Genomic DNA, 144,179 nt, shown 5'->3' on the forward strand with positions numbered 1-144,179 from the left:
ATGATTTGTTATCCTATTTTGAAACTGTAAAAGAAGACCCCAAATAACCGGTCAAGGGTTCATACACTTATCGAAATAAAAACACCAAAAAACTTTAGGCCAATCGAATTAGCAGAATAATTTATCGGTATGTTCGGACTATATGTTTATTTATTATGTAAAATCTAGATATTTCCGAAATAAATCCGCCATTATCTGAGTATCATCTGAAGCGAGTTAGGCTCCCCTCTCTATGATTTCCCCTGTCTTAATTGAGTTTGGGAATAAACTGTGATTTGATGTGATAAAAATTCAGAAACAAGTCTTCCATTAAAAAGGGCGCAATCGGTGCCCATTGGAATACCTGCAACCTGCTAATCAACTATATTGTTGAAAGGTACAAATATGATGTGAACGAGACAATTAACAGCTTTAATCATTTAGTTACAGAGTCAAGTTAATTTATTTACTAGTAGCATATAAGTACACTTTTCATTACATTAGAAGCCTTTAGACTAGTTTAGTTCAAACGTAAGTGTATTTGTATTTGCACAATCATACCACTTCTTGTTTTTTATATTATGTAATCTTCTCAACAGTACAACAATTTATATAACAATAAGAGAATAAAGCGAACATGTATTATATAATATAAACAACATTAATATAACAAAAATGAACTACATATAGGAAAAGTGATAAAGAAAGAACGAACGAGATGGTGATGACGATGTCGAATTTACCTATGTTAATATAACTGAGTATACCACTTTTTTAAGAATTACAGCTGCCTTGGATTTTTAGATCGCCTCCCGTTTGACTGGGTGCCTGTGAGATGAGATGGTTTCTCGGACGTGACCACGTACTTGTGAATCACTTGTGGAATCACGTTTTACTCCCGTGTTTGTTTATTTTTACCAGCTATACTCATTTCTACTCTGATGTTTAATTGACCGGTACTCATTTTTACCACGTTAGTCTGTTTATGTCAGATTGACTCATGTTTTCTCCCATGTTTGTTTGTTTGTTTTTACTATAGCTATACTCAATTATACGCACATGTTTGATTGTATCGCCTATGCTCATTTTTACCCTTGTTTGATTTATGTGTTTGTATCAGATGAACTCATCTTTTAATCCCATGTTTGTTTGCTTGTACCAGATGAAGGTAAATCAAAAAAAGCGCTTCGGACGCATGAAACTTATAAAGTGTTGTTTTCATATTTTTTGTTTTTTAACTCATTTTTTTTATGTCGACTGACGTAGGTGTAATAGCTTCGTACCGAATATAAGGACTAACAATCAATTATAGATTTGGAAAACATTTACCGATATTAAGATGAATTCTATTTCTCTTGTCTATTAGTGAAAGATCCAATTGAAGTCAATTAAAGAATTTTCTCTGTCATTATATATCAATACAAACTTTTAATCTTTCACTAGATGTAGTAACAAAGAGACTTGCTGTTACCATGATTCGACTTATAATTGAATTTAAGACCTACATTTCTAATTGTCAAGAACACAAACAAACTTTATCTCTTGATTTTATTTTCATTCCCATAGAAAAAGTAAATGGTTCTTTCTTCCCATGGTGTGACGATTTTTAAACTAACTAGCCACTCAAAAATATGTCAATCCAATTTATGACGTTAAAACTGTTAGAAGCAATTTTTGGTCCGTTTTAGTTTTCTCGGGCGACAGTATACACCTTATCGCTATGTGGTCCATTCCGAAAAAAAACCAATCATCTAGGCAACTTTCTGTTTGGGTCAAATAATGCAAAAACAAAGGTCATCAGCAATGAGCTGACGGAGTAAAAAGTTTGGAAAGTGAACATTTTAAAATTTTGATAGTTTATGAAGCAATTTTTAAAAGACAAATTAAAGTCATTCAAAATACTTTGTTTGGTGTGTTTACTATGGTTTAAACATGTCTCTATGAAAAGTTTTATGCTCAATATATTGTTTGAACAAGGCCCTAGATAGCTTCAACTGGTTTGAAAAAGTTGTGTAATTTTAGAACTTATCCGGATTGGCATAAACAGCGATACGGTGATTTCAACCAAAAGCTGTTGCAACCTACACTAACTTACTGTACTAACGAACACATTTTGAAGGAGATTATCATTTAACGTGTTGTCTTTATTTCCTTGTTCTTGTTAGTTGTCATTCGGTTGATTGGTGGACAGGTCATGTTATTACATTGTGTTTAACTTTTACGATACATGGTCTAGACAGGCAAAGCGGGACTGTGTTGTCCGTTGTTTTTTCTTTGTTTTAAGTCTTTTTCGGAGGAGTGGGGTGTTTATGGTTGGTATGGTATCATGGTTGAGCTTTCAAATATTTTTGATAATACCTATTATCTTTTATATGTATTATCTTCAAAAATTATTGTTATACGATTGCGTTAAATCCTTACATCGTGTATATTAAGAAAAATGTGATTTCCCGATCAAAATGCACTTCTTGCTTAATAAAAATATTGAAACTTAATTACTTATGCGAAATAATTACTTTTGATACCAAACATGACATAAAAAGAAGAAAATGCTAAAATTCACAATTTTACGCATTTTTACAACATGACAACACTTTTTTTCATCTCTCCTTTATAATTCATATTTTGGTTCGTGGACCCAAATTTAATAATGCAACTTTATCAGATCATCTAGTTTCTTCAAAGATCGCAAATCACGTAGGAAGTATGCTGAGTATATGGAAAACTTGAATTTAAAGGGACATATTAAGTACGTTAAAAATAATGAGATTTGTCAATAGATAAGCTTTCAGTAAGGTTTACAGTCTCTGGTATTATATGTATTTTCAGAAAATTTATAAAAACGTGTAATATTCCCTTTATATGGTATTTTACTAAAATAACATATAAAAACTCATGAATGGTTTAAATAATTGATAAAATACACTCTTGAGACAAATTTACTTTTTCAGCTTGAAAGAAGCAGAAGATTTTCAAAATTTGAATATGCACACGTTTCTCAAAAGAGGTCAACTTAGTCTGTTTTCTTTCAATATCTTTAAAAAGTGGTTTTTCAGAACGAAAGGATTCATGAGTAAACCGACTTTGTCCAATTTTACTGCCAATAACTATATTTGACGATACCGCCTTCTATGGCGTGGACGGCATACCACGCAGATGATGACAGTTGTGAGGCATGCGATCGCCAAAATAGCACCAATGACTATGGCAATGATAACACCAACTGCTAATGCTAATACGCATGTCAATTCATCGATGCCATTTCCGCAGTTATTGTATCCATTGCATGCCAAATTTCCAGGAATACAAAAGTCATTTTCACAGTTCAATTCGTTTCCATGACATGCTCCTACAAAAGAAATTCAGTCATTATTACGATTCAAAGAGATACAGATTTACTATATATTAAGTAAATTAATCTTCAGTTGGATCAGATAACTATAAAGTTTGTTTGTTTGTTTGTTGGTATTTGACGCCTCATTTAAGAACCTTAGCTATAATGGCGGCCAGTTTTTTTCTGTTGCTGGATGAAGCTTGAGTTCCCAGACAGAACCATCGACCTTTTGCATGAAAACTTTGGCAATACGCTCACGTCAATAAGGATCATAGTCGAACACACTTCACTTCGCAAGAGAGTCGTTCACCAAGTATAGGTTCCAAAGTATTAAGTAATGTTACAGTCAGTTTGTATTATTTGGTACATCAGCGAAAATTGTCACAAAAAATAATCATACGATAAAAATTGATCTTTAGTTATAATAAAATGTTCAGGAATTACAAGTATTTTTACTCGTAGGATAATTTTTGTGTGAAAAGATCCACTGGTTTGTTCACTGGTAATTATAATTTACTGAAGTATTCTCTTTTTCAAACTGATGATTATTGCAAATATTCATTCAAAGATTTGTATATAATGTTCATCTTGCAGAAGATATAGATATCGTTAGTTACCGCGATATTTGATGTCTATAGTCTATTTGTTTCAAATTCATACAAACGAAGTACGAGATGTAAATAAAATTAGGAATAGAAATTAAAATAGAAACTAAAAACGCACGGGCGAAATACTGAATCGTGGCCTCAAACTCAAGCATGTTTTTCAATTTTAGTTCATTTATATGTTTTGCAGTTGAGTGTGACGTCCATTTTCACTGAACTAGTACACAATTTTATTTAGGGACCAGTGAGGACCACCTCCGTGTGCGGGATTTTCTCGCTGCGTTGAAGACCCATTTGTGGCCTTCGGCTGTTGTCTGCTCTTTGCAATTGGTCGGGTTGTTATCTTTTTGACATATTCCCCATTTCCATTCTCAATTTTATTTGCATTTCGAAAGTATTATTACTATTTCAAATAATTAAAAAAAGTTATTCATTTGAATCTGAATTTGAATTTCTTTTATTTGATCAAATATTACTTTAGATCATGTGAAATATTGCACGTGTATATTAGTAATTGATTGTATGTTGCTTGTTAACGTCAAGTGGCAATTACTTTAAGGGAACAAATAAACAATAAATACAATAAGCACGGGTTTGCGAGGTTTGATGACCGGCATACAGGGCGGGATATTTTGACTGAGGCTATATTGGATAGGGGCAGACATTTTGCCTTGCATGAGGCCATCTACAGAGAATTGTTGCAAGAGTTCTTGCCGTGCAGAGAGCGTAGCATTTACCCTACACGAGGCATCGGATTTAAAGTCTCAATTCCGATCGAACGTAGCTGCGAAATTATATACCACTCACTACCAAATGGACGCCCAACTTCGGCAAGGGCTTTACTACCGGAAAGGACGAAGTTCAGGTGACCATATTTCTATACCCAAGTCAACACTTGGAGCTTTGAATATGTACGGTTTTCTCGATTTATTTACATTGCATTTTTATTTCAAAAGCAGTTGTACTGAGAAAAGCGAAGATACCAATGAGGCAAATCTTTTTTAATAGAGCCACATAACCCGTTCGGACCTATAAGTGATAATTTTCATGGTTATGCCAATGGGAAGACTATTTTTGTAACTATCAAATTTGTAATTGGTTTTGTATATGAATGAAAAGATGTGTATGGTAAATTACACAGCAACAAAACGACACAAATACTAATTATAAAAACTATGGATTTTTACCTTAGATCTTCAGTCCAAATTCAAAGATTCCTGTTCGCCGCAGTTAGCTTACACGTGCTTAATAAAATCGAAATAAAACAGGAATGAAGAATAAGATAAAACTGCTGAAAGTAAGGGAAATATTTATGTGCGGTATAAGTATTAATTTATCGGAATTCAATGATTTCCATTGGGTTTACCACGAAATCAATGAACACACTTGATGCCTGTCTGACTTCGGCCATTAAGGATGTTCGCTACTCTGTTTCAAAATAACAAGCTTTTAAAAAGACTGTTATAAATTGATAGTATATAAATAAAGGAAATATAAAAGCAGAAAAAAATGAAGGGTCCGTGAGCTTGTTTTCGAGATATAAGCCATTGAAAATTTGGCGGGAAATGATTCTCTCTAGACTTTTCATACATTTAACATTGGCACCTTTTTTTCTGCCAAAAAGAATGAAAAAATAACAAGGATTTAATAAGATTTTCAAAGATTGCATTTTAAACTATATGTAATCAAATTATGAAAAGAAAAGTAGGGGTTAGTAGGCAAAATTTTTTAATGGCATTACATGGATAAAACCAGAGGATTCCGAATATCTGGCAAAATTTCAAAAACAACAGGAGCGAACATCCTTAAATTGCTGTGTCAGACGTTAAACATCCAAGTCTTACTATCTAAGGTTTGATGGGTATTATATAAAACACTTTACAGGTGCCCGTGAAACTTCAACGTGGTTCGGACAACGTCAAAATTTAGACGCCATTTTTCAGGTACAATGCAGTTTACTGCTATGCAAATGGTTTTATGTTATTCTTTCATTTTGCATAAAAAACTTATTCGCTAATCCCGTGTCTGTAATGACGTTATAGCTATCAATAAACGTAATTTATTCATCGCTGGTAAATGATAAAGTCATTGATTTCGTTAACTCAAAATAGATACATAGATTTGTTATGGAAATTTCTTTTACCTGTAGAAAACTTATTACAAACAAGATATCACATCCTCATTTTTACTTGGGATTTTGTTCATAGAGCCCGTAAATTTAGATTCGATACATGTAAACTTATCGATCTTTGAAAAAATTTATTCTAAAATGATATCAATTTAACAGTGTTATGAGATCTTTAAATATTGTTTCTATCGGTACCAAGATTCAGTTTGTTATCAATAGATTCAATCATAAAAATTTAATTTAAAAAGTCATTGGTACCTGTTAGTGTCTTGTTTTTTCCATGGTCATCAAAAGTATCCAAACCAGATTGTCTGCACCCTTTAGAAGTATCAATTTTGAATATGTTCAAATATACTAAAACACGTGACGATGAGTTTGGATTTAAGACAAACACTGTGCATGCTCTTTTCGACAAACGATGCGACTTGTCTATCACGAATAGAATATCTCCCTCGTCTGGTATTTGAACAGTTTTGTTGCAAGTTGATTTAAAGTATTCTGAAATAGATACGGAAAAATAATAAAGGTTACTGCAAAATTATGTTTGTTGAAATGGCGAGTGTCTATATACTTTTTGTTTCGATTGGCTAGGTATCAAGATTTCAACTGATCGCTTCTTGTCGCCAGTTACTTTTTGTGTAAATTTTTGAATGCCGATATTTCAATAGTTAATTCATCGAAATGATATAGGTTTCAAAAAATGTTAAATGGCGCATTCTAGGGGCAGATATTTCGTATGTCACAATGCTTATCTTATTACGTCACAGTAAGAACTGATTGTTCAAGGACGTCATTTACCTCGCTTGACCTGGGGTCAACCGGTGTATCTCATTCATAAAAAAACAACACGCGATTGGTTTCATAAGTTGTACGTTTCGTGCCCCCTAACCTCAATAATTTGTGTCAATAAGTTTCAGCAGATGTGGAAATTTAAATGACAAAGAGTTTGGGAAATTCAGTGAAGATCGTTGCACAACAAACTGAAAAATTATGACCCATTCATATATCACAATTGGTCAATTACTACCTATTGATATACTTCCTCGGTAAAATTGCACCCCATTGATATATTTGACGTATCAAAAAAGGGACCCATTCCAGCGGCACATATGTATATAGGTAGCACGGTAGTATTTGCATTCCAGAATTTAGGTTGCTCTTTTGTGTACCCTACTTAGGTCAATGTATCTGAACAGTGTGATTGGACTAAAAATACAGTATCAACTGAACATACTTTCCCAAACCGGGGGATGAATCAGGTGTAGAAAAATATGAAGTAATTTTACATACAGGTGAAAATGAATTTTTGAGAATTTTTTAAAATTTTGTATTCACTGCATGATAAAAGACCTAAAAGCACTAGTGGCCTTAGGTTTTTAAAAATAGCAAAAAAAGTAAACGGTCATGATACATATTCAAATTTATTTCTGATTAGTATAATGAAAGTACTTCAGTTAACTGTGTATGTAGAATTTTTCGCAGTGCTAGAAAGTGGTGAAAATCCTAAAAAGGCTATCATTATCCCTTATGGGCCAGGAAATACTACCGTGCCACCTTAACTGTGATATATATGTTTACACAAAATTAATAAAGGTATTTTTTTTACCTATGCAATTTGTAAGTTTATCAATAAAAAGTTGATTAAGGGCAACTAGAATAAAAACAGCCCTTAAATTTCACCCCTGGGAGTGAAAATTGCTGATTCAGCAAATTTTGCCTGATCTGTGGATAATAATGTTAAAATTTACCTAGAAAGTAAAATTTCTTTATTTTTAAGTAACTTGCAATACATTTTTAATTATAAAGTTTCGTTTTAACTTTTCGCAGTGTCTGACACTTGTGCAACAACTGGAATTTGAGACGCGACATATTTTAGTTGCCTGTACATCCTATAATTTTCACCGTAATAAATAAAGTGCATAATTTTTTATTTTTTTCCACACAAGTACAGCTATACTAGTTTTCTTCAGGTTTAATTTGTAGTTCTGTGGTAACATGACACCAGTAAAGAGCTTTTTTGGAACTAGTAAGTGGTTAATGGGTCCTTACTTATTCATTTAGCCCTCATATTTAGCTGAAATAGAGATAGCCTTAGGGGTTTCTTTACATTGACAAGACAATTTTTTGGACAAAGAATGTGATTATGATTGTAGATCAGCAAGATTAAATAGTTTATTCATTTTCCATGCAAATGTCATTAATTTATTTGATTTTCTGACCCTGAAAAGCACAATAAAGCTAAATTGATTATGTAAGGGGACATAATTTAACTGAATGCATACATGAGAAATAGACAATGAGTCAACTTAAAGATATATTCTAGTACATGTATTGTCAAAAAGATCTTTGAATAATAGTAAACTGCCATCTAAAGAGTCTTGTTATATTGCCTTCATAATCTGGAAATGCTTAAAGTAATGTAAGGCATGCTGTAAAATGTGGAATGGACTTTACTATCATTTTTCATGATTTGGTGCTTAAACTGTTTCTTTCAGTCAGATTAACTATAAATAGAGTTGGCAATCCAATAATTCCTCCTGAATCACCATGGTTTACTTCTGTGTTGATTTGAAACAACATATATTTGGGTTTTGTTCACTCCTTAAGTAAAAAATGTTCAGATGAAAAAAAAGTGAAAATCTGCCAGTTGGGGTAGGGGTATACTTTTTAATTTTTTTTTGGTAAGAAATAAGTGAAGACTAGTATTCTTTATTGTAATATGTTTCCTAGTAAGAAGTCTATGCATCATAGGTGTCATGACTGATTTCAAGTTTGTAATGTCTTGGTTAAGGTAGCACGGTAGTATTTGCATTCCAGAATTTAGGTTGCTCTTTTGTGTACCCTACTTAGGTCAATGTATCTGAACAGTGTGATTGGACTAAAAATACAGTATCAACTGAACATACTTTCCCAAACCGGGGGATGAATCAGGTGTAGAAAAATATGAAGTAATTTTACATACAGGTGAAAATGAATTTTTGAGAATTTTTTAAAATTTTGTATTCACTGCATGATAAAAGACCTAAAAGCACTAGTGGCCTTAGGTTTTTAAAAATAGCAAAAAAAGTAAACGGTCATGATACATATTCAAATTTATTTCTGATTAGTATAATGAAAGTACTTCAGTTAACTGTGTATGTAGAATTTTTCGCAGTGCTAGAAAGTGGTGAAAATCCTAAAAAGGCTATCATTATCCCTTATGGGCCAGGAAATACTACCGTGCCACCTTAACTGTGATATATATGTTTACACAAAATTAATAAAGGTATTTTTTTTACCTATGCAATTTGTAAGTTTATCAATAAAAAGTTGATTAAGGGCAACTAGAATAAAAACAGCCCTTAAATTTCACCCCTGGGAGTGAAAATTGCTGATTCAGCAAATTTTGCCTGATCTGTGGATAATAATGTTAAAATTTACCTAGAAAGTAAAATTTCTTTATTTTTAAGTAACTTGCAATACATTTTTAATTATAAAGTTTCGTTTTAACTTTTCGCAGTGTCTGACACTTGTGCAACAACTGGAATTTGAGACGCGACATATTTTAGTTGCCTGTACATCCTATAATTTTCACCGTAATAAATAAAGTGCATAATTTTTTATTTTTTTCCACACAAGTACAGCTATACTAGTTTTCTTCAGGTTTAATTTGTAGTTCTGTGGTAACATGACACCAGTAAAGAGCTTTTTTGGAACTAGTAAGTGGTTAATGGGTCCTTACTTATTCATTTAGCCCTCATATTTAGCTGAAATAGAGATAGCCTTAGGGGTTTCTTTACATTGACAAGACAATTTTTTGGACAAAGAATGTGATTATGATTGTAGATCAGCAAGATTAAATAGTTTATTCATTTTCCATGCAAATGTCATTAATTTATTTGATTTTCTGACCCTGAAAAGCACAATAAAGCTAAATTGATTATGTAAGGGGACATAATTTAACTGAATGCATACATGAGAAATAGACAATGAGTCAACTTAAAGATATATTCTAGTACATGTATTGTCAAAAAGATCTTTGAATAATAGTAAACTGCCATCTAAAGAGTCTTGTTATATTGCCTTCATAATCTGGAAATGCTTAAAGTAATGTAAGGCATGCTGTAAAATGTGGAATGGACTTTACTATCATTTTTCATGATTTGGTGCTTAAACTGTTTCTTTCAGTCAGATTAACTATAAATAGAGTTGGCAATCCAATAATTCCTCCTGAATCACCATGGTTTACTTCTGTGTTGATTTGAAACAACATATATTTGGGTTTTGTTCACTCCTTAAGTAAAAAATGTTCAGATGAAAAAAAAGTGAAAATCTGCCAGTTGGGGTAGGGGTATACTTTTTAATTTTTTTTTGGTAAGAAATAAGTGAAGACTAGTATTCTTTATTGTAATATGTTTCCTAGTAAGAAGTCTATGCATCATAGGTGTCATGACTGATTTCAAGTTTGTAATGTCTTGGTTAAGGTAGCACGGTAGTATTTGCATTCCAGAATTTAGGTTGCTCTTTTGTGTACCCTACTTAGGTCAATGTATCTGAACAGTGTGATTGGACTAAAAATACAGTATCAACTGAACATACTTTCCCAAACCGGGGGATGAATCAGGTGTAGAAAAATATGAAGTAATTTTACATACAGGTGAAAATGAATTTTTGAGAATTTTTTAAAATTTTGTATTCACTGCATGATAAAAGACCTAAAAGCACTAGTGGCCTTAGGTTTTTAAAAATAGCAAAAAAAGTAAACGGTCATGATACATATTCAAATTTATTTCTGATTAGTATAATGAAAGTACTTCAGTTAACTGTGTATGTAGAATTTTTCGCAGTGCTAGAAAGTGGTGAAAATCCTAAAAAGGCTATCATTATCCCTTATGGGCCAGGAAATACTACCGTGCCACCTTAACTGTGATATATATGTTTACACAAAATTAATAAAGGTATTTTTTTTACCTATGCAATTTGTAAGTTTATCAATAAAAAGTTGATTAAGGGCAACTAGAATAAAAACAGCCCTTAAATTTCACCCCTGGGAGTGAAAATTGCTGATTCAGCAAATTTTGCCTGATCTGTGGATAATAATGTTAAAATTTACCTAGAAAGTAAAATTTCTTTATTTTTAAGTAACTTGCAATACATTTTTAATTATAAAGTTTCGTTTTAACTTTTCGCAGTGTCTGACACTTGTGCAACAACTGGAATTTGAGACGCGACATATTTTAGTTGCCTGTACATCCTATAATTTTCACCGTAATAAATAAAGTGCATAATTTTTTATTTTTTTCCACACAAGTACAGCTATACTAGTTTTCTTCAGGTTTAATTTGTAGTTCTGTGGTAACATGACACCAGTAAAGAGCTTTTTTGGAACTAGTAAGTGGTTAATGGGTCCTTACTTATTCATTTAGCCCTCATATTTAGCTGAAATAGAGATAGCCTTAGGGGTTTCTTTACATTGACAAGACAATTTTTTGGACAAAGAATGTGATTATGATTGTAGATCAGCAAGATTAAATAGTTTATTCATTTTCCATGCAAATGTCATTAATTTATTTGATTTTCTGACCCTGAAAAGCACAATAAAGCTAAATTGATTATGTAAGGGGACATAATTTAACTGAATGCATACATGAGAAATAGACAATGAGTCAACTTAAAGATATATTCTAGTACATGTATTGTCAAAAAGATCTTTGAATAATAGTAAACTGCCATCTAAAGAGTCTTGTTATATTGCCTTCATAATCTGGAAATGCTTAAAGTAATGTAAGGCATGCTGTAAAATGTGGAATGGACTTTACTATCATTTTTCATGATTTGGTGCTTAAACTGTTTCTTTCAGTCAGATTAACTATAAATAGAGTTGGCAATCCAATAATTCCTCCTGAATCACCATGGTTTACTTCTGTGTTGATTTGAAACAACATATATTTGGGTTTTGTTCACTCCTTAAGTAAAAAATGTTCAGATGAAAAAAAAGTGAAAATCTGCCAGTTGGGGTAGGGGTATACTTTTTAATTTTTTTTTGGTAAGAAATAAGTGAAGACTAGTATTCTTTATTGTAATATGTTTCCTAGTAAGAAGTCTATGCATCATAGGTGTCATGACTGATTTCAAGTTTGTAATGTCTTGGTTAACTGTGATATATATGTTTACACAAAATTAATAAAGGTATTTTTTTTACCTATGCAATTTGTAAGTTTATCAATAAAAAGTTGATTAAGGGCAACTAGAATAAAAACAGCCCTTAAATTTCACCCCTGGGAGTGAAAATTGCTGATTCAGCAAATTTTGCCTGATCTGTGGATAATAATGTTAAAATTTACCTAGAAAGTAAAATTTCTTTATTTTTAAGTAACTTGCAATACATTTTTAATTATAAAGTTTCGTTTTAACTTTTCGCAGTGTCTGACACTTGTGCAACAACTGGAATTTGAGACGCGACATATTTTAGTTGCCTGTACATCCTATAATTTTCACCGTAATAAATAAAGTGCATAATTTTTTATTTTTTTCCACACAAGTACAGCTATACTAGTTTTCTTCAGGTTTAATTTGTAGTTCTGTGGTAACATGACACCAGTAAAGAGCTTTTTTGGAACTAGTAAGTGGTTAATGGGTCCTTACTTATTCATTTAGCCCTCATATTTAGCTGAAATAGAGATAGCCTTAGGGGTTTCTTTACATTGACAAGACAATTTTTTGGACAAAGAATGTGATTATGATTGTAGATCAGCAAGATTAAATAGTTTATTCATTTTCCATGCAAATGTCATTAATTTATTTGATTTTCTGACCCTGAAAAGCACAATAAAGCTAAATTGATTATGTAAGGGGACATAATTTAACTGAATGCATACATGAGAAATAGACAATGAGTCAACTTAAAGATATATTCTAGTACATGTATTGTCAAAAAGATCTTTGAATAATAGTAAACTGCCATCTAAAGAGTCTTGTTATATTGCCTTCATAATCTGGAAATGCTTAAAGTAATGTAAGGCATGCTGTAAAATGTGGAATGGACTTTACTATCATTTTTCATGATTTGGTGCTTAAACTGTTTCTTTCAGTCAGATTAACTATAAATAGAGTTGGCAATCCAATAATTCCTCCTGAATCACCATGGTTTACTTCTGTGTTGATTTGAAACAACATATATTTGGGTTTTGTTCACTCCTTAAGTAAAAAATGTTCAGATGAAAAAAAAGTGAAAATCTGCCAGTTGGGGTAGGGGTATACTTTTTAATTTTTTTTTGGTAAGAAATAAGTGAAGACTAGTATTCTTTATTGTAATATGTTTCCTAGTAAGAAGTCTATGCATCATAGGTGTCATGACTGATTTCAAGTTTGTAATGTCTTGGTTAACTGTGATATATATGTTTACACAAAATTAATAAAGGTATTTTTTTTACCTATGCAATTTGTAAGTTTATCAATAAAAAGTTGATTAAGGGCAACTAGAATAAAAACAGCCCTTAAATTTCACCCCTGGGAGTGAAAATTGCTGATTCAGCAAATTTTGCCTGATCTGTGGATAATAATGTTAAAATTTACCTAGAAAGTAAAATTTCTTTATTTTTAAGTAACTTGCAATACATTTTTAATTATAAAGTTTCGTTTTAACTTTTCGCAGTGTCTGACACTTGTGCAACAACTGGAATTTGAGACGCGACATATTTTAGTTGCCTGTACATCCTATAATTTTCACCGTAATAAATAAAGTGCATAATTTTTTATTTTTTTCCACACAAGTACAGCTATACTAGTTTTCTTCAGGTTTAATTTGTAGTTCTGTGGTAACATGACACCAGTAAAGAGCTTTTTTGGAACTAGTAAGTGGTTAATGGGTCCTTACTTATTCATTTAGCCCTCATATTTAGCTGAAATAGAGATAGCCTTAGGGGTTTCTTTACATTGACAAGACAATTTTTTGGACAAAGAATGTGATTATGATTGTAGATCAGCAAGATTAAATAGTTTATTCATTTTCCATGCAAATGTCATTAATTTATTTGATTTTCTGACCCTGAAAAGCACAATAAAGCTAAATTGATTATGTAAGGGGACATAATTTAACTGAATGCATACATGAGAAATAGACAATGAGTCAACTTAAAGATATATTCTAGTACATGTATTGTCAAAAAGATCTTTGAATAATAGTAAACTGCCATCTAAAGAGTCTTGTTATATTGCCTTCATAATCTGGAAATGCTTAAAGTAATGTAAGGCATGCTGTAAAATGTGGAATGGACTTTACTATCATTTTTCATGATTTGGTGCTTAAACTGTTTCTTTCAGTCAGATTAACTATAAATAGAGTTGGCAATCCAATAATTCCTCCTGAATCACCATGGTTTACTTCTGTGTTGATTTGAAACAACATATATTTGGGTTTTGTTCACTCCTTAAGTAAAAAATGTTCAGATGAAAAAAAAGTGAAAATCTGCCAGTTGGGGTAGGGGTATACTTTTTAATTTTTTTTTGGTAAGAAATAAGTGAAGACTAGTATTCTTTATTGTAATATGTTTCCTAGTAAGAAGTCTATGCATCATAGGTGTCATGACTGATTTCAAGTTTGTAATGTCTTGGTTAAGGTAGCACGGTAGTATTTGCATTCCAGAATTTAGGTTGCTCTTTTGTGTACCCTACTTAGGTCAATGTATCTGAACAGTGTGATTGGACTAAAAATACAGTATCAACTGAACATACTTTCCCAAACCGGGGGATGAATCAGGTGTAGAAAAATATGAAGTAATTTTACATACAGGTGAAAATGAATTTTTGAGAATTTTTTAAAATTTTGTATTCACTGCATGATAAAAGACCTAAAAGCACTAGTGGCCTTAGGTTTTTAAAAATAGCAAAAAAAGTAAACGGTCATGATACATATTCAAATTTATTTCTGATTAGTATAATGAAAGTACTTCAGTTAACTGTGTATGTAGAATTTTTCGCAGTGCTAGAAAGTGGTGAAAATCCTAAAAAGGCTATCATTATCCCTTATGGGCCAGGAAATACTACCGTGCCACCTTAACTGTGATATATATGTTTACACAAAATTAATAAAGGTATTTTTTTTACCTATGCAATTTGTAAGTTTATCAATAAAAAGTTGATTAAGGGCAACTAGAATAAAAACAGCCCTTAAATTTCACCCCTGGGAGTGAAAATTGCTGATTCAGCAAATTTTGCCTGATCTGTGGATAATAATGTTAAAATTTACCTAGAAAGTAAAATTTCTTTATTTTTAAGTAACTTGCAATACATTTTTAATTATAAAGTTTCGTTTTAACTTTTCGCAGTGTCTGACACTTGTGCAACAACTGGAATTTGAGACGCGACATATTTTAGTTGCCTGTACATCCTATAATTTTCACCGTAATAAATAAAGTGCATAATTTTTTATTTTTTTCCACACAAGTACAGCTATACTAGTTTTCTTCAGGTTTAATTTGTAGTTCTGTGGTAACATGACACCAGTAAAGAGCTTTTTTGGAACTAGTAAGTGGTTAATGGGTCCTTACTTATTCATTTAGCCCTCATATTTAGCTGAAATAGAGATAGCCTTAGGGGTTTCTTTACATTGACAAGACAATTTTTTGGACAAAGAATGTGATTATGATTGTAGATCAGCAAGATTAAATAGTTTATTCATTTTCCATGCAAATGTCATTAATTTATTTGATTTTCTGACCCTGAAAAGCACAATAAAGCTAAATTGATTATGTAAGGGGACATAATTTAACTGAATGCATACATGAGAAATAGACAATGAGTCAACTTAAAGATATATTCTAGTACATGTATTGTCAAAAAGATCTTTGAATAATAGTAAACTGCCATCTAAAGAGTCTTGTTATATTGCCTTCATAATCTGGAAATGCTTAAAGTAATGTAAGGCATGCTGTAAAATGTGGAATGGACTTTACTATCATTTTTCATGATTTGGTGCTTAAACTGTTTCTTTCAGTCAGATTAACTATAAATAGAGTTGGCAATCCAATAATTCCTCCTGAATCACCATGGTTTACTTCTGTGTTGATTTGAAACAACATATATTTGGGTTTTGTTCACTCCTTAAGTAAAAAATGTTCAGATGAAAAAAAAGTGAAAATCTGCCAGTTGGGGTAGGGGTATACTTTTTAATTTTTTTTTGGTAAGAAATAAGTGAAGACTAGTATTCTTTTTTGTAATATGTTTCCTAGTAAGAAGTCTATGCATCATAGGTGTCATGACTGATTTCAAGTTTGTAATGTCTTGGTTAAGGTAGCACGGTAGTATTTGCATTCCAGAATTTAGGTTGCTCTTTTGTGTACCCTACTTAGGTCAATGTATCTGAACAGTGTGATTGGACTAAAAATACAGTATCAACTGAACATACTTTCCCAAACCGGGGGATGAATCAGGTGTAGAAAAATATGAAGTAATTTTACATACAGGTGAAAATGAATTTTTGAGAATTTTTTAAAATTTTGTATTCACTGCATGATAAAAGACCTAAAAGCACTAGTGGCCTTAGGTTTTTAAAAATAGCAAAAAAAGTAAACGGTCATGATACATATTCAAATTTATTTCTGATTAGTATAATGAAAGTACTTCAGTTAACTGTGTATGTAGAATTTTTCGCAGTGCTAGAAAGTGGTGAAAATCCTAAAAAGGCTATCATTATCCCTTATGGGCCAGGAAATACTACCGTGCCACCTTAACTGTGATATATATGTTTACACAAAATTAATAAAGGTATTTTTTTTACCTATGCAATTTGTAAGTTTATCAATAAAAAGTTGATTAAGGGCAACTAGAATAAAAACAGCCCTTAAATTTCACCCCTGGGAGTGAAAATTGCTGATTCAGCAAATTTTGCCTGATCTGTGGATAATAATGTTAAAATTTACCTAGAAAGTAAAATTTCTTTATTTTTAAGTAACTTGCAATACATTTTTAATTATAAAGTTTCGTTTTAACTTTTCGCAGTGTCTGACACTTGTGCAACAACTGGAATTTGAGACGCGACATATTTTAGTTGCCTGTACATCCTATAATTTTCACCGTAATAAATAAAGTGCATAATTTTTTATTTTTTTCCACACAAGTACAGCTATACTAGTTTTCTTCAGGTTTAATTTGTAGTTCTGTGGTAACATGACACCAGTAAAGAGCTTTTTTGGAACTAGTAAGTGGTTAATGGGTCCTTACTTATTCATTTAGCCCTCATATTTAGCTGAAATAGAGATAGCCTTAGGGGTTTCTTTACATTGACAAGACAATTTTTTGGACAAAGAATGTGATTATGATTGTAGATCAGCAAGATTAAATAGTTTATTCATTTTCCATGCAAATGTCATTAATTTATTTGATTTTCTGACCCTGAAAAGCACAATAAAGCTAAATTGATTATGTAAGGGGACATAATTTAACTGAATGCATACATGAGAAATAGACAATGAGTCAACTTAAAGATATATTCTAGTACATGTATTGTCAAAAAGATCTTTGAATAATAGTAAACTGCCATCTAAAGAGTCTTGTTATATTGCCTTCATAATCTGGAAATGCTTAAAGTAATGTAAGGCATGCTGTAAAATGTGGAATGGACTTTACTATCATTTTTCATGATTTGGTGCTTAAACTGTTTCTTTCAGTCAGATTAACTATAAATAGAGTTGGCAATCCAATAATTCCTCCTGAATCACCATGGTTTACTTCTGTGTTGATTTGAAACAACATATATTTGGGTTTTGTTCACTCCTTAAGTAAAAAATGTTCAGATGAAAAAAAAGTGAAAATCTGCCAGTTGGGGTAGGGGTATACTTTTTAATTTTTTTTTGGTAAGAAATAAGTGAAGACTAGTATTCTTTATTGTAATATGTTTCCTAGTAAGAAGTCTATGCATCATAGGTGTCATGACTGATTTCAAGTTTGTAATGTCTTGGTTAAGGTAGCACGGTAGTATTTGCATTCCAGAATTTAGGTTGCTCTTTTGTGTACCCTACTTAGGTCAATGTATCTGAACAGTGTGATTGGACTAAAAATACAGTATCAACTGAACATACTTTCCCAAACCGGGGGATGAATCAGGTGTAGAAAAATATGAAGTAATTTTACATACAGGTGAAAATGAATTTTTGAGAATTTTTTAAAATTTTGTATTCACTGCATGATAAAAGACCTAAAAGCACTAGTGGCCTTAGGTTTTTAAAAATAGCAAAAAAAGTAAACGGTCATGATACATATTCAAATTTATTTCTGATTAGTATAATGAAAGTACTTCAGTTAACTGTGTATGTAGAATTTTTCGCAGTGCTAGAAAGTGGTGAAAATCCTAAAAAGGCTATCATTATCCCTTATGGGCCAGGAAATACTACCGTGCCACCTTAACTGTGATATATATGTTTACACAAAATTAATAAAGGTATTTTTTTTACCTATGCAATTTGTAAGTTTATCAATAAAAAGTTGATTAAGGGCAACTAGAATAAAAACAGCCCTTAAATTTCACCCCTGGGAGTGAAAATTGCTGATTCAGCAAATTTTGCCTGATCTGTGGATAATAATGTTAAAATTTACCTAGAAAGTAAAATTTCTTTATTTTTAAGTAACTTGCAATACATTTTTAATTATAAAGTTTCGTTTTAACTTTTCGCAGTGTCTGACACTTGTGCAACAACTGGAATTTGAGACGCGACATATTTTAGTTGCCTGTACATCCTATAATTTTCACCGTAATAAATAAAGTGCATAATTTTTTATTTTTTTCCACACAAGTACAGCTATACTAGTTTTCTTCAGGTTTAATTTGTAGTTCTGTGGTAACATGACACCAGTAAAGAGCTTTTTTGGAACTAGTAAGTGGTTAATGGGTCCTTACTTATTCATTTAGCCCTCATATTTAGCTGAAATAGAGATAGCCTTAGGGGTTTCTTTACATTGACAAGACAATTTTTTGGACAAAGAATGTGATTATGATTGTAGATCAGCAAGATTAAATAGTTTATTCATTTTCCATGCAAATGTCATTAATTTATTTGATTTTCTGACCCTGAAAAGCACAATAAAGCTAAATTGATTATGTAAGGGGACATAATTTAACTGAATGCATACATGAGAAATAGACAATGAGTCAACTTAAAGATATATTCTAGTACATGTATTGTCAAAAAGATCTTTGAATAATAGTAAACTGCCATCTAAAGAGTCTTGTTATATTGCCTTCATAATCTGGAAATGCTTAAAGTAATGTAAGGCATGCTGTAAAATGTGGAATGGACTTTACTATCATTTTTCATGATTTGGTGCTTAAACTGTTTCTTTCAGTCAGATTAACTATAAATAGAGTTGGCAATCCAATAATTCCTCCTGAATCACCATGGTTTACTTCTGTGTTGATTTGAAACAACATATATTTGGGTTTTGTTCACTCCTTAAGTAAAAAATGTTCAGATGAAAAAAAAGTGAAAATCTGCCAGTTGGGGTAGGGGTATACTTTTTAATTTTTTTTTGGTAAGAAATAAGTGAAGACTAGTATTCTTTATTGTAATATGTTTCCTAGTAAGAAGTCTATGCATCATAGGTGTCATGACTGATTTCAAGTTTGTAATGTCTTGGTTAAGGTAGCACGGTAGTATTTGCATTCCAGAATTTAGGTTGCTCTTTTGTGTACCCTACTTAGGTCAATGTATCTGAACAGTGTGATTGGACTAAAAATACAGTATCAACTGAACATACTTTCCCAAACCGGGGGATGAATCAGGTGTAGAAAAATATGAAGTAATTTTACATACAGGTGAAAATGAATTTTTGAGAATTTTTTAAAATTTTGTATTCACTGCATGATAAAAGACCTAAAAGCACTAGTGGCCTTAGGTTTTTAAAAATAGCAAAAAAAGTAAACGGTCATGATACATATTCAAATTTATTTCTGATTAGTATAATGAAAGTACTTCAGTTAACTGTGTATGTAGAATTTTTCGCAGTGCTAGAAAGTGGTGAAAATCCTAAAAAGGCTATCATTATCCCTTATGGGCCAGGAAATACTACCGTGCCACCTTAACTGTGATATATATGTTTACACAAAATTAATAAAGGTATTTTTTTTACCTATGCAATTTGTAAGTTTATCAATAAAAAGTTGATTAAGGGCAACTAGAATAAAAACAGCCCTTAAATTTCACCCCTGGGAGTGAAAATTGCTGATTCAGCAAATTTTGCCTGATCTGTGGATAATAATGTTAAAATTTACCTAGAAAGTAAAATTTCTTTATTTTTAAGTAACTTGCAATACATTTTTAATTATAAAGTTTCGTTTTAACTTTTCGCAGTGTCTGACACTTGTGCAACAACTGGAATTTGAGACGCGACATATTTTAGTTGCCTGTACATCCTATAATTTTCACCGTAATAAATAAAGTGCATAATTTTTTATTTTTTTCCACACAAGTACAGCTATACTAGTTTTCTTCAGGTTTAATTTGTAGTTCTGTGGTAACATGACACCAGTAAAGAGCTTTTTTGGAACTAGTAAGTGGTTAATGGGTCCTTACTTATTCATTTAGCCCTCATATTTAGCTGAAATAGAGATAGCCTTAGGGGTTTCTTTACATTGACAAGACAATTTTTTGGACAAAGAATGTGATTATGATTGTAGATCAGCAAGATTAAATAGTTTATTCATTTTCCATGCAAATGTCATTAATTTATTTGATTTTCTGACCCTGAAAAGCACAATAAAGCTAAATTGATTATGTAAGGGGACATAATTTAACTGAATGCATACATGAGAAATAGACAATGAGTCAACTTAAAGATATATTCTAGTACATGTATTGTCAAAAAGATCTTTGAATAATAGTAAACTGCCATCTAAAGAGTCTTGTTATATTGCCTTCATAATCTGGAAATGCTTAAAGTAATGTAAGGCATGCTGTAAAATGTGGAATGGACTTTACTATCATTTTTCATGATTTGGTGCTTAAACTGTTTCTTTCAGTCAGATTAACTATAAATAGAGTTGGCAATCCAATAATTCCTCCTGAATCACCATGGTTTACTTCTGTGTTGATTTGAAACAACATATATTTGGGTTTTGTTCACTCCTTAAGTAAAAAATGTTCAGATGAAAAAAAAGTGAAAATCTGCCAGTTGGGGTAGGGGTATACTTTTTAATTTTTTTTTGGTAAGAAATAAGTGAAGACTAGTATTCTTTATTGTAATATGTTTCCTAGTAAGAAGTCTATGCATCATAGGTGTCATGACTGATTTCAAGTTTGTAATGTCTTGGTTAAGGTAGCACGGTAGTATTTGCATTCCAGAATTTAGGTTGCTCTTTTGTGTACCCTACTTAGGTCAATGTATCTGAACAGTGTGATTGGACTAAAAATACAGTATCAACTGAACATACTTTCCCAAACCGGGGGATGAATCAGGTGTAGAAAAATATGAAGTAATTTTACATACAGGTGAAAATGAATTTTTGAGAATTTTTTAAAATTTTGTATTCACTGCATGATAAAAGACCTAAAAGCACTAGTGGCCTTAGGTTTTTAAAAATAGCAAAAAAAGTAAACGGTCATGATACATATTCAAATTTATTTCTGATTAGTATAATGAAAGTACTTCAGTTAACTGTGTATGTAGAATTTTTCGCAGTGCTAGAAAGTGGTGAAAATCCTAAAAAGGCTATCATTATCCCTTATGGGCCAGGAAATACTACCGTGCCACCTTAACTGTGATATATATGTTTACACAAAATTAATAAAGGTATTTTTTTTACCTATGCAATTTGTAAGTTTATCAATAAAAAGTTGATTAAGGGCAACTAGAATAAAAACAGCCCTTAAATTTCACCCCTGGGAGTGAAAATTGCTGATTCAGCAAATTTTGCCTGATCTGTGGATAATAATGTTAAAATTTACCTAGAAAGTAAAATTTCTTTATTTTTAAGTAACTTGCAATACATTTTTAATTATAAAGTTTCGTTTTAACTTTTCGCAGTGTCTGACACTTGTGCAACAACTGGAATTTGAGACGCGACATATTTTAGTTGCCTGTACATCCTATAATTTTCACCGTAATAAATAAAGTGCATAATTTTTTATTTTTTTCCACACAAGTACAGCTATACTAGTTTTCTTCAGGTTTAATTTGTAGTTCTGTGGTAACATGACACCAGTAAAGAGCTTTTTTGGAACTAGTAAGTGGTTAATGGGTCCTTACTTATTCATTTAGCCCTCATATTTAGCTGAAATAGAGATAGCCTTAGGGGTTTCTTTACATTGACAAGACAATTTTTTGGACAAAGAATGTGATTATGATTGTAGATCAGCAAGATTAAATAGTTTATTCATTTTCCATGCAAATGTCATTAATTTATTTGATTTTCTGACCCTGAAAAGCACAATAAAGCTAAATTGATTATGTAAGGGGACATAATTTAACTGAATGCATACATGAGAAATAGACAATGAGTCAACTTAAAGATATATTCTAGTACATGTATTGTCAAAAAGATCTTTGAATAATAGTAAACTGCCATCTAAAGAGTCTTGTTATATTGCCTTCATAATCTGGAAATGCTTAAAGTAATGTAAGGCATGCTGTAAAATGTGGAATGGACTTTACTATCATTTTTCATGATTTGGTGCTTAAACTGTTTCTTTCAGTCAGATTAACTATAAATAGAGTTGGCAATCCAATAATTCCTCCTGAATCACCATGGTTTACTTCTGTGTTGATTTGAAACAACATATATTTGGGTTTTGTTCACTCCTTAAGTAAAAAATGTTCAGATGAAAAAAAAGTGAAAATCTGCCAGTTGGGGTAGGGGTATACTTTTTAATTTTTTTTTGGTAAGAAATAAGTGAAGACTAGTATTCTTTATTGTAATATGTTTCCTAGTAAGAAGTCTATGCATCATAGGTGTCATGACTGATTTCAAGTTTGTAATGTCTTGGTTAACTGTGATATATATGTTTACACAAAATTAATAAAGGTATTTTTTTTACCTATGCAATTTGTAAGTTTATCAATAAAAAGTTGATTAAGGGCAACTAGAATAAAAACAGCCCTTAAATTTCACCCCTGGGAGTGAAAATTGCTGATTCAGCAAATTTTGCCTGATCTGTGGATAATAATGTTAAAATTTACCTAGAAAGTAAAATTTCTTTATTTTTAAGTAACTTGCAATACATTTTTAATTATAAAGTTTCGTTTTAACTTTTCGCAGTGTCTGACACTTGTGCAACAACTGGAATTTGAGACGCGACATATTTTAGTTGCCTGTACATCCTATAATTTTCACCGTAATAAATAAAGTGCATAATTTTTTATTTTTTTCCACACAAGTACAGCTATACTAGTTTTCTTCAGGTTTAATTTGTAGTTCTGTGGTAACATGACACCAGTAAAGAGCTTTTTTGGAACTAGTAAGTGGTTAATGGGTCCTTACTTATTCATTTAGCCCTCATATTTAGCTGAAATAGAGATAGCCTTAGGGGTTTCTTTACATTGACAAGACAATTTTTTGGACAAAGAATGTGATTATGATTGTAGATCAGCAAGATTAAATAGTTTATTCATTTTCCATGCAAATGTCATTAATTTATTTGATTTTCTGACCCTGAAAAGCACAATAAAGCTAAATTGATTATGTAAGGGGACATAATTTAACTGAATGCATACATGAGAAATAGACAATGAGTCAACTTAAAGATATATTCTAGTACATGTATTGTCAAAAAGATCTTTGAATAATAGTAAACTGCCATCTAAAGAGTCTTGTTATATTGCCTTCATAATCTGGAAATGCTTAAAGTAATGTAAGGCATGCTGTAAAATGTGGAATGGACTTTACTATCATTTTTCATGATTTGGTGCTTAAACTGTTTCTTTCAGTCAGATTAACTATAAATAGAGTTGGCAATCCAATAATTCCTCCTGAATCACCATGGTTTACTTCTGTGTTGATTTGAAACAACATATATTTGGGTTTTGTTCACTCCTTAAGTAAAAAATGTTCAGATGAAAAAAAAGTGAAAATCTGCCAGTTGGGGTAGGGGTATACTTTTTAATTTTTTTTTGGTAAGAAATAAGTGAAGACTAGTATTCTTTATTGTAATATGTTTCCTAGTAAGAAGTCTATGCATCATAGGTGTCATGACTGATTTCAAGTTTGTAATGTCTTGGTTAAGGTAGCACGGTAGTATTTGCATTCCAGAATTTAGGTTGCTCTTTTGTGTACCCTACTTAGGTCAATGTATCTGAACAGTGTGATTGGACTAAAAATACAGTATCAACTGAACATACTTTCCCAAACCGGGGGATGAATCAGGTGTAGAAAAATATGAAGTAATTTTACATACAGGTGAAAATGAATTTTTGAGAATTTTTTTAAATTTTGTATTCACTGCATGATAAAAGACCTAAAAGCACTAGTGGCCTTAGGTTTTTAAAAATAGCAAAAAAAGTAAACGGTCATGATACATATTCAAATTTATTTCTGATTAGTATAATGAAAGTACTTCAGTTAACTGTGTATGTAGAATTTTTCGCAGTGCTAGAAAGTGGTGAAAATCCTAAAAAGGCTATCATTATCCCTTATGGGCCAGGAAATACTACCGTGCCACCTTAACTGTGATATATATGTTTACACAAAATTAATAAAGGTATTTTTTTTACCTATGCAATTTGTAAGTTTATCAATAAAAAGTTGATTAAGGGCAACTAGAATAAAAACAGCCCTTAAATTTCACCCCTGGGAGTGAAAATTGCTGATTCAGCAAATTTTGCCTGATCTGTGGATAATAATGTTAAAATTTACCTAGAAAGTAAAATTTCTTTATTTTTAAGTAACTTGCAATACATTTTTAATTATAAAGTTTCGTTTTAACTTTTCGCAGTGTCTGACACTTGTGCAACAACTGGAATTTGAGACGCGACATATTTTAGTTGCCTGTACATCCTATAATTTTCACCGTAATAAATAAAGTGCATAATTTTTTATTTTTTTCCACACAAGTACAGCTATACTAGTTTTCTTCAGGTTTAATTTGTAGTTCTGTGGTAACATGACACCAGTAAAGAGCTTTTTTGGAACTAGTAAGTGGTTAATGGGTCCTTACTTATTCATTTAGCCCTCATATTTAGCTGAAATAGAGATAGCCTTAGGGGTTTCTTTACATTGACAAGACAATTTTTTGGACAAAGAATGTGATTATGATTGTAGATCAGCAAGATTAAATAGTTTATTCATTTTCCATGCAAATGTCATTAATTTATTTGATTTTCTGACCCTGAAAAGCACAATAAAGCTAAATTGATTATGTAAGGGGACATAATTTAACTGAATGCATACATGAGAAATAGACAATGAGTCAACTTAAAGATATATTCTAGTACATGTATTGTCAAAAAGATCTTTGAATAATAGTAAACTGCCATCTAAAGAGTCTTGTTATATTGCCTTCATAATCTGGAAATGCTTAAAGTAATGTAAGGCATGCTGTAAAATGTGGAATGGACTTTACTATCATTTTTCATGATTTGGTGCTTAAACTGTTTCTTTCAGTCAGATTAACTATAAATAGAGTTGGCAATCCAATAATTCCTCCTGAATCACCATGGTTTACTTCTGTGTTGATTTGAAACAACATATATTTGGGTTTTGTTCACTCCTTAAGTAAAAAATGTTCAGATGAAAAAAAAGTGAAAATCTGCCAGTTGGGGTAGGGGTATACTTTTTAATTTTTTTTTGGTAAGAAATAAGTGAAGACTAGTATTCTTTATTGTAATATGTTTCCTAGTAAGAAGTCTATGCATCATAGGTGTCATGACTGATTTCAAGTTTGTAATGTCTTGGTTAACTGTGATATATATGTTTACACAAAATTAATAAAGGTATTTTTTTTACCTATGCAATTTGTAAGTTTATCAATAAAAAGTTGATTAAGGGCAACTAGAATAAAAACAGCCCTTAAATTTCACCCCTGGGAGTGAAAATTGCTGATTCAGCAAATTTTGCCTGATCTGTGGATAATAATGTTAAAATTTACCTAGAAAGTAAAATTTCTTTATTTTTAAGTAACTTGCAATACATTTTTAATTATAAAGTTTCGTTTTAACTTTTCGCAGTGTCTGACACTTGTGCAACAACTGGAATTTGAGACGCGACATATTTTAGTTGCCTGTACATCCTATAATTTTCACCGTAATAAATAAAGTGCATAATTTTTTATTTTTTTCCACACAAGTACAGCTATACTAGTTTTCTTCAGGTTTAATTTGTAGTTCTGTGGTAACATGACACCAGTAAAGAGCTTTTTTGGAACTAGTAAGTGGTTAATGGGTCCTTACTTATTCATTTAGCCCTCATATTTAGCTGAAATAGAGATAGCCTTAGGGGTTTCTTTACATTGACAAGACAATTTTTTGGACAAAGAATGTGATTATGATTGTAGATCAGCAAGATTAAATAGTTTATTCATTTTCCATGCAAATGTCATTAATTTATTTGATTTTCTGACCCTGAAAAGCACAATAAAGCTAAATTGATTATGTAAGGGGACATAATTTAACTGAATGCATACATGAGAAATAGACAATGAGTCAACTTAAAGATATATTCTAGTACATGTATTGTCAAAAAGATCTTTGAATAATAGTAAACTGCCATCTAAAGAGTCTTGTTATATTGCCTTCATAATCTGGAAATGCTTAAAGTAATGTAAGGCATGCTGTAAAATGTGGAATGGACTTTACTATCATTTTTCATGATTTGGTGCTTAAACTGTTTCTTTCAGTCAGATTAACTATAAATAGAGTTGGCAATCCAATAATTCCTCCTGAATCACCATGGTTTACTTCTGTGTTGATTTGAAACAACATATATTTGGGTTTTGTTCACTCCTTAAGTAAAAAATGTTCAGATGAAAAAAAAGTGAAAATCTGCCAGTTGGGGTAGGGGTATACTTTTTAATTTTTTTTTGGTAAGAAATAAGTGAAGACTAGTATTCTTTATTGTAATATGTTTCCTAGTAAGAAGTCTATGCATCATAGGTGTCATGACTGATTTCAAGTTTGTAATGTCTTGGTTAACTGTGATATATATGTTTACACAAAATTAATAAAGGTATTTTTTTTACCTATGCAATTTGTAAGTTTATCAATAAAAAGTTGATTAAGGGCAACTAGAATAAAAACAGCCCTTAAATTTCACCCCTGGGAGTGAAAATTGCTGATTCAGCAAATTTTGCCTGATCTGTGGATAATAATGTTAAAATTTACCTAGAAAGTAAAATTTCTTTATTTTTAAGTAACTTGCAATACATTTTTAATTATAAAGTTTCGTTTTAACTTTTCGCAGTGTCTGACACTTGTGCAACAACTGGAATTTGAGACGCGACATATTTTAGTTGCCTGTACATCCTATAATTTTCACCGTAATAAATAAAGTGCATAATTTTTTATTTTTTTCCACACAAGTACAGCTATACTAGTTTTCTTCAGGTTTAATTTGTAGTTCTGTGGTAACATGACACCAGTAAAGAGCTTTTTTGGAACTAGTAAGTGGTTAATGGGTCCTTACTTATTCATTTAGCCCTCATATTTAGCTGAAATAGAGATAGCCTTAGGGGTTTCTTTACATTGACAAGACAATTTTTTGGACAAAGAATGTGATTATGATTGTAGATCAGCAAGATTAAATAGTTTATTCATTTTCCATGCAAATGTCATTAATTTATTTGATTTTCTGACCCTGAAAAGCACAATAAAGCTAAATTGATTATGTAAGGGGACATAATTTAACTGAATGCATACATGAGAAATAGACAATGAGTCAACTTAAAGATATATTCTAGTACATGTATTGTCAAAAAGATCTTTGAATAATAGTAAACTGCCATCTAAAGAGTCTTGTTATATTGCCTTCATAATCTGGAAATGCTTAAAGTAATGTAAGGCATGCTGTAAAATGTGGAATGGACTTTACTATCATTTTTCATGATTTGGTGCTTAAACTGTTTCTTTCAGTCAGATTAACTATAAATAGAGTTGGCAATCCAATAATTCCTCCTGAATCACCATGGTTTACTTCTGTGTTGATTTGAAACAACATATATTTGGGTTTTGTTCACTCCTTAAGTAAAAAATGATCAGATGAAAAAAAAGTGAAAATCTGCCAGTTGGGGTAGGGGTATACTTTTTAATTTTTTTTTGGTAAGAAATAAGTGAAGACTAGTATTCTTTATTGTAATATGTTTCCTAGTAAGAAGTCTATGCATCATAGGTGTCATGACTGATTTCAAGTTTGTAATGTCTTGGTTAACTGTGATATATATGTTTACACAAAATTAATAAAGGTATTTTTTTTACCTATGCAATTTGTAAGTTTATCAATAAAAAGTTGATTAAGGGCAACTAGAATAAAAACAGCCCTTAAATTTCACCCCTGGGAGTGAAAATTGCTGATTCAGCAAATTTTGCCTGATCTGTGGATAATAATGTTAAAATTTACCTAGAAAGTAAAATTTCTTTATTTTTAAGTAACTTGCAATACATTTTTAATTATAAAGTTTCGTTTTAACTTTTCGCAGTGTCTGACACTTGTGCAACAACTGGAATTTGAGACGCGACATATTTTAGTTGCCTGTACATCCTATAATTTTCACCGTAATAAATAAAGTGCATAATTTTTTATTTTTTTCCACACAAGTACAGCTATACTAGTTTTCTTCAGGTTTAATTTGTAGTTCTGTGGTAACATGACACCAGTAAAGAGCTTTTTTGGAACTAGTAAGTGGTTAATGGGTCCTTACTTATTCATTTAGCCCTCATATTTAGCTGAAATAGAGATAGCCTTAGGGGTTTCTTTACATTGACAAGACAATTTTTTGGACAAAGAATGTGATTATGATTGTAGATCAGCAAGATTAAATAGTTTATTCATTTTCCATGCAAATGTCATTAATTTATTTGATTTTCTGACCCTGAAAAGCACAATAAAGCTAAATTGATTATGTAAGGGGACATAATTTAACTGAATGCATACATGAGAAATAGACAATGAGTCAACTTAAAGATATATTCTAGTACATGTATTGTCAAAAAGATCTTTGAATAATAGTAAACTGCCATCTAAAGAGTCTTGTTATATTGCCTTCATAATCTGGAAATGCTTAAAGTAATGTAAGGCATGCTGTAAAATGTGGAATGGACTTTACTATCATTTTTCATGATTTGGTGCTTAAACTGTTTCTTTCAGTCAGATTAACTATAAATAGAGTTGGCAATCCAATAATTCCTCCTGAATCACCATGGTTTACTTCTGTGTTGATTTGAAACAACATATATTTGGGTTTTGTTCACTCCTTAAGTAAAAAATGTTCAGATGAAAAAAAAGTGAAAATCTGCCAGTTGGGGTAGGGGTATACTTTTTAATTTTTTTTTGGTAAGAAATAAGTGAAGACTAGTATTCTTTATTGTAATATGTTTCCTAGTAAGAAGTCTATGCATCATAGGTGTCATGACTGATTTCAAGTTTGTAATGTCTTGGTTAACTGTGATATATATGTTTACACAAAATTAATAAAGGTATTTTTTTTACCTATGCAATTTGTAAGTTTATCAATAAAAAGTTGATTAAGGGCAACTAGAATAAAAACAGCCCTTAAATTTCACCCCTGGGAGTGAAAATTGCTGATTCAGCAAATTTTGCCTGATCTGTGGATAATAATGTTAAAATTTACCTAGAAAGTAAAATTTCTTTATTTTTAAGTAACTTGCAATACATTTTTAATTATAAAGTTTCGTTTTAACTTTTCGCAGTGTCTGACACTTGTGCAACAACTGGAATTTGAGACGCGACATATTTTAGTTGCCTGTACATCCTATAATTTTCACCGTAATAAATAAAGTGCATAATTTTTTATTTTTTTCCACACAAGTACAGCTATACTAGTTTTCTTCAGGTTTAATTTGTAGTTCTGTGGTAACATGACACCAGTAAAGAGCTTTTTTGGAACTAGTAAGTGGTTAATGGGTCCTTACTTATTCATTTAGCCCTCATATTTAGCTGAAATAGAGATAGCCTTAGGGGTTTCTTTACATTGACAAGACAATTTTTTGGACAAAGAATGTGATTATGATTGTAGATCAGCAAGATTAAATAGTTTATTCATTTTCCATGCAAATGTCATTAATTTATTTGATTTTCTGACCCTGAAAAGCACAATAAAGCTAAATTGATTATGTAAGGGGACATAATTTAACTGAATGCATACATGAGAAATAGACAATGAGTCAACTTAAAGATATATTCTAGTACATGTATTGTCAAAAAGATCTTTGAATAATAGTAAACTGCCATCTAAAGAGTCTTGTTATATTGCCTTCATAATCTGGAAATGCTTAAAGTAATGTAAGGCATGCTGTAAAATGTGGAATGGACTTTACTATCATTTTTCATGATTTGGTGCTTAAACTGTTTCTTTCAGTCAGATTAACTATAAATAGAGTTGGCAATCCAATAATTCCTCCTGAATCACCATGGTTTACTTCTGTGTTGATTTGAAACAACATATATTTGGGTTTTGTTCACTCCTTAAGTAAAAAATGTTCAGATGAAAAAAAAGTGAAAATCTGCCAGTTGGGGTAGGGGTATACTTTTTAATTTTTTTTTGGTAAGAAATAAGTGAAGACTAGTATTCTTTATTGTAATATGTTTCCTAGTAAGAAGTCTATGCATCATAGGTGTCATGACTGATTTCAAGTTTGTAATGTCTTGGTTAACTGTGATATATATGTTTACACAAAATTAATAAAGGTATTTTTTTTACCTATGCAATTTGTAAGTTTATCAATAAAAAGTTGATTAAGGGCAACTAGAATAAAAACAGCCCTTAAATTTCACCCCTGGGAGTGAAAATTGCTGATTCAGCAAATTTTGCCTGATCTGTGGATAATAATGTTAAAATTTACCTAGAAAGTAAAATTTCTTTATTTTTAAGTAACTTGCAATACATTTTTAATTATAAAGTTTCGTTTTAACTTTTCGCAGTGTCTGACACTTGTGCAACAACTGGAATTTGAGACGCGACATATTTTAGTTGCCTGTACATCCTATAATTTTCACCGTAATAAATAAAGTGCATAATTTTTTATTTTTTTCCACACAAGTACAGCTATACTAGTTTTCTTCAGGTTTAATTTGTAGTTCTGTGGTAACATGACACCAGTAAAGAGCTTTTTTGGAACTAGTAAGTGGTTAATGGGTCCTTACTTATTCATTTAGCCCTCATATTTAGCTGAAATAGAGATAGCCTTAGGGGTTTCTTTACATTGACAAGACAATTTTTTGGACAAAGAATGTGATTATGATTGTAGATCAGCAAGATTAAATAGTTTATTCATTTTCCATGCAAATGTCATTAATTTATTTGATTTTCTGACCCTGAAAAGCACAATAAAGCTAAATTGATTATGTAAGGGGACATAATTTAACTGAATGCATACATGAGAAATAGACAATGAGTCAACTTAAAGATATATTCTAGTACATGTATTGTCAAAAAGATCTTTGAATAATAGTAAACTGCCATCTAAAGAGTCTTGTTATATTGCCTTCATAATCTGGAAATGCTTAAAGTAATGTAAGGCATGCTGTAAAATGTGGAATGGACTTTACTATCATTTTTCATGATTTGGTGCTTAAACTGTTTCTTTCAGTCAGATTAACTATAAATAGAGTTGGCAATCCAATAATTCCTCCTGAATCACCATGGTTTACTTCTGTGTTGATTTGAAACAACATATATTTGGGTTTTGTTCACTCCTTAAGTAAAAAATGTTCAGATGAAAAAAAAGTGAAAATCTGCCAGTTGGGGTAGGGGTATACTTTTTAATTTTTTTTTGGTAAGAAATAAGTGAAGACTAGTATTCTTTATTGTAATATGTTTCCTAGTAAGAAGTCTATGCATCATAGGTGTCATGACTGATTTCAAGTTTGTAATGTCTTGGTTAACTGTGATATATATGTTTACACAAAATTAATAAAGGTATTTTTTTTACCTATGCAATTTGTAAGTTTATCAATAAAAAGTTGATTAAGGGCAACTAGAATAAAAACAGCCCTTAAATTTCACCCCTGGGAGTGAAAATTGCTGATTCAGCAAATTTTGCCTGATCTGTGGATAATAATGTTAAAATTTACCTAGAAAGTAAAATTTCTTTATTTTTAAGTAACTTGCAATACATTTTTAATTATAAAGTTTCGTTTTAACTTTTCGCAGTGTCTGACACTTGTGCAACAACTGGAATTTGAGACGCGACATATTTTAGTTGCCTGTACATCCTATAATTTTCACCGTAATAAATAAAGTGCATAATTTTTTATTTTTTTCCACACAAGTACAGCTATACTAGTTTTCTTCAGGTTTAATTTGTAGTTCTGTGGTAACATGACACCAGTAAAGAGCTTTTTTGGAACTAGTAAGTGGTTAATGGGTCCTTACTTATTCATTTAGCCCTCATATTTAGCTGAAATAGAGATAGCCTTAGGGGTTTCTTTACATTGACAAGACAATTTTTTGGACAAAGAATGTGATTATGATTGTAGATCAGCAAGATTAAATAGTTTATTCATTTTCCATGCAAATGTCATTAATTTACTTGATTTTCTGACCCTGAAAAGCACAATAAAGCTAAATTGATTATGTAAGGGGACATAATTTAACTGAATGCATACATGAGAAATAGACAATGAGTCAACTTAAAGATATATTCTAGTACATGTATTGTCAAAAAGATCTTTGAATAATAGTAAACTGCCATCTAAAGAGTCTTGTTATATTGCCTTCATAATCTGGAAATGCTTAAAGTAATGTAAGGCATGCTGTAAAATGTGGAATGGACTTTACTATCATTTTTCATGATTTGGTGCTTAAACTGTTTCTTTCAGTCAGATTAACTATAAATAGAGTTGGCAATCCAATAATTCCTCCTGAATCACCATGGTTTACTTCTGTGTTGATTTGAAACAACATATATTTGGGTTTTGTTCACTCCTTAAGTAAAAAATGTTCAGATGAAAAAAAAGTGAAAATCTGCCAGTTGGGGTAGGGGTATACTTTTTAATTTTTTTTTGGTAAGAAATAAGTGAAGACTAGTATTCTTTATTGTAATATGTTTCCTAGAAAGAAGTCTATGCATCATAGGTGTCATGACTGATTTCAAGTTTGTAATGTCTTGGTTAAGGTAGCACGGTAGTATTTGCATTCCAGAATTTAGGTTGCTCTTTTGTGTACCCTACTTAGGTCAATGTATCTGAACAGTGTGATTGGACTAAAAATACAGTATCAACTGAACATACTTTCCCAAACCGGGGGATGAATCAGGTGTAGAAAAATATGAAGTAATTTTACATACAGGTGAAAATGAATTTTTGAGAATTTTTTAAAATTTTGTATTCACTGCATGATAAAAGACCTAAAAGCACTAGTGGCCTTAGGTTTTTAAAAATAGCAAAAAAAGTAAACGGTCATGATACATATTCAAATTTATTTCTGATTAGTATAATGAAAGTACTTCAGTTAACTGTGTATGTAGAATTTTTCGCAGTGCTAGAAAGTGGTGAAAATCCTAAAAAGGCTATCATTATCCCTTATGGGCCAGGAAATACTACCGTGCCACCTTAACTGTGATATATATGTTTACACAAAATTAATAAAGGTATTTTTTTTACCTATGCAATTTGTAAGTTTATCAATAAAAAGTTGATTAAGGGCAACTAGAATAAAAACAGCCCTTAAATTTCACCCCTGGGAGTGAAAATTGCTGATTCAGCAAATTTTGCCTGATCTGTGGATAATAATGTTAAAATTTACCTAGAAAGTAAAATTTCTTTATTTTTAAGTAACTTGCAATACATTTTTAATTATAAAGTTTCGTTTTAACTTTTCGCAGTGTCTGACACTTGTGCAACAACTGGAATTTGAGACGCGACATATTTTAGTTGCCTGTACATCCTATAATTTTCACCGTAATAAATGAAGTGCATAATTTTTTATTTTTTTCCACACAAGTACAGCTATACTAGTTTTCTTCAGGTTTAATTTGTAGTTCTGTGGTAACATGACACCAGTAAAGAGCTTTTTTGGAACTAGTAAGTGGTTAATGGGTCCTTACTTATTCATTTAGCCCTCATATTTAGCTGAAATAGAGATAGCCTTAGGGGTTTCTTTACATTGACAAGACAATTTTTTGGACAAAGAATGTGATTATGATTGTAGATCAGCAAGATTAAATAGTTTATTCATTTTCCATGCAAATGTCATTAATTTATTTGATTTTCTGACCCTGAAAAGCACAATAAAGCTAAATTGATTATGTAAGGGGACATAATTTAACTGAATGCATACATGAGAAATAGACAATGAGTCAACTTAAAGATATATTCTAGTACATGTATTGTCAAAAAGATCTTTGAATAATAGTAAACTGCCATCTAAAGAGTCTTGTTATATTGCCTTCATAATCTGGAAATGCTTAAAGTAATGTAAGGCATGCTGTAAAATGTGGAATGGACTTTACTATCATTTTTCATGATTTGGTGCTTAAACTGTTTCTTTCAGTCAGATTAACTATAAATAGAGTTGGCAATCCAATAATTCCTCCTGAATCACCATGGTTTACTTCTGTGTTGATTTGAAACAACATATATTTGGGTTTTGTTCACTCCTTAAGTAAAAAATGTTCAGATGAAAAAAAAGTGAAAATCTGCCAGTTGGGGTAGGGGTATACTTTTTAATTTTTTTTTGGTAAGAAATAAGTGAAGACTAGTATTCTTTATTGTAATATGTTTCCTAGTAAGAAGTCTATGCATCATAGGTGTCATGACTGATTTCAAGTTTGTAATGTCTTGGTTAACTGTGATATATATGTTTACACAAAATTAATAAAGGTATTTTTTTTACCTATGCAATTTGTAAGTTTATCAATAAAAAGTTGATTAAGGGCAACTAGAATAAAAACAGCCCTTAAATTTCACCCCTGGGAGTGAAAATTGCTGATTCAGCAAATTTTGCCTGATCTGTGGATAATAATGTTAAAATTTACCTAGAAAGTAAAATTTCTTTATTTTTAAGTAACTTGCAATACATTTTTAATTATAAAGTTTCGTTTTAACTTTTCGCAGTGTCTGACACTTGTGCAACAACTGGAATTTGAGACGCGACATATTTTAGTTGCCTGTACATCCTATAATTTTCACCGTAATAAATAAAGTGCATAATTTTTTATTTTTTTCCACACAAGTACAGCTATACTAGTTTTCTTCAGGTTTAATTTGTAGTTCTGTGGTAACATGACACCAGTAAAGAGCTTTTTTGGAACTAGTAAGTGGTTAATGGGTCCTTACTTATTCATTTAGCCCTCATATTTAGCTGAAATAGAGATAGCCTTAGGGGTTTCTTTACATTGACAAGACAATTTTTTGGACAAAGAATGTGATTATGATTGTAGATCAGCAAGATTAAATAGTTTATTCATTTTCCATGCAAATGTCATTAATTTATTTGATTTTCTGACCCTGAAAAGCACAATAAAGCTAAATTGATTATGTAAGGGGACATAATTTAACTGAATGCATACATGAGAAATAGACAATGAGTCAACTTAAAGATATATTCTAGTACATGTATTGTCAAAAAGATCTTTGAATAATAGTAAACTGCCATCTAAAGAGTCTTGTTATATTGCCTTCATAATCTGGAAATGCTTAAAGTAATGTAAGGCATGCTGTAAAATGTGGAATGGACTTTACTATCATTTTTCATGATTTGGTGCTTAAACTGTTTCTTTCAGTCAGATTAACTATAAATAGAGTTGGCAATCCAATAATTCCTCCTGAATCACCATGGTTTACTTCTGTGTTGATTTGAAACAACATATATTTGGGTTTTGTTCACTCCTTAAGTAAAAAATGTTCAGATGAAAAAAAAGTGAAAATCTGCCAGTTGGGGTAGGGGTATACTTTTTAATTTTTTTTTGGTAAGAAATAAGTGAAGACTAGTATTCTTTATTGTAATATGTTTCCTAGTAAGAAGTCTATGCATCATAGGTGTCATGACTGATTTCAAGTTTGTAATGTCTTGGTTAACTGTGATATATATGTTTACACAAAATTAATAAAGGTATTTTTTTTACCTATGCAATTTGTAAGTTTATCAATAAAAAGTTGATTAAGGGCAACTAGAATAAAAACAGCCCTTAAATTTCACCCCTGGGAGTGAAAATTGCTGATTCAGCAAATTTTGCCTGATCTGTGGATAATAATGTTAAAATTTACCTAGAAAGTAAAATTTCTTTATTTTTAAGTAACTTGCAATACATTTTTAATTATAAAGTTTCGTTTTAACTTTTCGCAGTGTCTGACACTTGTGCAACAACTGGAATTTGAGACGCGACATATTTTAGTTGCCTGTACATCCTATAATTTTCACCGTAATAAATAAAGTGCATAATTTTTTATTTTTTTCCACACAAGTACAGCTATACTAGTTTTCTTCAGGTTTAATTTGTAGTTCTGTGGTAACATGACACCAGTAAAGAGCTTTTTTGGAACTAGTAAGTGGTTAATGGGTCCTTACTTATTCATTTAGCCCTCATATTTAGCTGAAATAGAGATAGCCTTAGGGGTTTCTTTACATTGACAAGACAATTTTTTGGACAAAGAATGTGATTATGATTGTAGATCAGCAAGATTAAATAGTTTATTCATTTTCCATGCAAATGTCATTAATTTATTTGATTTTCTGACCCTGAAAAGCACAATAAAGCTAAATTGATTATGTAAGGGGACATAATTTAACTGAATGCATACATGAGAAATAGACAATGAGTCAACTTAAAGATATATTCTAGTACATGTATTGTCAAAAAGATCTTTGAATAATAGTAAACTGCCATCTAAAGAGTCTTGTTATATTGCCTTCATAATCTGGAAATGCTTAAAGTAATGTAAGGCATGCTGTAAAATGTGGAATGGACTTTACTATCATTTTTCATGATTTGGTGCTTAAACTGTTTCTTTCAGTCAGATTAACTATAAATAGAGTTGGCAATCCAATAATTCCTCCTGAATCACCATGGTTTACTTCTGTGTTGATTTGAAACAACATATATTTGGGTTTTGTTCACTCCTTAAGTAAAAAATGTTCAGATGAAAAAAAAGTGAAAATCTGCCAGTTGGGGTAGGGGTATACTTTTTAATTTTTTTTTGGTAAGAAATAAGTGAAGACTAGTATTCTTTATTGTAATATGTTTCCTAGTAAGAAGTCTATGCATCATAGGTGTCATGACTGATTTCAAGTTTGTAATGTCTTGGTTAACTGTGATATATATGTTTACACAAAATTAATAAAGGTATTTTTTTTACCTATGCAATTTGTAAGTTTATCAATAAAAAGTTGATTAAGGGCAACTAGAATAAAAACAGCCCTTAAATTTCACCCCTGGGAGTGAAAATTGCTGATTCAGCAAATTTTGCCTGATCTGTGGATAATAATGTTAAAATTTACCTAGAAAGTAAAATTTCTTTATTTTTAAGTAACTTGCAATACATTTTTAATTATAAAGTTTCGTTTTAACTTTTCGCAGTGTCTGACACTTGTGCAACAACTGGAATTTGAGACGCGACATATTTTAGTTGCCTGTACATCCTATAATTTTCACCGTAATAAATAAAGTGCATAATTTTTTATTTTTTTCCACACAAGTACAGCTATACTAGTTTTCTTCAGGTTTAATTTGTAGTTCTGTGGTAACATGACACCAGTAAAGAGCTTTTTTGGAACTAGTAAGTGGTTAATGGGTCCTTACTTATTCATTTAGCCCTCATATTTAGCTGAAATAGAGATAGCCTTAGGGGTTTCTTTACATTGACAAGACAATTTTTTGGACAAAGAATGTGATTATGATTGTAGATCAGCAAGATTAAATAGTTTATTCATTTTCCATGCAAATGTCATTAATTTATTTGATTTTCTGACCCTGAAAAGCACAATAAAGCTAAATTGATTATGTAAGGGGACATAATTTAACTGAATGCATACATGAGAAATAGACAATGAGTCAACTTAAAGATATATTCTAGTACATGTATTGTCAAAAAGATCTTTGAATAATAGTAAACTGCCATCTAAAGAGTCTTGTTATATTGCCTTCATAATCTGGAAATGCTTAAAGTAATGTAAGGCATGCTGTAAAATGTGGAATGGACTTTACTATCATTTTTCATGATTTGGTGCTTAAACTGTTTCTTTCAGTCAGATTAACTATAAATAGAGTTGGCAATCCAATAATTCCTCCTGAATCACCATGGTTTACTTCTGTGTTGATTTGAAACAACATATATTTGGGTTTTGTTCACTCCTTAAGTAAAAAATGTTCAGATGAAAAAAAAGTGAAAATCTGCCAGTTGGGGTAGGGGTATACTTTTTAATTTTTTTTTGGTAAGAAATAAGTGAAGACTAGTATTCTTTATTGTAATATGTTTCCTAGTAAGAAGTCTATGCATCATAGGTGTCATGACTGATTTCAAGTTTGTAATGTCTTGGTTAACTGTGATATATATGTTTACACAAAATTAATAAAGGTATTTTTTTTACCTATGCAATTTGTAAGTTTATCAATAAAAAGTTGATTAAGGGCAACTAGAATAAAAACAGCCCTTAAATTTCACCCCTGGGAGTGAAAATTGCTGATTCAGCAAATTTTGCCTGATCTGTGGATAATAATGTTAAAATTTACCTAGAAAGTAAAATTTCTTTATTTTTAAGTAACTTGCAATACATTTTTAATTATAAAGTTTCGTTTTAACTTTTCGCAGTGTCTGACACTTGTGCAACAACTGGAATTTGAGACGCGACATATTTTAGTTGCCTGTACATCCTATAATTTTCACCGTAATAAATAAAGTGCATAATTTTTTATTTTTTTCCACACAAGTACAGCTATACTAGTTTTCTTCAGGTTTAATTTGTAGTTCTGTGGTAACATGACACCAGTAAAGAGCTTTTTTGGAACTAGTAAGTGGTTAATGGGTCCTTACTTATTCATTTAGCCCTCATATTTAGCTGAAATAGAGATAGCCTTAGGGGTTTCTTTACATTGACAAGACAATTTTTTGGACAAAGAATGTGATTATGATTGTAGATCAGCAAGATTAAATAGTTTATTCATTTTCCATGCAAATGTCATTAATTTATTTGATTTTCTGACCCTGAAAAGCACAATAAAGCTAAATTGATTATGTAAGGGGACATAATTTAACTGAATGCATACATGAGAAATAGACAATGAGTCAACTTAAAGATATATTCTAGTACATGTATTGTCAAAAAGATCTTTGAATAATAGTAAACTGCCATCTAAAGAGTCTTGTTATATTGCCTTCATAATCTGGAAATGCTTAAAGTAATGTAAGGCATGCTGTAAAATGTGGAATGGACTTTACTATCATTTTTCATGATTTGGTGCTTAAACTGTTTCTTTCAGTCAGATTAACTATAAATAGAGTTGGCAATCCAATAATTCCTCCTGAATCACCATGGTTTACTTCTGTGTTGATTTGAAACAACATATATTTGGGTTTTGTTCACTCCTTAAGTAAAAAATGTTCAGATGAAAAAAAAGTGAAAATCTGCCAGTTGGGGTAGGGGTATACTTTTTAATTTTTTTTTGGTAAGAAATAAGTGAAGACTAGTATTCTTTATTGTAATATGTTTCCTAGTAAGAAGTCTATGCATCATAGGTGTCATGACTGATTTCAAGTTTGTAATGTCTTGGTTAACTGTGATATATATGTTTACACAAAATTAATAAAGGTATTTTTTTTACCTATGCAATTTGTAAGTTTATCAATAAAAAGTTGATTAAGGGCAACTAGAATAAAAACAGCCCTTAAATTTCACCCCTGGGAGTGAAAATTGCTGATTCAGCAAATTTTGCCTGATCTGTGGATAATAATGTTAAAATTTACCTAGAAAGTAAAATTTCTTTATTTTTAAGTAACTTGCAATACATTTTTAATTATAAAGTTTCGTTTTAACTTTTCGCAGTGTCTGACACTTGTGCAACAACTGGAATTTGAGACGCGACATATTTTAGTTGCCTGTACATCCTATAATTTTCACCGTAATAAATAAAGTGCATAATTTTTTATTTTTTTCCACACAAGTACAGCTATACTAGTTTTCTTCAGGTTTAATTTGTAGTTCTGTGGTAACATGACACCAGTAAAGAGCTTTTTTGGAACTAGTAAGTGGTTAATGGGTCCTTACTTATTCATTTAGCCCTCATATTTAGCTGAAATAGAGATAGCCTTAGGGGTTTCTTTACATTGACAAGACAATTTTTTGGACAAAGAATGTGATTATGATTGTAGATCAGCAAGATTAAATAGTTTATTCATTTTCCATGCAAATGTCATTAATTTATTTGATTTTCTGACCCTGAAAAGCACAATAAAGCTAAATTGATTATGTAAGGGGACATAATTTAACTGAATGCATACATGAGAAATAGACAATGAGTCAACTTAAAGATATATTCTAGTACATGTATTGTCAAAAAGATCTTTGAATAATAGTAAACTGCCATCTAAAGAGTCTTGTTATATTGCCTTCATAATCTGGAAATGCTTAAAGTAATGTAAGGCATGCTGTAAAATGTGGAATGGACTTTACTATCATTTTTCATGATTTGGTGCTTAAACTGTTTCTTTCAGTCAGATTAACTATAAATAGAGTTGGCAATCCAATAATTCCTCCTGAATCACCATGGTTTACTTCTGTGTTGATTTGAAACAACATATATTTGGGTTTTGTTCACTCCTTAAGTAAAATTGTTCAGATGAAAAAAAAGTGAAAATCTGCCAGTTGGGGTAGGGGTATACTTTTTAATTTTTTTTTGGTAAGAAATAAGTGAAGACTAGTATTCTTTATTGTAATATGTTTCCTAGTAAGAAGTCTATGCATCATAGGTGTCATGACTGATTTCAAGTTTGTAATGTCTTGGTTAACTGTGATATATATGTTTACACAAAATTAATAAAGGTATTTTTTTTACCTATGCAATTTGTAAGTTTATCAATAAAAAGTTGATTAAGGGCAACTAGAATAAAAACAGCCCTTAAATTTCACCCCTGGGAGTGAAAATTGCTGATTCAGCAAATTTTGCCTGATCTGTGGATAATAATGTTAAAATTTACCTAGAAAGTAAAATTTCTTTATTTTTAAGTAACTTGCAATACATTTTTAATTATAAAGTTTCGTTTTAACTTTTCGCAGTGTCTGACACTTGTGCAACAACTGGAATTTGAGACGCGACATATTTTAGTTGCCTGTACATCCTATAATTTTCACCGTAATAAATAAAGTGCATAATTTTTTATTTTTTTCCACACAAGTACAGCTATACTAGTTTTCTTCAGGTTTAATTTGTAGTTCTGTGGTAACATGACACCAGTAAAGAGCTTTTTTGGAACTAGTAAGTGGTTAATGGGTCCTTACTTATTCATTTAGCCCTCATATTTAGCTGAAATAGAGATAGCCTTAGGGGTTTCTTTACATTGACAAGACAATTTTTTGGACAAAGAATGTGATTATGATTGTAGATCAGCAAGATTAAATAGTTTATTCATTTTCCATGCAAATGTCATTAATTTATTTGATTTTCTGACCCTGAAAAGCACAATAAAGCTAAATTGATTATGTAAGGGGACATAATTTAACTGAATGCATACATGAGAAATAGACAATGAGTCAACTTAAAGATATATTCTAGTACATGTATTGTCAAAAAGATCTTTGAATAATAGTAAACTGCCATCTAAAGAGTCTTGTTATATTGCCTTCATAATCTGGAAATGCTTAAAGTAATGTAAGGCATGCTGTAAAATGTGGAATGGACTTTACTATCATTTTTCATGATTTGGTGCTTAAACTGTTTCTTTCAGTCAGATTAACTATAAATAGAGTTGGCAATCCAATAATTCCTCCTGAATCACCATGGTTTACTTCTGTGTTGATTTGAAACAACATATATTTGGGTTTTGTTCACTCCTTAAGTAAAAAATGTTCAGATGAAAAAAAAGTGAAAATCTGCCAGTTGGGGTAGGGGTATACTTTTTAATTTTTTTTTGGTAAGAAATAAGTGAAGACTAGTATTCTTTATTGTAATATGTTTCCTAGTAAGAAGTCTATGCATCATAGGTGTCATGACTGATTTCAAGTTTGTAATGTCTTGGTTAACTGTGATATATATGTTTACACAAAATTAATAAAGGTATTTTTTTTACCTATGCAATTTGTAAGTTTATCAATAAAAAGTTGATTAAGGGCAACTAGAATAAAAACAGCCCTTAAATTTCACCCCTGGGAGTGAAAATTGCTGATTCAGCAAATTTTGCCTGATCTGTGGATAATAATGTTAAAATTTACCTAGAAAGTAAAATTTCTTTATTTTTAAGTAACTTGCAATACATTTTTAATTATAAAGTTTCGTTTTAACTTTTCGCAGTGTCTGACACTTGTGCAACAACTGGAATTTGAGACGCGACATATTTTAGTTGCCTGTACATCCTATAATTTTCACCGTAATAAATAAAGTGCATAATTTTTTATTTTTTTCCACACAAGTACAGCTATACTAGTTTTCTTCAGGTTTAATTTGTAGTTCTGTGGTAACATGACACCAGTAAAGAGCTTTTTTGGAACTAGTAAGTGGTTAATGGGTCCTTACTTATTCATTTAGCCCTCATATTTAGCTGAAATAGAGATAGCCTTAGGGGTTTCTTTACATTGACAAGACAATTTTTTGGACAAAGAATGTGATTATGATTGTAGATCAGCAAGATTAAATAGTTTATTCATTTTCCATGCAAATGTCATTAATTTATTTGATTTTCTGACCCTGAAAAGCACAATAAAGCTAAATTGATTATGTAAGGGGACATAATTTAACTGAATGCATACATGAGAAATAGACAATGAGTCAACTTAAAGATATATTCTAGTACATGTATTGTCAAAAAGATCTTTGAATAATAGTAAACTGCCATCTAAAGAGTCTTGTTATATTGCCTTCATAATCTGGAAATGCTTAAAGTAATGTAAGGCATGCTGTAAAATGTGGAATGGACTTTACTATCATTTTTCATGATTTGGTGCTTAAACTGTTTCTTTCAGTCAGATTAACTATAAATAGAGTTGGCAATCCAATAATTCCTCCTGAATCACCATGGTTTACTTCTGTGTTGATTTGAAACAACATATATTTGGGTTTTGTTCACTCCTTAAGTAAAAAATGTTCAGATGAAAAAAAAGTGAAAATCTGCCAGTTGGGGTAGGGGTATACTTTTTAATTTTTTTTTGGTAAGAAATAAGTGAAGACTAGTATTCTTTATTGTAATATGTTTCCTAGTAAGAAGTCTATGCATCATAGGTGTCATGACTGATTTCAAGTTTGTAATGTCTTGGTTAAGGTAGCACGGTAGTATTTGCATTCCAGAATTTAGGTTGCTCTTTTGTGTACCCTACTTAGGTCAATGTATCTGAACAGTGTGATTGGACTAAAAATACAGTATCAACTGAACATACTTTCCCAAACCGGGGGATGAATCAGGTGTAGAAAAATATGAAGTAATTTTACATACAGGTGAAAATGAATTTTTGAGAATTTTTTAAAATTTTGTATTCACTGCATGATAAAAGACCTAAAAGCACTAGTGGCCTTAGGTTTTTAAAAATAGCAAAAAAAGTAAACGGTCATGATACATATTCAAATTTATTTCTGATTAGTATAATGAAAGTACTTCAGTTAACTGTGTATGTAGAATTTTTCGCAGTGCTAGAAAGTGGTGAAAATCCTAAAAAGGCTATCATTATCCCTTATGGGCCAGGAAATACTACCGTGCCACCTTAACTGTGATATATATGTTTACACAAAATTAATAAAGGTATTTTTTTTACCTATGCAATTTGTAAGTTTATCAATAAAAAGTTGATTAAGGGCAACTAGAATAAAAACAGCCCTTAAATTTCACCCCTGGGAGTGAAAATTGCTGATTCAGCAAATTTTGCCTGATCTGTGGATAATAATGTTAAAATTTACCTAGAAAGTAAAATTTCTTTATTTTTAAGTAACTTGCAATACATTTTTAATTATAAAGTTTCGTTTTAACTTTTCGCAGTGTCTGACACTTGTGCAACAACTGGAATTTGAGACGCGACATATTTTAGTTGCCTGTACATCCTATAATTTTCACCGTAATAAATAAAGTGCATAATTTTTTATTTTTTTCCACACAAGTACAGCTATACTAGTTTTCTTCAGGTTTAATTTGTAGTTCTGTGGTAACATGACACCAGTAAAGAGCTTTTTTGGAACTAGTAAGTGGTTAATGGGTCCTTACTTATTCATTTAGCCCTCATATTTAGCTGAAATAGAGATAGCCTTAGGGGTTTCTTTACATTGACAAGACAATTTTTTGGACAAAGAATGTGATTATGATTGTAGATCAGCAAGATTAAATAGTTTATTCATTTTCCATGCAAATGTCATTAATTTATTTGATTTTCTGACCCTGAAAAGCACAATAAAGCTAAATTGATTATGTAAGGGGACATAATTTAACTGAATGCATACATGAGAAATAGACAATGAGTCAACTTAAAGATATATTCTAGTACATGTATTGTCAAAAAGATCTTTGAATAATAGTAAACTGCCATCTAAAGAGTCTTGTTATATTGCCTTCATAATCTGGAAATGCTTAAAGTAATGTAAGGCATGCTGTAAAATGTGGAATGGACTTTACTATCATTTTTCATGATTTGGTGCTTAAACTGTTTCTTTCAGTCAGATTAACTATAAATAGAGTTGGCAATCCAATAATTCCTCCTGAATCACCATGGTTTACTTCTGTGTTGATTTGAAACAACATATATTTGGGTTTTGTTCACTCCTTAAGTAAAAAATGTTCAGATGAAAAAAAAGTGAAAATCTGCCAGTTGGGGTAGGGGTATACTTTTTAATTTTTTTTTGGTAAGAAATAAGTGAAGACTAGTATTCTTTATTGTAATATGTTTCCTAGTAAGAAGTCTATGCATCATAGGTGTCATGACTGATTTCAAGTTTGTAATGTCTTGGTTAACTGTGATATATATGTTTACACAAAATTAATAAAGGTATTTTTTTTACCTATGCAATTTGTAAGTTTATCAATAAAAAGTTGATTAAGGGCAACTAGAATAAAAACAGCCCTTAAATTTCACCCCTGGGAGTGAAAATTGCTGATTCAGCAAATTTTGCCTGATCTGTGGATAATAATGTTAAAATTTACCTAGAAAGTAAAATTTCTTTATTTTTAAGTAACTTGCAATACATTTTTAATTATAAAGTTTCGTTTTAACTTTTCGCAGTGTCTGACACTTGTGCAACAACTGGAATTTGAGACGCGACATATTTTAGTTGCCTGTACATCCTATAATTTTCACCGTAATAAATAAAGTGCATAATTTTTTATTTTTTTCCACACAAGTACAGCTATACTAGTTTTCTTCAGGTTTAATTTGTAGTTCTGTGGTAACATGACACCAGTAAAGAGCTTTTTTGGAACTAGTAAGTGGTTAATGGGTCCTTACTTATTCATTTAGCCCTCATATTTAGCTGAAATAGAGATAGCCTTAGGGGTTTCTTTACATTGACAAGACAATTTTTTGGACAAAGAATGTGATTATGATTGTAGATCAGCAAGATTAAATAGTTTATTCATTTTCCATGCAAATGTCATTAATTTATTTGATTTTCTGACCCTGAAAAGCACAATAAAGCTAAATTGATTATGTAAGGGGACATAATTTAACTGAATGCATACATGAGAAATAGACAATGAGTCAACTTAAAGATATATTCTAGTACATGTATTGTCAAAAAGATCTTTGAATAATAGTAAACTGCCATCTAAAGAGTCTTGTTATATTGCCTTCATAATCTGGAAATGCTTAAAGTAATGTAAGGCATGCTGTAAAATGTGGAATGGACTTTACTATCATTTTTCATGATTTGGTGCTTAAACTGTTTCTTTCAGTCAGATTAACTATAAATAGAGTTGGCAATCCAATAATTCCTCCTGAATCACCATGGTTTACTTCTGTGTTGATTTGAAACAACATATATTTGGGTTTTGTTCACTCCTTAAGTAAAAAATGTTCAGATGAAAAAAAAGTGAAAATCTGCCAGTTGGGGTAGGGGTATACTTTTTAATTTTTTTTTGGTAAGAAATAAGTGAAGACTAGTATTCTTTATTGTAATATGTTTCCTAGTAAGAAGTCTATGCATCATAGGTGTCATGACTGATTTCAAGTTTGTAATGTCTTGGTTAAGGTAGCACGGTAGTATTTGCATTCCAGAATTTAGGTTGCTCTTTTGTGTACCCTACTTAGGTCAATGTATCTGAACAGTGTGATTGGACTAAAAATACAGTATCAACTGAACATACTTTCCCAAACCGGGGGATGAATCAGGTGTAGAAAAATATGAAGTAATTTTACATACAGGTGAAAATGAATTTTTGAGAATTTTTTAAAATTTTGTATTCACTGCATGATAAAAGACCTAAAAGCACTAGTGGCCTTAGGTTTTTAAAAATAGCAAAAAAAGTAAACGGTCATGATACATATTCAAATTTATTTCTGATTAGTATAATGAAAGTACTTCAGTTAACTGTGTATGTAGAATTTTTCGCAGTGCTAGAAAGTGGTGAAAATCCTAAAAAGGCTATCATTATCCCTTATGGGCCAGGAAATACTACCGTGCCACCTTAACTGTGATATATATGTTTACACAAAATTAATAAAGGTATTTTTTTTACCTATGCAATTTGTAAGTTTATCAATAAAAAGTTGATTAAGGGCAACTAGAATAAAAACAGCCCTTAAATTTCACCCCTGGGAGTGAAAATTGCTGATTCAGCAAATTTTGCCTGATCTGTGGATAATAATGTTAAAATTTACCTAGAAAGTAAAATTTCTTTATTTTTAAGTAACTTGCAATACATTTTTAATTATAAAGTTTCGTTTTAACTTTTCGCAGTGTCTGACACTTGTGCAACAACTGGAATTTGAGACGCGACATATTTTAGTTGCCTGTACATCCTATAATTTTCACCGTAATAAATAAAGTGCATAATTTTTTATTTTTTTCCACACAAGTACAGCTATACTAGTTTTCTTCAGGTTTAATTTGTAGTTCTGTGGTAACATGACACCAGTAAAGAGCTTTTTTGGAACTAGTAAGTGGTTAATGGGTCCTTACTTATTCATTTAGCCCTCATATTTAGCTGAAATAGAGATAGCCTTAGGGGTTTCTTTACATTGACAAGACAATTTTTTGGACAAAGAATGTGATTATGATTGTAGATCAGCAAGATTAAATAGTTTATTCATTTTCCATGCAAATGTCATTAATTTATTTGATTTTCTGACCCTGAAAAGCACAATAAAGCTAAATTGATTATGTAAGGGGACATAATTTAACTGAATGCATACATGAGAAATAGACAATGAGTCAACTTAAAGATATATTCTAGTACATGTATTGTCAAAAAGATCTTTGAATAATAGTAAACTGCCATCTAAAGAGTCTTGTTATATTGCCTTCATAATCTGGAAATGCTTAAAGTAATGTAAGGCATGCTGTAAAATGTGGAATGGACTTTACTATCATTTTTCATGATTTGGTGCTTAAACTGTTTCTTTCAGTCAGATTAACTATAAATAGAGTTGGCAATCCAATAATTCCTCCTGAATCACCATGGTTTACTTCTGTGTTGATTTGAAACAACATATATTTGGGTTTTGTTCACTCCTTAAGTAAAAAATGTTCAGATGAAAAAAAAGTGAAAATCTGCCAGTTGGGGTAGGGGTATACTTTTTAATTTTTTTTTGGTAAGAAATAAGTGAAGACTAGTATTCTTTATTGTAATATGTTTCCTAGTAAGAAGTCTATGCATCATAGGTGTCATGACTGATTTCAAGTTTGTAATGTCTTGGTTAACTGTGATATATATGTTTACACAAAATTAATAAAGGTATTTTTTTTACCTATGCAATTTGTAAGTTTATCAATAAAAAGTTGATTAAGGGCAACTAGAATAAAAACAGCCCTTAAATTTCACCCCTGGGAGTGAAAATTGCTGATTCAGCAAATTTTGCCTGATCTGTGGATAATAATGTTAAAATTTACCTAGAAAGTAAAATTTCTTTATTTTTAAGTAACTTGCAATACATTTTTAATTATAAAGTTTCGTTTTAACTTTTCGCAGTGTCTGACACTTGTGCAACAACTGGAATTTGAGACGCGACATATTTTAGTTGCCTGTACATCCTATAATTTTCACCGTAATAAATAAAGTGCATAATTTTTTATTTTTTTCCACACAAGTACAGCTATACTAGTTTTCTTCAGGTTTAATTTGTAGTTCTGTGGTAACATGACACCAGTAAAGAGCTTTTTTGGAACTAGTAAGTGGTTAATGGGTCCTTACTTATTCATTTAGCCCTCATATTTAGCTGAAATAGAGATAGCCTTAGGGGTTTCTTTACATTGACAAGACAATTTTTTGGACAAAGAATGTGATTATGATTGTAGATCAGCAAGATTAAATAGTTTATTCATTTTCCATGCAAATGTCATTAATTTATTTGATTTTCTGACCCTGAAAAGCACAATAAAGCTAAATTGATTATGTAAGGGGACATAATTTAACTGAATGCATACATGAGAAATAGACAATGAGTCAACTTAAAGATATATTCTAGTACATGTATTGTCAAAAAGATCTTTGAATAATAGTAAACTGCCATCTAAAGAGTCTTGTTATATTGCCTTCATAATCTGGAAATGCTTAAAGTAATGTAAGGCATGCTGTAAAATGTGGAATGGACTTTACTATCATTTTTCATGATTTGGTGCTTAAACTGTTTCTTTCAGTCAGATTAACTATAAATAGAGTTGGCAATCCAATAATTCCTCCTGAATCACCATGGTTTACTTCTGTGTTGATTTGAAACAACATATATTTGGGTTTTGTTCACTCCTTAAGTAAAAAATGTTCAGATGAAAAAAAAGTGAAAATCTGCCAGTTGGGGTAGGGGTATACTTTTTAATTTTTTTTTGGTAAGAAATAAGTGAAGACTAGTATTCTTTATTGTAATATGTTTCCTAGTAAGAAGTCTATGCATCATAGGTGTCATGACTGATTTCAAGTTTGTAATGTCTTGGTTAAGGTAGCACGGTAGTATTTGCATTCCAGAATTTAGGTTGCTCTTTTGTGTACCCTACTTAGGTCAATGTATCTGAACAGTGTGATTGGACTAAAAATACAGTATCAACTGAACATACTTTCCCAAACCGGGGGATGAATCAGGTGTAGAAAAATATGAAGTAATTTTACATACAGGTGAAAATGAATTTTTGAGAATTTTTTAAAATTTTGTATTCACTGCATGATAAAAGACCTAAAAGCACTAGTGGCCTTAGGTTTTTAAAAATAGCAAAAAAAGTAAACGGTCATGATACATATTCAAATTTATTTCTGATTAGTATAATGAAAGTACTTCAGTTAACTGTGTATGTAGAATTTTTCGCAGTGCTAGAAAGTGGTGAAAATCCTAAAAAGGCTATCATTATCCCTTATGGGCCAGGAAATACTACCGTGCCACCTTAACTGTGATATATATGTTTACACAAAATTAATAAAGGTATTTTTTTTACCTATGCAATTTGTAAGTTTATCAATAAAAAGTTGATTAAGGGCAACTAGAATAAAAACAGCCCTTAAATTTCACCCCTGGGAGTGAAAATTGCTGATTCAGCAAATTTTGCCTGATCTGTGGATAATAATGTTAAAATTTACCTAGAAAGTAAAATTTCTTTATTTTTAAGTAACTTGCAATACATTTTTAATTATAAAGTTTCGTTTTAACTTTTCGCAGTGTCTGACACTTGTGCAACAACTGGAATTTGAGACGCGACATATTTTAGTTGCCTGTACATCCTATAATTTTCACCGTAATAAATAAAGTGCATAATTTTTTATTTTTTTCCACACAAGTACAGCTATACTAGTTTTCTTCAGGTTTAATTTGTAGTTCTGTGGTAACATGACACCAGTAAAGAGCTTTTTTGGAACTAGTAAGTGGTTAATGGGTCCTTACTTATTCATTTAGCCCTCATATTTAGCTGAAATAGAGATAGCCTTAGGGGTTTCTTTACATTGACAAGACAATTTTTTGGACAAAGAATGTGATTATGATTGTAGATCAGCAAGATTAAATAGTTTATTCATTTTCCATGCAAATGTCATTAATTTATTTGATTTTCTGACCCTGAAAAGCACAATAAAGCTAAATTGATTATGTAAGGGGACATAATTTAACTGAATGCATACATGAGAAATAGACAATGAGTCAACTTAAAGATATATTCTAGTACATGTATTGTCAAAAAGATCTTTGAATAATAGTAAACTGCCATCTAAAGAGTCTTGTTATATTGCCTTCATAATCTGGAAATGCTTAAAGTAATGTAAGGCATGCTGTAAAATGTGGAATGGACTTTACTATCATTTTTCATGATTTGGTGCTTAAACTGTTTCTTTCAGTCAGATTAACTATAAATAGAGTTGGCAATCCAATAATTCCTCCTGAATCACCATGGTTTACTTCTGTGTTGATTTGAAACAACATATATTTGGGTTTTGTTCACTCCTTAAGTAAAAAATGTTCAGATGAAAAAAAAGTGAAAATCTGCCAGTTGGGGTAGGGGTATACTTTTTAATTTTTTTTTGGTAAGAAATAAGTGAAGACTAGTATTCTTTATTGTAATATGTTTCCTAGTAAGAGGTCTATGCATCATAGGTGTCATGACTGATTTCAAGTTTGTAATGTCTTGGTTAACTGTGATATATATGTTTACACAAAATTAATAAAGGTATTTTTTTTACCTATGCAATTTGTAAGTTTATCAATAAAAAGTTGATTAAGGGCAACTAGAATAAAAACAGCCCTTAAATTTCACCCCTGGGAGTGAAAATTGCTGATTCAGCAAATTTTGCCTGATCTGTGGATAATAATGTTAAAATTTACCTAGAAAGTAAAATTTCTTTATTTTTAAGTAACTTGCAATACATTTTTAATTATAAAGTTTCGTTTTAACTTTTCGCAGTGTCTGACACTTGTGCAACAACTGGAATTTGAGACGCGACATATTTTAGTTGCCTGTACATCCTATAATTTTCACCGTAATAAATAAAGTGCATAATTTTTTATTTTTTTCCACACAAGTACAGCTATACTAGTTTTCTTCAGGTTTAATTTGTAGTTCTGTGGTAACATGACACCAGTAAAGAGCTTTTTTGGAACTAGTAAGTGGTTAATGGGTCCTTACTTATTCATTTAGCCCTCATATTTAGCTGAAATAGAGATAGCCTTAGGGGTTTCTTTACATTGACAAGACAATTTTTTGGACAAAGAATGTGATTATGATTGTAGATCAGCAAGATTAAATAGTTTATTCATTTTCCATGCAAATGTCATTAATTTATTTGATTTTCTGACCCTGAAAAGCACAATAAAGCTAAATTGATTATGTAAGGGGACATAATTTAACTGAATGCATACATGAGAAATAGACAATGAGTCAACTTAAAGATATATTCTAGTACATGTATTGTCAAAAAGATCTTTGAATAATAGTAAACTGCCATCTAAAGAGTCTTGTTATATTGCCTTCATAATCTGGAAATGCTTAAAGTAATGTAAGGCATGCTGTAAAATGTGGAATGGACTTTACTATCATTTTTCATGATTTGGTGCTTAAACTGTTTCTTTCAGTCAGATTAACTATAAATAGAGTTGGCAATCCAATAATTCCTCCTGAATCACCATGGTTTACTTCTGTGTTGATTTGAAACAACATATATTTGGGTTTTGTTCACTCCTTAAGTAAAAAATGTTCAGATGAAAAAAAAGTGAAAATCTGCCAGTTGGGGTAGGGGTATACTTTTTAATTTTTTTTTGGTAAGAAATAAGTGAAGACTAGTATTCTTTATTGTAATATGTTTCCTAGTAAGAAGTCTATGCATCATAGGTGTCATGACTGATTTCAAGTTTGTAATGTCTTGGTTAAGGTAGCACGGTAGTATTTGCATTCCAGAATTTAGGTTGCTCTTTTGTGTACCCTACTTAGGTCAATGTATCTGAACAGTGTGATTGGACTAAAAATACAGTATCAACTGAACATACTTTCCCAAACCGGGGGATGAATCAGGTGTAGAAAAATATGAAGTAATTTTACATACAGGTGAAAATGAATTTTTGAGAATTTTTTAAAATTTTGTATTCACTGCATGATAAAAGACCTAAAAGCACTAGTGGCCTTAGGTTTTTAAAAATAGCAAAAAAAGTAAACGGTCATGATACATATTCAAATTTATTTCTGATTAGTATAATGAAAGTACTTCAGTTAACTGTGTATGTAGAATTTTTCGCAGTGCTAGAAAGTGGTGAAAATCCTAAAAAGGCTATCATTATCCCTTATGGGCCAGGAAATACTACCGTGCCACCTTAACTGTGATATATATGTTTACACAAAATTAATAAAGGTATTTTTTTTACCTATGCAATTTGTAAGTTTATCAATAAAAAGTTGATTAAGGGCAACTAGAATAAAAACAGCCCTTAAATTTCACCCCTGGGAGTGAAAATTGCTGATTCAGCAAATTTTGCCTGATCTGTGGATAATAATGTTAAAATTTACCTAGAAAGTAAAATTTCTTTATTTTTAAGTAACTTGCAATACATTTTTAATTATAAAGTTTCGTTTTAACTTTTCGCAGTGTCTGACACTTGTGCAACAACTGGAATTTGAGACGCGACATATTTTAGTTGCCTGTACATCCTATAATTTTCACCGTAATAAATAAAGTGCATAATTTTTTATTTTTTTCCACACAAGTACAGCTATACTAGTTTTCTTCAGGTTTAATTTGTAGTTCTGTGGTAACATGACACCAGTAAAGAGCTTTTTTGGAACTAGTAAGTGGTTAATGGGTCCTTACTTATTCATTTAGCCCTCATATTTAGCTGAAATAGAGATAGCCTTAGGGGTTTCTTTACATTGACAAGACAATTTTTTGGACAAAGAATGTGATTATGATTGTAGATCAGCAAGATTAAATAGTTTATTCATTTTCCATGCAAATGTCATTAATTTATTTGATTTTCTGACCCTGAAAAGCACAATAAAGCTAAATTGATTATGTAAGGGGACATAATTTAACTGAATGCATACATGAGAAATAGACAATGAGTCAACTTAAAGATATATTCTAGTACATGTATTGTCAAAAAGATCTTTGAATAATAGTAAACTGCCATCTAAAGAGTCTTGTTATATTGCCTTCATAATCTGGAAATGCTTAAAGTAATGTAAGGCATGCTGTAAAATGTGGAATGGACTTTACTATCATTTTTCATGATTTGGTGCTTAAACTGTTTCTTTCAGTCAGATTAACTATAAATAGAGTTGGCAATCCAATAATTCCTCCTGAATCACCATGGTTTACTTCTGTGTTGATTTGAAACAACATATATTTGGGTTTTGTTCACTCCTTAAGTAAAAAATGTTCAGATGAAAAAAAAGTGAAAATCTGCCAGTTGGGGTAGGGGTATACTTTTTAATTTTTTTTTGGTAAGAAATAAGTGAAGACTAGTATTCTTTATTGTAATATGTTTCCTAGTAAGAAGTCTATGCATCATAGGTGTCATGACTGATTTCAAGTTTGTAATGTCTTGGTTAACTGTGATATATATGTTTACACAAAATTAATAAAGGTATTTTTTTTACCTATGCAATTTGTAAGTTTATCAATAAAAAGTTGATTAAGGGCAACTAGAATAAAAACAGCCCTTAAATTTCACCCCTGGGAGTGAAAATTGCTGATTCAGCAAATTTTGCCTGATCTGTGGATAATAATGTTAAAATTTACCTAGAAAGTAAAATTTCTTTATTTTTAAGTAACTTGCAATACATTTTTAATTATAAAGTTTCGTTTTAACTTTTCGCAGTGTCTGACACTTGTGCAACAACTGGAATTTGAGACGCGACATATTTTAGTTGCCTGTACATCCTATAATTTTCACCGTAATAAATAAAGTGCATAATTTTTTATTTTTTTCCACACAAGTACAGCTATACTAGTTTTCTTCAGGTTTAATTTGTAGTTCTGTGGTAACATGACACCAGTAAAGAGCTTTTTTGGAACTAGTAAGTGGTTAATGGGTCCTTACTTATTCATTTAGCCCTCATATTTAGCTGAAATAGAGATAGCCTTAGGGGTTTCTTTACATTGACAAGACAATTTTTTGGACAAAGAATGTGATTATGATTGTAGATCAGCAAGATTAAATAGTTTATTCATTTTCCATGCAAATGTCATTAATTTATTTGATTTTCTGACCCTGAAAAGCACAATAAAGCTAAATTGATTATGTAAGGGGACATAATTTAACTGAATGCATACATGAGAAATAGACAATGAGTCAACTTAAAGATATATTCTAGTACATGTATTGTCAAAAAGATCTTTGAATAATAGTAAACTGCCATCTAAAGAGTCTTGTTATATTGCCTTCATAATCTGGAAATGCTTAAAGTAATGTAAGGCATGCTGTAAAATGTGGAATGGACTTTACTATCATTTTTCATGATTTGGTGCTTAAACTGTTTCTTTCAGTCAGATTAACTATAAATAGAGTTGGCAATCCAATAATTCCTCCTGAATCACCATGGTTTACTTCTGTGTTGATTTGAAACAACATATATTTGGGTTTTGTTCACTCCTTAAGTAAAAAATGTTCAGATGAAAAAAAAGTGAAAATCTGCCAGTTGGGGTAGGGGTATACTTTTTAATTTTTTTTTGGTAAGAAATAAGTGAAGACTAGTATTCTTTATTGTAATATGTTTCCTAGTAAGAAGTCTATGCATCATAGGTGTCATGACTGATTTCAAGTTTGTAATGTCTTGGTTAAGGTAGCACGGTAGTATTTGCATTCCAGAATTTAGGTTGCTCTTTTGTGTACCCTACTTAGGTCAATGTATCTGAACAGTGTGATTGGACTAAAAATACAGTATCAACTGAACATACTTTCCCAAACCGGGGGATGAATCAGGTGTAGAAAAATATGAAGTAATTTTACATACAGGTGAAAATGAATTTTTGAGAATTTTTTAAAATTTTGTATTCACTGCATGATAAAAGACCTAAAAGCACTAGTGGCCTTAGGTTTTTAAAAATAGCAAAAAAAGTAAACGGTCATGATACATATTCAAATTTATTTCTGATTAGTATAATGAAAGTACTTCAGTTAACTGTGTATGTAGAATTTTTCGCAGTGCTAGAAAGTGGTGAAAATCCTAAAAAGGCTATCATTATCCCTTATGGGCCAGGAAATACTACCGTGCCACCTTAACTGTGATATATATGTTTACACAAAATTAATAAAGGTATTTTTTTTACCTATGCAATTTGTAAGTTTATCAATAAAAAGTTGATTAAGGGCAACTAGAATAAAAACAGCCCTTAAATTTCACCCCTGGGAGTGAAAATTGCTGATTCAGCAAATTTTGCCTGATCTGTGGATAATAATGTTAAAATTTACCTAGAAAGTAAAATTTCTTTATTTTTAAGTAACTTGCAATACATTTTTAATTATAAAGTTTCGTTTTAACTTTTCGCAGTGTCTGACACTTGTGCAACAACTGGAATTTGAGACGCGACATATTTTAGTTGCCTGTACATCCTATAATTTTCACCGTAATAAATAAAGTGCATAATTTTTTATTTTTTTCCACACAAGTACAGCTATACTAGTTTTCTTCAGGTTTAATTTGTAGTTCTGTGGTAACATGACACCAGTAAAGAGCTTTTTTGGAACTAGTAAGTGGTTAATGGGTCCTTACTTATTCATTTAGCCCTCATATTTAGCTGAAATAGAGATAGCCTTAGGGGTTTCTTTACATTGACAAGACAATTTTTTGGACAAAGAATGTGATTATGATTGTAGATCAGCAAGATTAAATAGTTTATTCATTTTCCATGCAAATGTCATTAATTTATTTGATTTTCTGACCCTGAAAAGCACAATAAAGCTAAATTGATTATGTAAGGGGACATAATTTAACTGAATGCATACATGAGAAATAGACAATGAGTCAACTTAAAGATATATTCTAGTACATGTATTGTCAAAAAGATCTTTGAATAATAGTAAACTGCCATCTAAAGAGTCTTGTTATATTGCCTTCATAATCTGGAAATGCTTAAAGTAATGTAAGGCATGCTGTAAAATGTGGAATGGACTTTACTATCATTTTTCATGATTTGGTGCTTAAACTGTTTCTTTCAGTCAGATTAACTATAAATAGAGTTGGCAATCCAATAATTCCTCCTGAATCACCATGGTTTACTTCTGTGTTGATTTGAAACAACATATATTTGGGTTTTGTTCACTCCTTAAGTAAAAAATGTTCAGATGAAAAAAAAGTGAAAATCTGCCAGTTGGGGTAGGGGTATACTTTTTAATTTTTTTTTGGTAAGAAATAAGTGAAGACTAGTATTCTTTATTGTAATATGTTTCCTAGTAAGAAGTCTATGCATCATAGGTGTCATGACTGATTTCAAGTTTGTAATGTCTTGGTTAACTGTGATATATATGTTTACACAAAATTAATAAAGGTATTTTTTTTACCTATGCAATTTGTAAGTTTATCAATAAAAAGTTGATTAAGGGCAACTAGAATAAAAACAGCCCTTAAATTTCACCCCTGGGAGTGAAAATTGCTGATTCAGCAAATTTTGCCTGATCTGTGGATAATAATGTTAAAATTTACCTAGAAAGTAAAATTTCTTTATTTTTAAGTAACTTGCAATACATTTTTAATTATAAAGTTTCGTTTTAACTTTTCGCAGTGTCTGACACTTGTGCAACAACTGGAATTTGAGACGCGACATATTTTAGTTGCCTGTACATCCTATAATTTTCACCGTAATAAATAAAGTGCATAATTTTTTATTTTTTTCCACACAAGTACAGCTATACTAGTTTTCTTCAGGTTTAATTTGTAGTTCTGTGGTAACATGACACCAGTAAAGAGCTTTTTTGGAACTAGTAAGTGGTTAATGGGTCCTTACTTATTCATTTAGCCCTCATATTTAGCTGAAATAGAGATAGCCTTAGGGGTTTCTTTACATTGACAAGACAATTTTTTGGACAAAGAATGTGATTATGATTGTAGATCAGCAAGATTAAATAGTTTATTCATTTTCCATGCAAATGTCATTAATTTATTTGATTTTCTGACCCTGAAAAGCACAATAAAGCTAAATTGATTATGTAAGGGGACATAATTTAACTGAATGCATACATGAGAAATAGACAATGAGTCAACTTAAAGATATATTCTAGTACATGTATTGTCAAAAAGATCTTTGAATAATAGTAAACTGCCATCTAAAGAGTCTTGTTATATTGCCTTCATAATCTGGAAATGCTTAAAGTAACGTAAGGCATGCTGTAAAATGTGGAATGGACTTTACTATCATTTTTCATGATTTGGTGCTTAAACTGTTTCTTTCAGTCAGATTAACTATAAATAGAGTTGGCAATCCAATAATTCCTCCTGAATCACCATGGTTTACTTCTGTGTTGATTTGAAACAACATATATTTGGGTTTTGTTCACTCCTTAAGTAAAAAATGTTCAGATGAAAAAAAAGTGAAAATCTGCCAGTTGGGGTAGGGGTATACTTTTTAATTTTTTTTTGGTAAGAAATAAGTGAAGACTAGTATTCTTTATTGTAATATGTTTCCTAGTAAGAAGTCTATGCATCATAGGTGTCATGACTGATTTCAAGTTTGTAATGTCTTGGTTAAGGTAGCACGGTAGTATTTGCATTCCAGAATTTAGGTTGCTCTTTTGTGTACCCTACTTAGGTCAATGTATCTGAACAGTGTGATTGGACTAAAAATACAGTATCAACTGAACATACTTTCCCAAACCGGGGGATGAATCAGGTGTAGAAAAATATGAAGTAATTTTACATACAGGTGAAAATGAATTTTTGAGAATTTTTTAAAATTTTGTATTCACTGCATGATAAAAGACCTAAAAGCACTAGTGGCCTTAGGTTTTTAAAAATAGCAAAAAAAGTAAACGGTCATGATACATATTCAAATTTATTTCTGATTAGTATAATGAAAGTACTTCAGTTAACTGTGTATGTAGAATTTTTCGCAGTGCTAGAAAGTGGTGAAAATCCTAAAAAGGCTATCATTATCCCTTATGGGCCAGGAAATACTACCGTGCCACCTTAACTGTGATATATATGTTTACACAAAATTAATAAAGGTATTTTTTTTACCTATGCAATTTGTAAGTTTATCAATAAAAAGTTGATTAAGGGCAACTAGAATAAAAACAGCCCTTAAATTTCACCCCTGGGAGTGAAAATTGCTGATTCAGCAAATTTTGCCTGATCTGTGGATAATAATGTTAAAATTTACCTAGAAAGTAAAATTTCTTTATTTTTAAGTAACTTGCAATACATTTTTAATTATAAAGTTTCGTTTTAACTTTTCGCAGTGTCTGACACTTGTGCAACAACTGGAATTTGAGACGCGACATATTTTAGTTGCCTGTACATCCTATAATTTTCACCGTAATAAATAAAGTGCATAATTTTTTATTTTTTTCCACACAAGTACAGCTATACTAGTTTTCTTCAGGTTTAATTTGTAGTTCTGTGGTAACATGACACCAGTAAAGAGCTTTTTTGGAACTAGTAAGTGGTTAATGGGTCCTTACTTATTCATTTAGCCCTCATATTTAGCTGAAATAGAGATAGCCTTAGGGGTTTCTTTACATTGACAAGACAATTTTTTGGACAAAGAATGTGATTATGATTGTAGATCAGCAAGATTAAATAGTTTATTCATTTTCCATGCAAATGTCATTAATTTATTTGATTTTCTGACCCTGAAAAGCACAATAAAGCTAAATTGATTATGTAAGGGGACATAATTTAACTGAATGCATACATGAGAAATAGACAATGAGTCAACTTAAAGATATATTCTAGTACATGTATTGTCAAAAAGATCTTTGAATAATAGTAAACTGCCATCTAAAGAGTCTTGTTATATTGCCTTCATAATCTGGAAATGCTTAAAGTAATGTAAGGCATGCTGTAAAATGTGGAATGGACTTTACTATCATTTTTCATGATTTGGTGCTTAAACTGTTTCTTTCAGTCAGATTAACTATAAATAGAGTTGGCAATCCAATAATTCCTCCTGAATCACCATGGTTTACTTCTGTGTTGATTTGAAACAACATATATTTGGGTTTTGTTCACTCCTTAAGTAAAAAATGTTCAGATGAAAAAAAAGTGAAAATCTGCCAGTTGGGGTAGGGGTATACTTTTTAATTTTTTTTTGGTAAGAAATAAGTGAAGACTAGTATTCTTTATTGTAATATGTTTCCTAGTAAGAAGTCTATGCATCATAGGTGTCATGACTGATTTCAAGTTTGTAATGTCTTGGTTAAGGTAGCACGGTAGTATTTGCATTCCAGAATTTAGGTTGCTCTTTTGTGTACCCTACTTAGGTCAATGTATCTGAACAGTGTGATTGGACTAAAAATACAGTATCAACTGAACATACTTTCCCAAACCGGGGGATGAATCAGGTGTAGAAAAATATGAAGTAATTTTACATACAGGTGAAAATGAATTTTTGAGAATTTTTTAAAATTTTGTATTCACTGCATGATAAAAGACCTAAAAGCACTAGTGGCCTTAGGTTTTTAAAAATAGCAAAAAAAGTAAACGGTCATGATACATATTCAAATTTATTTCTGATTAGTATAATGAAAGTACTTCAGTTAACTGTGTATGTAGAATTTTTCGCAGTGCTAGAAAGTGGTGAAAATCCTAAAAAGGCTATCATTATCCCTTATGGGCCAGGAAATACTACCGTGCCACCTTAACTGTGATATATATGTTTACACAAAATTAATAAAGGTATTTTTTTTACCTATGCAATTTGTAAGTTTATCAATAAAAAGTTGATTAAGGGCAACTAGAATAAAAACAGCCCTTAAATTTCACCCCTGGGAGTGAAAATTGCTGATTCAGCAAATTTTGCCTGATCTGTGGATAATAATGTTAAAATTTACCTAGAAAGTAAAATTTCTTTATTTTTAAGTAACTTGCAATACATTTTTAATTATAAAGTTTCGTTTTAACTTTTCGCAGTGTCTGACACTTGTGCAACAACTGGAATTTGAGACGCGACATATTTTAGTTGCCTGTACATCCTATAATTTTCACCGTAATAAATAAAGTGCATAATTTTTTATTTTTTTCCACACAAGTACAGCTATACTAGTTTTCTTCAGGTTTAATTTGTAGTTCTGTGGTAACATGACACCAGTAAAGAGCTTTTTTGGAACTAGTAAGTGGTTAATGGGTCCTTACTTATTCATTTAGCCCTCATATTTAGCTGAAATAGAGATAGCCTTAGGGGTTTCTTTACATTGACAAGACAATTTTTTGGACAAAGAATGTGATTATGATTGTAGATCAGCAAGATTAAATAGTTTATTCATTTTCCATGCAAATGTCATTAATTTATTTGATTTTCTGACCCTGAAAAGCACAATAAAGCTAAATTGATTATGTAAGGGGACATAATTTAACTGAATGCATACATGAGAAATAGACAATGAGTCAACTTAAAGATATATTCTAGTACATGTATTGTCAAAAAGATCTTTGAATAATAGTAAACTGCCATCTAAAGAGTCTTGTTATATTGCCTTCATAATCTGGAAATGCTTAAAGTAATGTAAGGCATGCTGTAAAATGTGGAATGGACTTTACTATCATTTTTCATGATTTGGTGCTTAAACTGTTTCTTTCAGTCAGATTAACTATAAATAGAGTTGGCAATCCAATAATTCCTCCTGAATCACCATGGTTTACTTCTGTGTTGATTTGAAACAACATATATTTGGGTTTTGTTCACTCCTTAAGTAAAAAATGTTCAGATGAAAAAAAAGTGAAAATCTGCCAGTTGGGGTAGGGGTATACTTTTTAATTTTTTTTTGGTAAGAAATAAGTGAAGACTAGTATTCTTTATTGTAATATGTTTCCTAGTAAGAAGTCTATGCATCATAGGTGTCATGACTGATTTCAAGTTTGTAATGTCTTGGTTAACTGTGATATATATGTTTACACAAAATTAATAAAGGTATTTTTTTTACCTATGCAATTTGTAAGTTTATCAATAAAAAGTTGATTAAGGGCAACTAGAATAAAAACAGCCCTTAAATTTCACCCCTGGGAGTGAAAATTGCTGATTCAGCAAATTTTGCCTGATCTGTGGATAATAATGTTAAAATTTACCTAGAAAGTAAAATTTCTTTATTTTTAAGTAACTTGCAATACATTTTTAATTATAAAGTTTCGTTTTAACTTTTCGCAGTGTCTGACACTTGTGCAACAACTGGAATTTGAGACGCGACATATTTTAGTTGCCTGTACATCCTATAATTTTCACCGTAATAAATAAAGTGCATAATTTTTTATTTTTTTCCACACAAGTACAGCTATACTAGTTTTCTTCAGGTTTAATTTGTAGTTCTGTGGTAACATGACACCAGTAAAGAGCTTTTTTGGAACTAGTAAGTGGTTAATGGGTCCTTACTTATTCATTTAGCCCTCATATTTAGCTGAAATAGAGATAGCCTTAGGGGTTTCTTTACATTGACAAGACAATTTTTTGGACAAAGAATGTGATTATGATTGTAGATCAGCAAGATTAAATAGTTTATTCATTTTCCATGCAAATGTCATTAATTTATTTGATTTTCTGACCCTGAAAAGCACAATAAAGCTAAATTGATTATGTAAGGGGACATAATTTAACTGAATGCATACATGAGAAATAGACAATGAGTCAACTTAAAGATATATTCTAGTACATGTATTGTCAAAAAGATCTTTGAATAATAGTAAACTGCCATCTAAAGAGTCTTGTTATATTGCCTTCATAATCTGGAAATGCTTAAAGTAATGTAAGGCATGCTGTAAAATGTGGAATGGACTTTACTATCATTTTTCATGATTTGGTGCTTAAACTGTTTCTTTCAGTCAGATTAACTATAAATAGAGTTGGCAATCCAATAATTCCTCCTGAATCACCATGGTTTACTTCTGTGTTGATTTGAAACAACATATATTTGGGTTTTGTTCACTCCTTAAGTAAAAAATGTTCAGATGAAAAAAAAGTGAAAATCTGCCAGTTGGGGTAGGGGTATACTTTTTAATTTTTTTTTGGTAAGAAATAAGTGAAGACTAGTATTCTTTATTGTAATATGTTTCCTAGTAAGAAGTCTATGCATCATAGGTGTCATGACTGATTTCAAGTTTGTAATGTCTTGGTTAAGGTAGCACGGTAGTATTTGCATTCCAGAATTTAGGTTGCTCTTTTGTGTACCCTACTTAGGTCAATGTATCTGAACAGTGTGATTGGACTAAAAATACAGTATCAACTGAATATACTTTCCCAAACCGGGGGATGAATCAGGTGTAGAAAAATATGAAGTAATTTTACATACAGGTGAAAATGAATTTTTGAGAATTTTTTAAAATTTTGTATTCACTGCATGATAAAAGACCTAAAAGCACTAGTGGCCTTAGGTTTTTAAAAATAGCAAAAAAAGTAAACGGTCATGATACATATTCAAATTTATTTCTGATTAGTATAATGAAAGTACTTCAGTTAACTGTGTATGTAGAATTTTTCGCAGTGCTAGAAAGTGGTGAAAATCCTAAAAAGGCTATCATTATCCCTTATGGGCCAGGAAATACTACCGTGCCACCTTAACTGTGATATATATGTTTACACAAAATTAATAAAGGTATTTTTTTTACCTATGCAATTTGTAAGTTTATCAATAAAAAGTTGATTAAGGGCAACTAGAATAAAAACAGCCCTTAAATTTCACCCCTGGGAGTGAAAATTGCTGATTCAGCAAATTTTGCCTGATCTGTGGATAATAATGTTAAAATTTACCTAGAAAGTAAAATTTCTTTATTTTTAAGTAACTTGCAATACATTTTTAATTATAAAGTTTCGTTTTAACTTTTCGCAGTGTCTGACACTTGTGCAACAACTGGAATTTGAGACGCGACATATTTTAGTTGCCTGTACATCCTATAATTTTCACCGTAATAAATAAAGTGCATAATTTTTTATTTTTTTCCACACAAGTACAGCTATACTAGTTTTCTTCAGGTTTAATTTGTAGTTCTGTGGTAACATGACACCAGTAAAGAGCTTTTTTGGAACTAGTAAGTGGTTAATGGGTCCTTACTTATTCATTTAGCCCTCATATTTAGCTGAAATAGAGATAGCCTTAGGGGTTTCTTTACATTGACAAGACAATTTTTTGGACAAAGAATGTGATTATGATTGTAGATCAGCAAGATTAAATAGTTTATTCATTTTCCATGCAAATGTCATTAATTTATTTGATTTTCTGACCCTGAAAAGCACAATAAAGCTAAATTGATTATGTAAGGGGACATAATTTAACTGAATGCATACATGAGAAATAGACAATGAGTCAACTTAAAGATATATTCTAGTACATGTATTGTCAAAAAGATCTTTGAATAATAGTAAACTGCCATCTAAAGAGTCTTGTTATATTGCCTTCATAATCTGGAAATGCTTAAAGTAATGTAAGGCATGCTGTAAAATGTGGAATGGACTTTACTATCATTTTTCATGATTTGGTGCTTAAACTGTTTCTTTCAGTCAGATTAACTATAAATAGAGTTGGCAATCCAATAATTCCTCCTGAATCACCATGGTTTACTTCTGTGTTGATTTGAAACAACATATATTTGGGTTTTGTTCACTCCTTAAGTAAAAAATGTTCAGATGAAAAAAAAGTGAAAATCTGCCAGTTGGGGTAGGGGTATACTTTTTAATTTTTTTTTGGTAAGAAATAAGTGAAGACTAGTATTCTTTATTGTAATATGTTTCCTAGTAAGAAGTCTATGCATCATAGGTGTCATGACTGATTTCAAGTTTGTAATGTCTTGGTTAAGGTAGCACGGTAGTATTTGCATTCCAGAATTTAGGTTGCTCTTTTGTGTACCCTACTTAGGTCAATGTATCTGAACAGTGTGATTGGACTAAAAATACAGTATCAACTGAACACACTTTCCCAAACCTGGGGGATGAATAAGGTGTAGAAAAATATGAAGTAATTTTACATACAGGTGAAAATGAATTTTTGAGAATTTTTTAAAATTTTGTATTCACTGCATGATAAAAGACCTAAAAGCACTAGTGGCCTTAGGTTTTTAAAAATAGCAAAAAAAGTAAACGGTCATGATACATATTCAAATTTATTTCTGATTAGTATAATGAAAGTACTTCAGTTAACTGTGTATGTAGAATTTTTCGCAGTGCTAGAAAGTGGTGAAAATCCTAAAAAGGCTATCATTATCCCTTATGGGCCAGGAAATACTACCGTGCCACCTTAACTGTGATATATATGTTTACACAAAATTAATAAAGGTATTTTTTTTACCTATGCAATTTGTAAGTTTATCAATAAAAAGTTGATTAAGGGCAACTAGAATAAAAACAGCCCTTAAATTTCACCCCTGGGAGTGAAAATTGCTGATTCAGCAAATTTTGCCTGATCTGTGGATAATAATGTTAAAATTTACCTAGAAAGTAAAATTTCTTTATTTTTAAGTAACTTGCAATACATTTTTAATTATAAAGTTTCGTTTTAACTTTTCGCAGTGTCTGACACTTGTGCAACAACTGGAATTTGAGACGCGACATATTTTAGTTGCCTGTACATCCTATAATTTTCACCGTAATAAATAAAGTGCATAATTTTTTATTTTTTTCCACACAAGTACAGCTATACTAGTTTTCTTCAGGTTTAATTTGTAGTTCTGTGGTAACATGACACCAGTAAAGAGCTTTTTTGGAACTAGTAAGTGGTTAATGGGTCCTTACTTATTCATTTAGCCCTCATATTTAGCTGAAATAGAGATAGCCTTAGGGGTTTCTTTACATTGACAAGACAATTTTTTGGACAAAGAATGTGATTATGATTGTAGATCAGCAAGATTAAATAGTTTATTCATTTTCCATGCAAATGTCATTAATTTATTTGATTTTCTGACCCTGAAAAGCACAATAAAGCTAAATTGATTATGTAAGGGGACATAATTTAACTGAATGCATACATGAGAAATAGACAATGAGTCAACTTAAAGATATATTCTAGTACATGTATTGTCAAAAAGATCTTTGAATAATAGTAAACTGCCATCTAAAGAGTCTTGTTATATTGCCTTCATAATCTGGAAATGCTTAAAGTAATGTAAGGCATGCTGTAAAATGTGGAATGGACTTTACTATCATTTTTCATGATTTGGTGCTTAAACTGTTTCTTTCAGTCAGATTAACTATAAATAGAGTTGGCAATCCAATAATTCCTCCTGAATCACCATGGTTTACTTCTGTGTTGATTTGAAACAACATATATTTGGGTTTTGTTCACTCCTTAAGTAAAAAATGTTCAGATGAAAAAAAAGTGAAAATCTGCCAGTTGGGGTAGGGGTATACTTTTTAATTTTTTTTTGGTAAGAAATAAGTGAAGACTAGTATTCTTTATTGTAATATGTTTCCTAGTAAGAAGTCTATGCATCATAGGTGTCATGACTGATTTCAAGTTTGTAATGTCTTGGTTAACTGTGATATATATGTTTACACAAAATTAATAAAGGTATTTTTTTTACCTATGCAATTTGTAAGTTTATCAATAAAAAGTTGATTAAGGGCAACTAGAATAAAAACAGCCCTTAAATTTCACCCCTGGGAGTGAAAATTGCTGATTCAGCAAATTTTGCCTGATCTGTGGATAATAATGTTAAAATTTACCTAGAAAGTAAAATTTCTTTATTTTTAAGTAACTTGCAATACATTTTTAATTATAAAGTTTCGTTTTAACTTTTCGCAGTGTCTGACACTTGTGCAACAACTGGAATTTGAGACGCGACATATTTTAGTTGCCTGTACATCCTATAATTTTCACCGTAATAAATAAAGTGCATAATTTTTTATTTTTTTCCACACAAGTACAGCTATACTAGTTTTCTTCAGGTTTAATTTGTAGTTCTGTGGTAACATGACACCAGTAAAGAGCTTTTTTGGAACTAGTAAGTGGTTAATGGGTCCTTACTTATTCATTTAGCCCTCATATTTAGCTGAAATAGAGATAGCCTTAGGGGTTTCTTTACATTGACAAGACAATTTTTTGGACAAAGAATGTGATTATGATTGTAGATCAGCAAGATTAAATAGTTTATTCATTTTCCATGCAAATGTCATTAATTTATTTGATTTTCTGACCCTGAAAAGCACAATAAAGCTAAATTGATTATGTAAGGGGACATAATTTAACTGAATGCATACATGAGAAATAGACAATGAGTCAACTTAAAGATATATTCTAGTACATGTATTGTCAAAAAGATCTTTGAATAATAGTAAACTGCCATCTAAAGAGTCTTGTTATATTGCCTTCATAATCTGGAAATGCTTAAAGTAATGTAAGGCATGCTGTAAAATGTGGAATGGACTTTACTATCATTTTTCATGATTTGGTGCTTAAACTGTTTCTTTCAGTCAGATTAACTATAAATAGAGTTGGCAATCCAATAATTCCTCCTGAATCACCATGGTTTACTTCTGTGTTGATTTGAAACAACATATATTTGGGTTTTGTTCACTCCTTAAGTAAAAAATGTTCAGATGAAAAAAAAGTGAAAATCTGCCAGTTGGGGTAGGGGTATACTTTTTAATTTTTTTTTGGTAAGAAATAAGTGAAGACTAGTATTCTTTATTGTAATATGTTTCCTAGTAAGAAGTCTATGCATCATAGGTGTCATGACTGATTTCAAGTTTGTAATGTCTTGGTTAAGGTAGCACAGTAGTATTTGCATTCCAGAATTAAGGTTGCTCTTTTGTGTACCCTACTTAGGTCAATGTATCTGAACAGTGTGATTGGACTAAAAATACAGTATCAACTGAACATACTTTCCCAAACCGGGGGATGAATCAGGTGTAGAAAAATATGAAGTAATTTTACATACAGGTGAAAATGAATTTTTGAGAATTTTTTAAAATTTTGTATTCACTGCATGATAAAAGACCTAAAAGCACTAGTGGCCTTAGGTTTTTAAAAATAGCAAAAAAAGTAAACGGTCATGATACATATTCAAATTTATTTCTGATTAGTATAATGAAAGTACTTCAGTTAACTGTGTATGTAGAATTTTTCGCAGTGCTAGAAAGTGGTGAAAATCCTAAAAAGGCTATCATTATCCCTTATGGGCCAGGAAATACTACCGTGCCACCTATACCTTCATATAGGAAGAGACCCGGTTTGAAAAAGTTGTGTAATTTTAGAACTTTTCCGGATTGGCATAAACAGCGATACGGTGATTTCATCTAAAAGCTGTTGCAACCTACGCTAACTTACTGTACTAAAGAGCACATTTTGAAGGAGCGTATCATTTAACATGTTGTCTTTATTTCCTTTTTTTGTTAGTTGTCATTCGTTTGGTTGGTGGACAGGTCATGTTTTTAAATTATGTTTAACTTTTACGATACATGGTCTAGACAGGCAAAGCGGAAATGTGTTGTCCGTTGTTTTTTTCTTTGTTTTTTAGTCTTTTTCGGAGGAGTGGGGTGTTTGTGGTTGGTATGGTATCATGGTTGAACTTTCAAATATTTTTGATAATACCAATTATCTTTTTTATGAATTATCTTCAAAAAAAATATTTTTATACGATTGCGTTAAATCCTTACATCGTGTATATTAAGAAAAAATGTGGTTTCTCTAATTATATGAAAAAAACAACAGTGACGTGATTAGAAAAATCATTGTTTGGCGTAATTAACATAGTTGATTATAAAATGGTGTTTTCATTTGTGTGTTTCGTTTTTGGTAAATCCATTCCATAGCAGTGTTTTACAATCCAACAAACTTAGTCCAATTTCAGATGACAAGGTTCCATACTGGGAAGTTGTTGTATATCAATAAAGAAGACTGAATACATGAACGTTCACATACTTTATTTTTCCATACAACATATTTACAGTCAGTTCATAAAACATATTTACAAAGCAGTAATCGTGGCAACATACGTTAACCCGCCGCTACTCACAGATCGAGAGCTGGGCGAACCGATGCGTCACATGGGTTTCTCTCTTTTTTCTGACTCCCTTTTTTTCAAAATTAACCTTTATAAAACATATGATCATAGAAACGTTTTGACCAATGACAATGGAAAAAGGTACTTATAAACAAATAGTTTCCAAACAATGAAATATATAAAAAGCAGATTAAATTAAGCGTTAATTGACATTATTCACTCTATATACAGTTTGTATGTTGACAAATAAATTACAGATTCATATTCAGATTCAATAGTTTATTAAAGTCTCACCACATACAACATAGTTAAAACAAGATACAATTATTTAATTAAATATAAAGTAAACATATTTAAAACAATTAAATATATGTATGTGCCATTCTTAAAAGAATTATGAGAGACTATTAAAATACATATCTATACTAATTCATTTTATAAAATGCTACAAATAGTTAATGATATAAAATACTGTTTCTCCTTGTTAAAATGTTATTGCAGGTTTTGGCAACAATATTACACGTATTGCTATTTTTAAACATATATATAAACTTTTCTTCATCAGACAAGTTTAAAAACATATCATTATGACACAATATATCAATAAACAGAGCATGTCTTAGATCTTCATACAATGAACAATTTAAAAGTACATGTTTTTCATCCTCTAAAATATTGCAGTTCAAACAGACTCTTTCGTCTAGATTTTTCTTTTCATATCGACCAGTTTCAATTTTTAAGGGTGCTACACCACATCTAAATTTTGAAAAAGCACTACGATGACGTAGTGGTATTTTCTGTAGCAAATATTGTTCAGTGTTATAAGTATATTTAAAGAGTTTATATGTTCTCAATTTACAACCAGTACTATATGAAAATATTCTTGTACACCAGTCTTTTTTATATCTATCAAACATTTTCTCTTCTAACTGAGATATACTATAACTATCAAGAAAATTTTCATTTATTTTACAATATCTTTCATCTTTACATTGATGACCATTGTTGTCAAAAAATATTCTCACGACATAATCTTAATCTTAATCCATAAATATTTCCGAGTAACGCTAAAACGACTAATAAATGTCTCTTATAAAATTATTTGAAAATAGTTCAAAATCTTGTTTCCAGAACAAAATGCACTTCTTGCTTAATAAAAATATTGAAACTTAATTGCTTATGCGAAATAATTAATTTTGATACCAAACACGACATAAAAAGAAGAAAATGCTAAAATTCACAATTCATGCATTTTTACAACATGACAACTCTCCCAACACCCCTCTAGCTTCGGACCCCGAAGCTGTATATATTTTTGACATCAACATCTACATTTGACATAAACATTTCTCAATTTTTAGAATTTGGCGTATTATTTTTTTTAAAACGATTATGCGGACGAACCCCAAATACATAAACGTAAGTGAGAACCATTTTCACGAAAATAAAAACCAAGTTATATACAAAAACAAAACATCGTCTATTTAATGCTAGGTTTTGGTCCGTTGAGGTCCGAAATTCATCTTAGGCAGGTCCCTATAACCTCCTTTAAATTTCGACCCGGACAGAATACCGTTTACCACTTTCAATAGAACAATATCTTGGTCAAAGTTATCAGAATGCCCTCCTTAGCTTTGAATAACCTGTCAATTGCTTCAATTAGCTTTGTGACAAATACAAACGATATCAAGTTTTGTTTTCTCGTAGATTACAAGGTGCGTGATCATGGATTTTAAATCGCTCGTCTTCATGAATTAAAAAAATAAAAATTGATTGCACAAAAATTTATATTGATTTTGACTGAGCTTATAAAAAATTCTTTTAGTTGATCAGACTACGTTTAGCACTATAAACATCAAGAAAAAGAAACAATAGACCGGCTATAGGACTTCAACAAGATACGAAATCGTTCAATCAAAAGCAATAAAATATGCAAGTGTGAAAAAAAATGTAAATTATAAAGCAAATGTATTAATATAAATTCAAACTGAAGTTCAATACAAGTGTGAGTAATTTCAAATAGTATCTCATTTCACAATTAAAATAGAACCGTCTTATCTTCATACGGCACATCACATCCATGGTAGAATCCACCATATTGTGAATACAAGTGGTCACATCCACTTTAGCAAATAAATCACAAGCGGCAAATCTTGAGTTGTTCGTGGTCATGGTCGAGGAATGTCATGTATTTTCGATATTGCTGTTCGTTGTTTATGGTCGTTTAAGCAAAATGTATGTCCATATTTTCACAATAAAGGATTGGGGAAATAAATTTCGAGTTACTGGCATCAAGTTCTTCAATTGGGACACTCATCTTGGCAGCGAAAGGTAGCACAGGATCGGCACTCATCCTCCACCATTTGACGTGATTAGAAAAATCATTGTTTGGCGTAATTAACATAGTTGATTATAAAATGGTGTTTGTTTCGTTTGTGTGTTTCGTTTTTGGTAAATCCATTCCATCATAGATAAATAGCAGTGTTTAACAATCCAACAAACTTAGTCCAATTTCAGATGACAAGGTTTCATACTGGGAAGTTGTTGTATATCAATAAAGAAGACTGGATACATGAACGTTCACATACTTTATTTTTCCATACAACATATTTACAGTCAGTTCATAAAACATATTTACAAAGCAGTAATCGTGGCAACATACATTAACCCGCCGCTACTCACAGATCGAGAGCGGGGCGAACGTATGCGTCACATGGTTCTCTCTCTTTTCTCTGACTCCCTTTTTTTTCAAAATTAACCTTTATAAAACATATGATCATAGAAACGTTTTGACCAATGACAATGGAAAAAGGTACTTATAAACAAATAGTTTCCAAACAATGAAATATATAAAAAAGCAGATTAAATTAAGTGTTAAATGACACTATTCACTCCATATACAGTTCAATTCAAATCCAAACACGACATGAAAAGAAGAAAATGCTAAAATTCACAATTTTACGCATTTTTACAACATGACAACAGTTTTTTTCATCTCTCCTTTATAATTCATATTTTGGTTCGTGGACCCAAATTTAATAATGTAACTTTATCAGATCATCTAGTTTCTTATATTACTTTAATACCGTAACAGCGTAAAATATACTTATTAGTATAACGACAGATACGAAGGCGGAAAAAACAATAGTTACTTATTTACACATGATACTAAATCATCATAAGATTCAACCGTTAAAAATTACGTAGTATTATCATTTGTATCTCTCAACTACCTATTGTTCTAGACCCTCATGGATAGTCCAGGTCGCTAAACCCTCCTGTACTAACTGATAACGTGTAAATTGCATTTAAAATTTTAAAGTACGAATTCAAATTTTAGTACTCAGTGGTATCATCAGCTCAGTGCCGAATGCTTAACACTAACATCACCTGCTTCTTGTGACGGAGTTGAATATTCAATATTTAAATGTCAATTTTTCAACTTTATTGTTCATAAATTCTTTTTATTTAATAAAAGTTCTTCAAAGTTCGCAAATCACGTTAGGAAGTATGCTGAATATATGGAAAACTTGAATTAAAAAGGACATATTAAGTACGTTAAAAATAATGAGATTTGTCAATAGATAAGCTTTCAATGAGGTTTACAGTCTCTGGTATTATATGTATTTTCAGAAAGTAACGTATTCTTTATAAAATGTGTAATATTCCCATTTATATGGTATTTTACTAAAATGCATGGTTTAAATAATTGATAAAATACACTCTTTAGACCAATTTATTTTTTCAGCTATGAAAATGATTTGAAAGAAGCAGAAGATTTTCAAAATTTGAATATGCACACGTTTCTCAAAAGAGGTCAATTTAGTCTGTTTTCTTTCAGTATCTTTAAAAAGTGGTTTTCAGAACGAAAGGATTCATGAGTAAACCGACTTTGTCCAATTTTACTTCCAATAACTATATTTGACGATACCGCCTTCTATGGCGTGGACGGCATACCACGCAGATGATGACAGTTGTGAGGCATGCGATCGCCAAAAGAGCACCAATGACTATGGCAATGATAACACCAACTGCTAATGCTAATACGCATGTTAATTCATCGATGCCATTTCCGCAGTTGTTGTATCCATTGCATGCCAAATTTCCAGGAATACAAAAGTCATTTTCACAGTTCAATTCGTTTCCATGACATGCTCCTACAAAAGAAATTCAGTCCTTATTACGATTCAAAGAGATACAGATTTACTATATGTTAAGTAAATCAATCTTCAGTTGGATCAGATAACTATAAGGTTTGTTTGTTTGTTTGTTTGTTTGTTGGTATTTGACGCCACTTTTAAGAACCTTAGCTATAATGGAGGCCAGTTTTTTTTCTGTTGCTGGATGAACCTTGAGTTCCCAGACAGAACCATCGACCTTTTGCATGAAAACTTTGGCAATACGCTCATGTCAATAAGGATCATAGTCGAACACACTTCACTTCGAAAGTCGAACTCGTTCACCTAGTATAGGTCCCAAAGTATTAAGTAATGTTACAGTCAGTTTGTATTATTTGTTACATCAGCGAAAATTGTCACAAAAAATAATCATACGATAAAAATTGATCATTAGTTATACTAAAATGTTCAGGAATTACAAGTATTTTTACTCGTAGGATAATTTTTTGTGTGAAAAGATCCACTGGTTTGTTCACTGGTAATTATAATTTACTGAAGTATTCTCTTTTTCAAACTGATGATTATTGCAAATATTCATTCAAAGCTTTGTATATAATGTTCATCTTGCAGAAGATATAGATATCGTTAGTTACCGCGAGATTTGATGTCTAGCCTATTTGTTTCAAATTCATACAAACGAAGTACGAGATGTAAATAGAATTAGGAATAGAAATTAAAATAGAAACTAAAAACGCACGGGCGAAATACTCAATCGTGAGTTGGTGGCCTCAAACTCAAGTGATAGGCTTTGCATTTCGAAAGTATTATTACCATTTCAAATAATTAACAAAAAATTATTCATTTGAATTTGAATTTGAATTTCTTTTATTTGATCAAATATTACTTTAGATCATGTGAAATATTGCACGTGTATATTAGTAATTGATTGTATGTTACTTGTTAACGTCAAGTGGCAATTACTTTAAGGGTGCAGAGAGCGTAGCATTGACCCTACACGAGGTATCGGATTAAAGTCTCAATTCCGATCGAACGTAGCTGCGAATTTATACATCACGCACTGCCAAATGGACGCCAAACTTCGGCAAGGGCTTTACTACCAGAAAGGACGACGTTCAGGTGACCATATTTCTATACCCAAGTCAACACTTGGAGCTTTGAATATGTACGGTTTTCTCGATTTATTTACATTGTATTTTTATTTCAAAAGCAGTTGTACTGAGAAAAGCGAAGATACCAATGAGGCAATCGAAATATCATCAGTCCAATAAAAGCAGACGACAAAAAAATGAAAGCGACGAAAGAGCCAACAACAATTGCAAAACATTACAAAGGACACGCATGCGCCACATATGATTGAGGTTGTAAAGGGGAGCTTTTCTTCCGTGTTTTCTTCTGTGTCGTATAAGCTGCAAGTAGACTTATCGTAAAAGATTTTAAGTATTCATTTTATAATTCTAAAAAAATAAAATGTATCTGTGTAAAATTTTACTATTCTCAATACAAATCTACGCCGATTATTTGTTATTCAAAATATGGCCGAATACTCTTTTACTAACCGATTTATGTATGCAAACCGACCATCCCAGACCCTTAGAACGAGATCGTTCAACAGCAAGTAGTAGTAGTAGTAGTAGTAGTAGAGTAGTAAGCGAACAAAAGTGAACAAACCTTTTTTAGCTTTTCTAGCCGACGTTACCAGTAGAGTGATTGTAGCTGTGCCTTTTTTATCATGGACGGTAAACGTCATATTCTGTTGCGTGGAGTTGTACAAATCTTTTTTAACAGAGCCACATAACCCGTTTGGACCTGTAAGTGATAAGTTTCATGGTTATGCCAATGGGAAGACTATTTTTGTAACTATTAAATTTGTAATTGGTTTTGTATATGAATGAAAAGATGTGTATGGTAAATTACACAACAACAAAACGACACAAATACTAATTATAAAAACCATTTTTTTTTTACCTTAGATCTTCAGTCCAAATTCAAAGATTCCTGTTCGCCGCAGTTAGCTTACAATTGCTTAATAAAATCGAAATAAAACAGGAATTGGATTTACTACGAAATCAATGAACACACTTGATGACCGTCTGACTTCGGCTATTAAATTGCTGTGTGAGACGTTAAACATCCAAGTCTTACTATCTAAGGCTTGATGGGTATTATATAAAACACTTTACAGGTGCCCGTGAAACTTCAACGTGGTTCGGACAATGTCAAAATTTAGACGCCATTTTTCAGATACAATGCAGTTTACTGCTATACAAATGGTTTTATGTTATTCTTTAATTTTGCATAAAAAAACTTATTCGCTAATCCCGTGTCTGTAGTGACGTTATAGCTATCAATAAACGTAATTTATTCATCGCTGGTAAATGATAAAGTCATGGATTTCGTTAACACAAAATAGATACATAGATTTGTTTTGTAAATTTTCTTTTCCCTGTAGAAAACTTATTACAAACGAGATATCACATCCTCATTTTTACTTGGGATTTTGTTCATAGAGCCCGTAAATTTAGATTCGATACATGTAAACTTATCGATCTTTGAAAAAAATTATTCTAAAATGATATCAATTTAACAGTGTTATGAGATCTTTAAATATTGTTTTTATCGGTACTAAGAATTAGTTTGTTATCAATAGATTAAATCATAAAAATTTAATTTAAAAAAGTCATTGGTACCTGTCAGTGTCTTGTTTTTTCCATGGTCATCAAAAATATCCAAACCAGATTGTCTGCACCCTTTAGAAGAATCAATTTTGAATATGTTCAAATATACTAATACACGTGACGATGAGTTTGGATTTAAGACAAACACTGTGCATGCACGGCTTTTCGACAAACGATGCGACTTGTCTATTACGAATAGAATATCTCCCTCTTCTGGTATTGGTACAGTTTTGTTGCAAGTTGATTTAAAGTATTCTGAAATAGATACAGAAAAATAATAAAGGTTACTGCAAAATTATGTTTGTTGAAATGGCGAGTGTCTATATACTTTTTGTTTCGTTTGGCTAGGTATCAAGATTTCAACTGATCGCTTCTTGTCGCCAGTTACTTTTTGTGTAAATTTTTGAATGCCGATATTCCAATCGCAGTTAATTCATCGAAATGATATAGGTTTCAAAAAATGTTAAATGGCGCATTCTAGGGGCAGATATTTCCCGTACATTTCGTATGTCACAATGCTTATCTTATTACGTCACAGTAAGAATTGATTGTTCAAGGACGTCATTTACCTCGCTTGACCTAGGGTCAAACGGTGTAACTCATTGATAAAAAACAACACGCGATTGGTGTCATAAGTTGCACGTTTCGTGCCCCCCTAACCTCAAATACGGGATCTATACCTGATACCACATAGGAATATGAAGTGAGATAAAACGCACATGTCTTACTGACTCAATGCATGAGGAACAATTTTTTATTTCTGTTAGATATATATAGGGAGAGAGATGTATGAACCACGATATTACTATTGATATATATATAATTATATATAGATATAAACGCCTAAAAAGTGTACAAAACAACACCAATATTAAAAAAAAAAAAAAAACATAAAATGTAAGTATCTATAAATATTTCGGATATCAGATATCCTTCATCAGTATGATTATGATGTAAAATGAACCATATCAATCTATTTTGATTTAACTACAACAATCTTTAAATTTATACAATTAAAACAGAACACCGCTTGTACAATTCTAAAATTTAGAAAATGACGTAGGTTAGGTATTTACAACAGAGACTGCATAGATATGCTTCTAACAAAAATAGTAATATGCGATATGAACTGGTACATTTCTAAAATTACACAGGTAAAGAAAGTTGAGTTATTACAACAAAGACTGCGTGGAAATACATTCCCAATGAACAGCAGATCATACTGTTGAAGGATATCTGTTACCCGAAATATTTATAGATAGTTACATTCAATGTTTCCTTATTTTTAATATTGGTGTTGTTTTGTATACTTTTAGGCGTTTAAATCTATATATAATTATATAAGAAAATTAATATAAGATAATGACGGTTTCAATTCATCACTTTTACTAGCGCTTTCACTGCTTTCACAGATCTTAAAATGTTTCGTAAAAATTAAAATAATATTTATCATTCAATCCCGGGTTGAGAATGTTTATGAAGAATTCTTCTTTCTTCTTCCGGAGAAAATCATTTTGACGATTGACCATATACAACGGAAATATTTTAAATCGTCCATTAGAACAACGATGAAAATTGTCATAACCCCTCAGTGATGATTGTTAAATCTTCATGGTTGGTTTGCTGTCTATGTACAGTCATTCTAGTCCGCAGTTCTGTTTTTGTATATATATTATTATATATATATATCAATAGTACACAATGTTCGGCTCATAATATATCACACAAGTAAAATTTCAAAGACTAAGAATTATATAAACAAAAAGCTTACTCGTTTGAATTGAATTCACGTTTGCAACTACAATCAGTGTAATAAATATGCACAAAACAGCCATCTTATTTCTTCCTCTTTGTGCATAATGAGGAAGTACTAATACGGAGACACTGTGAATCATGTGATATCAATAGGTCATATTAGTATCTTTTAAAAGTCTGGTAAATGGAGAATATGCCAGCTAGCACTTCCTTTTTAACTAAAGTATCTAATCTTCGATTGGTTGGAGTTTTTTTTTTACCTGAACTCACTTAATTCACAATGGAATCGTTGTTAATCATAAACCACACATTTTTGATACACTGTCACATTTAAATAGTTTTGTACTTATGGACAAGAACTTGTATAGAATATATGATTTGATATAATTATAATTAAGAAAGGATTCACAAGTAGATAACTTACAAAATTAACATTAAGGTTTAATGCCGATCTTAGCTGTTTTTTCAATATAGTATCAATTCAAAAAGGCTTGTAATTGCATACACACAACTACAGCAATTGTCAAAAGAATCAGAACAATACACTTGGTAGGATTATTTTAAACATATTTTATATGCAAAAGTAGCAGAAGGAATTGGACACAAGTTATACCAACATTAGTGACGTCCTTTCTCCTGCTTGATATGAACTGCATACCCTTCCGAATTACCAGAGTTCCTGATTTTACGAGGTTTGTGTTGCTCAATATTACTTTCCTCTGTACAATGTTCTCTTTACCACTTTTTTTCTGTTTGTGTTATTGTCTTTTGATCATAATATCGGCTGTTAAACTTCGATCTTCAGTATCTGATTGCTCTTTGATAAAAATCGTTATAGGGTTTTCAAAAGATTACCTCATTGCAAGACAAGTTACAAGTAACTTGTATTGCGTTTCTTCACAAAACCTTTGCATCATTTGAAAATAAATAGAACGTTTCAGATTTAAGCATTTCGTGCCATAATGAAGCCTCATTTATGGAGAAATAATACGCTGGATATAAATAGCATATTAAAACTAGAGGCTCTCAAGAGCCTGTGTCGCTCACCTGATTTTACTGTGGTTTTGGAAATAATGTAAAAATAGATTAAAATCATAACAGATACCCTAATAATGATTGAGGCCAAATTTGGTTTAATATTGGCGCCGTAATTTAATCAAAAGCAGAAGATTTTTGTAAAGTTTACAGAAATTACCAATAAATTAATTGAAATTGTAGAAAATGACTTTATAAGGACAATAACTCCAACAAGATGTAAATTGACAATTTTGCTCATGTTGACTTATGTGTAGATCTTCTTTTCTTGAAATTTTTGCAGTTTACAGTATATCTCCATCTATAAAGATACATGTATTAAGGTCTTCATCAGCACCTCATAAGGAACATTTATGCCATGTTTGGTTTCATTCCATTTAGTGCTCCTCTAGAAGAAACATTTGTATGTATTTCCCATAGGGTCTTATGTTAAACTAAGTCCCCTGCTGGCGGCAATCTTGGATGTATTTCATATAGGGACCTCATAAGGAACATTCATGCCATGTTTGGTTTCATCCCATTTAGTGGTTCTCTAAAAGAAAACATTTGTGTGTGTTTCCCATAGGGTCCTATGTTAACCGAAGTCCTCGCTGGCGGCCATCCTGAATGATGGATCGCCTACACATTTACAACCATGTTTTATTTCATTCCATTCAGTGGTTCTCTAAAAGAAGACATTTGTATGTTTTTCCCAGAGGGTCCTATGTTAAACTAAGCCCCCCCTCTAGCGGCCATCGTGGATGATTGATCGACTTCAAAGTAACAACACTTGGGGTCAACACCTCATAAGGAACATTCATGCCATGTTTCGTTTCATTCAATTCAGTGGTTCTCTAAAAGAAGACATTTGTATGTATTGTCCATAGGGTCCTATGTTAAACGAAGTCCCGCCGCTGGCGGCCATCTTGGATGATTGATCGCTACAAAGTTACAACACTTGGTCAGCACCTCATAAGGAACATTCATGCCATGTTTTATTTCATTCCATTTATTGGTTCTCTAAGAGAAGACATTTGTATGTATTTCCAATAGGGTCCTATGTTAAACGATGTCCCCGCTGGCGGCCATCTTGGTTAATGAATCGGCTTCAAAGTAACAGCACTTGGTCAGCACTTCATTAGTAACATTCATGCCATGTTTTATTTCATTCAATTCAGTGGTTCTCTAAAAGAAGACATTTGTATGTATTGTCCATAGGGTCCTATGTTAAACGAAGTCCCCCGCTGGCGGCCATCTTGGATTATTGATCGCTACAAAGTTACAACACTTGGTCAGCACCTCATAAGGAACATTCATGCCATGTTTTATTTCATTCCATTTATTGGTTCTCTAAGAGAAGACATTTGTATGTACTTCCCATAGGGTCCTATGTTAAACGATGTCCCCGCTGGCGGCCATCTTGGTTGATGAATCGGCTTCAAAGTAACAGCACTTAGTCAGCACTTCATTAGTAACATTCATGCCATGTTTTATTTCATTCCATTCAGTGGTTCTCTAAAAGAAGACATTTGTATGTATTGCCCGTAGGGTCCTATGTTAAACTAAGTCCCCCTCTGGCGGCCATCTTGGATGATGGATCGGCTTCAAAATAACATCACCCGGTCAGCATCTCATAAGAAACACTCATGCCATGTTTTATTTCATTCCATTTAGTGGTTCTCTGAAAGAAGACATTTGTATGTATTTCCCATAGGGTCCTATGTTAAACTAAGTCACCCTCTGGCGGCCATCTTGGTTGATGAATCGGCTTCAAAGTTACAACACATTGTCACTTGGCCCTTCCTGCCAGGTGAGCTAATAAGAAGATGTAGTATAATTGCCAATGAGACAACACTCCACCAGAGACCATATGACATAGAAGTTAACAACTATAGGTTACATTCGGCCTTCAACAATGAGCAAAAACCCATACCGCATAGTTAGCCATAAAAGGCGCAAAATGACGATTGTAAAACATTTCAAACGAGAAAAATAAGGGCCTAATTTATGTCAAAAACAATGAACGAAATTCAAATATGATATACAGCAACAAACGACAGCTCCTGACTTGGGACAGACACATACAGGATGTGGCGGGGTTAAATACGTTAGCGGGCGTCCAACCCTCCCCCTTACCATGAAACAGTGGTGTAAAAGTACAACATATAAACAAACTATAAAAATCAGTTGAAAAGGGTTTAACTCACCAGATCGATACAAAGCAGAAAAACAAGTAACGAAAATACAGACCGGACGTGACAAGGTATATATACATCCCTAAAACAAAAATAGACACCAAGTACAGACCTGAGAGTACTCACAGTTACTGACAGCTAGGTCAATGCCAATAACAACTAATAAAAAATCGTGTATCTAAGACTAAAGCAAGAATGTTTCAAGCTTTTCCTTGTTTAAGAAACCTCTTAATGGTGACTTTCTAAATTCGTATGCGCTTTTTTGAATCAGGGTTTCGACATGCTTATATAACGTTTTGCCAGCTTTGAAATTAAGCTAGTAATCTAAAATATCACTTGTTCAAGTCACATTTGTCTGACAGATCTCAATGTGATTGTGGTGATGCAGTGAAGTACAGTTTCCACTCCTTTTGTACGAGACTGGCGTACAAAATCATAAACCTTGTATCAATGATGAGTTTATCAACAATCCCTGGGTCGATTCCAGTGCTGGTGGAGGATTTCTCCCCGAGGGCATCACCTGCCCAGTAGTCAGCACTTCATGCTTTATTTTGCCTTTTTAACGTTTTTGATTCGAGCATTACTGATGAATCTTTTGTAACGAAACTCACGTCTGTCGTACACAATTTCAATCCTGGTATCTGTGGTGAGTAAATTTATGTTTGTCTCCTCTGTATGAGACAACGGATACACCTTTTCCGTGACATCAGTAAGTTTAAAGGTAATCAAGATATTGATATACTCTTAAGTGGTTCACCTGACTAAACAGTATATGAAACTATAGAAATTACTGTTATAGTTCAAGACTACATTGACAGTTATAGTTCAAGACTACATTGACAGTTATAGTTCAAGACTACATTGGCAGTTATAGTTCAAGACTACATTGACAGTTATAGTTCAAGACTACATTGACAGTTATAGTTCAAGACTACATTGACAGTTATAGTTCAAGACTACATTGACAGTACTAGGAGATTCTCAAAATTTGATCCGTTTCACGTTTATTTACCTTTTTGAAAACCTTTTAATCTATTTGTTTATTTTGAATATTTGTTCAGTTGTGTATCTCTCTCTTTCCATTTCACTAAATTATATTTTTCTATCATTCTTACCAGTCAAATTCAATACGAAACATTAAAATTTTTAAACACCTCAAATTATTTGCTTCAATATGGTGGACTGTCTAATATTATATAGTGTTTGACATTTTATGTTTTGTGCACCATGTGTATTAATGTTATGGTCAATCCGCATCAACAATATATCCACTTCGATTCTCATTTTATGGATTTATAGCGATTGCATATATCCAACTCCATTATACTTAAACTTTCAGTATAGTTGGATTTACATAATCCCTGGATTGATTTTCGGTGGGCAGGACTATTTAGATGTATTTTATGTACATATAGTTATGTCGTGTCCTTCTTGTATATTTGGACAGGATTAGTAAATATATTTTGTAATTGTTTTCCAGTCCATTTGATTTGATTATCATAAAATATTTGAAATTTAAAATTTTGATTGACCTGGAATGTCTTACACTTGCCAAGCTATACTTGGCTTATGGGACAATTCGCACATTACTGTGTCAGGGAAAATATTACAAATCTAATTGTTAAATCCACGCAAGCGTTTTCATAATAATTTTATAGACATGCACCATATGGCCATTTTTATAAAGAATAAAAAGAAATAACTGCATGAAAATATGCTTAAAATAAACATTGTGATTTTTTTTTACAGTTTTATTAGTTGTTATTGCCTTTGAACTAACTTTCAGTAACCGTCCCGGGTTAGGGAGCGGGCTGGGCGCCCGCAAACATGTTTGAGGCCACCACATTTTGTATGTGCCTGTCCAAGGTCAGGAGCCTGTAATTCATTGGTTGTCGTTGGTAACTGTTTATCATATTTGTTTTTCATTTATTGTTTTGTACATACATCAGGTCATTAGTTTTCTTGTTTGAATTGTTTTACATTTGTTATTTTTGGGCCTTTTTAGATGGCTATGCGGTATGGGGTTTGCTCGTCGTTAAAGGTCTTACGTTGTAAACGTCAATAGGACATGACCTCAAACATAACAAAATTAAGATATCTATAGTGAAAAAAGTCTTCAATAATAGACAAATGCATATACATGTATATGTCAAGCTCTAAATCTTCTCGACCTTTAACTCGTTTTTCCCAAAAAATTATTTTATAGTGGTCTTTGAACAATAACTTATCAATATAAGTAATTTCTATTTCTGTATTGTTAATGATTTGTTATTCTGTAACTTCGTTGATGCCATAAATTTAATACTTTTATGAAATAATATTAATTTAAAGGATTTTAATACAAAAAATGAACAATAAAATATAAACAATAACGTTCTTTTCCTAATATTGATATCTATAATAATACAAACATTTTTCCAGATCTATAAATACAATAAAATAACGTTTAATTTCTATTTTCCGGTATAACGTTAGTTGTAAAGAGCAATGCAAAACACAAAAATCGATACACAACAACCTCATCACAGGGGAAAAGATAGGAGGGGGGGGGGGGTCTTAACATGGCATTTTAGGGCACAGACGTGCGGCTGGGATTTTGAAAACACCCTTAATCATATATTGAAGTCTTGTGAAAATCACAACTCATAAATATACTTCATATTAAAATCATAACACATTCAAATATTTTGATTTGATTTAAAGGATAAAACAGCATATATACAAATATCTAATCAAAAGATGAAAATTAATGACCCATTGACATTTGTTCGTGGTGAAATTGTAACCCATATAAAGTTGACATTTCAAAAAGGGACCCATTCCAGAGGCACGTATGTGTATACCTTCACAAAGGAAGAAACAACCTGCCCTCGAAAATCAGATACATTTTGCATTCAGCTTGCAACACAACAACAGAGTTCGTCAAACACTTTTTTCCAGTACATTCTTTTATATCCGTGTATATATGTTCCTACGTCGTGGGCGGCAAATCAAGCACATAATTGCTGTCGCGATACAAATGATAGCCAAAATTGTGCCAACTATAATGACGACGATAATGCCCGCAGCTAATTCTACCACGCATGCCAGTTCGTCGATATCGTTTCCACAGTTGTTGTAACCATTACATTCTAGATGTCGTCGGATACAAAAGCCATTTCCACAACCAAACTCACTCTCTTGACATGTACCTAGGAAAAGTAATAAACAGTTGACAACGGACATTTATATTCAATGGTTATTGAAATTAGCTCCTTGAAAGCTTTATCAAAATTTGGTCTATACATGTATAATTCACAAACTCATTATAGATACCAGATTAAAATTTTGTGCGCCAGACTCGTGTTTTGTTTACGAAAGACTCATAGGTGACGATCGAAACAAATAATAGTTCAGATATGAAAACTGTCATAAATGTATAACATTTGTGGTGGAAGGTGGTGTTAAGTAACCGTGACGAAATTCAATGGAAAAAAACTCTTTACTTTGTGGATCAGGATCTGCTTACCCTTCCGGAGCACCTGGCGTTGTCAGTTTATTTTCGACTTATGAGTTTGAATGTTCCTTTGGTATCTTTCGACCCTCTTTTACTCAAAATAAGCAAATGTTACATGTGACTTAATTGAACAATTTGATACTAATTCAAATACATCTAAAGGTTAATACCTGTATGCGCTGCTGTTAACACGACTCTGAAGTTTGATGTTTGGTTCACGTCTCTAAACTTGAAGGTCATGTATTGTTGTGTAGAATTATAATATAAATCAAGACTCTCCTTATTACCACAAACACCATTTGGACCTATAAAGGGAACAAATATAATACTGGTATAATATAAGTAAGTGTTTTATTCAGAGTCACCACATATATATCAATTTAACAATAAAAATGAGCTATAGACATGTATTTAACAAAAAAACTGCCTGTATATGTTAATACATGTAGATATTCTAAACAAAATATGGATCAGAAACTGACTGCTGTTGTAAATTTACTTGTCATAAAGAAGATTTTTAGAACTATTTTGGTATGAAGTATTGCATGTTTTGTTTAGATTTAACATTATGCTAATATATTTCACTCAGATTATCATTAAATATATATATTGTTAAAACGGTCAGACTCTTTAATTTTGTACTTTTCAGTGGAAAGTAGTGTTTTTCTTCTAATTTGTATATAAATCATATATTATTTTAACCAATAAAGCTTGTTTATTTTTTGTTTATTTGTTTAATATCAATTCAAATTTTGGATTTTAAATCAATGGGACTTTGCTTGTGATCTATTGACAAACTGCAGTTAATATAATTGTTTTTAAAAATAATGTTTAAGCCTCATTTAGTAATTATCAATCTTTTATAAATTGGATAGATGTAAATAATTCTATCAGATAGCTGAAGTTTTGTTTTAGAGGCAGTACTGAGATCATATTCATAGTTATTTTTACTATGGACAAGTAATAGAAATACAGAAAGTCAAAACTTAATTGATATTGGTACCAACATTATTATCATCTATGTATATAAACCCATATATCTATGGTATTAGTCTAACCTGTAAGAGCCTTATTTACACTTGTTCCTCGTTCATCATAAATATCCAAACGAGAATTGACACAATCTTTACTTTCATCTGTAGAAAATCTTTCAAAATATGCCAAGACTCTCCCAGGATACTTTGTCATGGGATTGTAAATAGACACAACACATGTCATATTAGGTAAAAGAGGATCTGATGAGGATTGTGTTAGTAACATGTCTCCATCTGTAGGTATTGTTAACATCTGTGAAGGACTACCACATACAGATTTCAATTCATCTGAAAGATAAAATAAATTTCACAGAAAAAGAAAGCATAATAAATATACATATACATGAAAATTGTGAGAAGATACTAAAAGGATCAAACTCAAATCGCAGAGAAACAGTCCATTAATAAAAGGGTCATAAAAGAAATAAAAAGACGAACAAAATAGTATATGAACAATTAACATATGAACCCATGCGTAATATTCTATTTATAGTGTGATATTGTACATAGCTTTTTACTATCTCAAAAATATGTATCTAAAATATGACAAATTGCTGTTAATAGGATTCAATAAGATTGAGAGCTTGATGTACATATGGTATAGACATTTGTCATTAAATGGAAACAATTTGTTGACTTTGACATTTTTGAATGTTTCTTTTTATTTTTGTGTTTTGTTTTGTTTTGTTTTTTGTTTTGTTTTGTATGTGTGAAATGGAAAATAAGGGAATTGCTGACAGAAAATCCCTACACGCACTTGAAAAAATTTTAGTTTTTATTGCTATTCTTCATCCCAATGACATAGTGATAGTGAACTTTCAACAATCAGTAAAAGCTCACACCTCACTGTAAGTTCAAGACGGTCACAAGCACAGTTTTGAGTGGAATATTCTACTTAAGATGTCGACTTTTTTTCTCTCATTTGTTCCACATACGTTTAACCCAACTGTTTTGGTTTTAATTTGGTACTTTCGTTTTGTAAAATTGGTATATACATATTTATAAAGTTTCTTCTTTCGTATTGACATAAACTTACATTTTGTGATAGATGAAACTTCCACAATAAACACTAGTAAACTAATCACCGAGTAGAACTTCGCCATATTTGTCTTCAATTTTTCGTATTTGTTGACTAAATTGGACTTTGATCCGGTTTATTCAACCAGAAATAGTCATGTGAAAATGTGTAATCTACTGTGACCCAGACTGTGACAACTACCTCATATCTATATTCTACCCGACACTCAATCTGTTAAAAAATTTGGAACCATGTGATAATTTGATTGACTTTATCAATACAAACAGGGATTTTGTTTAAAAAAATATAAATAATATCAAACGCGGAAGTGAAAGTTTGACCCCATTTATACTATTTATATAATAATTGTCAACTTGTTACAGCTATTTTTATCTTGTACTGCTCTTTCATTTTCAAGTATAAAATTAAGATTGAACGAGGTAAAGGTTAGCTTTCATTTTAAATTCAGGGTTTATACAAAAATCCAGCTGGAATTATCCCTGGAGACCATGCATGATTGTTTCTGAGATACTGTAAAGGAAAAAACTATAAGATAAATAATTTTGTATTGTGCATAAAATTTTATCAATTAATATTCCGGGAAATAAAACACTTTTCGTATTGTTTGTTAAACATGTGTTGTTGCTTTTTTTAGACATATTCATAAGTATTTTTTGCAACGTATGTGTATATAAACTAAATTCGTTCGAGGTGTAATGTTTATTTTCTAAGTTTTCAGGAACATTGTTTAATCATAATATTTTTTGACCTTATCTTTTGGTAACTGCGAGAACTCTTAGATTGGTAATTTGTGTCTTTGATCTGTTTGTTATTTGTCTTTGTGCTTTAGTACCGATCTTGTTTTTACTGTTTGCTCTTATGTTGTTCTTTCACACCAATGTCCCATGTTAGAGGGAGAAACAAGGGCCTTTAAACATAATTTACCAGCCACATTCTTTCAGTACATTTTCCATACCAGGAGCCTACAATCCAGTGGTTTTCGTTGGTTGCGGTATCCCGTATTGTTTTTCGTTTATTCTTGTAGTATAATATTGATATTTTTTTCTTTTTGAATTGTTTCACATTTTGTCACTACAGAGCCTGTCATAACTTACTATATGGGTTTTACAACGAGGCAATCTGAGTGTCAAGAGTAAACTATAGGTATATTCAACAAGACCGTGTATCGCTGAAGAACACAAAACGCCAAAGGGAATTGTCTGACTATCTGTGTATCGTTAAAGAGTTTTTATTTTGATTAACTTATATGTCAAGTGATGTTTTACATGTGTTATAATATAGGGGAAAAAAACCTAAAACAATACAGCAAAAAAAAAACAAAACCACTAAAAACACACACAAAAAACATACAAGAAACAAAATAAAATTTGCAAAATTTGTGAATATTTTATAGATTGACTCAAATAATGGTGCGAGTGCATATTTTGGCTCATTAAATATTGAAAAAATCAATCTCACTTCTACTTCATTTAACGAGCGCTTCGAATAGTTAAGTTTTTACTGAGTACACATAGGTATCTCCCCTGCTTTATTACAAGTTTGTGTGCTTATTGTCCAAATTTCATGGGATATTTTTAGAAACTAAAATAGAATTCAAATAAGGTCGATCAAATCGCACTATGCAAAACCACTTTGATTTGAACAAAAGTTTTTATTAAAGTGACGTCATCAAATCTTTTATTTTCAAGTAACTACGTTTATTTCATTCCAATGTGCTCCTCTTCTTGCGTACTTGTTCCTTTATTCGTATAGGGCATATTCACACAAGGACTTCTAATGGTGCACAAAAAAATAGAGCATTATTCTTTTACTTCACTTTCTACGGTTTAGACATTATCCTTACATTTAATAGTTGAATACGTTGGTCGCATCTATCCCATTGGTATTCTTGAAGGATACCATAATACACTGATAGTCAGTAATGTCTTCTCATGCCTGATTTGCACATATAAATCAATAATGAATTACTTTCGAACGAAACTTTGCAATAAAAGAGGTAACCTCTAAGAAGTTAAATTGGTTGACTGCTATAGAAAATTTGAGTTACACATTACCTCTAATATTTTCTATTTGTCGTAGACAAATTCCCGTCTTTCTTCCCTTATTTATGCATATCGCCATATTTGTACTACTCGTGAGAACACGGAGGGTGTAACTTTTTAGGCAGTAACTAATAAACCCTGAAGCACCTGCAATTCATTCCCGCTTTTTTTGTAAGTTTTATGTCGCTATATGTGTAGTTTTCTGTTTAACATTTTAAAGACTTTTGACGGTCTTAATCTTTGATTTTTTATATTTGTCACAGTGTTGCCTGTCCGTATTCGAATTATGATTTACCTTCCCCCCTTTGACAGCTTCTTACTGTTCTAAAGAACTTATTCCAGATATAGAAATGAATAATTTCTAATAGAGATTATAACTGTTAATAAATGCCCTAGAGGAGAAAAAATATCTGACTAGAAAATTAAATATATCGTCTTAATTTGACAAATATTTCAAAGAATATTTCTGCAAATAAAGTCAAAGAAATGGTTAAGTTTGAAGTTTTCAAAAATAAATATAAGGAATGTTCAAATTAAAAAAATACACGAGCAGATTATTTTTCTTGTAATTGACGTCAAAACACATGGTGTGAAAGTTCTACAAGTCGTCATTTACAATATAATTGAGGGCGTAAAATGTAATATCTATTTTCGAGATTTTCACACTAGGTGATTCGTGATCAGGTGTTGTCATTGAAATAGAAGCCGATTTATTGACCAATCATTCAAAATCTATGAAGAATAATCCCACGTACAACTTAAATAGGGAAATACAATTCTTTTTTATGAGTGCTTGCAAACCGCTGGAATAAGAACGAAAGATATCAAAAAGTAAGTTGCACATTTTATAATGCTCTCGAAATAGCAAAATTCTATATAAATGCATTATTTTATTTCTTCATATAAAACATGAGACGTTGGATTGTTTTAAAATGCATACTTAGAATTTTTTTATTTCACTTTTTTCATTTTTCTTTATTTTCTTTTTTTCTCTCACTCTCTTTTTGGAAAAAGGGGGGGGGGGGGGGTGATTGAGGTGTATGGAGGATGTTGAATTGTTATAATTTACACGTATTTAAAAAGGCTAATCATAAGAATCAAAAGTGGAATTCAAAATCCCGTTCGATTTAACTAATTATCACAAGATCTTACATGTTGTGAGCAACACAATGGACGTCACTAGAGGAGCAGGAACTTCTTTGTCCTGTGTGACTCCTGTCCGTATTTAAATGGGGCTCGTATCGTCTATCTTATGTATTTTCTTGCTTTTTTACATTCATTATACTTATCGTCTTTTGGCAATATTTTTGTCCGCTTTGCTTGATTTTCGATTGACCCTTCATATAATTTAACTGAAGAAAGAAACAGTAGCATGCAGCCGTAGACAACAAGGATACATTACTACACAACAAAGGACAAAAATGTAAACCCATACAACTACTTACTCATTGGCAATTATACTACATTTCCCATATTTTTATATAACAGTATACGCTTACCCTTTGGATACATCTGGTCTCACTCCATTTGGATACGATACTGCGTTTTTTTTTTACCGCAATGTATTTTTGTTTCACGTTTGTTTTTCTGTTTCTGGACTTAGGTTTCAGCTCGTCGGTACATATGCCACCTTCATATTTGAAAAAGTCTTTTTAGAAATTTTACGGTCGCAATTATTGCTCATTTGATCGTTACTGAGTTTGACCAAGGATTTGTTCCTATTGTCGTTATCACAAACCGGTTCTATCACAAAGTAGAGCTTATTGTCGGATTTTTAATTGTTATGATCAAATTTATGGATGCTACTAATGACACAAGGCGATACATGCTTTACCTATCCGAAACAACTGGCGGCAGTTTTGGTCTAAGTAACGTGTTTTTGTTATGTTTAATAGACTATTATTTGTTTTTTTCTCTTTTTCTTTCAGCTATATTACACTTTTGCATGTTCTGTCCTTTGAATATTGCTCTTTGATTATCCACTTTGTATCTTCTATTTCATCCGCTGTACATTCGCCCGTGTTTACACGGCATTCTTCGCTACATAGAAAAAATTACTGATCAATTTAATTTACTGCCACCATCAAGACAAAGGGTACTGGTGGCATACTAGTGGGGCAGGAACTGCTTACGCCTTTAGAGCACATGAGTTGACACTCTCCTATGGAGGAGTTCGTATTGCTCGTTCATTTATTTCAATGCAGCGGATTTTTTCCTGTCGTTTATGAATTTCGTAGCGGCATCGTGTTGCATGCTTTTCTTCGGCTTTTGATGCTTGATTGTCTCCTTTATATCTTTTCCCCCTTTGTTACCATTTGTTTCCACGAAATAACTTTTCCCAAGGACGTTTATCCATTAAATTTGCACGTTCCCACTGCGTGGCCAGTAATTATAAAGAAGGTGAGAATACATACAAAAACGAATATACAATGGAGGAAATAATATTCCTTGAATCTGAAATGTCAGCAAAATAGGTGAGAACTTTCACGGAAAACTTGAACCTGTCTCTCCACATACCATATAAGTGAGTCTTTCACTAGTTCTTGGACGTCATGGAAATCAAATTATCAATCATCAAAATCAGAACGAGGCGATACTAAAAGGAAACAAAAGGAAGACAACAAACACTTGAGACACAATTATATATCTATTTAAGCAATTGCTGAAAATCACGAATGATCTCATTTTCAAGATCAGCACTTAGACCGGAAAATTCCTATGAACCTTTGTAAATATTTTAATTTGTTGTCGTGGTATGTAAAAACAGATTAAGTTCAAACTTAATTTTACACATTTTTTGTTTGTTTTCCATGTTCTTCGACTTACAATTAATTAAGCCCACCAACTGTTGTGATTCGATCGCAACTGATGAATATATATGAAATTAATTACAAACGTATTATCTATTCAGTTTTTGCTGACCTAATTAGGATATGGAACATCGAAAATTTCTTGAAAACACATGTTGTATCCTTCGTTTTCAACCTTTGCAGAAATTAATGTATGATTAAATCTCATTCGGGAAAACAAACTTTAGACATATATGAAACTTATGTTTGTTTTTATAGACGGGGATCAATAAGAGCTTGTTTATTAGATAAACAGCTTTGTTTGGCTAAGTATGGGCTCTGTTAATTTTTTCTGAGAAAGGTTTGGAACCCTTTCAACTTCCATTGCATACTTTTTTTAAATTATTTTTTACTTCATTAAAATGAAAATGTATTCATCAACAAGAATTTTACAGACAAATATATGCATTGGTAATTAGAGATTTGATGATGATTTTAAGACAAATTTATCAAAGAAGGGTTTTCGCCGATTTAATGTTTTCTATACAAATGTGCATTTATTGTGAAAAAATTGATTCAGTAATATTTCAGAATAAAATGAGATATATGCGTTATATTTTAGATTTTTGGTTATTGTTGAACGTGCCAAAGTTGTATGCAAAACTTTACAAAAATCCGTGACATAGTCAATTTACTGTTCATTGACCTGTATATTTAACATATTGTTTCGCTAGTTAAAACAACGTTTTCTAAATGTATATTTATAGAATGGCCATGAAACACGGTAGCAAACTTGTTCATGCATTGTCCAGCACATCGAAACGAACGGAATCAATAAAAGCAACTGGCACAGAAGTGGTTCATGTTCATACAGCGACATTAAATGGCGTATGTTTTATTACTGAGAAATAATTGGAATTTAATTGAAATGCATTTAGTTTTATCCTGGATGACTTAAATTCATTCAAAGGAACTAAATATTTAGCAAAGCCTTCTTTACTTTAAATATGCTCTCATCGAATGTTGGCATGTAAGAAAATGATAATACATACAGTTACTTACCTTATTTGAAAAAAACAAATTACAAACACTAATGTAAAACAGAGGCGGAAGATAACAATGGGATATTTAAACTCATAAGTCGATATTGCCATGGCAAAAAACGAAAAGCGACCAAAGACAAACAACAGTATGCTGAACACAGCATCATGAACATAGAAAACTGAAGACTGAGCAACACGAACCCCATCAAAACAGGGGGTGATTTCAGGTACTCTGGAAGGGAAAGCAGATCCTGCTTTACATGTGGCACCCGTCATGTTGCTCATGTAAGTACAAACTCAGTGGTAAGTCTAATTCGGCGGTGTCAAATTCGAATTGTTGCAATTTTATTTTGCAACATGGAGTGAGCAAATCAAGGCTGCATCGAACTTTAAATTGTTGATTCTCTGACGGAAACAGTTGGAAATGTTCTTTTATTTAAACTGTTATTTATTGATGTATGAACAAAACGAGATACTGACACAATTCATCTAATATTATTCTTTGTTCAAGATACTTCCAATACGACATGGGAACATAAATAAACACAAGCAGAAGAGGTAAATTGATCCTGAGATTGCCTCCATGATATAATTCAACAGTCTGATTCTTATAAAGTTAATATTCCTTCGTTGTTTTGGAGACAGCTTTGATACCTTAGGTAGCAATATACAGTTAGGAAAAAATAAAAATCTACCCTCATAAATTTTACCATCCCCTTTTCCTTGCTTTCTTACAAATTTAGCTTACTGGTTATATGACATATGTGCATATGTATGTAATACTTATCTTCCATAGATTTGATTTCCTGTAGTTAAAATGGTGGAATATAATTTCTGTTGGTGTATCCATGGCAACAATCTGCATTTATTTGCTATCAAATATTGCACAAATGGGTGTGAAGGAAGATGCCACATATTTCCCCAAAAATTGTTTAAACGTAGAATTTCAACCCCTTGGAGTGATACCTTTTCTGAAACTGTTTACATATATCTATATATATACAAATAAAAGTCATATGTCTTTCGTAAAATTGCCTCAAAAAGTTTTTGTGAAAAAAAAGTGTTTGTAAACATTACAATAATTTCTGGACCTTTGGACGGTTGGGATATGCAAATACGTACAGCTAAACAGAAAATAGCCCAATAAACATGTAAAAAATAATCTTGATGTTCCTATAAACCCACTTTGAAGGCTTAATTAGTCATCAGCTGTCTAAAAATAAATTTTATTGCACAATAACTTTCATATTTGTAAAATCCACAGGGGCCAAAATGCGAAACCACACTCCTAACTGTGTATTGCTACCTTAGTAAAATTTAAGTAAGATACGTGTACCAAGTCAGGAATATAACCGTTGTTTTCCATTCGTTTGATGTGTTTGAGCTTTTCATTTAGCTATTTGATAAGGGACTTTCCGTTTTGAATTTTCCTTGGTGTTCGGTATTTTTGTTATTTAACTTTTTACATTCATTGTCTCCCGACACAAAATGAATAATCGTCAAGCGAAAGACAATACTCAAAACGTTGCTCAAAAACGATTTTGTTTAGAATATTCTTCCTTTCATTGTTTATATAAAAACATTGTGTTCGATTCCAAATATCTACATTTTGACTGGGTGTAAATTCGAATGGCGGGTGATGCATGCGAAGCAGGAGACGTTTAACATGTCAACGCACCCGATTTCAGTCTGTTTGGAGTTCATACGATTCCTTCAGTTTTTGTTTGTTACCTTGATTTGTACCTTTCTAATCATTCTCTAAATTGGTTCTACCTGTTTTTCCTCATTAGGATAAATAAACTTTAGTCTGTAACCTTCTTTCAATACCGGCAAGAAAATTTTGAATATGATATTGTTCAAATTGTAACAGATATATATTTTGATAATCATATGATGTAATACTAGATATAACTTTAATGCTGATTTTAAATAAACATATAATGTCGAGAGTGTTGAGCTTTTACACGATATAGATGCTTACGGGTGTGAGCATGTTGACATGAAAGTACTTTACAGTTCCTTAAGTCTTAGTAATACATGATATTCTACTAAATGGTATAACATAACAAAATTGAACAGGACCAATATTTTTTCATGTTGTAGTGTCCATTCAGAAAAACACATACACTACAAACAAAAGATCCAACGACTTCTATATCTCAAAACAAAACCCAGCTGTTTGAAGATATTCCAGGGCCTAAAGGGCTGCCAATCGTGGGAACTTTGTTTGATTACTTTAAAAAAGATGGACCTAGATTTAATAAAATGTTTAAAGTAAGTACTAATAATTGATTCTTAAGTTTTAATTTGATAATATCACGTGATATTCTTTTCTTGTAAAAATATTCTTTTTTTATATCAAGACACACATGCCTTGTTTCATTGGTTATTTCATTTGTCTTGATTATTTCATATCCAATGAACCAAGTAAACTGTAACTGTTTATCTTGTGTAAAGAACAAACTTCTGTCCGAGGAAAGGGATTAGGTATCTATAAAAATAATAAAATCTGTTATGAATTATCACTTAAAGTATATCTGGATGATTTTTACAGTCCTACCAACAAAGAGCTTTCGAATATGGACCAATATATAAAGAGCAAATAGGAGCAATATCAACCGTAGTAATCAGTGACCCTCTTGAGTACAACAAGGTAATCCGTTCAGAAGGGAAATATCCAAACAGAAGAGAAATGGAACCAATGGCACATTATCGAAGGAAAAAGGAAATTGGACTAGGGCTGGTTAATGCGTATGTATACTGAATGAAATACATACATTTTGATTTGATTTGGATTTGCCAAATGCGCGTATGAATTTTGTCGCGAACCTTTACACCATATTCCTTGCTTTCCATTTCATCGACCGAGTTTGTCTCTCGTGCTGTGTGGGGTCATAGAACCTAGAACTTGTTCTCGTTACGTACTTAGTTATATGTTATCATATTTGTACAATTATGAAGTACTTTCTCCTAGCTATCTTCTCTTATGTGTACTACTGCAGTTTTTTTTTCTATTTCGGTCTGAATTCTTATCGCAAATGTTAATCAATTCATCTCAACTATTTTGCCTATGAATACAATATTTCCCGATGTGTCCCGTGTTCGCTAATTATGATAGTATTGGTTAGATTTCTTTCCCTGTAGTACAATATCCTAAATATGTGTTCTACATAGCACAGATCGATAAGAGTTTTGATAAAACCCGTTCAAGTGACCGTCTTTGATTTTTTATGAGGTGTGAGCTTTTTTTCCTTGTCAAAGGCCTCACATGAACTATGTGATCAATAAATGTGATATTTCATTGCTTTCACTTTTTTCAAATGCATGTTAGAACTTTGTCGTTGCTTAATACACAAAATTCCTTATTTGTAGGGAGACTTAGACATACAGGAACTTCTAAAATGAATGAAACAAGGCTAACGTTAACTTAAACTTCAAGTTTCAATATATTCATTATATTCTCTCAATCATGAAGTTTGGTGACTATGTTGATTGCATCTATCCCTTTACAATCAAAATAAAGGTAACAACAGATGTGTTAAGTCTACTACATATCTCGAATTACATCTAGATATTGTAAATTAAAGAAGATCAGTTGAGAAGTAAACATTACAACGCGATGATTGTTATATTTTTTTCACTATAAACTTCTAATTAAGCAATACTAGTATTCACAAGCACCATTAAATGAAGAATTTATTTCTTAGTTGATGTGTCTGTTTGGTAGCATCTCCTCCTAAAAAATCTTTTGAACATCGGTGAACTACTATTGCGTATATTAAACATTTGTTAGATTGAAATGAAATATTTCTGTCTATACCATTTCATTTTTGAATCAGAATATTTTTTTAGACTTTCCGTATGAAAAGATGCAGTTTGCAATACGAATACAAAAAATACAAATGCGGATAGGAGGGGACTGTGACTTTGTAAGTTCCGCTCGTTAGTTATTCATTTGAATCAAAAGTTTATCAATTACACGTTTGTTCCCTCAGTTTTAGTTTGTAACCCGGATTTGGTTTTTTTCTCAATCGATTTATGAATTTCGAACAGCTGTATACTACTGTTGCCTTTATTTTTGAGGTTGATGCTGCTTTTGAAGTGAAATAATTAATATCCTTGCCTAAGATATTGTCAAATATGTGAGATGAATGTGGATCTTCAATCAGCTTTATGTTATGAATAATAAGAAGGTACACATCAAGTTAAAAAAAATGAGGGAATCGCATAAAACCAAAACTCGGGGGATCGCATGATCTCTCAAGGAGCGAGACCAGCTACGTCGACAGAGTGAACGCCTCCTGCTATGCATGTATCACCCGCCATGCGAATCCTGACACTCAGTAAAAATGTTACAATCGGGAATAGGAAACAATCGTTAAATCAACAGATCAGACGACTATTCTGGCATCTAAATATCTATGACCCCGAAAACATGTCGACAATTACGGGGTTGTACCAGCTGTGCCTTTCCAAAATCAGGTGCTTTGTCACGTCCGACATGTCTGTATCCTAAGAGAATCTACAATATACTTGATTTCCGCCTATTTTTTTCATTATTAATTTAAATCATACATATATAGACAGGGAGAAGAGTGGCACAGACACAGAACTGTGGTCAGTAAGAAAATGTTGAAAATGAAAGAGGTGTTGGCATATTGTGAGGGATTGGACGTAGTAGCAGAAGACTTTGTAAAACATCTTATGGCCAGGCTTGATGAAAAATTCGAGGTCAAAGGACTAGAGACAGATCTATTCAAGTGGTCCATGGAATGTAAGCTTAATACCTTAATTGACCTATCAGAATTTCGGGTTATACCACTCTCTACTAACTATATTATTACACAGAAGTTTCCCCGTAACTTAGCTTTAATAACTGATAATCATTAAAGTCAATCTTTTGAGAATATGAAAATTAGTCATGATAAAAAAAAAAACTAAACCTTAAATATATCCTACAATAAAATTGCACCACATGAAATTATTATAGATCAATGGGAACTTTTCAAAATCAAATTCCAAGTTCTGAAAAGTATACTGCAGATTAAAATTCAGGCAGGTAGATTAATAAAAGGTCAATATTATTAGTTCTTAAATCAATTCCAATTGTTTCCATTATTAAATACTGCAATCATTTTTGTACGTCATGTTTTTCAAGAAGAATATGTTAAAACGAAACTACTTAGCATACAACGCCAGTTATACGTTTCTTCTTCTTCATTTAAATGTTAACTAGCTCCAATGTTTAAAATGTGTAGTAACCAATTTTAAATAAATTATACGTTTGTAGCTTACTGTACCAAGTCAGGAATATGACAGTTGTTTTCCATTTGTTTGATGTGTTTGATCTTTTGATTTTGCCATTTGATAAGGGACTTTCCGTTTTGGGTTTTCCATGGAGTTCGGTATTTTTGTTGTTTTACTTTTTACATGTACATATATAAAGTTATGTTACGTTTCTCCTTCTGAAATTCTGTAAATTAAATTTTACCAACAATACCTGTATTAAATGATGCAATATTTCAGCAATAGGAATTTAAATTTTATCCACATTATCTAAGTTTTGTAATATTTTAGCAATAGGAATTTTTTTGTTTGACGAAAGAATAGGATGCCTTGGAGATAGAACACCACAACAGGCCCAAGACTTTATCATAAATCTACATGGTTTCTTTAAACTGATGCAGCCGTTGATGTACAATCTGCCAATATATAAATTATACCCCACTAAAACATGGAAACAGTATGAACAATATACAGACAATATCCTGAAAATAGGACGATCTTATGTAGATAAGGTATTTATTTAATGACATTGATACCTACAGAGTAAGCAACATTTAAGTTATCGACAGCGCCAATCATTGTTTATTGAATGTTATTATGACCGAGCACGCATGCTGATATGGCGTAAAGTGCTTAAATTTGATTTATATATTATGAATCTATAAATTGTAGAAAGATGGAAAGAAAACACATGGTCATGATGTTTTTATTGTTTTCTTTCATGTTTTTTTGTTTCTAGTGTTTTCTCCACCCAAAAAGTATAAAAAAAAATTCCACATTGTTCAATTATCTATTTTGAATCATATAAAGAGACAAGATGTACATAATAAAATCATACACAAGAATCGCGGACAGCTCAGCTGGATGGCTTTATCAGCTACCACACAGAGAACCGTAATCATTGAAAATTTTTTAACGTTATTGTCTATGGGGAATTATGACCACTAGCTAAATAAACGAATACTATGTCTATTTTATAAATCTCATATAAAATAAATAAATTATAGAGATCTCACCACTTTTTTAGCTTTGAAATGGTGTAATAAAATCCACTTTATCTTGATATTTACTGGTGTCCCTATCATGTTGAAAGTCGGGTTCTCTTTTGGTTGAGATGTGTTAAATTACGAGGTATCCATATTTTATAAAAAATCATATTAAATTCATTTTTTATTGTAAATCAAATTAACAAATTATACAGTATTGGCAAATAATTTTCCTATCAAATGGTATAAGAATCGTCATTTTAAAATAATGTTTACTGTAGTAGTAAATGAAGTAAATGCAAGTATTTTGAATGTATACAGTAAGATATCATAGCATCAAAATCATTGTTAGGATATGCTATCTTTATGTTCTCCTTCATACATTAATCTTATTGTTTAGTACAAGGATTTGTATAGTACTATACAAATCCTTGTTTAGTATATTCATAAAATGTCGTTTAATAATACAAATGACGAAAAACATCGAAGTCCTTTTTAAGAAAAGCTCCATAATTATCGATCTCAGCTAACATATAAACACGAATGTGTCAATATTTACATAGTATATTGTATAAGCGTCCCATGGTGCCACGGCAAATCCTTTCCGGTGCTGTATCACTATTCAATACCATATGTTACTATTTTATCTTATCATTTAAGTATTATATTGAAAATATAGTAGTCCATACACAAGAGCTTGTTGGGAGACCCCCTTTTTTTTAATTTTTTGCGGTTAATCTATCAAAATAGTCTTTTCACATCAGCTTTTTTACCTTGTCTAAAGTGTTCAAACTCTTATCAATGCGATTTAACAATAATAATTTATGTATGTTGCCCTCTATTCTTATGTTTACGAGTATTCTACACATACGAATATAGGGTAATACATATAAACTAATTTTATAAAGTAAAAAAAAAATTGAGATACGGCTGAAATATGAACGAATATTTTCAAATAAGATTAATTACAACAAAAAAATAATTATAAAATTAACTAGACTAAGTGATGCCCCGCACTTCACTCTGACTGTATCATTACAAAGATAATGTAGAACTTTATCTGAGATTTAATTGTGTCTGGGAGACACAAATGATGCCCCAGCAGATGCAAAGTGTTATTTTAAAATAACTTCAACTATCTCTCAAAAGAGCAAATATTAAACCCTGACCACATGCACACCTTCAATATATGTACAAACCACTAAACTTTAAGAAGAAAGTCTGCGGTTTTATTTACTGATATCTATGTCTAATTAAGGGTAGTGAATTATTTAAGTTTTATGTTCCTAGAGGACAGGAAAATATTACAATTTAATCCACAGGTGTTAAAGATTTTACGTGTTACCTAGTTCAAATAAAATCCAGCATGGAGTATACATCTGGCTTATACAATGTCAATATCGAATACATGTGACCTACCCATATCAAATAAAATCTAAAATTGACATTGCCTTTCTGTAGCTTTTATTTATATGTTTTATGAGATTTCAACCCTCCCTCTATACCTCTAGCCTATGTAGAATAAACAAAACACAGCAACACGCACAGTAAAACTCAGTTTAAAAGAAGTCCGAGTCCGATGTCAGAATAGATAACAAAAGACACTAAGCAAAATGACAATGATACATGATAAATTAACTAAAGGACTACTAGCAATAACTGACATGCCAGCTCCACACTTCAATTAAACTGATTGAAAGATTATGTCTTCGTCATATTCATAAATTGTCTATCCTTTTCCAGAATCACGTTGAAGAGTTAAATGCTATTTTTTTTTTGATATAAAACATAATCTAGATAATACTCAAGCCTACTCAATTAAAAAGAAATATACAAGGATAGATCAGTTTGCCTGTGGCTTTAAAATGTTTCTTTTATTGAACTTGTTAAAATCAGAAACACCGATGATAAATTATTTGGACTATCTTAAAGCTTCCGAAAAGGTCGTGTGTAGTATAAACAGGGTTACAAATTTCATACAATAAGAAAATTTACTAGATTAAGAAAAAAAAATTAAAAAAAGTATTGATCAAGAGATATACATATGTTATAAATATAGGAAATATAATAACATGTAAACGTATCTCTTTTGAACCATCCTTAACAGAAAATATTCTTTCTACATCATAGGGCATGCAAAACTTTTCTTTTTTAGATTATTTCTTTTCTATCGGCAATTTCTTCATCATTCATCTGTGTATAGTGTACGCGGGGTTTCTTTCTTAAATCCAACTGCGTTCGGAATTATCGTAAAACTGCTAATATCATAAATTACCCTATAGGCATAACGTCAAAGTGACATCTATTGGCGGGGTGTTCGTTTAGGGGAGTTATCTATTCTTATCTACTGGTCACCAGACAATGAGAACAAGATGGGAACCAGAATAGAAAAGTAACACGAGTTATCTCGCCTTGAAATGTCCGTAATTCTTGTACATTAGGAAAAAGAACCGTGAAAGTAAAAAGTAAAATCGAGACACACTGGTCCACAAGACATAACAGAGAAAAGAGAAGATCGTTTGTGAAAGAGTATAAATGAACAAAAAATTAACATAATGTTACAGAAAAAAAATGTTTATATTTTAAAAGAAAGCTGAGCAGCTTCAGTTTGCAGAGAACCAGAGCAATGACCATGTACCATTCCTAACATATTTATTGTCGGATCAATCCCTCACCCCAGAAGAAGCTCTGTCAACAGCGACCGATCTTCTAGTCAGCGCAACGGAAACGGTAAGAACTAAAAAAATATTCATACTTAATTGACTTTATCACTAAAACATAAGTTGCTTGTTGACTGAAATCGTCCATCTTTATTTATTTGACTTAGTTATAATGCAAAAAAGCTCCTTATTCATTGAATAGTAAAATCTGTTTTTTTTTGTTAATTTATTATATAATGAATATGCATGTAAAATAGGAAACCGCCGATGTATTTGTAGTTGAGAGTTGAAGTTGAAAGATAAACATTGCATGCAAAAGAGAGGCGAAAGATACCAAAGGGACATTCAAACTCATAAGTCGAACATAAACTGACAACGCCATGGCTAAAAAAGAAAAAGACCAACAGACAAAAAATAGTACACAAAACACAACATAGAAAACTAAAGACTGAGCAACACGAACCGCACCAAAAACTAGGGGTGACAAATAAGTCAGGATCCTGAACATATTAAATCATAACTAAACGAATAATGATAGTCACGTTACTGGCTTCAATGGAAAGCTGTATGTTTACTTAGGTTTTATGATCCCGAACCTTATGCATGTGTTTCCATTGATCATAATATCTGTAATTAATTCACTCCAAGTGTACAAGAATGAGGAGTTTATAATAGGGAAAATATTCAAATTTTGTCACTGTTTACATTATTTATTAACCATTTTCAATGCAATGCTGTATAACCTCGTGACAAAAACTTTTTTATAAGTGTAACCAAAACAAGGGTGTGAATAACTTGGATATATGCAGATCAAACAATATCATGTGTACTATCTTTTGAAGTAAACCCCACATTTCTGTTTATGCATATCTAAGTTGTTAATTAAATGTATATTTTACCCAGACAACGACCAGCTCTTTGTGGATACTATACAGCTTAGCAAAGAACCCTGAGGTACAGGAAAAGCTTTACAAAGAAACAATGGATCTGATACCAAATAAAGAACCAATAACACCTGAAATACTAAGTCAACTATCATACCTTAAAGCTGTTGTAAAGGAAACCTTCAGGTGAAATTTATTACTGTTACATCGCCCCTGTAAACTATAGGTTGCAGAAGGTGCAATGATACTGCATGTCTGCTTGAAATTTCCATCAATAATTTGACTAATGATATGAGAATTAATTACACTTCTTAAAATTAATCCTATCACCTTATGGAATTTGAAATACTTATGAATTAGGACATTGTTATTGTGACAATTCGTTTCGTAACAAAAAATCAAATTTGTGTTAAGCACAACATTGCTTTCAAACAAAAGAAGATTTTCCAGAAAACTCCATTGATAAAAATCAACGTCTTGAAATTGTTTTGAAAAAGTGGTTTACGTGAGGTTTATCGCAAAGAAGTTGGACTAATATTCCCTGAATTTATTTCACACCGGGTCATTTTCAAAAGCCTTTCAATCTTTACTTAAATTCATAGTATCAAAACCCAATGTGTGTACTTAAAAGAGAGGCGAAAGATACCAAAGGGACATTCAAACTCATAAGTCTAAAATAAACTGACAAAGCCATGGCTAAAAAAGAAAAAGACATTCTAACAAAAGACCCTGTGAGTAAAAACAAATACAGGGGATATTGGTTCTTCCTCTTTTCACATGATGAAATCGCAGTGTAAGTGTGAACAATATTTACTTTTGTTTTAGATTGTATCCTATAACATTTGCCACAAGCAGACATATAGATGATGACTTGGAAGTCAACCAATACATGATCCCTGCAGGGGTTTGTATTTTTTTTAAAGTTTATATAAAATGTTCTTGTTTTTGTCGTTTGTGTAAATAAAGATTACTGAGTATATATCTTCGACTGAGATCGAAGTCCTATCCTCAAATCGGAGATCGATCTGACGTCACAGTCTTAAATCGAAGTCCAAATATTTCAATACTCTAATTAAAATCTTATTTAACCAGATGTAAGTCATGGTAGCTGCCTATCGGGTCACTCAAATGTCTTAATATCTGAATACCAGTTAAGTCTATATTTCTGTTCTCTTTAGTGATCTTTTTGTCTTCATATTATTCTTTCTACAATAGTCTATATGACAAATAAGATATCGTGATGAGTTGACTTACGAAAATGAACGACAGAGGAGACAACATCTAATTCCAAAAAGAAGCAACTAAAACAAAATAAAAGGACGTCACGGATTGCGGGTAGATAACAAGTCATCTACAGACTACATATTATAATATGGACATGGATATTTTGCGTTCAAAATAAAAAACACTTCAAAGACACCAGACTACAAATTTGGGACGCCAGACACGTGTTTCTTCTACATAAGACTAATCAGTGACGCTCGAATCAAAAGAGTTGGAAGGCCAAAACAAATACGAAATTGATGAACATTGAAAAACCAATTATTTCGAAAAGTTGTGTCAAATACGTCGAAGCATATATATGCCTGGTGGTATATTAACCTTACTATTTAGAATATTTCAACATTCTATTTTATTGACAGTTGATTAACAAAAATAACGTACCAATGGTATTTCATGTCGGCACACAAGTGCTGAATCTAGGGCTGGTGATACCACAAGGAACGAAACGTCCATCACCAGTGACTAAGGCTATATATGACTGGGGGTAGATAAACCTTAGTGTTTAGCATATTTACATTTGAAGTCGTTGATCCAGTCTATGTGCATTGTTTCATTCAATTCTTTTTGTTGGTCGTGTAGTCCGAGATTCAGACGTCAGAGCAATTTTGTACTAGAGATCGTGTTGCTCAGCCTTTAGATTGCTATGGAGTGTTTTGTAGACTGTTGTTTGTATTTACACCAAATTGGTAATTATGACTTCGTCATATTTGTAACAACTGTGACCTATATATGTTACAGTGAATTTGTAAAATCAGGGATTTTGTAAAATCCCTGGAATAATTAGTGATTTTGTAAAACCACAGTTTAAACTTGATATTAGAAATTTGTTTTTCTTAATATAAAAACAGACTTTGAAATACATAAAACTTTTGTACAGTGATTATGAATTTGGGTGACATCTACTGTTACATAATTGCCCTGCTTTTCGACAGGCACACCTATTTTGTTCACATCTATTCTTTCCAGAACATCCATATTTTAAAAAACCTTGCCCATCGCAAATGGAGGACAGTTTAACTGCTTGTCGAAAAGGTATGAAATTGCCAATAGATACATCTGACGGACTCAAAAACAGGGAATCAGTGGGTTCAAACTGGTTTCTTGAGTATGACAATAACAAAATGCCATATTTGGTACCAAGACGATAACCTTTCTCTTACTTTCCATGGACAATTGCCATTAAATTGGATCACCCTTTCCACAATCAACAACTGTAATAGGAATAACAACATTACATCTAATGCTTACTTCTTCTAAAACTTTATTAGTCAGACGTAACATACGATTGGCTTGTTTTATTATTGATTGAGAAGCAATGACCTGAAATTTCAGGGATTTTACAAAATTCCTGATTTAAAAAATTTACTGTAACATATATACCGTGTGCGCGTCTTTTGGAATCAAGCGCGCTAATATTAATATTTTAACAACATAATTAATGATTTGGCAAGTATTAAATCAAGATGCAGGAGCCAAAAGCTAGCAAAACATAATATATCAGATAAGATTTTTGGAGGAAAAAAAACCCCAAAACATCTATTTATTTCCTTTTTTGTTTGCGCTTGTTTAATTAAATCTAAACGATAAAATATGGACAAAGTTTGTTAATATGTTACTTAATCTACCAAACATTTAAAAGTGCCTTGTTCAGAATTAGAGTTCTCAACAGTCACTACAAGACGTCATTACAGCGTCCAGAAAGAAGACATCGATCAGAGAAGTCAAGAATTTGACGTCGATTTGCACCAGAATAAAAGAGGCCATGAACCCATGTTCAAATCTGGTGAAACTATTTAGGATATACAAATCAACATAAAAACAAAACCTGAGGGAATTTTATCACAAGATCTAAGACAGAGAAAACATGTCGCGTGTCATTTGAGACATAGACACGTCGTATCGGTCAACGATTAGTGATGGTTACCGTGTTGATTCCAGTCGTTCTTCATCATAACTCTGTGGAAGCAGTTTTATGTGTAATGAGCACACCCCTGTTAATGTATGTCCGTATCATATTGGCATGCACACGCGTGGCGTATCAAATAAGATACGTAAACACATATAAAGGGGCAGCGGTCATATTTTACTGCTAAAATTTACTCGAATAATTCAATCCCTCTCCGTGTCCGATTTTCTTCCATGCGATGCCGCCACCGTAGAGCAGCGGAATATAATGACTATATTATTCGGTTTATGCTGAAATGGGAAATTGATAATGGGAAAGCCGAAATCGTCACGTTTGTCATGGATACTAGTGTGAAGTAGTCCATACGTGTTGATACTAAGAACATGAACCAGCATTGAAGCAGGCCTTCTAATTTCGGTAATATCCTTAATTTCAAGTTAACTGGATAGAGTAGATGCAAGCACTCACTAAAATGTGGATTGGTGAGTGACAGACATCATCATTATATCAAAGAACTTGGATGTAACGTATAATAATTAAACCTGGTGAGATAAAATGGAATGACATTTTTGTATCTGTGTATTAAGGGGAGTCGTTGCAGTTTCCCATATAAGAATACTAGTATTGTCAATTCTTAAATGATTTTGAGATATGCTGTAGATCGAGATTGGTATTTTTGAAACACATGAAATAAAACAGAGGTAATAGTATTTGTTTTCGAATAAAGTGAGATTCAAACTTTTGTTATTTCGATGAAATTTAATAAAACAACTTTAAGATTTAAAAAAGAGATATCAGTTTTAGCAATGAAAATAGCGAACTTGGTTTATTTAAAAGCTTTTATAATGTGACTAGTATTGTTTCATTGCATTACGTGTTTGAATTTTTGTTTTTCTTACCAAAATAAGATAAAGCCGACCTTTATTTAGAAGTTTGACAAATGCATTATGCGTTATGTTCTTGAAAATGTGTTTCATGCACCGGAATTGTCACATTATATTTTGCGGGAAAATCATTTTTCAACGTTCGGAAAAAAAGTGCATACATCAAAGAAACAAGGGGAGAAATGCATCACTTGTATGTTAACTACTATGGTATAAATCTGATAAACATATTTAAATAAGTTTTCGTATTTACTCACTTACAACATTTCGATAGTAAAGTTTCTACGGGGAAAAGAAACGTAAAACCATTTTACAGGAAAATAATTTCGTAACAAAAGTTTGTGTTGGTTGCATTACAAAGATATATTGTTTTGAGTTCAGGAGAATAAAGGATTTGCTTATTGAAGTTAGTTTTCGAGCGTCACCCTTTTAACACCTAAATTAATTGACTTAGTGGTGTTAATCTTACTGAAATAATTTCAAGAAAAATATCGTTGTATCTTATGTTTTTAATTTCTTTTTCCGTCACTCACGAACGTGCATGGGTTTGTTTTAATTTGATTTTTCATCTTCAGTTATATATTTTTTTTTTTTCCTAAATAAAGACGCATGTCCAAGGGAACTTATATGCTATGTACCATGATCCAAAACTATATCCAGATCCAGAGAGCTTTAAACCAGAAAGATGGATGGACGGTAAAATGGATAGGAAGCTCAAATCACTGTCAAACTTGGTCTGGGGTCATGGAGCAAGAATGTGTATTGGCAAGTATATAAAGTAGATATGTGTGCTTATTTCAATTTTTATTATGCCCCACCTACGATAGTAGAAGGGGCATTATGTTTTCTGGTCTGTGCGTCCGTTCGTTCGTCCTTCCGTCTGTCTGTCCCGCTCCAGGTTAAAGTTTTTGGTCAAGGTAGTTTTTGATGAAGTTTAAGTCCTATCAACTTGAAACTTAGTACACATGTTCTCTATGATATGATCTTTCTAATTTTAATGCCAAATTAAGAGTTTTGACCCCAATTTCACGGTCCACTGAACATAGAAAATGATAGTGCGAGTGGGGCATCCGTGTACTATGGACACATTCTTGTTGTATGCTGTTTTTATATTGATATAATAGGTGTTCCATGTCAGCTGACTTTTCAGTAGATAGGGGGAATTTGTAACTTTTGACTCTCTCTTTGTTTACAATTGAGCAAAGATCAAACTAATTCATCGAATACTAAATGTAGTCTAGTTTATAATTTCAAGCAGTTTTTCATACTAATATCTAGTCAAGATTGTTGCTTGTAATCTATCTGAACGTAATATTTGTTTATTTTTAGGTAGAAGATTCGCAGAACAAGAGATGTATATAATGTTGACCAAGGTATTAGTTATATTTCTGTGGTCATGTTAAGAACTGTAATAAAAAGGGAATAAAAAGAGATGATGGTATAAGTCAATGATAACTCATCCAATTTTGTTGATATAACGGAACTATAAGCAACTGTCATATGGCAGGTTTAGCTAGCTATAAAACCAGGTTCAAACCACCATTTTATTCGGAAAATGCTTGTACCAAGTTAGGAATATGGCAGTTGTTTTTCACTTGTTCTGTTGATTGATAGCGTTTGATTTTGTTGTCAGTTTTTATGGACATCCCTTTTGAATTGCCTTCGAATTCGATATTTTTGTTATACTTTTTTATGCAACAACCAAATGACACAAATATCTAAAAGGACATCTACGCTATCCATTTCTTGTTCAGTGCATGTAATGATCTTGTGTAATGAATTATCTGGTATCTATCAAATTTCGATATTGCCTTTAGGCATAAGATTTTGATAGATAGATAGATCGAGCATTAGCAAGAAATTAAATTCCAAAATTTTTCAATATGATCCAGCAATTTCAGTGATAGAATTAGAACTTATCTTGTGTGGAATCTCTTCAAATAGCAAATCATTAATTAAAGAGTTTTTTTTTTAAATATTTCCTCCCTGTCTTATTAATTCAATTCCAAGTTTGTTGCAGTGGTTTTGGTTTGATTACCAGATTCTTGTTCAAAGCTTTCCTCGAACAATTCAACAGCTCCATAAAATAAGCAGTTCCAGCTCGCTTATTTGATACAATGTTGTTCGTTATATTATATATTGTATTATACCGCTTCTTTATAATATTCAGTTGAACAGGTTATTTTCTCGAGTATGAGCCGAATCTTCGGATACGGGGCTTGGTTAGGTAGGTACTACTGTATTGTTGCAGTTACAGATTGTCTTCAAACATATATATATAAATAAAAAAGATACAAGGTTTATAAATTGTTACGCAGAGGCGTATTTCGTCTACATCCGACTCATCAGTTGCTTTAGAATCAAAACAGTTGAAGGGGGCAAATCAAAAACAAAGTTGAAAAGCATTGCAGGCCAAGTTTCAAAAAGAAATTCCAAATGCAGCTAAGGCAATCTATGCCTGGGGAAGAAAAGTGTTATATATTATATAAGTTAATGTTTCAGGACCTTTATACACCTATTGAATAGTGGGAATTCGGATTTTTCATCATTAATCGAACACTTTTTTTATTTCCATTTTCAGACATTTGACATTTCTATTTCAGATAATTCAAAATTTCAAATTGGAATACCACCATGAAGATATTGAACCTATCCTGAATACGGTAATGACACCCGACAGACCACTCAGACTGAAATTTATTCCTCGATCGGACTGACATCAATACTCAATACAATGATAACAGTGTGTTCAGGAGGAAGAAGTGTATACATGTAGTTTGTCGGATTACGTATGACTCTGTGATATTCTATTTCTGTGATATAATAAACTTCAAACATTTCATTTATAACATAGACTGATCTTTTAACAATGTGGTAAAGCTGTTCTCTTGAAAAAATATTTCTGCTCATTTCTTAACTTTTCATGACAAAATTCCGATGTTCAAAAAATATTTGAGAATAGTTTACAGTAAAGTACTTCCAGCATTTTTTTTAATATTTCAACTTTAGTAAAAGAGTTAACATGTCTCTTTAGTTATGGATAACAATAATACAAATGCATAAGGAAATAAAAGAAGTTAACAGTATTTCAAAAGTATGTTTTATTGTTGGTATCTTTGCACTTTAATTATGTGTTTCTTCCAATCTGAATGCAGTTATATAATTAGTTCAATGGGAGAAATTGTAATTAATGACAACACTTTATATATATCTCATACAATTAATAATATGATATAAAAATTAACCAGAACAGACAAATGAATAAAACAGTATACTGTAAAGGGGAAAATAAGGGACAAGAAAAAACGGATATTAGAAATTGCAAAATGTAAACCCTTGGATAATAATCATTTAACAGTATTCTCTCTTCACCCTTTTTAAAGCAAGGGAATGATAAGCTTTTATGTCATTACTACCACTGGGTCAAAACCTCTGCTGGTGAACTGTTAGTCCCCGAGGGTATCACCAGCCCAGTAGCCAGTACTTTGGTACTGGCATAAAAATACAGATATTGTGTGATTAAATTTATAAAATTTTGGAAATCATCTTAAACTAGATATGGACAATCCCCTCCCCCTTTCTGTTCTGCCATATGCATGAGTATAGTTCCACATATTTTAGATTTGACAAACAGTGATGTTGGCATACAACTTGAAATTGTTACGCCGTCTGTAAGACACAAATTATGCCCCCGCCTGACCATAGAAAATTATAAATTTAACACTCTGTATGATGATGTAACTGTAGGAGGAGATAACCGGACAAACCATGATCTCTTTATGCTAGTAGCAAAAAAATGACCAAGTCCAACTACCTGTCATTTTCAGAATATTTAAAAAAAATCAAAATCCTGTGGCCATGCACACCTTCATTATGTGTATTAACATCCTACAAAATATTAAAGTTGTACCTCCAAAACTGTAGGAGGAGATAGCCAGACAAACAATGTATCTTAATCAAGACTCCCCACCCGCCCCCCGCCGACATTTTGTCGCGGGGGCATAATAAAGGAATATATCTCCCTTATGCAAAGCTCTGATTCCTTGTGACGTCCGAATTAGGCTATGCTTTAAGTCCTTTTTTGGTTTCATCCTCTCTTCAACATATGTATTAGATTTTGGATATTCCAATATATTTTGGCCTCGAGCATCACTGAAGAGACATTATTTGTTGAAATGCGCATCTGAATCATCAAAATTGGTACCTTTTATGTTATTAGCTGATAATAAATTAAGAAAGTTATATTGAACACAAGTGCTGGATTATCATACTGTGGGATTAGGTAGTATTTCTTATGTGGACAAAGTATAAAAATCATGAACAAATATTTGTCTTTTATTGTGTGAAATCTCTTTTAACACACAGGAAATAATATATTTTGCACCTAAAATAAAAATAATGCATAATCATAATGTTTCATCAAATAATATTGGAAATAAAGTACATATTGATGATTGTAACCAAAAAATCATCTGATTGATAAAATATCACAATATTCAAAGTACTACTGTAAAAAAAGACATCAGAAGATTATGCAGAGTTATCAATTTGTCCCTCATAATGATGCTTAATCCAGATCTAAGATTTCCAAATATTTTATTTGATCATTCAGTTCTGTAAAAAAAAATCAAAACCCAATCTCCATAAAAAAAAACCACAACACTGGTACCTATTTATAGAATAATAAAAATTTGGGGAATGATTTTCCACACAAATATTTAAAGTAATAAAAATAATTTCTTCCTGATTAGTTAAAAAAGGTGAAGCTTGAAAAAGTACGACATTAAAAAAAACATTGCATTTTCTGTCTAGTAGCAAAAAAAAATCACATAAAAAAATTTCTTACATAACTATTACTCATTCTGTAGAGGTAAAAAATCAAAAATATTTACTCGCTGAACTCTTTCCCATATTTATTTTTTTGCATAATAATTCAGATAAACTATCACAAACACATGTGGGAATGTAAAAATTTGTTTCCTCAATCTGCTTGCATCACTTATCTTCAGTTAATGATCCTTTTTAAACTTTATCTTATATTGACTAGAATCCTTTAACTCCTACACTTTACAATCATTCAATCTACTAAAATGGTAAACATGAGTGGATGCACTAAAATGTCTCACCAGTTCAACTGATTTATGTTAAAGTCGTATTATACAGGTATCATATGGTAAACAAAACATTAATGATCCATGAAAATGAGGTCTTGCCAAGGTGAACCCTCTCAGACAGGTTGTTCACTTTTCAATGATTCTATTCACCAAAAGTTAGTAGGATTTACATGTACTTTTATTAAGTAAGATTTGCATGAAATCACAGAAACTTAACATTGAAAAATGGAAAATGAGATCAAGGTTAGATGTATGCAGTCAGACTACACTTTTAATATATCATGTAGTGTAATTGTCATCTAACAAAGAATTCCACTCAAATTTGTGCTAGGGGTCATCTTGAACTTGAAGTGAGCTTAGAGGTTTTTGCACTATGTTGAAGGCCTCACTGTGACTTTGAGATAAAGAAAATAAGGCAGTCAAAATGCTGTTATTTACTTTTTGTTTTTTATAAGCATATTGTTATTTTGTGTCTTGAACTGATATGCCTTATCCTTCCTTTTCCACATGTACTTGTTATTCATTAATTATGGTGGGCCTATAACTTAGAGAAACTGACCTTTATGCTAAAATGAACCATGAAAATAAGGGTCCTTGTCAAACAGGCATGTTTCTAATTGACAAAATATATTGGATGTGATACAGAAAATGACTGAAAACATAACCTGTTGACCAATCAACTATGAAAATGAGTTCATGGTGAATTCATATGTATACCTTGGAATGATAATGATTCTATATACCAAATTTTGTGGACCTATTCCTCATAACTGAAAAGATCATTTGATAACCATACACATGTAGTCAATGCACTATAATAAACTGTTATCACAGAGATATGTCTCGCCTTTTTGTAATTTTGATAATGCAAATGTTGAAATTAAAATAGCAATACTTTATCATGTAAGTTATGCAAATATTCAAAGTTGATGAACCATGACTGAAGATACATGGCTAAACAATCTCCATGGAATGAGATGTGCCAATGCTAATACAACTGCATACCAAATACCATTGACTTATCATAAGTCGTTCCCTTTAAACAAACCTAAACACAAACATTAACTTGTAAACTATGTAAAAGTTTCAAAATCAGGGGTGGGGCTATATAATCTCCATGGAAACGATACTTGAAAATGCCAATAAATTTGCTTACCAAATATCATTGACTTAACATTAGCAGTTCATCTTAAACTGATCTAATGACATACTAATACATGTAAACTAAGCAAAAGTTTCAAAGTAAATAGACCATGACTGAGGGGTGGGCCAAATATTCTCCATGGAAATGAGATGTGCTAATGCTTATACAACTGAACACCAATTAACATTGGCCTACCACTAATGGTTCCCCTTGAACTGACCTAATCACAAACTAATACATGTTAACTTAGCAAAATTTTCAAAGTCTATAGACCATGACTAAGGGGGCGGAGCCAAATAATCTCCATGGAAATGAGATATGCCAATGCTTATACAACTGCATACCAAATATCATTGACCTACCACTAGTGGTTCCCCATAAATTGACCTAATCACAAACTAATACATGTAAACTATGAAAAGTTTCAAAGTCAATAGACCTTGACTGAGGGGGCAGGGCCAAATAATCTTCATGGTAATGAGATGTGCCAATGCTAATACAACTGCATACCAAATATCATTGACCTACCACTAGTGATTCACCATGAACTAAACCTAATCACAAACTAATACATTGTTGACGCCGGAAACAGCATACCTATGTCTCGCTTTTTGACTCCATCAAGATGAGACAAAAATGATGTCACAGATAATATACATTCTCAAGATGGAAATTCCACATCAAATCTAGCTTTTCTATCTTCTAAAAATTCAAAGCTTTATAAAGTTTTTTTATGTTACAGTCCTCAGATTAGCACCCCTATCTCTCATAATTTGCTAATTCTTTTTAGGTGGGATATTACAGGTCACAAGTATACACAACGTTCCGGCCTGTTCTGTTATTTTAGAGATCACAGTGTACTATTGTCCAGAACATCAACCATGTTGGCAAAACTGTAAAACAAAATAAGCCATACATCCATGACCCAAACAAATATCTGTCTAAGATTGTCAAAACTAGGCCATGTTTCATGCTCTCAAAGGACTTCTGTATTAAATCCCATGATCCTTTGTAACGTCCTTCCATTGTTGAGATCATTGATGCTATACAAATTTGAACTGCAGGACACAGGAGTAGAAGTAAAATCTTTTGTAGCCAACAAAATATTCTGAAACAAGATGTAACATATATATATATATATATAAAATACAATTTTCCAAGATATTTTATAATTGCATGACAAATACTGGAGTTTTTTCAATGATTATTCTGACTGATTTTAACATTTTTTTCAAGATTAATCTACATTTACCTATCAATTCACCAGACCAGTATGGTGTCGTATCTCTGATCAATTCCATAGGGTGTTGATGTTTGTTCACTGTTGAAGGCCGACTTTTAGATGTCTTATCTGTTTAATGGGTGTTGATGGGTTACTTTACACATTTTTTTGAAATCTCCTTTTTTCAAATTTGAATTCATCTACTCATTTATCAAAACACATATTCAAACATGTGGAGGGATGACAAAAACAGATTTTATTGTAGCTAAATTGGGTTTTCCTAAAGTGTATGCAAGTATTTAGCCTTATCACATATCTTATATGTTATGTTAATTTCGGTCAAACTAAAAATGTAAACAGTTTGTTTTCTGTAATATGGATTGAATTAGTTTTGTTTTCCATTGGTTTATGTAATAAGAGAAAAAAAACTTACAAATAAATCAGCTTAAATTTAAAAAGAGACAATTCAATTTCCATATATCATAACAAATGCCCACTCTTTCTTAAAAAATACCTTAAACAGTAGTTTTTGTAAAATCACAATTCAAATCAAATTCAAAATTTCACTTTGTAAAAGTAAAGAGAATGTTCCAAAATGTAATACTTTTTTCCCAACTTTACAACCCTAACTTTGCAGTCCATGTAATAGGCATTTTCTGTGCTTTTTCAAGAAGACACTGGAAAAAATTCCCTGTATTGAAATCTACAGCATCAGACATTTTAAAAGTGAAGTTTTATAATTAGCAGTCCTTACCTATTTTTACAAGGATGTGTAATAACTGTTACAGGTATTATAAATACTGCTAAGAAGAAGGCTAAAGATATGTTCATCAATGATATAGAAAAAAGTACTAATGACTGGAATATCAGGCCTATACTCTTCAGTAGTTCCCAATCAAATATCAACCTCTTATCAGATGACTGGGATTTTCTGAAAAATAATAAATCACTGTCTTCAAAGGAAAATACATGTGCATTAAACAGAAACAAATTATCTCATCTTATGACTAACAAATATACACAAACATTTTTTTTTCTCAAAACAACATAATGTTTTTAAAAATCAATCTTTTTAACTATTCAGATTACCTTTAATAGTTTGCTGGCTTGCTTTTTTGAGTTTTTGATTAGTATCAAACTTAGATATTATCTACTTTTCATATCTTAGCTATGATGGACATTCTAAATACAAAGCATGAAGACAGCACTTAATACATAAAGATAGGTATAACCTAGTTTGACTTTCGAATATTCTTATTACAAAAGAAATTATAACTTATTAAGTTTTCCTAAATCTATCTGGATGTGCTTGTAAGAAATTAGTACCCCAACTGATGCCAACTTTCAAGGGTTGTAATTCCATGAAAATTATGTCGTTTGAAACACAACTCTATTTGTAACTCAAAATTTATTTCTTATAAACCAAATAAAACACTTTTATTAGCAATTATTACATTTTCCCTTGGATCCTACTGCCTAATATTTTTTAGATCATGGATAAGACCTGATACTCGAAAATATTAGGCAATGATGTCATGTATCAATGAAACAAGGTCAAGTATTCATGTCCATCCACATCAATTTATCAAGGAAATGCAGGCAACTTCATTCATTCAACGAACAACTATCACAATATTAGGTACGCAAAGAAATAGTTTTACTAATTTTTTCATTTATTTCATATTCTCAACCAAAAAAAAACATTGTTATGACAAATTAAAGACGAAATTAATAATGGCATTTTATTTTTTATACTTACTTTATCAGCTCAAATAATAGCTTGCCCTAGAGGGCTTCCTTAATATTCTTGCTGATAGTCAGTTTCAAAAAATAAAATGCCATTATTCCATATTTATTATTAGTTAAACCAAAAATCAGCTCAATGACTATAGGTATAACTTAGAAGTCCAGACAACTGTGTAATTTAGGAATTGCATTAGGACAGTCATAGGTAATACTACTTGCCATGACCGGGTAATAAAAGATTAATGGTGAAGGTCTATATCTTATCTATTTACACAAGTTACTTACTTTGCTACAGTCCTTGGTAATAAAAGACAAGCAGAGAACAAAGCCAGCAGTCCAAAGAAGACTGTATCTTCTACCCCAATCCTGAATGATGGAGACATAGTTGTAACAAACTCTGGTCCAGTAAAACAGAATACACCCATCAGAAAACTAAATAATATTAAAGGTAATACTGTTGATACTCCTTCTCTAGAGGCTTCCTACAATAATTAAAATGTATTTTTATAATAAAAATACAATACAAAAACATCACACACATTTGTATTTATGCATTACCCTAGTAGTTTACACACATACAAATTTCAAGAACTAATGCAATTAACAGCTATTTTGTCAAAAATATGTAAATGCAATAAAATATTTCCAGTGTTGCAATAATAAGCTTTATTTGTTCACTTCTTAACTTTATAAACTTTATGGAATAACTGTTGTGATTGTTGAGAGAAAAGAGTGTCCTGTTTTTACATTAATAATTTTGAGTTGATTATAGTTACTTATATATTTCTGATCCATCATTGTAACTATACAAGAATTGTCTCACCTGCTTAACTGATTACTCTTTACACATTGGAGGTATACTTATTGATATTTTAATCTGGCAAAACTTGGTTTATGTTTGAATTGAAATTGCGCTATGAAGTAGCTTTCAGTATCTATAAGTGCACTTAGGTTGGTACTTTGTGCCATTTTTGTGCTTGTAAATGTGGATATATTTATCATAAAGATTTCTAATCTATCTATTTTATTTCTACTTGATGGTGAACCTATATAAGCGAGCTCCCTATTTTGGCACAACAAAATACATCTTAGATAATTCTATGCAACCAGTAAGAATGATAGTGAAGGACAGAAGTCCTTATTCTATATACCTCAGGAGAATCTTCATCCTCATTATCTGTGTCAGTCTGTTTAGTATCTTCTTTCTCTTCCTTGGCTTCACTTTCTTTTTCTTCCTTGGAGTCACTGGTATTATTTTTTGAGTCACTGGTTTTATTTTCTGAGTCACTGGTAATATTTTCAGAGTTACGTGTACTTAATGCTATCCATATAGCAACAGCCTGCATGATGGTTAAGGTATAATTTTTTTAAAGTTACAAGTCATATTTTCTAATGCCTATTTCATAATGTGCAATCTTTTTCTTAGCTGGGTTCCTCACAGAAATAAATTAAAATTGTAAGACCCTATTTTTCATTTATGTATTTAACATGCCAAAATGCGAACATGAAACATTTATAGAAGTCTTACCAATTTTGTGAAAAGACCGTCAAGCCTGCCATACGCACTGTACAAAATAAGTAAACAATGTGAATTTATCCTTAAAAAAACTAGATGTGCAGCCTTATTGCAAAAAGTCAGTCAATCAACTTGAATGAACTGCGAAATTTAATCTGTAATTCAGCACTATGCACTAATGTACAAAAATCAGCTCCAGATCTGCAGGCACTACATTATCTTTTAGTCATCATTATATACTTGTGAATCTAAAATCATATCAATGTCTGCAGGCGTAATAAAAAACACAAGCAATGATGAAAGGAGGGATGTGGAGATTGCTCTTATGCCTGGTCACTTAACATTAGGGGGATAATAAGAAGGCTACACTGAATTCTTTCATATCAATGAGGATGCACAATTACATTACTATAATCTTACAAACTAAGAAAAGGATACTTTGATGAGACCAGCAGCACATATGAGACCAAATGGTGGCATATACAGTCCTATAGAGATGTATCTCTCCGTGGCTGGTAAAATGTAGAAGAAGAAAGATTGGTGAAACCTCTCCAATAAGTTGTTTAGACTCCTAAATATACCCTCTATAACTCTGTAAAATACAATAAATTAAAACTTTACATAAATAAACCCTCCATAGCGTCCTTAATATATTACATTATTTTTTATTCCTAAATACACTTTCTACAATTGCTTCAAAATATCTATTTCATTATGGTTTCAAACAAGTCATGATGACAATAATTTTAGTCAAAACATCCAACAAAACACAAAAAGGTTCAAGATGTTTGTTGGACATTAACACAAATCACCAGCCATGTCCTGTACAATGTAAACATTTTTCTAGCAGTTTTGATGCTTTTTTGGGACAGAGCAAGTTGCAACCTAAGTGTTCTTCACAGTATTTTCAAATAGCAACAGGGATTTGAAATATCTCTGCTTCCCTAAAATTACAGCTCCACTTACACAATACATTCTATAATCAAATCTATTCAGATGGTACCATTGCAAAATTTGATACCATGGTGCTATAAAGACCTGGATAGATCACTGAACTCTAGCTTAAGTAAACATTATAATTTTTCTCTTATGAGAAGTCAGATCTGGACCTTTTATTCTCATAATATTGCCTGTAATCAGATATTCACCTTCCTGTTTTTGCCAAAGAAATGTGATGTCCTTTTCTCTTTGTGATCCCCTCAATAGTAACAGCCTCAATGTGATATCTATGGAAGAGTCCATGATTTCCTGTAGGGACACCAGAAGCATGGGACCACATCATTTTCATCATGGTTTTCAGTGAGTGCTTGTATCCATCTACAGATTCAGCATCATAATAATCTTTCTGTTAAATCAAATAAAGAAATTAAAGATGTGTAAAAGCCTTTTCAAATTTTTTACTTTCTAAGAAGGAAAAGTTTCATTTATATATTACTCATAATTTTCCATAGCAGTCAGGATATCATTCCAATACTGACAAATAAACCTGAGGTTTTAGCTGCTGGTCTGATCAGATGTTGGTGGTTGATGTCGGGACTGATCAGATGTCGGGGGTTGATGTCGGGACTGATATGCTAAATGATGTGTCATAATCCCTTTATCATATAATCCCATCACAAAATGTTTTATAAGTTGTAACATGGACACATTTAGTTAGAAACTTTACTTTTTACTGAATATAGACTTTTAACCAGGCAAGTTCCATTAAAGAATCATTTAAGTGTTCAATTCTGAAGCTATATTTTTTTTGCCATGGTACTATAATACTTCAAGCATTTGAGTTACATTCTGTACTTCTGTGCTCAAGTTTGACATCTATACATTCCATATCCCAATAAAACCACATTGAAAACATTACTTTGTGTCTTCTGTCTTTTTGATAGTTGTTTTTTATACTTTGTGTAGATCTGAGGCGGCAAGCCTTTTTCAACTGATTTTAACAGATTATACTTATGCAATTGTTGTGCTGTTACAACACTGTCCACAGTTAAGGGAGCGTTGACAGCATGAAACAGTCATGTTTAACCCAGCCACATTCTATATGTGCCTGTCCCAAGTCAGGAACCTGTAATTAAGTGGTTATCATTAGTCACTGCCTATCACTTATTTTTTGTTTATTGTTTTGTACATAAATCAGGTGATTGGTTTTCTTGTTTTAATAGTTTTGACATTTTGTCATGTTGAGGATTTTTATAGCTAACTTTACAGTATGGGTTTTGTTAATTGTTGAAAGCCATATTGTGACCTATAGTTACTGACATCTATGTTATTTGTTCTCTGGTTGATAGTTTTCTCATTGCAATCATACCATATCTTCTTTATTTCATATTCTGTACGAATCATCGACACATAGCAACATTATAAGCTGGGTCTTATATAAGTCTGCATCAACTTGTTGCCACATCATTAGCAGTGCACAATATAAATATCTGTTCAGTGGTATATTTGTCATACTTGCTTGTGTATTGACACTTCCACTCTTTCCCTCTGACATAATCTGACCACTAGGTTGACAAGATCAAGGTTAGGTAGTTGTCCATTTAATCCCTGTATCTTGATATCTAGATGCTTCAGGTTAGAATCTGGTATCTCTAGATTTAAAGCTGCTTGTATAGATCCACTTCTACCCATTAGGTCTCCTGGGGATATGTCTGAAAGTAACAATCATGTTTACTGACCCAAATATTTTCTACAACAAATAAACAAAGGCATTTTTCTGAGTTTCAGTTAGTTTTATTGTTTTACAAGAAAGTTAGACAATTAAAGAAGTGACATATCATCAAATCTAAAATATTGTTAATTTTGTAAATATTCTATATGTTATAATGTTTACATGTCTAATATACTGTATATATTTGTCTTCTGGTCTCCACATATTTTTTAATTTCATGAGCAAAACACTTCTGTTTATGATCAAAAACTAGAACTTTGAGTGAACTTGAAAAAGGATACCCCAATCCCATAAATTTGATTATCTTAAATTTAACATATTCTTTATGAACATCCTCAAGTATTGTTCTACAACTGTGTAAAGTTTCATCAATATCTGTCTACCTGTTAAGGAGAAGTTGCAATTACAAGGAAATTGGACAGACAGACGGACAGTTAGATTCTTTGTATCTCCAAAAATTTTGTATGTGGGGGTAAAATAAAAGGTGAATACGTACTAATTTATGTATATATGTATGTATCTTTTTCAGATAAATATAAGAATAAGTCACTGTACACGGTAATTCTTCCAAATATTTGTCACAAAATTTATACTCAGAATCAAAATATTTCTGTATTTTTGTATTTAAACATTCACCATTTATAACATAGACTACTATCAGAAGCTTTGAAACTGTCAAACTTACAATCAGAGCTGATGTCATGGTAACCATTTAGCCACGCTTGCATCCCAAATTGTTCATGATCAGTGGCAAGAAATATTATATCCTTGGCCCAATATGGTTTCTCTGAAAAAAATATCTGGGATGTTCAATGATTAAAACCTCATTACTGTAAATTCAGAAATTATTGCGTGCATTTATTATTGCGATTTTGTCATTTTAGACTAAAATGCGATTTTAATTTTTGCGTTATTGAGAAAAATCCTGTTTAATTCATATAAAAAATTTCAAAATGCGAGTTTATATTATTGCGATTATAACCATGTCGCATTTTTCGCAATAATAAAAACATCGCAAAAATTTCTGAATTTACAGTATGTGGATATAAATATAACAGGAGATCAGGTGTAAATTTCAACAGATGTTTGTTTGCTATTACTCTAAATGTTGTTACTACACGTATAAGCAATTGGTTTGGTTATAAAGAAAAGGGATCATAGACATAGTGTAGTTATTGTTCTTTTTCAGTAGTCAAGGTCATTAAACACCCCCTAGTAGAAGTTTATTTCATAAATATTATACTTTATCATATAGTTGAGCAATTTTGTCATTTTGGTTAATGTTTTATATGTGTATTTATTATATATAACAATTTCCTATAAGGCACCAAATAACGACTACAGCCAACTTATGGCAAATTTAAGCTAAACTTACGTCTGAAGTATTTTGCCAGGGCAAGCATTAACACCATACTACCAGTGGTTGAAGGCATATCCGACTCTTTTTGACGAAGGGGCATAGAGAGAACAATAGACTCTGTACTGCTGGCTCTCCTAGCTCTCAATATTCCATAGACATTCTGGCCTGGTACACTCTGCAGAAAAAATTCTACGTTTTTATTCTTGGAATCATCACTCAATGTTTCACATGCATTTCTTACTGTGTTAAAAACTCAGTACATGTATATTAGTTTTTTTTACTATTATGTTGATTAAATTATTTATCAAAATGTATTTAATGGTGTAATTAAATATTCTTTTAAGGATTTAGTCTAGTTTCACTTATGAAAGATGATTACCTACAATCAGTTAAAATTCAAATGAATAGTGCAACTAGTTTGGATGGACTATGTAACAATTTAAAAAAAAAAAAAATTTATAAAAGAAAAGAGTGAAATCTTTGGACTAAAAATGCCATATACATAAAAATTTGATAGAATAAACCTTCAAAGACAGCATAAGTTTCTAGGGTATAATGTGGTCAGTTAATTACAGTGAATAGTGCAACTAGTTTGGATGGACTATGTAACAATTTAAAAAAAAAAAAAATTTATAAAAGAAAAGAGTGAAATCTTTGGACTAAAAATGCCATATACATAAAAATTTGATAGAATAAACCTTCAAAGACAGCATAAGTTTCTAGGGTATAATGTGGTCAGTTAATTACAGTGCTTTATGTATATTATTTGCAGATCTTATACAGACTTTGTTAAATTTATTCACAATTTTTCTAGACTGTGGGGATTCAGAGCTCGACTTATTGTTAAGACAGTTTGGCTATTGTTAAAATCTATGTGTCGACTCCTAATTATCATTTTTTGTGTGTCTCATTGAAGTTTAATGGACAACCTATTATTAATAATTACTAATTACTACATTAATCTGTAGAAAAAACTTTTGTGGAAAATACTGCTTCGCTTCGACACATTTTTTTCTCTCACTTTATAAGACTTTTTGTCATTGAAGGAAATCACATACTTCTAGAATTTAACAGTACAATGCACATATCTCAATATCAAAATGTATTGCAACAACTCAAACTAAGTTAATATCAAAATTCATAGTACTTTAACCATCAAGGTAATATTGAATCTGTAGCCAAAGGTTAATTAATACTATACCTTTCCCCTAGTTAATTGTAATGGATACAGTATAGTGTAGTTCTGTATATAAGTATCTAAACCCAAAGCTATGAACTGGTCTGCAACCCATTTTCTAGGTACATTGCTGAAATAATATATTGATTAACAAATAAAGATAAAACATTTGACAAAAATAATATGCAATATTACATTGATTGCAGTGAATTTCAATGATTTCCCAGTGAAATAAAAACCGATAATTTCACTCCTCTGACGTCATACAGTAGGTGTTGTCAAGACTTTGTGGATGACGTTGCATCAAAACAAATTGTGAATGTGTAGAAAAAGATATAGTTCCTTGCATTTTCTACTTTATTTCCATTAAAAAACCCATTGTCAATGTAATAAAAAGAATAACTAAAGAATTCAAATATCGAAAAATATTCAACTCGTGACAGAACAACACTGATAATTAACTCATGCGCTACGTGCATTCGTGAATTAATGTGTTATTCGGTCACTTGTTGAATATTTTTCTATATTTGAATTCTTCGATTAGTTATTCTAGAAAATAATTATTGAAAAAATTGATAATTTTTATTATTCTTTTAACTGAAATATTATGGATTGTGTTTATATTTCTTTATTTAATCATTAATCTCGAATTTAATGTTCAACTATTTTATAGATTGGTAATGCAGTAACCAATCTCCCCATTATTTAAAAAATAGTTAGAAACATTTGCAAAATACATGATATAGAAATACGTATTCCAAATATAATATCTTACTTTTTTTCCTTTTGAAGCTGTTCATTGTACTCTTGTACCAGGGATTCCATATCCAACTCTGGGTAAAACTCATTTTCTACTAGACCTAAGTGATATATGAGTTACAAATCCATAATTTAAAGTCTAAAATCTTGGGCACTTCTAAATTATTTCTCAGATTTAACTCAAAAGCTTTGTTACAATTATCATGTAGAAAATCTTTTTAAAGCAATTCAGAAATCCTGTCAGATGTATATTATATACATGTATATTATAATTATTGCAAGGTTTTTATAAATGTGAATTTTGCGACTGGATAAGTATCGCAATAATAAGAACTCACATTCTGAATTTGATACACATATTTGTATAAAGATTTTCCTGAAAGCGCAATAATTAATTTCACATTTTAGTCAAATTCTTTAAAAATCGCAATAATAAACATGATAAATGCATGCAACAATTTCTGAATTTAAAGTAATCAGTTCTAGGGATACCTACCTGGCAATAAAGCATTTTCAGAAAAGTAGGTACGAGCATTGAGTGGTTGGTAAGCTAAAGCCAGAAACCATGTGACCCCAGCAATGTAACATAGAACAGATAGGTGGTTGTTATACTTAGATATCACATCTAATATTTTCTGCCTTTTCTTTGGATCTGACAGAAGTCCCATTTTCCTGCCAAAAAAAAAAAATTTATGTGAAAAAACTTATATTGAAGAATAGTGCTAATTTATCAGAACATGTATGAGGGTAGAAATGCCCTTTAGCGTCAAGTGTGAAATGTCCGTTTAAGTCAAATGAGAATTAATTTTTTATCGTCATTTGTCAAATCTCATTTTGAAGCTACTGTTAGCCTCAAATAGAGTAAAAGGTGTATCTTTAACATTATTTTAACAAATATTGTACCGTCATTCATCATGTGGGGTACCCTATTCCTACCCTCATGTATGTATATATACATATATATATTTAAAGGGGCATTAGCTGTCAAATTCATGTTCACCGATTTGACTCAAATTCTCACATTTAATTTATAACATACTAAAACGTATATCCAAATTATAAAAAGTCTAAAATAAACAATTTACGATGCATGGACTAGATAGTATGTATCAGCAGTTTGTGTGTATTTTAGTCTAGACGCCATCTAATTAACCATCAAGATTACCTCTGAAGACTGCCGACAATCATATAACCCGATATAAAACATAAATATAGATATAAATAGATAGCAAATATGTGCAATTGGACTTTTCTAGGTCTGTTTGATTTCATATTAAAGGTTAAAAAAATGTGTTAATCATCAATGCTACCCGGCGTACCTGTATAATAATGAGTTTTTGTGGATTGAATCAGTCAACCAAATGGTTTACCCTTGTTTCACTTTCAATGTGGGCATTCTTTTCCTTTCAATAGATGAGCACACCTACTTTATGCATAACCCATCTCCAGCTAAGGGGTTTAATTGAAGGTTACATGAATACGGATTCAATGAGGTCGAATTATTCACTTGCAAGTGAATAATTCATCAGCTATGTTTCTTAGCTTATTTGGACAAAATTGAACCAAACTGGCTGCTAAAAGCAAATATTCATTTCACTAATTACCTTTCATTAATGATTGAACAAAAAAAAATCATATTTTATATTTTTTTATATCTCGCAGCTAATGCCCCTTTAATCAACAGTATATATAAATAGAAAAATTTATGTCAGTCTGTTGCCTGGCATAAGAAATTTTGATATTCGTGTGTTGTAAATATACTTTAAGCTTTTATTGGTGGAGGATTGGAGAAAGAAATTTTTATACGGGCAGTCCCCAATAACAATAAGGAAATCAATAAAACGAAAAATCAACTAATATGTTTTTCTTTGTATCGATCTGATGAGTTAAGCCTTTTTCAACTGATTTTAATAGTTTGTTCTTATGTCGTGCTATTACACCACTGTCCCAGGTTAGGGGGAGGGTTGAGCACTCACAAACATGTTTAACCCCACCACATTCTTTATGTGCCTGTCCCAAGTCTGGAGCCTGTAGTTCAGTGGTTGTAGTTGTTTCATGTCCGTCATATTTGTTTTTCGTAAATTGTTTTGTTATAAATTAGGCCGTTTCTCAATTGAATTATTTCATATTTTTCATGTCCCGACCATATGGTACCGGGTATGGATTTTTCTCATTGTTGAAGGCCGTACGGTTGCTTATAATTGCTTACATCCACTTCATTTAAACTTTGAAAGTTGAGGTTGCGCATTACCCTGTTCCTGTTCTATTGATGGACACTGTCAAGTCATACATTAAGAAAATCAATAAAATGAATAAAAAAAAACAAATAATAATAAACTCAAAATTGTTAACTTTTTTTCAAACTTTTTTATTTTCCCACATTTGCTCAGAAATCTCTTTCTTTCATCCGGTCTCGTTTGACACAAGACTTTGAGTAAAATATAGGAAGGAGCATCATAATGTTTCCCGCAAAGTTGTTGTTTTTGATTCCCGAAAGAATACAGCCAGTTAAACAATTAATATAAATTCCTTATATTACTTATTCAACAAACGATTTTTGTCAGAAAAAAAATGTGTTCTCTTGGGAAACTCACCCTCAGTCAGATTGCAGTATCTGATAAGAATAACAAGCCAACTTGGTATTTTCGTTGTTTTAAAAATATTATAAAACATTACAATTTTTTTTTTTAACAATTCTTTGATATGAAAAAAAAAATTAACTGATGATAGCGTTTCTTTGATTACATAGAGAATGATGTCACAACTAAAATCCATAACAACAGGACCAACATCGGAACGTTTCCGTATTTCCGTTTCTTTTTCAAGTTTCTGAGTTAAAATATGCTTGAATTCAAAAAATAATTTCCGCAGACAACTGCCTCGTATTATATATGTAACACTCCCAAACGTGTCCATCCCCCCAAACGTGTCCATTTCCCCAAAACGTGTCTATTTCACCCAAACGTGTCCTCAAAATCCCAAATGGCCCCCAAACGTGTCCATTTCCCCAAAACGTGTCTATTTCACCCAAACGTGTCCTCAAAATCCCAAATGGCCCATATGTGTCCAATTTCACTTCCCCAAACGTGTCCGATAATTGTCATTCGCCAAAATGTGTCCACTTTAAAACACCTGAACGTCTCAAAACTTTTAGCGCTAATATGTCCTCAATGAAGTCGATAACGTCTATGGCAATTCAATTCTCGGAGATACGATTTAAGATGTCGGGTTTCGATTATATCCTATAAAAATATTAAAGCTGCATTCAAAAGACATAAATGCTGAAGTATTTTGGCACAATTACTGGAAATTAACAAAGGAACAGAGTTTAAAGAAGAAAGTCCAAAACGTTTTGGGGATGGACACGTTTCTGAGTGTTACATATATAAATATGCTGTAATTTGTAAACAGGATATCGACTTATCGTCAAGTATTGTAAAGGTTTGCAGACTTTGTCACCCTTCACAGGTATTAACACCTGCCTCATATCATAATAGATTGTGAAATTCGTGCTGTATAAATTAATCAAGTTTTTAGTATATATGTCTCTGGTGGAGGATTAGGAATTTAATTACTCCCAACTTGTGGAGGTGTGCCTTTACTGGCACAACTAATGCCCAAGTAAGACAGATTCAGGTGGCCAGTAGTGAGTACTGCCAGTAGGCTCGCTGCGCCAGGGTTCATGATGCAATTTTTGAAGGAATATCTTGTTCTACTGTTAGAAAAGACGATAAAATAACAGTGAGAAAACTGTCAGTTGAAATAAATTTACAGTTTCATTTAATACCTATTGTCTATTGATTTTGTTTGGTTTAGCCGGGTTCTCTATTTTTTCAGGTAAAAGCACTTAGAAGATCAAGATTTCGATTCAGTTTTTACCACAAGTTTTACAGACCATTAAAAAATATCAAAAAAAGAAAAGAAATTACTATTATTCTTTATACCTGGATAAAGAAAACCATTCTCTCAACCTTATTCCAAAATATTTCGAATTGTTTTAAAATGTTAACTTCCGTTTCGAAGTCTTTAGACTAAGGTACAGACAAAGATGGCAGCGGTTGCTGGCAGGCTCTCGCGACAAGCTCTTTTAAAGACAAAATCATTGACAAATACACAACAGGTATTGAAATCACTATGCAGTCATAACAGTTATATTCATATCTTTAAGATGTGGAAGTTATTTGCTTGTTTAAGCTTGAATTTAGGAGAAAACAGCAATTGTTTTTCAAGGTGAACTGATTGACAAGTTGTGTAACCCAAGTTGTGTAACATAAAACATGTTACTTAATCAATTTTGGATGTCTTACTGAAAAGTGATCATATATATAATGTTTGTTAGAAGTTAGGCTGACTGGATTTCAGCTTTCTCAAGCAAGTGGTTCTTGCGGATCTTATAAATGTCACTTTGTTGCACCTGTGTCAGAGTTTTTTCTACACTATGGTATATGAATATTTCATTTACACTTACATCTTCAATTAATATGTACAATTGAGAGTGAAAACAATCCAGATTTATGAGTAAAATATCTACATCCAATCATTAGTTTACTACTTTATTTAAAGTATAGTTAGTTGTTTTGTTGTGTATCTGTTTTTTATGCATCTTTAATCAATATGAAATGTTCTTTTACAAAAGCCTTATGGGGTTAGTGTCAGTAACACAATATTGGCATTTCCAACTTTCTTTCTCAGGATTAATTTGACGTGTAATAATTTGATCAGATGATGGTCTACTGGTGTTACCTAGACAAGTCGACTCCTGGTCAATTTCCCGTGCAATACACATGCCATGTTAGGGGATGCATTTAAATAGCATTTGTAAATTTAACTTATCAGTATAGTTCGATATCTTCACATATACCATGCCGAAGTTTAAGCTTACACATCACGACAACCTAGAAATCATCGCTTTGTATAGACAGAGCTGGCCAGTTCATGCCATTGTAAATAAATTAGCTGCCCGAGGTATAGATGTTACATGGGGGTACCGTTAAACATGTCATCAAAAGATACCAAAGCGGCAAGGTAGGCTACGAAAATTTGAGCAAGGAAGAAGAAAAACTACCAACTTTCAAATATATCACTGATCATGACGTCCACTTTGTAAAGAATGCACTAGCAAAAAAACCTACTCAAACGTCTACCGATATGCAGCGTCTTATAGTAGACAAGGGTTCACACACAAGCAAATCAACTGTCCAAAAAGTCATTAAAGCAGCCGGTTATACAGCTTCTTCACCTAGATATGGACAGATGGTTCGAGAACCAAACAAGTTAAAACGGGTTCTGTTTTCTAAGGCCTTCATTGCCGACAATGATAACTTCGACAATGTAATCTTCACTGACGAATGTTCCTTGCAGTTATTTAATTTATTTAATCTTTTCTCATCTCCACGATCCTGTCTTTATTCGGACACCTTCTTTTAAGTTAAGTTCGGAAATACCCATCCCCAAGAAATTGAAAGCCAAATAATATGATTGAATACCCTCCCCCGCTTCCGTTTTTCTTAAATTTTACGAGTTATTTTAGTTTTAATGAATAATTTAAATACATTTTTTTTTTAAATCGGCAAATCATGGTTAATTTGAATTCAAACAAATCAACATCAAAACTGAAAACATTCGTGTATTGATTGGCACAATTTGTAAAAATTGTTTATAAAAACATGATTTCATCAAAATTTTAAACATAAAAATCGAAAGACAATATCTTTGTTATAATACGAGTGTCAGCAAATTTGTTAATTCCATTACATGTAAATTTATAAATTTTACAAACAAATTTCTAAAATAATACTGGGACATCATATGAAAGTTTGTTTATTTTTTTTATAAATACTAGGATCCGAAACATGTTCATGGCTTTATAAATATTGTAATAAAAAAAAAATAATTGTTTAAAAGATTGACGGGAAATGTGTTTAAATAGTAATTAAGCATTAGTGATCTAGCTGACCAAAATATTACACTTGTGAGTAATAATTGACAGGTATAAACATTGATGAATAGATGTAGAGGCTCCGGCGGGGAACGTAATGTCGAATGGAAAATGATAGTTTAATTAATATGTTTATAAACTTTAGACATACTACAATAAACTATTGAGACTTTTTTTATGAATACTAGGATCCGATACATGTTCATGGCTTTATAAATATTGTAATAAAAAAAAAATAATTGTTTAAAAGATTGACGGGAAATATGTTTAAATAGTAAGCACAAGTGATCTAGCTGACCAAAATGTTACACTTGCGAGCAATGATTGACAGGTATGAACATTGATGAATAGATTTAGAGGCTCTGGCGGGAAACATAATGTCGAATGGAAAATAATAGTTAAATTAATTTGTTTATAAACTTTAGACATACTTCAATAAACTATTGAAACTTTAATACGGGATCAATTTGTTAACTGACCGCATAAAAATGAAAGGAAGAAAGACGATTGAAAACTGTGTGTTTCTGTTAAGAGCAAAAAGGAATAGGACGTTAAAAGGGGGAAATATTATAACCATCAATTAACAAAGACTCGTATAATTTACGGGATTGATGTCTCAACATTTTTATGAAAACTTCAATTGAAAATCGTCCTGGTTGTTATTATTTTGAATAATATGAAATATTTACAGTTAGCAATACATTGTTAAAAATCGTCTTTCTTTCATTTTTATAACAACTTCAAATACATGTAAAAGTTGATCTCTTATTAAATTTTCAATAGTTTATTGTAGTTTTATTCAATATTTTACATGTATCTATCCTCCATAAATAATAAAATATATGTACAGGTAAAATTTAATTCTAATCAAGCTAGTACATATTTACGACCTTCCACTGATATTGCACAGGTAATATCACAGCAGGTGTTAATTACACTCAGACAACTGTCAGACCAGTCAGACATCTAGACGGAGTCAAATCAAATGTTAGAGATGTGGTTTTTTTATTTTCTGATGCATTCAGACAACTTTTCTACAAATTCCATCAAATGCATGAAAACAAAGGGTCTGAGACAGGGGTGTTTGGGAGGCAGGAATCAAGCATTCATTTTTATGGCTACATGTATCCAAATTATCCAGATTAAGAAAAATATATCATCCTTATTCAAATTCTTGAAATACACTTAATTTCTGTCAAAGGTTTTTGTAGGGAGGGGGGGGGGGGGGGGGGGGGGTAAAAAGGAAATGCACTTCATCTAATTTTTCTCTGCAAAGTTTGCTGAATTTTTCAGTTGCTAAATTCTTTGGTTTGCTGTACATCCCTTTTTTAATAGCAATGTGCACCAATTCTAATTTTTCTAAGAAGTGATCTCTACTATGTTGGCATTTCAAAGCTCATGAAAGCTTTATTTAAGTCAAATGATGAGCAAATTTTACTATAAAATCTGAGTTTCAACTGTGTTATTACTTGTTAAAATTTACATGATCCAGTTGATTTAATATTTTGCATTTTTAAGTATTTTTAGTGAATCCTCAAACACAGTATACACTGTAGGATACTGAAAGTGAATGCAAATTAAATAATGTTTTTAGTTTAATTAATGATTGCAGCCAGCAAGAGCTCTTCTGTGAATACACATTTTCTAATCAATTGCTGTCTGTCATCATCCGTTAACTTTTACAAAATCTTCTCCTCTGAAACTACTGGGAAAAAATTTAAAAAAACTTGGCCTCATCATTGGGATATCTTGTTTAAAAAGTATGTCCAATGTCCCTGTCTGTCAACCAAGATAGCCAACATGGCTAAAAATAGAACATATGGGGTAAAATGCAAGTTTTGTCTACTTTTTGAAAACCACTATAAGGAGAGAAAATCTGACCGGGGCAGCAATGTTCAGAATGTTGAGCTCTATCTATTGTTCACAGTTAAAACTGTCAAGACGACTTCTTATAGGAGTTATTGCTCTTAGATGAAATTTTACCATTTTTAGGCATTTTTGCCTATCTATAATAATCTTTCTTGTAATCTATAAAAGATGGAGAGAAACCTTAACAAGCAAAAATGATCAGCAAGACAAGATATACTGTCAGGATGGCCAAAATCGTCAGATGACTCCTTATTAGAGTTATTGCCCTTCAATGACAATTTTTACCAATGTTTTTATAAAAATAAGGAGATGTGTTATGATAGCCAATGAGACAACTATCCACAAAAGTTCAAATGAAGTGGATGTTAGCAATCAAATACAACTGTATGGCCTTCAACAATGAGGCCCGACATGAAAAATATGAATCAATTCAATTGAGAAAACTCACTGCCTAATATATAACAAAACAATTAATGAAAGACCTGAACCAACGACAACCACTGAACTACAGGCACATAAAGAATGTGACAGGGTTGAATATTATCTTGAAAACCGCTATGAATAGATAAATTCTGACAGGGCTGAAATGTTAAGAATGTTGAGATCTACCTGCTCTGCGTTGATGTCAAAACTGTCAGATGTTTTCTTGCAGGAGTTATTGCCCTAAAATGTAAAATTTTACCTTTTTTTTTCATTTTTAACTGGATTTTCGAAGGAAAAATCGGTTATTGATTTGGTTATTGATTTGGGGATGTACATGTACAGCGGGCGGCTGCCAAACAGTGCATAAAAAAGACAAATGTAGATAGACACTTTTAAAAGCAAAATTGATCAGCAGATCAAGATCTACAAATATGTCAACAAGACTAAAATTGTCAGTTAACTCTTTATAGAGTTATTGCTCTTTATAGAGTTATTGCTCTTTATAGAGTTATTGCTCTTTATAGAGTTATTGCTCTTTATAGAGTTATTGCTCTTTATAGAGTTATTGCTCTTTCATGATGATCTTTACCAAAAAGTGGCCATTGTTGAAGATGCAGATGAGTGACACAGTCACACAGGCTCTTTAGTATCTTGTATCAATTCGGTATGGGTTTTGTTCATAGTTGAAGATCGTATGGTGACCTATATTTGCTAACCTTTTAAGTCAGTTGGTCTCTGATGGAGAGTTGTCTCAGTGGCAATCATACCACATCTTATTTTTATTTGTGTATGTTCTGTAACAAAATATTTACGTATAGCAACTACGTGTATTATTCTAAAATGAATTTTTTATTTCAGGCAAGCTTCAGTTTCAAATCAGCATCAAGAGGGAAGAAAGCTGTAAGTTGATTATGAGTACAAATAACTTACATTTTATTGTATTCCATTTTATGTAATTAAAGTTGATTGTTAATACTTGACCAAAATAAATTTTTAGGGTTAGTTACTGATCAATAAACAAAGGTAAGAATGAAACAAATATATATGGAGACATATTAGCAATATTGTAGCAAACACCTAAAAGTTTATTTGATTTAAAAGCTGATCATTTCGTGAATCTGTATTGTACAGTATGTGATTTCATTGTAAATTTGTATTTGATAGGGTTATGGATTAGTTGGGGCAGCTACCGTAGATAGTATTGGAACAGGGAGAAGCATTAGCCTTCCTTGTATTGTATGTGATTTCATTGTACATATATGTGTTTTCTTTATAGGCTTATGGATTTCTTGGGGCAGCTACCGTATATAGTATTGGAACAGTGGGAGAAGCATTAGCCTTCCTTGTATTGGTTGTGATTTCATTGTACATATATGTGTTTTCTTTATAGGCTTATGGATTACTTGGGGCAGCTACTGTAGGTAGTATTGGAGCAGTGGGAGCGGCGTTAGCCTTCCCTGTATTAGCCAGTGAACTAGAGTTACATCCCCCTAAATACAAGTGGAGTCATCATGGAATGTTCAGCTCAATTGACATGAAAAGGTATGGCTCTTATTTAAGAGATTTTTTATGCCCCCACCGTAGTGGTGGGGGCATTAAGTTTTACCCTTTTCCGTCTGTACGTACGTACGTCCCAAAATTGGTTTCCGTTCTCTAACTTGAGTTTGCCTCAACCAAATGTTATGAAACTTATACACAATGCTTATTACCACAAAACACAGATTAATTTTGGTGGCGTCACTTTAACCGTTCTAGAGTTATGCCCCTTTATAAATGCAAAAATTGCAAAATTTTTAATTTCTGTTCTCTAACTTAAGTTTGCTTCAACCAAATGTTATGAAACTTATACACAATGCTTATTACCACAAAACACAGATCAAGTTTGAATTTTGGTGGCGTCACTTTAACCGTTCTAGAGTTATGCCCCTTTATAAATGGAAAAATTGCTAAATTTTTATTTTCTTCTAAATATCAAGTAATTTTTAAAATTGGAGTTATCTTCCTTTGTCCATGATTATAGTTGAATCAACTACAATAAATGCTTTATACAATGCAATGTTTAATTTTGACTTCCACTGATAAAACACAGATCAAGTTGAATTTGGGTAGTGTCACTTTAACCATTATTGAGTTATGCCCCTTTATAAATCGAAAGATTGCAAAATTTTTAGTTTCCATTCTGTAACTTAAGTTTGCCCCAACCAAACATTATGAAACCTATACACAATATTCATTACCACAAAACTAAGATCAAGTAAAAATTTTTTGTTTCTGTTTTCTAACTTTAGTTTGCCTCAACCAAATGTTATGAAACTTATACACAATGCTTATTACTACATAATACAGATTAAGTACGAAATTTGGTGGCGACACTTTTACCATTCTTGAGTTATGTCCCTTTATAAACATAAAAATTGCTGAATTTTTTGTTTCCGTTCTCTAACTTTAGTTTTTCTCAACCAAATGTTATAAAACTTATACACAACTGTTCTAGAGTTATGCATGTTTACAAATAGAAAAATTGCTGAATTTTAAGTTTTTGTTCTCTAAAGTTAGCCTCAACCAAATGTTATGAGACTTACACACAATGCTTATTACCACAAAACTCAGATCAAGTTCAAATTTGGGTAGCATCACTTTTACCGTTCTTCAGTTATGTCCTTTATAACTATATGATATGCAAGCGGGGGCATCATCTGTGTCCACATGTGGACACTATCCACATTTATTTACACAATACTCAGGCAGGTGGCTACTTGAACAACAACTCATAGGAGTTGTTGCCCTTAAATGATGATTTTTAACCAATTTGTTTTTGTTTTGCCTGAGAGGGAAACTAATCTTGTTCCAACAGCTTATGTTTTTGTATATGACTTCATATTTCAGAATATAGAAGAGCTGGATAATTCCTATCTTGTTTACAGCTGTCTTATGATCAGATGTTTATGTCTGACAGTGTCTGTTTTTCTTTAACTCTTGTTAATGACTGCTTCAAAAACTGTTTCATTCTTTTTATGCCAGGCCTAGGATAGTAGAGGGGCATTATGTTTTCTGGTCTGTGCATCCATTTGTTAGTCTGTCTGGACTCTGGTTTAAGTTTTGGGTTATGGTAGTTTACCATGAAGGTGTTTTACATCAACTTGAAACTTTGTACACATATTCATTATGATATGAATTTATTATGCCAAATTCCAGTTTTGGCCCGATTTCACAGTATACTTAACATAGAAATGTGATAGTGAGAAATCAGTACATGCTCTGGTTAAAGTTTTTGGTTAAGGTAGTTTATCATGATGTTTTGGTACATCAACTTGAAACTTCAACACATGCTGTTGTTTGGTTATCTTTTTATACGACCGCAAAAAAATTTTGTGGTCGTATATTGGTATGACGTTGGCGTCGTCGTCGTCGTCGTCGTCGTCGTCCGGCGTCGTCGTCCGAATACATATTGGTTTTCGCACTCTAACTTTAGTTTAAGTGAATGGATCTTTTTGAAATTTGACCATTAGGTTAAATACCACAAAAGGAAGGTTGGGATTGATTTTGGGGGTTATGGTACCAACAGTTAAGGAATTAGGGGCCAAAAAGGGGCCAAAAATGAGCATTTTCTAGTTTCCAGACAATAACTGTGGAACGGTGTATGGATCTCTCTGAAATTATACTACAAGTTTCCATACCACAAAGGGATGGTTAGGATTTGCTTTGGGGGGTTATGGCTCAAACCGTTTAGGAATTAGGGGCAAAAAAGGGGGAAAAACAAGGTTGTCCTGGTTAATGGACAAATACTTTAGTACAAAACATAATTTAAAGCAGTGTAAGGGAGATAAATCAAATACATCATTGAAATTATCTCCCTTACACTGCTTTTAAATTATGTATAAAGTAATGGTTAATGAACAATAAAGATAATCTAAAACAGTGTAAGGGAGGTAATCCAAATACAACGTTTTGGTTACTTCCCTTACACTGCTTTTAAATTATGTTTAAAGAAATGCATATTTATAAAGGAAGACCAGTAAAAATATCTGCAAATGTTTTCATCTTTTTTTTTTACCAAAAAATCCATATGAAAGATTTGACACTATATTTTTATTAATTCTATTATAAAATAGATTAAGTTAGCACTATGGTAAATTTAAATGGGTAATTATGGTTGCCAACTCCATTGGAAATTTGAATTGAGATTATGACCATATCTTGAGGGAAAGAATTTTTTTGGGGGAAAAAGGGGGGGGGGGGATAAAAAGAAATTGTGGGGGGCCAATTTTTCTCATTTCAGATTTCAGAAATTAAAAAGAATTATTCTTCAAATATTTTTTTTTTTTCAAATTTCAAATATTGAAAAATTTCAAGAAGTAATCTTTAATTGCACAGTATGGCGCATTAGATTTGTAAAATCTTTGATCACATTTATTTATTTGTTATGCCGAATCTAACAGTGTATTTAGATTTTTAATTTTGGGTCCAGTTTTCAAATTGGTCTACATTAATGTCCAAAGGGTCCAAAATTTTAACAAAAATTGAATTCTTGGGGTTCTTTGATTTGCTGAATCTAAACATGTGTTTAGATTTTTGATTATGGGCCCAGTTTTCAAGTTGGTCCAAGATAGGGTCCAGTATTTAAACTTTGTTTGATTTCATCGAAAATTGAATTATTGGGGTTCTTTGATATGCCAAATCTAACCATGTTTTTAGATTTTTAATTTGGGTCCCGTTTTTTAAATTGGTCGTCATTGAGGTCCAAAGGGTCCAAAATTAAACTTAGTTTGATTTTAACAAAAATTGAATTCTTGGGGTTCTTTGATATGCTGAATCTAAACATGTGTTTAGATTTTTGATTATGGGCCCAGTTTTCAAGTTGGTCCAAATTGGGGTCCAAAATTAAACTTTGTTTGATTTCAACAAAAATTGAATATATGGGGTTCTTTGATATGCTGAATCTAACCATGAATTTAGATTTTTTATTTGTGGGCCCCGCTATCAAATTGGTTCATATTGAGGTCAAAAGGGTCCAAAATTAAACTTTGTTTGATTTCATCAAAAATTGAATTATTGGGGTTCTTTGATATTCCAAATCTAACCGTGTATTTAGATTTTTAATTTTAAGTCCCGTTTTTTAAATTGGTCTACATTAAGGTCCAAAGGGTCCAAAATTAAACTTAGTTTGATTTTAGCAAAAAATGAATTCTTGGGGTTCTTTGATATGCTGAATCTAAACATGTGTTTAGATTTTTGATTATGGGCCCAGTTTTCAAGTTTGTCCAAGTTGGGGTCCAAAATTAAACTTTGTTTGATTTTAACAAAAATTGAATATATGGGGTTCTTTGATATGCTGAATCTAACCATGTATTTTGATTTTGGACATTGGACCATAATAGGTAAATTAAAAAAAATTCAAGTTCTTAGACCACATTCTTTCTGTGTCAGAAACCTATGCTGTGTCAAATATTTAATAACAATCCAAATTCAGAGCTGTATCAAGCTTGAATGTTGTGTCCATACTTGCCCCAACTGTTCAGGGTTCGACCTCTGCGGTCGTATCAAGCTGCGCCCCAGCGAAGCATTTTATTAGAATATATGACAAATTATGATCATGACCCCTCAGGGCCTGTTTTATGGAAATTGGATATTTGAAGCTAGATTTGTGTCCATACTCTTGTTATTACTTTTTTCCCTCCAACATAGAGAACCAGTATTAGGAACATCTCAAAATTATTTATGTCTATCAGACAGGGTTCACCTGACAATGACCACATTTCTTCATGTTTTCTTAAGTTCAGTGATCAACATTAAGATTTCAGGATCAGTCCCATTTCTCATCTACATGCTATGTAAGTTATAGGTCACCTTCTGTTTGACTGGAAAATCTGTGACTCAATAGTATTTCAGGATACTGAAACCTGAATGATTGTTTAACATTTTAGACTGTATCATGGATCTATAAAGCTACATAAGTTGCTTTGATTACTAAGATATTAAAATGTTGAACTATTCAATATATAATAAATCCATTATTTTATTACAGTGTACGGAGAGGATATGAAGTCTATAAACAAGTGTGTGCGGCATGTCACAGTCTGAAATATTTGGCATACAGAGAAATGGTGGGATCCTTCCTATCAGAAGATGAGGCTAAAGAGGAAGCTAAATCGGTAACAATCATAACACAAAACTAAATGAACAATATGAAAGTTAAATTTTTAAAAACCTTAACTCATGTCTAGAACTCTAGATATTAGAAATTACTGTCTCAACCAATTGAAAATCCACTGCCAGAATGGACAAGTTATTATGATATAAATGTCTAAACATTAAGGTATATGTAGAATTATTTAATGTGAAAAGAGCATTAAAAAATAAGAATGTTTACTAAAGTTTTGCGGTTAGTTGATAATTGATGCCTCCTGTGTAACATTTTCTCTAAAAATCCTCAAAACAGTTATTTTAACATACATTTTGATAGGTAATGGTATGGGATGGACCAGATGATAACGGGAACATGTTTGAACGACCAGGAAAGTTGGCAGACTATATTCCATCACCTTATAAAAATGAAGAAGCTGCAAAGGCTGCCAATAATGGAGCAGTGCCTCCAGATCTTACCTATATTGTCCCTGGTGTAGAAGGTGAAGAAGTAAGTATAATTGGAGCAATGTCTCCTGATCTGATCAAAAGATATATCTCTGTTACCTCTGGACACACCCTGTTTTTTGCAAACAAACCTAAATATTTTATTACCTTGCCCAAAATAATTAAGAAATTGTGTCATCCCAGTAGACTATGAATCCTTTTCTCTGATGACTTAGTTATATTTTGGTAGCAGGATAGCAAAGCTGTAGCGACACATGGAAATCACTTCTATTGTCATTGTCTCGTCATCCTTGTAATACTTTCTTAATTATAGTTCCCTGAAAAACTGATGGACAGAATTCATCCAAATTTGTACAGAATCTTCTGCAAGACATGAAGTTGTGCACCTACTATTTGAAGCTTTCATCTGAGTGGTTTTTGGGGTTTTCCATACCAAAACATATAACAAAGTTATTTCTGGTCAGCAACACACACACACATTTATTTTTTTGACTCCCATTAATTTATATACATGTAACTTTATATTTTATCGTAACTTTAAGACCACTTCTGTAGGTATGTTAGTATTGATGTATGATTTTGTTTCAGAACTACATATTTTCATTACTAACTGGATATTGTGATGCCCCAGCAGGAGTAGAGGTGCCAGAAGACGGACATTTTAATCCTTATTTCACTGGTGGTGTGATAGCCATGGCTGAAGCATTATATACTGACATAATTGAATATTCTGATGGTAAGTATATTGCTTGTGTTGTTTATAGCCTTGTCTAAACTTAAACTGATATTACCTGCTTTGAAGAAATTGTACTTTGTGAGTAATCTTTCATTGGCATGCAAAGGAACAATACTGACATGTCTACTTTACCAACACAAAAACAAATGCATTTTCTTTTTTTATTTGATAACTAAACTTGTTGACAAAAAAGTTGTAAACTTGCTACTTTCTTAATGTCAGTAGTAAAAATTTAGGTTAAAGCTCTATATTTCAATTAAAACTCTATTTTGGTTTGCAACAATTACTCTCAAGCCATTTCAGTCTTTAACACCAGAATACAAAAAATAAAGATATGTGGTATGATTTCCAGTGAGACAACTACTCATTAAGACTGAAGGTACAGCAGTTTGCTAATTGATATTAACATTGTATAGAACAACTGTTGTATCCTGTAATGGCAGAGAAATAGGATCAAGGAGTATAGAAGACACTTCAATAATTTCCGTAGTCTTAAAAATGAGAGAGAGATTAAGTTTTGATAAAAAATGCATGAAGACTATATTTTTTTCTTTTTTTTTTTCTATCTATATTCTTACTAGATTGAATTTGAGGACATGAAACATTCAAAATTTAAAACAGAATTTAACAGGTTGCATTTATTAATTTTCAGGTACACCAGCCACAAAAAGCCAGTTAGCTAAAGATGTTGCTACATTTTTAGTGTGGACATCACAGCCAGACTTTGATGATAGAAAGAAACTTGCTCTAAAGGTATTTTTTTTAAATATTTTCTAACTGTTCATTTTTTTTCAAAATAGTGTATCAAAATGAGGAGTGTAATAAGAAATAATATAAAGATCTAAAATTTCGAATAGCGAAAAAAAATCATTCCCTTCAAAATTATTTTATTTTCATTTACCAATATTATGGTTTTTTAACTACAAAAATGTAACGTATGATGTCCCTCTGAAAAAAACAATATAATATTAAAGATTATGTTGAGACTTTGCAAGTCTGATTTTGGTATGTATATATGTCAAAAGGCATAAATAAAAGGAGATGATTGGTGTATAAGTCAATGAAATAGCAACCCAACAATGAAAATGAGCAAAAGACATCTGGAGGAAAACATTCTGTCTTCAACAAAAGACAGATGTCAGTTACTATATATTAAGTTTATTTTGGTATAATTACATTACATGTACGTTTCATTAGAATCTGTAATTTGATTGGCATTCCAATATCAAAGTTTATTTCTGTATAAAATACAACTGCTTTAACTGCATGTGCTATCTATGATAATGAAACAATGCATAGAAAAACCTACGATAAGCTTTATATAACACTTAATTTCATGGTTGTACCATAAAAATGTAATTATAAGAATTGAATGCTTCTTTTTATAATGTTTCTTTGGGTTGTTGATTGTGAGCACATTTTAAATATGAAGCACTTCTACACTTCATACAAAATGTGCTTCTGTCAACGCTTTTACACCCCAATAAAATCTTAAATAGAAGCAATCAGTTCTTAAACATATTTCATATTGGAAAAGAGAAGATATCGTGTATCTATTCATTACACAAAAGTACTACGCTTATTGCTGTATTATATCTCAAGTTCACAACAAGGCCTTTAACCTGGATAGTCTGATTAAGATTTTTTTATTTTAACCTTTGTAAACATAGGAAGTAATCTTTATAATATTGCTGTCATACTTTTAGTTTGTTATTATTAACATTGATTTATTTACTTTCAGATTTTGGGCTTGTTAGGAACAATGTTATTCGTATCATACTATGCTAAGCGACATTATTTCACAGTTCTTAAGGCAAGAAAGATTGCACTACGAGAAGGAAAATAACCTCAAGACGTTGTTAGATGATAAGTTATTCTCAAGGCTATTTTGTGTATTTATGTAAAAAATATGTCCAAAAATGTTTTACTTTAGATTATAAATGTGAATAAAAGAAGCTATTAATGTAACATCAATTAATATAGAATAAATGTTATGGTTTTATCTGAACAAAACTTGTATGTTATTTGAAATGCCCACCATTTATTATATAAACATAGAGTATCCCTTTACATTTAATTAGTCCCCTACCGACAAAGTTGAAGGGGACTTTAGGTTTGCATTCAGTCCGTCTGTCTGTCTGTCCATCTGTCAGTCCGGCAAATCAGTTTTCCAGACTTTTTTCTTCATGCTTGAAGATATTGATTTGATATTTGGTTTATTGATTTACCATGACAAGTTACAGGTCAAGTTCAATTTTCGATTTTAGCTTTTCTCTTTGTTCAGTTAAAGCCCTTTCCCTAGAATTAAATTTATGATGAAAAACTTATTAATTAGTAGATTTCCGTTCAAAGGGAAATAACTCATTTTTTAAAAGACTTTTAAAAGACACAATGACATTTTGGATTTTTTTTCCCTTTTCTTTGGTAAATTGTTTGAAGAATTTAGTGGTAGGTTTGTTTGTCATTCTTGAAGATATTGATTTGATAATAAGTATATAGTTTTGACAAGTTACAGATCAAGTTGGAATTTTGTTCCAGTCTGATAATTTTGTGCAGAGTTATGGTCTTTGGACATGGAAAATTCACTTAAATAATCAGTTTTCAACAGTTTTTTTTGTCATGCTTGAAGATTTTGACTTACTATTTTTATGTAGTATAGTTTACACCATGACAAGTTATAGATCAAGTTAGAATTTCGTTCCATTACAATGAATTTGTAACTGCTAGGGGACTATGTATTGCCATGCAATACTCACAGAATTCTTGTTTTAGTGAATTTAAACATGGGGGTGGATCCAATGTCTGATGAAATGAGATGGGGTGGGGGCTGATAAACTGTCCAAAATGGTAAAATTCCTTGAGAGTTGTGAGGGGAAATATACTTGACTATTGCTAAGCAACAAAAAAAAAAATATTTTTTTTGTTTAAAGAGAGACATGTACCCCCTGAATCCACCACTGGTAAAAGTCTGTCACTTCTGAATACATATAAATAAAGTACTCTTTAAAAAAAAAATTTCATCTGGTTACAATGAAAATTATCAAATTAATATGTTGCATTATTAATGTTGTTGATAAGTCTTATTTTGGTTGCCAGGCTTACATTCATTTTTGTCGAGCCTGCGACTTTTGTCGCAGAAAGCTCGACATAGGGATAGCGATCCGGCGGCGGCGGCGGCGGCGGTGGCGGCGGCGTTAGCTAACTTCTTAAAAGCTTTATATTTTAGAAGATGGAAGACCTGGATGCTTCATACTTTGTATATGGATGCCTCATGTTACGAAGTTTCCGTCAGTCACATGTCCAATGTCCTTGACCTCATTTTCATGGTTCAGTGACTACTTGAAAAAAAAGTTCAGATTTTTTGTAATGTTAAATTCTCTCTTATTATAAGTAATAGGATAACTATATTTGGTATGTGCGTACCTTGCAAGGTCCTCATGCCCGTCAGACAGTTTTCACTTGACCTCAACCTCATTTCATGGATCAGTGAACAAGGTTAAGTTTTCGTGGTCAAGTCCATATCTCAGATACTATAAGCAATAGGTCTAGTATATTCGGTGTATGGAAGGACTGTAAGGTGTACATGTCCAACTGGCAGGTGTCATCTGACCTTGACCTCATTTTCATGGTTCAGTGGTTATAGTTAAGTTTTTGTGTTTTGGTCTGTTTTTCTTATACTGTATGCAATAGGTCTACTATATTTGGTGTATGGAATGATTGTAAGGTGTACATGTCTAGCTGGCAGGTGTCATCTGACCTTGACCTCATTTTCATGGTTCAGTGGTCAAAGTTAAGTTTTTGAGTTTTGGTCTTTTTTTCTAATACTGCATGCAATAGGTCAGCTATATTTGGTGTATGGAATGATTGTAAGGTGTACATGTCTAGCTGGCAGGTGTCATCTTACCTTGACCTCATTTTCATGGTTCAGTGGTCAAAGTTAAGTTTTTGAGTTTTGGTCTTTTTTTCTAATACTATATGCAATAGTTCAACTATATTTGGTGTATGGAAATATTTTATGATCTATATGTCAGTCACGCAGGTTTTATTTGACCTTGACCTCATTTTCAAGGTTCATTGCTCAGTGTTAAGTTTTTGTGTTTTCGTCTGTTTTTCTTAAACTATAAGCAATAGGTCAACTATATTTGTTGTATGGAAGAATTGTTAGCTGTACATGCCTGCCTAGCATGGTTCATCTGACCTTGACCTCATTTTCATGGTTCATTGGTCAATGTTTAGTTTACTTGGTTAATGTTAAGTTTATGTGACAGCTGTAATAAAGCTTTATATTTAGGACTATCAACATAATATCAATGATTAGTAAAGAAGGCGAGACATTTCAGCGTGTGCACTCTTGTTATTTTTGAGGGGCTTCTGTGGATGAGTGATCTAAGTAGTTGAACTACTGTAACACTAGCCTGTCAACACTGAGGTTGTGCGCTCGTCTCCAATCTTAATTGAATAGGATTCAGTTTTCCTACTGAACATTGGTGGTTCTCTCTGGGCACTCTGGCTTCCTCCACCAATAAAAACTGACTGCCACGATTGATTGATTTTTGGTGTTTTTACGCCACTTTTTAGCACCGCTTTTGCGCTATTTCGTGGCGGTCAGTTTTATTGGTGGAGGAAGCCGCAGTGCCCAGAGAAAACCACTGACCTTCGATAGGAAAACTGACAATCCTAGTCAATTAAGATTGGAGTCGAGTGCAACAGCACGAGCAGGGTTCGAACTCACAACCTCAGTGTTGACTGGCTAGTGATTACAGTAGTAACTACTTAGACCACTCGGCCACCGAGGCCCCCTGACTGCCACAAAATAGCTCAATAGTGCTGAAAGTGGCGTTAAACACCAAGCAATCAGTCAGTCAATTCAGTTTCCTGTTATGAGAAATAAATGTGCCTGCGAAAAAATATGAATAACAGACAAAGGGATCACTTCTGTTTTGTTTTTTTTTGTCATCTGCATCACACTTTTAGTAGTTAATCTGCAACTCTTTTACAGCAACTCGACAAATTTAACAAAATTTGCACCAATTCTTCTACAGGACATTATATGATTGAAAATGGGATAATTTAAATATATTCTAATATCTTTGTCATCAAAATTGATGTCTACAAGCATTCATGAAAGTTCATTCAGAAAAGTGCTTGGTATGCAGTAAATTTGTTGTCTAACCAGGTTGCAACATAAAATTTAAGACCTTATAAGAATTTGGAAATAGTGTTGAATTTCCCTATTTATCTTGATTTGATAATGCGAAAGATAAAATAGGGACCTAGATAGGTAATGGTCCGTTTCTGACAGCGGCGTCAACAATGTATTAGTTTGTGATTAGGTCTAGTTCATGGTGAACCACTAGTGGTAGGTCAATGATATTTAATATGCAGTTGTATTAGCATTGGCACATCTCATTACTATGGAGAATATTTGGCCCCGCCCCCTCAGTCAAGGTCTATTGACTTTGAAACTTTGCTTCGTTCACATGTATTAGTTTGTGATTAGGTCAGTTTATGGGGAACCACTTGTGGTAGGTCAATGATATTTGGTATGCAGTTGTATAAGCATTGCCACATCTCATTTCCATGGAGATTATTTGGCCCCGCCAGCTCATTCATGGTCTATTGACTTTGAAACTTTTGCTTCGTTTTCATGTATTAGTTTGTAATTAAGTCAGTTCAAGGGGAACCATTAGTGGTAGGTCAATGGTAATTGTAATGCAGTTGTATAAGCATTAGCACATCTCATTTCCATGGAGAATATTTGGTCCTGCCCCCTCAGTCATGGTCTATTGACTTTGAAACTTTTGCTTAGTTTACATGTATTAGTTTGTGATTAGATCAGTTGAAGATGAACCGCTAATGTTAAGTCAATGATATTTGGTATGCAAATGTATTGACATTTGCAAGTCTCGTTTCCATGGATTATATAGCCCCACCCCCTCATCATGGTTCATTGATTTTGAAACTTTTACATAGTTTACAAGTCAATATTTGTGTTTAGGTTTGTTGAAAGGGAACGACTTATGATAAGTCTATGGTATTTGGTATGCAGTTGTATTAGCATTGGCACATCTCATTTCCATGGAGATTGTTTTGCCATGTACCTTCAGTCATGGTTCATTGACTTTGAATATTTGCATAACTTACATGTTAAAGTATTGCTATTTTAATTTCGACATTTGCATTATCAAATTATTGAACTATATGGCTGGATTTTAACATTGAGTAGCATAGGAGGAACAGCCATCTTTTTTGAAGTTTTTCTGTTAAATGAAGTATTCTAAATGTTTGTTTACATATCCTGAAATTTGAACCCCGAAGGT

At 31.7% G+C, this 144,179-nt stretch overlaps 4 protein-coding genes and 1 long non-coding RNA gene across 6 annotated transcripts; 2 read left to right on the top strand and 3 right to left on the bottom strand.

The window, feature by feature from the left end:
- Positions 1-3,046: 3,046 nt before the first annotated feature.
- Positions 3,047-77,253, bottom strand: LOC127700617 (uncharacterized). Of its 2 annotated transcripts, none has more exons than XR_007981662.1 (4): positions 77,068-77,253; positions 75,309-75,551; positions 74,290-74,427; positions 3,047-3,328 (listed from the first exon to the last, which is right to left on the bottom strand). It is a non-coding gene; the product is annotated as an uncharacterized LOC127700617 (long non-coding RNA). The 2 variants fall into 2 exon arrangements; XR_007981663.1 differs by lacking the exon at positions 3,047-3,328 and adding an exon at positions 72,503-72,639 and having other exon boundaries at positions 77,068-77,250.
- Positions 77,254-82,580: 5,327 nt separating this feature from the next.
- LOC127700619 (uncharacterized) lies at positions 82,581-86,067 on the bottom strand. The gene is made up of 4 exons (XM_052204167.1): positions 85,827-86,067; positions 84,815-85,078; positions 83,927-84,061; positions 82,581-83,451 (listed from the first exon to the last, which is right to left on the bottom strand). Exons 1-4 carry the CDS (start codon positions 85,891-85,893, stop codon positions 83,210-83,212), a joined length of 708 nt encoding a protein of 235 aa, XP_052060127.1. The 5' UTR covers positions 85,894-86,067; the 3' UTR covers positions 82,581-83,209.
- A 7,265-nt stretch (positions 86,068-93,332) lies between these two features.
- On the top strand, positions 93,333-109,158 carry LOC127702869 (cytochrome P450 10-like). The gene is made up of 11 exons (XM_052207173.1): positions 93,333-93,362; positions 93,807-93,977; positions 94,258-94,454; positions 96,287-96,477; positions 97,281-97,501; positions 100,565-100,705; positions 101,539-101,705; positions 102,345-102,423; positions 106,199-106,362; positions 106,927-106,966; positions 108,197-109,158. Exons 1-11 carry the CDS (start codon positions 93,333-93,335, stop codon positions 108,308-108,310), a joined length of 1,515 nt encoding a protein of 504 aa, XP_052063133.1. The 3' UTR covers positions 108,311-109,158.
- Positions 109,159-109,912: 754 nt separating this feature from the next.
- LOC127700620 (glycosylphosphatidylinositol anchor attachment 1 protein-like) lies at positions 109,913-126,167 on the bottom strand. The gene is made up of 13 exons (XM_052204168.1): positions 126,090-126,167; positions 122,799-122,974; positions 122,319-122,403; positions 121,568-121,673; positions 120,382-120,541; positions 119,692-119,793; positions 118,790-118,986; positions 117,484-117,680; positions 116,774-116,927; positions 115,971-116,159; positions 115,105-115,301; positions 113,828-114,004; positions 109,913-112,959 (listed from the first exon to the last, which is right to left on the bottom strand). Exons 2-13 carry the CDS (start codon positions 122,968-122,970, stop codon positions 112,695-112,697), a joined length of 2,001 nt encoding a protein of 666 aa, XP_052060128.1. The 5' UTR covers positions 122,971-122,974; positions 126,090-126,167; the 3' UTR covers positions 109,913-112,694.
- Positions 126,168-126,309: 142 nt separating this feature from the next.
- On the top strand, positions 126,310-139,872 carry LOC127700621 (cytochrome c1, heme protein, mitochondrial-like). The gene is made up of 8 exons (XM_052204169.1): positions 126,310-126,422; positions 131,391-131,432; positions 131,923-132,074; positions 136,558-136,684; positions 136,996-137,166; positions 137,712-137,859; positions 138,512-138,612; positions 139,601-139,872. Exons 1-8 carry the CDS (start codon positions 126,351-126,353, stop codon positions 139,703-139,705), a joined length of 918 nt encoding a protein of 305 aa, XP_052060129.1. The 5' UTR covers positions 126,310-126,350; the 3' UTR covers positions 139,706-139,872.
- Positions 139,873-144,179: the final 4,307 nt, after the last annotated feature.

This window comes from Mytilus californianus, unplaced genomic scaffold (assembly GCF_021869535.1).
Source record: "Mytilus californianus isolate M0D057914Y unplaced genomic scaffold, xbMytCali1.0.p SCAF_5, whole genome shotgun sequence".
In the NCBI taxonomy this organism is placed as follows: Eukaryota; Metazoa; Mollusca; class Bivalvia; order Mytilida; family Mytilidae; genus Mytilus; species Mytilus californianus.

Coding starts and splice junctions, on each gene's coding strand:
- LOC127702869 (XM_052207173.1), top strand. CDS start 93,333: ATGGCGGGTGATGCATGCGAAGCAGGAGAC. Junction 100,706..101,538: donor TAGTCAGCGCAACGGAAACG/GTAAGAACTAAA, acceptor TATTTTACCCAG/ACAACGACCAGCTCTTTGTG. Junction 102,424..106,198: donor AATACATGATCCCTGCAGGG/GTTTGTATTTTT, acceptor TCCTAAATAAAG/ACGCATGTCCAAGGGAACTT.
- LOC127700620 (XM_052204168.1), bottom strand. CDS start 122,970: ATGGGACTTCTGTCAGATCCAAAGAAAAGGCAGAAAATATTAGATGTG. Junction 118,987..119,691: donor CCATGACATCAGCTCTGATT/GTAAGTTTGACA, acceptor TGTTACTTTCAG/ACATATCCCCAGGAGACCTA. Junction 117,681..118,789: donor AAGTGTCAATACACAAGCAA/GTATGACAAATA, acceptor TTGATTTAACAG/AAAGATTATTATGATGCTGA.
- LOC127700621 (XM_052204169.1), top strand. CDS start 126,351: ATGGCAGCGGTTGCTGGCAGGCTCTCGCGACAAGCTCTTTTAAAGACA. Junction 126,423..131,390: donor CATTGACAAATACACAACAG/GTATTGAAATCA, acceptor TTTTTATTTCAG/GCAAGCTTCAGTTTCAAATC. Junction 131,433..131,922: donor CATCAAGAGGGAAGAAAGCT/GTAAGTTGATTA, acceptor TTTTCTTTATAG/GCTTATGGATTACTTGGGGC.
- LOC127700619 (XM_052204167.1), bottom strand. CDS start 85,893: ATGGCGAAGTTCTACTCGGTGATTAGTTTACTAGTGTTTATTGTGGAA. Junction 85,079..85,826: donor AGTTTCATCTATCACAAAAT/GTAAGTTTATGT, acceptor TTTATCTTTCAG/ATGAATTGAAATCTGTATGT. Junction 83,452..83,926: donor GTTAACAGCAGCGCATACAG/GTATTAACCTTT, acceptor TACTTTTCCTAG/GTACATGTCAAGAGAGTGAG.